Below are 111,247 nucleotides of genomic sequence, written 5' to 3'. Positions count from 1 at the left end.
TCCACTCATCATACACATGAACTCCTCTCATCATACACATGAACTCCTCTCATCATACACATGAACTCCACTCATCATACACATGAACTCCCTCTCATCATACAACATGAACTCCTCTCATCATACACATGAACTCCACTCATCATACACATGAACTCCTCTCATCATACACATGAACTCCTCTCATCATACACATGAACTCCTCTCATCATACACATGAACTCCTCTCATCATACACATGAACTCCTCTCATCATACACATGAACTCCTCCTCATCATACACATGAACTCCACTCATCATACACATGAACTCCTCTCATCATACACATGAACTCCTCTCATCATACACATGAACTCCTCCATCATACACATGAACTCCACTCATCATACACATGAACTCCTCTCATCATACACATGAACTCCACTCATCATACACATGAACTCCTCTCATCATACACATGAACTCCTCTCATCATACACATGAACTCCTCCATCATACACATGAACTCCTCTCATCATACACATGAACTCCTCATCATACACATGAACTCCTCTCATCATACACATGAACTCCTCTCATCATACACATGAACTCCTCTCATCATACACATGAACTCACTCATCATACACATGAACTCCTCTCATCATACACATGAACTCCTCTCATCATACACATGAACTCCTCATACACATGAACTCCTCTCATCATACACATGAACTCCTCTCATCATACACATGAACTCCTCTCATCATACACATGAACTCCTCTCATCATACACATGAACTCCTCATACACATGAACTCCTCTCATCATACACATGAACTCCTCATACACATGAACTCCTCTCATCATACACATGAACTCCTCTCATCATACACATGAACTCCTCTCATCATACAACATGAACTCCTCTCATCATACACATGAACTCCTCTCATCATACACATGAACTCCTCATCATACACATGAATCCTCTCATCATACACATGAACTCCTCTCATCATACACATGAACTCCTCTCATCATACACATGAACTCCTCTCATCATACACATGAACTCCTCTCATCATACACATGAACTCCTCTCATCATACACATGAACTCCTCTCATCATACACATGAACTCCTCTCATCATACACATGAACTCCTCATACACATGAACTCCTCTCATCATACACATGAACTCCTCTCATCATACACATGAACTCCTCTCATCATACACATGAACTCCTCTCATCATACACATGAACTCCTCTCATCATACACATGAACTCCTCTCATCATACACATGAACTCCTCTCATCATACACATGAACTCCTCATACACATGAACTCCTCTCATCATACACATGAACTCCTCTCATCATACACATGAACTCCTCCATCATACACATGAACTCCTCTCATCATACACATGAACTCCTCATACACATGAACTCCTCTCATCATACACATGAACTCCTCTCATCATACACATGAACTCCTCATACACATGAACTCCTCCATCATACACATGAACTCCTCTCATCATACACATGAACTCCTCTCATCATACACATGAACTCCTCTCATCATACACATGAACTCCTCTCATCATACACATGAACTCCTCTCATCATACACATGAACTCCTCTCATCATACACATGAACTCCTCTCATCATACACATGAACTCCACTCAATCATACACATGAACTCCTCATACACATGAACTCCTCTCATCATACACATGAACTCCTCATACACATGAACTCCTCTCATCATACACATGAACTCCTCTCATCATACACATGAACTCCTCTCATCATACACATGAACTCCTCTCATCATACACATGAACTCCTCATACACATGAACTCCTCTCATCATACACATGAACTCCTCATACACATGAACTCCTCTCATCATACACATGAACTCCTCTCATCATACACATGAACTCCTCTCATCATTACACATGAACTCCTCTCATCATACACATGAACTCCTCTCATCATACACATGAACTCCTCATACACATGAACTCCTCCATCATACACATGAACTCCTCTCATCATACACATGAACTCCTCTCATCATACACATGAACTCCTCTCATACACATGAACTCCTCTCATCATACACATGAACTCCTCATACACATGACTCCTCATACACATGAACTCCTCTCATCATACACATGAACTCCTCTCATCATACACATGAACTCCTCATACACATGAACTCCTCTCATCATACACATGAACTCCTCTCATCATACACATGAACTCCTCTCATCATACACATGAACTCCTCTCATCATACACATGAACTCCTCTCATCATACACATGAACTCCTCTCATCATACACATGAACTCCTCATACACATGAACTCCTCTCATCATACACATGAACTCCTCTCCATCATACACATGAACTCCTCTCATCATACACATGAACTCCTCTCATCATACACATGAACTCCTCTCATCATACACATGAACTCCTCTCATCATACACATGAACTCCTCTCATCATACACATGAACTCCTCTCATCATACACATGAACTCCTCTCATCATACACATGAACTCCTCTCATCATACACATGAACTCCTCTCATCATACACATGAACTCCACTCATCATACACATGAACTCCTCATACACATGAACTCCTCTCATCATACACATGAACTCCTCATACACATGAACTCCTCATACACATGAACTCCTCTCATCATACACATGAACTCCTCTCATCATACACATGAACTCCTCTCATCATACACATGAACTCTCCTCATACACATGAACTCCTCTCATCATACACATGAACTCCTCTCATCATACACATGAACTCCTCATACACATGAACTCCTCTCATCATACACATGAACTCCTCATACACATGAACTCCCTCATACACATGAACTCCTCTCATCATACACATGAACTCCTCTCATCATACACATGAACTCCTCTCATCATACACATGAACTCCTCATACACATGAACTCCTCTCATCATACACATGAACTCCTCTCATCATACACATGAACTCCTCTCATCATACACATGAACTCCTCTCATCATACACATGAACTCCTCTCATCATACACATGAACTCCTCTCATCATACACATGAACTCCTCATACACATGAACTCCTCTCATCATACACATGAACTCCTCATACACATGAACTCCTCTCATCATACACATGAACTCCTCTCATCATACACATGAACTCCTCATACACATGAACTCCTCTCATCATACACATGAACTCCCTCTCATCATACACATGAACTCCTCTCATCATACACATGAACTCCTCTCATCATACACATGAACTCCTCATACACATGAACTCCTCTCATCATACACATGAACTCCTCTCATCATACACATGAACTCCTCTCATCATACACATGAACTCCTCTCATCATACACATGAACTCCTCTCATCATACACATGAACTCCTCTCATCATACACATGAACTCCCTCATCATACACATGAACTCCTCTCATCATACACATGAACTCCTCTCATCATACACATGAACTCCTCATACACATGAACTCCTCTCATCATACACATGAACTCCTCTCATCATACACATGAACTCCTCTCATCATACACATGAACTCCTCTCATCATACACATGAACTCCTCTCATCATACACATGAACTCCTCTCATCATACACATGAACTCCTCTCATCATACACATGAACTCCTCATACACATGAACTCCTCTCATCATACACATGAACTCCTCTCATCATACACATGAACTCCTCTCATCATACACATGAACTCCTCTCATCATACACATGAACTCCTCTCATCATACACATGAACTCCTCTCATCATACACATGAACTCCTCTCATCATACACATGAACTCCTCTCATCATACACATGAACTCCTCTCATCATACACATGAACTCCTCTCATCATACACATGAACTCCTCTCATCATACACATGAACTCCTCATACACATGAACTCCTCTCATCATACACATGAACTCCTCTCATCATACACATGAACTCCTCTCATCATACACATGAACTCCACTCATCATACACATGAACTCCTCTCATCATACACATGAACTCCTCATACACATGAACTCCTCTCATCATACACATGAACTCCTCATACACATGAACTCCTCTCATCATACACATGAACTCCTCTCATCATACACATGAACTCCTCTCATCATACACATGAACTCCTCTCATCATACACATGAACTCCTCTCATCATACACATGAACTCCTCTCATCATACACATGAACTCCTCTCATACACATGAACTCCTCTCATCATACACATGAACTCCTCTCATCATACACATGAACTCCACTCATCATACACATGAACTCCTCTCATCATACACATGAACTCCTCTCATCATACACATGAACTCCTCTCATCATACACATGAACTCCTCTCATATACACATGAACTCCTCTCATCATACACATGAACTCCTCTCATCATACACATGAACTCCTCTCATCATACACATGAACTCCACTCATCATACACATGAACTCCTCTCATCATACACATGAACTCCTCTCATCATACACATGAACTCCTCTCATCATACACATGAACTCCTCATACACATGAACTCCTCTCATCATACACATGAACTCCTCTCATCATACACATGAACTCCTCATACACATGAACTCCTCATACACATGAACTCCTCTCATCATACACATGAACTCCTCTCATCATACACATGAACTCCTCTCATCATACACATGAACTCCTCTCATCATACACATGAACTCCTCTCATCATACACATGAACTCCTCTCATCATACACATGAACTCCTCTCATCATACACATGAACTCCTCATACACATGAACTCCTCTCATCATACACATGAACTCCTCTCATCATACACATGAACTCTCTCATACACATGAACTCCTCTCATCATACACATGAACTCCTCTCATCATACACATGAACTCCACTCATCATACACATGAACTCCTCTCATCATACACATGAACTCTCATCATACACATGAACTCCTCTCATCATACACATGAACTCCTCATACACATGAACTCCTCATACACATGAACTCCTCTCATCATACACATGAACTCCTCTCATCATACACATGAACTCCTCTCATCATACACATGAACTCCTCTCATCATACACATGAACTCCTCTCATCATACACATGAACTCCTCTCATCATACACATGAACTCCTCTCATCATACACATGAACTCCTCTCATCATACACATGAACTCCCTCTCATCATACACATGAACTCCTCTCATCATACACATGAACTCCTCTCATCATACACATGAACTCCTCTCATCATACACATGAACTCCTCATACACATGAACTCCTCTCATCATACACATGAACTCCTCTCATCATACACATGAACTCCTCTCATCATACACATGAACTCCTCTCATCATACACATGAACTCCTCATCATACACATGAACTCCTCTCATCATACACATGAACTCCTCTCATCATACACATGAACTCCTCTCATCATACACATGAACTCCTCTCATCATACACATGAACTCCTCATACACATGAACTCCTCTCATCATACACATGAACTCCTCATACACATGAACTCCTCTCATCATACACATGAACTCCTCTCATCATACACATGAACTCCTCTCATCATACACATGAACTCCTCTCATCATACACATGAACTCCTCTCATCATACACATGAACTCCTCATACACATGAACTCCTCTCATCATACACATGAACTCCTCTCATCATACACATGAACTCCTCTCATCATACACATGACTCCTCTCATCATACACATGAACTCCTCTCATCATACACATGAACTCCTCTCATCATACACATGAACTCCTCTCATCATACACATGAACTCCTCTCATCATACACATGAACTCCTCTCATCATACACATGAACTCCATCTCATCATACACATGAACTCCTCTCATCATACACATGAACTCCTCATACACATGAACTCCTCTCATCATACACATGAACTCCTCTCATCATACACATGAACTCCTCTCATCATACACATGAACTCCTCTCATCATACACATGAACTCCTCTCATCATACACATGAACTCCTCTCATCATACACATGAACTCCTCATACACATGAACTCCTCTCATCATACACATGAACTCCTCTCATCATACACATGAACTCCTCTCATCATACACATGAACTCCTCTCATCATACACATGAACTCCACTCATCATACACATGAACTCCTCTCATCATACACATGAACTCCTCTCATCATACACATGAACTCCTCTCATCATACACATGAACTCCTCTCATCATACACATGAACTCCTCTCATCATACACATGAACTCCTCTCATCATACACATGAACTCCTCTCATCATACACATGAACTCCTCTCATCATACACATGAACTCCTCTCATCATACACATGAACTCCTCTCATCATACACATGAACTCCTCTCATCATACACATGAACTCCTCTCATCATACACATGAACTCCTCTCATCATACACATGAACTCCTCTCATCATACACATGAACTCCTCTCATCATACACATGAACTCCTCTCATCATACACATGAACTCCTCTCATCATACACATGAACTCCTCTCATCATACACATGAACTCCTCTCATCATACACATGAACTCCTCTCATCATACACATGAACTCCTCTCATCATACACATGACTCCTCATCATTACACATGAACTCCTCTCATCATACACATGAACTCCTCTCATCATACACATGAACTCCACTCATCATACACATGAACTCCTCTCATCATACACATGAACTCCTCTCATCATACACATGAACTCCTCTCATCATACACATGAACTCTCATACACATGACTCCTCATCATACACATGAACTCCTCTCATCATACACATGAACTCCTCTCATCATACACATGAACTCCACTCATCATACACATGAACTCCTCTCATCATACACATGAACTCCTCTCATCATACACATGAACTCCTCTCATCATACACATGAACTCCTCTCATCATACACATGAACTCCTCTCATCATACACATGAACTCCACTCATCATACACATGAACTCCACTCATCATACACATGAACTCCACTCATCATACACATGAACTCCACTCATCATACACATGAACTCCTCTCATCATACACATGAACTCCACTCATCATACACATGAACTCCACTCATCATACACATGAACTCCTCTCATCATACACATGAACTCCTCTCATCATACACATGAACTCCTCTCATCATACACATGAACTCCTCTCATCATACACATGAACTCCTCTCATCATACACATGAACTCCTCTCATCATACACATGAACTCCTCTCATCATACACATGAACTCCACTCATCATACACATGAACTCCTCTCATCATACACATGAACTCCTCTCATCATACACATGAACTCCTCTCATCATACACATGAACTCCACTCATCATACACATGAACTCACTCATCATACACATGAACTCCACTCATCATACACATGAACTCCTCTCATCATACACATGAACTCCACTCATCATACACATGAACTCCACTCCTCATACACATGAACTCCTCTCATCATACACATGAACTCCTCTCATCATACACATGAACTCCACTCATCATACACATGAACTCCTCTCATCATACACATGAACTCCTCTCATCATACACATGAACTCCTCTCATCATACACATGAACTCCACTCATCATACACATGAACTCCTCATACACATGAACTCCTCTCATCATACACATGAACTCCACTCATCATACACATGAACTCCTCTCATCATACACATGAACTCCTCTCATCATACACATGAACTCCACTCATCATACACATGAACTCCTCTCATCATACACATGAACTCCTCTCATCATACACATGAACTCCTCTCATCATACACATGAACTCCTCTCATCATACACATGAACTCCTCTCATCATACACATGAACTCCACTCATCATACACATGAACTCCTCTCATCATACACATGAACTCCTCTCATCATACACATGAACTCCTCTCATCATACACATGAACTCCTCTCATCATACACATGAACTCCTCATACACATGAACTCCACTCATCATACACATGAACTCCTCTCATCATACACATGAACTCCACTCATCATACACATGAACTCCACTCATCATACACATGAACTCCTCTCATCATACACATGAACTCCACTCATCATACACATGAACTCCTCTCATACACATGAACTCCTCTCATCATACACATGAACTCCTCTCATCATACACATGAACTCCTCTCATCATACACATGAACTCCTCTCATCATACACATGAACTCCACTCATCATACACATGAACTCCTCTCATCATACACATGAACTCCTCTCATCATACACATGAACTCCTCTCATCATACACATGAACTCCTCTCATCATACACATGAACTCCTCTCATCATACACATGAACTCCTCTCATCATACACATGAACTCCTCTCATCATACACATGAACTCCTCTCATCATACACATGAACTCCTCTCATCATACACATGAACTCCTCTCATCATACACATGAACTCCACTCATCATACACATGAACTCCTCTCATCATACACATGAACTCCTCATACACATGAACTCCTCTCATCATACACATGAACTCCTCTCATCATACACATGAACTCCTCTCATCATACACATGAACTCCTCTCATCATACACATGAACTCCTCTCATCATACACATGAACTCCTCTCATCATACACATGAACTCCTCTCATCATACACATGAACTCCTCATACACATGAACTCCACTCATCATACACATGAACTCCTCTCATCATACACATGAACTCCACTCATCATACACATGAACTCCACTCCTCATACACATGAACTCCTCTCATCATACACATGAACTCCTCTCATCATACACATGAACTCCTCTCATCATACACATGAACTCCTCATCATACACATGAACTCCATCATACACATGAACTCCTCTCATCATACACATGAACTCCACTCATCATACACATGAACTCCTCTCATCATACACATGAACTCCTCTCATCATACACATGAACTCCTCTCATCATACACATGAACTCCTCTCATCATACACATGAACTCCTCATACACATGAACTCCACTCATCATACACATGAACTCCTCTCATCATACACATGAACTCCACTCATCATACACATGAACTCCACTCCTCATACACATGAACTCCACTCATCATACACATGAACTCCTCTCATCATACACATGAACTCCTCTCATCATACACATGAACTCCTCTCATCATACACATGAACTCCTCTCATACACATGAACTCCTCTCATCATACACATGAACTCCTCTCATCATACACATGAACTCCTCTCATCATACACATGAACTCCTCTCATCATACACATGAACTCCTCTCATCATACACATGAACTCCTCTCATCATACACATGAACTCCTCTCATCATACACATGAACTCCTCTCATCATACACATGAACTCCTCTCATCATACACATGAACTCCTCTCATCATACACATGAACTCCTCATACACATGAACTCCTCTCATCATACACATGAACTCCACTCATCATACACATGAACTCCTCTCATCATACACATGAACTCCTCTCATCATACACATGAACTCCTCTCATCATACACATGAACTCCTCTCATCATACACATGAACTCCTCTCATCATACACATGAACTCCTCTCATCATACACATGAACTCCTCTCATCATACACATGAACTCCTCTCATCATACACATGAACTCCTCTCATCATACACATGAACTCCTCTCCTCATACACATGAACTCCTCTCATCATACACATGAACTCCTCTCATCATACACATGAACTCCTCTCATCATACACATGAACTCCTCTCATCATACACATGAACTCATCATACACATGAACTCCTCTCATCATACACATGAACTCCTCTCATCATACACATGAACTCCTCTCATCATACACATGAACTCCTCTCATCATACACATGAACTCCTCTCATCATACACATGAACTCCTCTCATCATACACATGAACTCCTCTCATCATACACATGAACTCCTCATACACATGAACTCCACTCATCATACACATGAACTCCTCTCATCATACACATGAACTCCACTCATCATACACATGAACTCCACTCATCATACACATGAACTCCTCTCATCATACACATGAACTCCTCTCATCATACACATGAACTCCTCTCATCATACACATGAACTCCTCTCATCATACACATGAACTCCACTCATCATACACATGAACTCCTCTCATCATACACATGAACTCCTCTCATCATACACATGAACTCCTCTCATCATACACATGAACTCCTCTCATCATACACATGAACTCCTCTCATCATACACATGAACTCCTCTCATCATACACATGAACTCCTCTCATCATACACATGAACTCCTCTCATCATACACATGAACTCCTCATACACATGAACTCCACTCATCATACACATGAACTCCTCTCATCATACACATGAACTCCACTCATCATACACATGAACTCCACTCATCATACACATGAACTCCTCTCATCATACACATGAACTCCTCTCATCATACACATGAACTCCTCTCATCATACACATGAACTCCTCTCATCATACACATGAACTCCTCTCATCATACACATGAACTCCTCTCATCATACACATGAACTCCTCTCATCATACACATGAACTCCTCTCATCATACACATGAACTCCTCTCATCATACACATGAACTCCTCTCATCATACACATGAACTCCTCTCATCATACACATGAACTCCTCTCATCATACACATGAACTCCTCTCATCATACACATGAACTCCTCTCATCATACACATGAACTCCACTCATCATACACATGAACTCCACTCATCATACACATGAACTCCACTCATCATACACATGAACTCCACTCATCATACACATGAACTCCTCTCATCATACACATGAACTCCACTCATCATACACATGAACTCCACTCATCATACACATGAACTCCTCTCATCATACACATGAACTCCTCTCATCATACACATGAACTCCTCTCATCATACACATGAACTCCTCTCATCATACACATGAACTCCTCTCATCATACACATGAACTCCTCTCATCATACACATGAACTCCTCTCATCATACACATGAACTCCACTCATCATACACATGAACTCCTCTCATCATACACATGAACTCCTCTCATCATACACATGAACTCCTCTCATCATACACATGAACTCCTCTCATCATACACATGAACTCACTCATCATACACATGAACTCCACTCATCATACACATGAACTCCTCTCATCATACACATGAACTCCACTCATCATACACATGAACTCCACTCCTCATACACATGAACTCCTCTCATCATACACATGAACTCCTCTCATCATACACATGAACTCCACTCATCATACACATGAACTCCTCTCATACACATGAACTCCTCTCATCATACACATGAACTCCTCTCATCATACACATGAACTCCTCTCATCATACACATGAACTCCTCTCATCATACACATGAACTCCTCTCATCATACACATGAACTCCTCTCATCATACACATGAACTCCTCTCATCATACACATGAACTCCTCTCATCATACACATGAACTCCTCTCATCATACACATGAACTCCTCTCATCATACACATGAACTCCTCTCATCATACACATGAACTCCTCTCATCATACACATGAACTCCTCTCATCATACACATGAACTCCTCTCATCATACACATGAACTCCTCTCATCATACACATGAACTCCTCTCATCATACACATGAACTCCTCTCATCATACACATGACTCCACTCATCATACACATGAACTCCTCTCATCATACACATGAACTCCTCTCATCATACACATGAACTCCTCTCATCATACACATGAACTCCTCTCATCATACACATGAACTCCTCTCATCATACACATGAACTCCTCTCATCATACACATGAACTCCTCATACACATGAACTCCACTCATCATACACATGAACTCCTCTCATCATACACATGAACTCCTCTCATCATACACATGAACTCCTCTCCTCATACACATGAACTCCTCTCATCATACACATGAACTCCTCTCATCATACACATGAACTCCTCTCATCATACACATGAACTCCTCTCATCATACACATGAACTCCTCTCATCATACACATGAACTCCTCATACACATGAACTCCACTCATCATACACATGAACTCCTCTCATCATACACATGAACTCCACTCATCATACACATGAACTCCACTCATCATACACATGAACTCCTCTCATCATACACATGAACTCCTCTCATCATACACATGAACTCCTCTCATCATACACATGAACTCCTCTCATCATACACATGAACTCCTCTCATCATACACATGAACTCCTCTCATCATACACATGAACTCCTCATACACATGAACTCCTCTCATCATACACATGAACTCCACTCATCATACACATGAACTCCTCTCATCATACACATGAACTCCTCTCATCATACACATGAACTCCTCTCATCATACACATGAACTCCTCTCATCATACACATGAACTCCTCTCATCATACACATGAACTCCTCTCATCATACACATGAACTCCTCTCATCATACACATGAACTCCTCTCATCATACACATGAACTCCTCTCATCATACACATGAACTCCTCATACACATGAACTCCACTCATCATACACATGAACTCCTCTCATCATACACATGAACTCCACTCATCATACACATGAACTCCACTCATCATACACATGAACTCCTCTCATCATACACATGAACTCCTCTCATCATACACATGAACTCCTCTCATCATACACATGAACTCCTCTCATCATACACATGAACTCCTCTCATCATACACATGAACTCCTCTCATCATACACATGAACTCCTCTCATCATACACATGAACTCCTCATACACATGAACTCCACTCATCATACACATGAACTCCTCTCATCATACACATGAACTCCACTCATCATACACATGAACTCCACTCATCATACACATGAACTCCTCTCATCATACACATGAACTCCTCTCATCATACACATGAACTCCTCTCATCATACACATGAACTCCTCTCATCATACACATGAACTCCTCTCATCATACACATGAACTCCTCATACACATGAACTCCTCTCATCATACACATGAACTCCTCTCATCATACACATGAACTCCTCATCATACACATGAACTCCTCTCATCATACACATGAACTCCTCTCATCATACACATGAACTCCTCTCATCATACACATGAACTCCTCTCATCATACACATGAACTCCTCTCATCATACACATGAACTCCTCTCATCATACACATGAACTCCTCTCATCATACACATGAACTCCTCTCATCATACACATGAACTCCACTCATCATACACATGAACTCCTCTCATCATACACATGAACTCCTCTCATCATACACATGAACTCCTCTCATCATACACATGAACTCCTCATAACACATGAACTCCACTCATCATACACATGAACTCCTCTCATCATACACATGAACTCCACTCATCATACACATGAACTCCACTCATCATACACATGAACTCCTCTCATCATACACATGAACTCCTCTCATCATACACATGAACTCCTCTCATCATACACATGAACTCCTCTCATCATACACATGAACTCCTCTCATCATACACATGAACTCCTCTCATCATACACATGAACTCCTCTCATCATACACATGAACTCCTCTCATCATACACATGAACTCCTCTCTCATACACATGACTCCTCTCATCATACACATGAACTCCTCTCATCATACACATGAACTCCTCTCATCATACACATGAACTCCTCATACACATGAACTCCTCTCATCATACACATGAACTCCTCTCATCATACACATGAACTCCACTCATCATACACATGAACTCCTCATACACATGAACTCCTCTCATCATACACATGAACTCCTCTCATCATACACATGAACTCCTCTCATCATACACATGAACTCCTCATACACATGAACTCCTCTCATCATACACATGAACTCCTCTCATCATACACATGAACTCCTCTCATCATACACATGAACTCCACTCATCATACACATGAACTCCTCTCATCATACACATGAACTCCTCTCATCATACACATGAACTCCTCTCATCATACACATGAACTCCTCTCCTCATACACATGAACTCCTCTCATCATACACATGAACTCCTCTCATCATACACATGAACTCCTCTCATCATACACATGAACTCCTCTCATCATACACATGAACTCCTCATACACATGAACTCCTCTCATCATACACATGAACTCCTCTCATCATACACATGAACTCCACTCATCATACACATGAACTCCTCATACACATGAACTCCTCTCATCATACACATGAACTCCTCATACACATGAACTCCTCTCATCATACACATGAACTCCACTCATCATACACATGAACTCCTCTCATCATACACATGAACTCCTCTCATCATACACATGAACTCCTCTCATCATACACATGAACTCCTCTCATCATACACATGAACTCCTCTCATCATACACATGAACTCCACTCATCATACACATGAACTCCTCTCATCATACACATGAACTCCTCATACACATGAACTCCTCTCATCATACACATGAACTCCTCTCCTCATACACATGAACTCCTCTCATCATACACATGAACTCCTCTCATCATACACATGAACTCCTCATACACATGAACTCCTCTCATCATACACATGAACTCCTCTCATCATACACATGAACTCCTCTCATCATACACATGAACTCCACTCCTCATACACATGAACTCCTCTCATCATACACATGAACTCCTCTCATCATACACATGAACTCCACTCATCATACACATGAACTCCTCTCATCATACACATGAACCCCGCCCATCATACACATGAACTCCGCCCATCTCGTCTCTTCTGCGCATGCACTGTCAATAAAGCTGATGTTAAAATCAGCTGTTCTGCTTTTACGTACGACGCATGCGCAGTTCAGGCCGGGCACTACCCGATGGGGGACGTCACAGAGACACGTCATCACTGGGGGCGGAGCTCTGTATCTCCCGTCATCAGCGGTGGACAGAAGTCGGCGCATGCGCAGAGAGTTTTCGGCTGACAGATGGCCGTTCGGTCCTTCTCTTCATGTCTGGCCGCTCTGGCGGCGGCCGCGGAGGACCCGGTCGGTCTCGGTAGCGCTCTGAGTGAACTCCGGAGCCGTTATGTGTCTCGGGTCGGAGGGGCGGAGAGGTTCCGGAGTTCGGGAGGACTCGCTATGCTCATCAATCTTCTGACCGATCCCTCCGGAGCCGCCGTCCTAGGAAGTTCCCGCCGAGGCCTGGAACTCGGCCTCAGCCTGCTGGCCAATGGATGTACCGAGCCCGGGAGCCGAGTACAGGTGAGGACACGCCCCCTCCTACCGGGACCACGCCCCTCATCCTCTCCCCGCCCCCAATACATGAGGGGGGAGGAGTTATATACAGACAGGTGAGGACACGCCCCCAATACATGAGGGGGGAGGGGTTATATACAGACAGGTGAGGACACGCCCCCAATACATGAGGGGGAGGGGTTATATACAAACAGGTGAGGACACGCCCCCAATACATGAGGGGGGAGGGGTTATATACAGACAGGTGAGGACACGTCCCCAATACATGAGGGGGGAGGGGTTATATACAGACAGCTGAGGACACGCCCCCAATACATGAGGGGGGAGGGATTATATACAGACAGGTGAGGACACGCCCCCAATACTTGAGGGGGGAGGGATTATGTACAGACAGGTGAGGACACGCCCCCAATACATGAGGGGGGAGGGGTTATATACAGACAGGTGAGGACACGTCCCCAATACATGAGGGGGGAGGGGTTATATACAGACAGGTGAGGACACGTCCCCAATACATGAGGGGGGAGGGGTTATATACAGACAGGTGAGGACACGCCCCCAATACATGAGGGGGGGAGGGGTTATATACAGACAGGTGAGGACACGTCCCCAATACATGAGGGGGGAGGGGTTATATACAGACAGGTGAGGACACGCCCCCAATACATGAGGGGGAGGGGTTATATACAGACAGGTGAGGACACGTCCCCAATACATGAGGGGGGAGGGGTTATATACAGACAGGTGAGGACACGCCCCCCAATACATGAGGGGGAGGGGTTATATACAGACAGGTGAGGACACGCCCCCAATACATGAGGGGGGAGGGGTTATATACAGACAGGTGAGGACACGTCCCCAATACATGAGGGGGAGGGGTTATATACAGACAGGTGAGGACACGCCCCCAATACATGAGGGGGGAGGGGTTATATACAGACAGGTGAGGACATGCCCCCAATACATGAGGGGGAGGGGTTATATACAGACAGGTGAGGACACGCCCCCAATACATGAGGGGGGAGGGGTTATATACAGACAGGTGAGGACACGTCCCCAATAAATGAGGGGGGAGGGGTTATATACAGACAGGTGAGGACACGTCCCCAATACATGAGGGGGGAGGGGTTATATACAGACAGGTGAGGACACGTCCCCAATACATGAGGGGGGAGGGGTTATATACAGACAGGTGAGGACACGCCCCCAATACATGAGGGGGGAGGGGTTATATACAGACAGGTGAGGACACGTCCCCAATACATGAGGGGGAGGGGTTATATACAGACAGGTGAGGACACGCCCCCAATACATGAGGGGGGAGGGGTTATATACAGACAGGTGAGGACACGTCCCCAATACATGAGGGGGAGGGGTTATATACAGACAGCTGAGGACACGTCCCCAATACATGAGGGGGGAGGGGTTATATATAGACAGGTGAGGACACGCCCCCAATACATGAGGGGGGAGGGGTTATATACAGACAGGTGAGGACACGCCCCCAATACATGAGGGGGGAGGGGTTATATACAGACAGGTGAGGACACGCCCCCAATACATGAGGGGGGAGGGGTTATATACAGACAGGTGAGGACACGTCCCCAATACATGAGGGGGAGGGGTTATATACAGACAGGTGAGGACACGCCCCCAATACATGAGGGGGGAGGGGTTATATACAGACAGGTGAGGACACGTCCCCAATACATGAGGGGGGAGGGGTTATATACAGACAGGTGAGGACACGCCCCCAATACATGAGGGGGAGGGGTTATATACAGACAGGTGAGGACACGTCCCCAATACATGAGGGGGGAGGGGTTATATACAGACAGGTGAGGACACGCCCCCTCCTACCGGGGACCACGCCCCTCATCCTCTCCCCGCCCCCAATACATGAGGGGGGAGGGGTTATATACAGACAGGTGAGGACACGCCCCCAATACATGAGGGGGGAGGGGTTATATACAGACAGGTGAGGACACGCCCCCAATACATGAGGGGGAGGGGTTATATACAGACAGGTGAGGACACGTCCCCCAATACATGAGAGGGAGGGGTTATATACAGACAGGTGAGGACACGCCCCCAATACATGAGGGGGGAGGGGTTATATACAGACAGGTGAGGACACGCCCCCAATACATGAGGGGGGAGGGGTTATATACAGACAGGTGAGGACACGCCCCCAATACATGAGGGGGAGGGGTTATATACAGACAGGTGAGGACACGTCCCCAATACATGAGGGGGGAGGGGTTATATACAGACAGCTGAGGACACGCCCCAATACATGAGGGGGAGGGTTATATACAGACAGCTGAGGACACGCCCCCCAATACATGAGGGGGGAGGGGTTATATACAGACAGGTGAGGACACGTCCCCAATACATGAGGGGGGAGGAGTTATATACAGACAGGTGAGGACACGCCCCCAATACATGAGGGGGGAGGGGTTATATACAGACAGGTGAGGACACGCCCCCAATACATGAGGGGGAGGGGTTATATACAGACAGGTGAGGACACGTCCCCAATACATGAGGGGGGAGGGGTTATATACAGACAGGTGAGGACACGCCCCCATTACATGAGGGGGGAGGGGTTATATACAGACAGGTGAGGACACGCCCCCAATACATGAGGGGGGAGGGGTTATATACAGACAGGTGAGGACACGCCCCCAATACATGAGGGGGGAGGTGTTATATACAGACAGGTGAGGACACGCCCCCAATACATGAGGGGGGAGGGGTTATATACAGACAGGTGAGGACACGTCCCCAATACATGAGGGGGGAGGGGTTATATACAGACAGGTGAGGACACGCCCCCTCCTACCGGGACCACGCCCCTCATCCTCTCCCCGCCCCCAATACATGAGGGGGGAGGAGTTATATACAGACAGGTGAGGACACGCCCCCAATACATGAGGGGGGAGGGGTTATATACAGACAGCTGAGGACACGCCCCCTCCTACCGGGACCACGCCCCTCATCCTCTCCCCGCCCCCAATACATGAGGGGGGAGGAGTTATATACAGACAGGTGAGGACACGCCCCCAATACATGAGGGGGGAGGGGTTATATACAGACAGGTGAGGACACGCCCCCAATACATGAGGGGGGAGGGGTTATATACAGACAGGTGAGGACACGTCCCCAATACATGAGGGGGAGGGGTTATATACAGACAGGTGAGGACACGCCCCCTCCTACCGGGACCACGCCCCTCATCCTCTCCCCGCCCCCAATACATGAGGGGGGAGGGGTTATATACAGACAGGTGAGGACACGCCCCCAATACATGAGGGGGGAGGGGTTATATACAGACAGGTGAGGACACGTCCCCAATACATGAGGGGGAGGGGTTATATACAGACAGGTGAGGACACGCCCCCAATACATGAGGGGGGAGGGGTTATATACAGACAGGTGAGGACACGCCCCCAATACATGAGGGGGGAGGGGTTATATACAGACAGGTGAGGACACGCCCCCAATACATGAGGGGGGAGGTGTTATATACAGACAGGTGAGGACACGCCCCCAATACATGAGGGGGGAGGGGTTATATACAGACAGGTGAGGACACGTCCCCAATACATGAGGGGGGAGGGGTTATATACAGACAGGTGAGGACACGCCCCCTCCTACCGGGACCACGCCCCTCATCCTCTCCCCGCCCCCAATACATGAGGGGGGAGGAGTTATATACAGACAGGTGAGGACACGCCCCCAATACATGAGGGGGGAGGGGTTATATACAGACAGCTGAGGACACGCCCCCCAATACATGAGGGGGGAGGGGTTATATACAGACAGGTGAGGACACGCCCCCAATACATGAGGGGGGAGGGGTTATATACAGACAGGTGAGGACACGTCCCCAATACATGAGGGGGGAGGGGTTATATACAGACAGGTGAGGACACGTCCCCAATACATGAGGGGGGAGGGGTTATATACAGACAGGTGAGGACACGCCCCCAATACATGAGGGGGGAGGGGTTATATACAGACAGGTGAGGACACGTCCCCAATACATGAGGGGGAGGGGTTATATACAGACAGCTGAGGACACGCCCCCAATACATGAGGGGGAGGGGTTATATACAGACAGCTGAGGACACGCCCCCAATACATGAGGGGGAGGGGTTATATACAGACAGGTGAGGACACGCCCCCAATACATGAGGGGGGAGGGGTTATATACAGACAGGTGAGGACACGTCCCCAATACATGAGGGGGGAGGGGTTATATACAGACAGGTGAGGACACGTCCCCAATACATGAGGGGGGAGGGGTTATATACAGACAGGTGAGGACACGTCCCCAATACATGAGGGGGGAGGGGTTATATACAGACAGGTGAGGACACATCCCCAATACATGAGGGGGGAGGGGTTATATACAGACAGGTGAGGACACGTCCCCAATACATGAGGGGGAGGGGTTATATACAGACAGGTGAGGACACGCCCCCAATACATGAGGGGGAGGGGTTATATACAGACAGGTGAGGACACGTCCCCCAATACATGAGGGGGAGGGGTTATATACAGACAGGTGAGGACACGCCCCCAATACATGAGGGGGAGGAGTTATATACAGACAGGTGAGGACACGTCCCCAATACATGAGGGGGGAGGGGTTATATACAGACAGGTGAGGACACGCCCCCAATACATGAGGGGGAGGAGTTATATACAGACAGGTGAGGACACGTCCCCAATACATGAGGGGGGAGGGGTTATATACAGACAGGTGAGGACACGCCCCCAATACATGAGGGGGAGGGGTTATATACAGACAGGTGAGGACACGTCCCCAATACATGAGGGGGGAGGAGTTATATACAGACAGGTGAGGACACGTCCCCAATACATGAGGGGGAGGGGTTATATACAGACAGGTGAGGACACGCCCCCAATACATGAGGGGGAGGGGTTATATACAGACAGGTGAGGACACGTCCCCAATACATGAGGGGGAGGGGTTATATACAGACAGGTGAGGACACGCCCCCAATACATGAGGGGGAGGGGTTATATACAGACAGGTGAGGACACGTCCCCAATACATGAGGGGGGAGGGGTTATATACAGACAGGTGAGGACACGCCCCCAATACATGAGGGGGGAGGGGTTATATACAGACAGGTGAGGACACGTCCCCAATACATGAGGGGGAGGGGTTATATACAGACAGGTGAGGACACGTCCCCAATACATGAGGGGGGAGGGGTTATATACAGACAGGTGAGGACACGCCCCCAATACATGAGGGGGGAGGGGTTATATACAGACAGGTGAGGACACGCCCCCAATACATGAGGGGGGAGGGGTTATATACAGACAGGTGAGGACACGTCCCCAATACATGAGGGGGGAGGGGTTATATACAGACAGGTGAGGACACGCCCCCAATACATGAGGGGGGAGGGGTTATATACAGACAGGTGAGGACACGCCCCCAATACATGAGGGGGGAGGGGTTATATACAGACAGGTGAGGACACGCCCCCAATACATGAGGGGGGAGGGGTTATATACAGACAGGTGAGGACACGCCCCCAATACATGAGGGGGGAGGGGTTATATACAGACAGGTGAGGACACGCCCCCAATACATGAGGGGGAGGGGTTATATACAGACAGGTGAGGACACGCCCCCAATACATGAGGGGGGAGGGGTTATATACAGACAGGTGAGGACACGCCCCCAATACATGAGGGGGGAGGGGTTATATACAGACAGGTGAGGACACGCCCCCAATACATGAGGGGGGAGGGGTTATATACAGACAGGTGAGGACACGCCCCCAATACATGAGGGGGAGGGGTTATATACAGACAGGTGAGGACACGTCCCCAATACATGAGGGGGGAGGGGTTATATACAGACAGGTGAGGACACGTCCCCAATACATGAGGGGGGAGGGGTTATATACAGACAGGTGAGGACACGCCCCCAATACATGAGGGGGGAGGGGTTATATACAGACAGGTGAGGACACGTCCCCAATACATGAGGGGGGAGGGGTTATATACAGACAGGTGAGGACACGCCCCCAATACATGAGGGGGAGGGGTTATATACAGACAGGTGAGGACACGCCCCCAATACATGAGGGGGAGGGGTTATATACAGACAGGTGAGGACACGCCCCCAATACATGAGGGGGGAGGGGTTATATACAGACAGGTGAGGACACGCCCCCAATACATGAGGGGGGAGGGGTTATATACAGACAGGTGAGGACACGCCCCCTCCTACCGGGACCACGCCCCCCATCCTCTCCCCGCCCCCAATACATGAGGGGGGAGGGGTTATATACAGACAGGTGAGGACACGTCCCCAATACATGAGGGGGGAGGGGTTATATACAGACAGGTGAGGACACGCCCCCAATACATGAGGGGGGAGGGGTTATATACAGACAGGTGAGGACACGCCCCCAATACATGAGGGGGGAGGGGTTATATACAGACAGGTGAGGACACGCCCCCTCCTACCGGGACCACGCCCCCCATCCTCTCCCCGCCCCCAATACATGAGGGGGGAGGGGTTATATACAGACAGGTGAGGACACGCCCCCAATACATGAGGGGGAGGGGTTATATACAGACAGGTGAGGACATGCCCCCAATACATGAGGGGGGAGGGGTTATATACAGACAGGTGAGGACACATCCCCAATACATGAGGGGGGAGGGGTTATATACAGACAGCTGAGGACACGCCCCCAATACATGAGGGGGGAGGGGTTATATACAGACAGGTGAGGACACGTCCCCAATACATGAGGGGGGAGGGGTTATATACAGACAGGTGAGGACACGCCCCCAATACATAAGGGGGAGGGGTTATATACAGACAGCTGAGGACACGCCCCCAATACATGAGGGGGAGGGGTTATATACAGACAGGTGAGGACACGCCCCCAATACATGAGGGGGGAGGGGTTATATACAGACAGGTGAGGACACGCCCCCAATACATGAGGGGGGAGGGGTTATATACAGACAGGTGAGGACACGTCCCCAATACATGAGGGGGAGGGGTTATATACAGACAGGTGAGGACACGTCCCCAATACATGAGGGGGAGGGGTTATATACAGACAGGTGAGGACACGCCCCCAATAAATGAGGGGGAGGGGTTATATACAAACAGGTGAGGACACGTCCCCAATACATGAGGGGGGAGGGGTTATATACAGACAGGTGAGGACACGTCCCCAATACATGAGGGGGGAGGGGTTATATACAGACAGGTGAGGACACGCCCCCAATACATGAGGGGGGAGGGGTTATATACAGACAGGTGAGGACACGCCCCCAATACATGAGGGGGGAGGGGTTATATACAGACAGGTGAGGACACGTCCCCAATACATGAGGGGGGAGGGGTTATATACAGACAGGTGAGGACACGTCCCCAATACATGAGGGGGAGGGGTTATATACAGACAGGTGAGGACACGCCCCCAATACATGAGGGGGGAGGGGTTATATACAGACAGGTGAGGACACGCCCCCAATACATGAGGGGGGAGGGGTTATATACAGACAGGTGAGGACACGTCCCCAATACATGAGGGGGAGGGGTTATATACAGACAGGTGAGGACACGCCCCCAATACATGAGGGGGGAGGGGTTATATACAGACAGGTGAGGACACGCCCCCAATACATGAGGGGGGAGGGGTTATATACAGACAGGTGAGGACACGCCCCCAATACATGAGGGGGGAGGGGTTATATACAGACAGGTGAGGACACGTCCCCAATACATGAGGGGGGAGGGGTTATATACAGACAGCTGAGGACACGCCCCCAATACATGAGGGGGAGGGGTTATATACAAACAGGTGAGGACACGCCCCCAATACATGAGGGGGGAGGGGTTATATACAGACAGGTGAGGACACGCCCCCCAATACATGAGGGGGGAGGGGTTATATACAGACAGGTGAGGACACGTCCCCAATACATGAGGGGGGAGGGGTTATATACAGACAGGTGAGGACACGCCCCCAATACATGAGGGGGGAGGGGTTATATACAGACAGGTGAGGACACGTCCCCAATACATGAGGGGGGAGGGGTTATATACAGACAGGTGAGGACACGCCCCCAATACATGAGGGGGGAGGGGCTATATACAGACAGGTGAGGACACGTCCCCAATACATGAGGGGGAGGGGTTATATACAGACAGGTGAGGACACGCCCCCAATACATGAGGGGGGAGGGGTTATATACAGACAGGTGAGGACACGCCCCCAATACATGAGGGGGGAGGGGTTATATACAGACAGGTGAGGACACGTCCCCAATACATGAGGGGGGAGGGGTTATATACAGACAGGTGAGGACACGTCCCCAATACATGAGGGGGGAGGGGTTATATACAGACAGGTGAGGACACGCCCCCAATACATGAGGGGGAGGGGTTATATACAGACAGGTGAGGACACGTCCCCAATACATGAGGGGGGAGGGGTTATATACAGACAGGTGAGGACATGTCCCCAATACATGAGGGGGGAGGGGTTATATACAGACAGGTGAGGACACGTCCCCAATACATGAGGGGGAGGGGTTATATACAGACAGGTGAGGACACGCCCCCAATACATGAGGGGGAGGGGTTATATACAGACAGGTGAGGACACGTCCCCAATACATGAGGGGGGAGGGGTTATATACAGACAGGTGAGGACACGCCCCCAATACATGAGGGGGAGGGGTTATATACAGACAGCTGAGGACACGCCCCCAATACATGAGGGGGAGGGGTTATATACAGACAGGTGAGGACACGTCCCCAATACATGAGGGGGAGGGGTTATATACAGACAGGTGAGGACACGCCCCCAATACATGAGGGGGAGGGGTTATATACAGACAGGTGAGGACACGCCCCCAATACATGAGGGGGAGGGGTTATATACAGACAGGTGAGGACACGTCCCCAATACATGAGGGGGAGGGGTTATATACAGACAGGTGAGGACACGCCCCCAATACATGAGGGGGAGGGGTTATATACAGACAGGTGAGGACACGTCCCCAATACATGAGGGGGAGGGGTTATATACAGACAGGTGAGGACACGTCCCCAATACATGAGGGGGAGGGGTTATATACAGACAGGTGAGGACACGCCCCCAATACATGAGGGGGGAGGGGTTATATACAGACAGGTGAGGACACGCCCCCAATACATGAGGGGGGAGGGGTTATATACAGACAGGTGAGGACACGCCCCCAATACATGAGGGGGAGGGGTTATATACAGACAGGTGAGGACACGCCCCCAATACATGAGGGGGAGGGGTTATATACAGACAGGTGAGGACACGCCCCCAATACATGAGGGGGGAGGGGTTATATACAGACAGGTGAGGACACGCCCCCAATACATGAGGGGGGAGGAGTTATATACAGACAGGTGAGGACACGCCCCCAATACATGAGGGGGGAGGAGTTATATACAGACAGGTGAGGACACGCCCCCAATACATGAGGGGGAGGGGTTATATACAGACAGGTGAGGACACGCCCCCAATACATGAGGGGGGAGGGGTTATATACAGACAGGTGAGGACACGTCCCCAATACATGAGGGGGAGGGGTTATATACAGACAGGTGAGGACACGTCCCCAATACATGAGGGGGAGGGGTTATATACAGACAGGTGAGGACACGCCCCCAATACATGAGGGGGAGGGGTTATATACAGACAGGTGAGGACACGTCCCCAATACATGAGGGGGGAGGGGTTATATACAGACAGGTGAGGACACGCCCCCAATACATGAGGGGGAGGGGTTATATACAGACAGGTGAGGACACGTCCCCAATACATGAGGGGGAGGGGTTATATACAGACAGGTGAGGACACGCCCCCCAATACATGAGGGGGGAGGGGTTATATACAGACAGGTGAGGACACGTCCCCAATACATGAGGGGGAGGGGTTATATACAGACAGGTGAGGACACGCCCCCAATACATGAGGGGGGAGGGGTTATATACAGACAGGTGAGGACACGCCCCCAATACATGAGGGGGAGGGGTTATATACAGACAGGTGAGGACACGTCCCCAATACATGAGGGGGGAGGGGTTATATACAGACAGGTGAGGACACGCCCCCAATACATGAGGGGGAGGGGTTATATACAGACAGGTGAGGACACGCCCCCAATACATGAGGGGGGAGGGGTTATATACAGACAGGTGAGGACATGCCCCCAATACATGAGGGGGAGGGGTTATATACAGACAGGTGAGGACACGTCCCCAATACATGAGGGGGAGGGGTTATATACAGACAGGTGAGGACACGCCCCCAATACATGAGGGGGAGGGGTTATATACAGACAGGTGAGGACACGCCCCCAATACATGAGGGGGGAGGGGTTATATACAGACAGGTGAGGACACGTCCCCAATACATGAGGGGGGAGGGGTTATATACAGACAGGTGAGGACACGCCCCCAATACATGAGGGGGAGGGGTTATATACAGACAGGTGAGGACACGTCCCCAATACATGAGGGGGAGGGGTTATATACAGACAGCTGAGGACACGCCCCCAATACATGAGGGGGAGGGGTTATATACAGACAGGTGAGGACACGCCCCCAATAAATGAGGGGGGAGGGGTTATATAAAGACAGCTGAGGACACGCCCCCAATACATGAGGGGGGAGGGGTTATATACAGACAGCTGAGGACACGCCCCCAATACATGAGGGGGAGGGGTTATATACAGACAGGTGAGGACACGCCCCCAATAAATGAGGGGGGAGGGGTTATATACAGACAGCTGAGGACACGCCCCCAATACATGAGGGGGAGGGGTTATATACAGACAGGTGAGGACACGCCCCCAATACATGAGGGGGAGGGGTTATATACAGACAGGTGAGGACACGCCTCCTCCTAACGGGACCCCGCCCCTTATCCTCTCCCCCACCCCCAATACATGAGGGGGGAGGGGTTATATACAGACAGGTGAGGACACGCCCCCAATACATGAGGGGGAGGGGTTATATACAGACAGGTGAGGACACGCCCCCAATAAATGAGGGGGGGAGGGGTTATATACAGACAGGTGAGGACACGCCCCCTCCTACCGAGACCCCACCCCAATACATGAGGGGGAAGGATTATATACAGACAGGTGAGGACACACCCCCTCCTACTGGGACTCCGCCCCTTATCCTCTCCCCGCCCCCAATACATCAGGGGGAGGGATTAGATACAGACAGGTGAGGACACGCCCCCTCCTACTGAGACCCCAACCCAATACATGAGGGGGGAGGGGTTATATACAGACAGGTGAGGACACGCCCCCAATACATGAGGGGGGAGGGGTTATATACAGACAGGTGAGGACACGCCCCCAATAAATGAGGGGGGAGGGGTTATATATAGACAGGTGAGGACACGCCTCCTCCTAACGGGACCCCGCCCCTTATCCTCTCCCCACCCCCAATACATGAGGGGGGAGGGATTATATACAGACAGGTGAGGACACGCCCCCAATACTTGAGGGGGGAGGGATTATGTACAGACAGGTGAGGACACGCCCCCAATACATGAGGGGGGAGGGGTTATATACAGACAGGTGAGGACACGCCCCCAATACATGAGGGGGGAGGGGTTATATACAGACAGATGAGGACACGTCCCCAATACATGAGGGGGAGGGGTTATATACAGACAGGTGAGGACACGCCCCCAATACATGAGGGGGAGGGGTTATATACAGACAGGTGAGGACACGTCCCCAATACATGAGGGGGAGGGGTTATATACAGACAGGTGAGGACACGCCCCCAATACATGAGGGGGAGGGGTTATATACAGACAGGTGAGGACACATCCCCAATACATGAGGGGGAGGGGTTATATACAGACAGGTGAGGACACGTCCCCAATACATGAGGGGGAGGGGTTATATACAGACAGGTGAGGACACGCCCCCAATACATGAGGGGGGAGGGGTTATATACAGACAGGTGAGGACACGTCCCCAATACATGAGGGGGGAGGGGTTATATACAGACAGGTGAGGACACGCCCCCAATACATGAGGGGGGAGGGGTTATATACAGACAGGTGAGGACACGCCCCCAATACATGAGGGGGGAGGGGTTATATACAGACAGGTGAGGACACGCCCCCAATACATGAGGGGGAGGGGTTATATACAGACAGGTGAGGACACGTCCCCAATACATGAGGGGGAGGGGTTATATACAGACAGGTGAGGACACGCCCCCAATACATGAGGGGGAGGGGTTATATACAGACAGGTGAGGACACATCCCCAATACATGAGGGGGAGGGGTTATATACAGACAGGTGAGGACACGTCCCCAATACATGAGGGGGAGGGGTTATATACAGACAGGTGAGGACACGTCCCCAATACATGAGGGGGAGGGGTTATATACAGACAGGTGAGGACACGCCTCCTCCTAACGGGACCCCGCCCCTTATCCTCTCCCCACCCCCAATACATGAGGGGGGAGGGATTATATACAGACAGGTGAGGACACGCCCCCAATACTTGAGGGGGGAGGGATTATATACAGACAGGTGAGGACACGCCCCCAATACATGAGGGGGGAGGGGTTATATACAGACAGGTGAGGACACGCCCCCAATACATGAGGGGGAGGGGTTATATACAGACAGGTGAGGACACGCCCCCAATACATGAGGGGGGAGGGGTTATATACAGACAGGTGAGGACACGCCCCCAATACATGAGGGGGAGGGGTTATATACAGACAGGTGAGGACACGTCCCCAATACATGAGGGGGGAGGGGTTATATACAGACAGGTGAGGACACGTCCCCAATACATGAGGGGGGAGGGGTTATATACAGACAGGTGAGGACACGCCCCCAATAAATGAGGGGGGAGGGGTTATATACAGACAGGTGAGGACACGTCCCCAATACATGAGGGGGAGGGGTTATATACAGACAGGTGAGGACACGCCCCCAATACATGAGGGGGAGGGGTTATATACAGACAGGTGAGGACACGTCCCCAATACATGAGGGGGAGGGGTTATATACAGACAGGTGAGGACACGTCCCCAATACATGAGGGGGAGGGGTTATATACAGACAGGTGAGGACACGTCCCCAATACATGAGGGGGAGGGGTTATATACAGACAGGTGAGGACACGTCCCCAATACATGAGGGGGGAGGGGTTATATACAGACAGGTGAGGACACGTCCCCAATACATGAGGGGGGAGGGGTTATATACAGACAGGTGAGGACACGCCCCCTCCTACCGAGACCCCACCCCAATACATGAGGGGGAAGGATTATATACAGACAGGTGAGGACACACCCCCTCCTACTGGGACTCCGCCCCTTATCCTCTCCCCGCCCCCAATACATCAGGGGGAGGGATTATATACAGACAGGTGAGGACACGCCTCCTCCTAACGGGACCCCGCCCCTTATCCTCTCCCCACCCCCAATACATGAGGGGGGAGGGATTATATACAGACAGGTGAGGACACGCCCCAATACATGAGGGGGGAGGGGTTATATACAGACAGGTGAGGACACGCCCCCAATAAATGAGGGGGGAGGGGTTATATACAGACAGGTGAGGACACGCCCCCTCCTACCGAGACCCCACCCCAATACATGAGGGGGAAGGATTATATACAGACAGGTGAGGACACACCCCCTCCTACTGGGACTCCGCCCCTTATCCTCTCCCCGCCCCCAATACATCAGGGGGAGGGATTATATACAGACAGGTGAGGACACGCCCCCTCCTACCGAGACCCCACCCCAATACATGAGGGGGAAGGATTATATACAGACAGGTGAGGACACATCCCCAATACATGAGGGGGGAGGGGTTATATACAGACAGGTGAGGACACGCCCCCAATACATGAGGGGGGAGGGGTTATATACAGACAGGTGAGGACACGTCCCCAATACATGAGGGGGGAGGGGTTATATACAGACAGGTGAGGACACGTCCCCAATACATGAGGGGGGAGGGGTTATATACAGACAGGTGAGGACACGTCCCCAATACATGAGGGGGGAGGGGTTATATACAGACAGGTGAGGACACGCCCCCAATAAATGAGGGGGGAGGGGTTATATACAGACAGGTGAGGACACGTCCCCAATACATGAGGGGGAGGGGTTATATACAGACAGGTGAGGACACGCCCCCAATACATGAGGGGGAGGGGTTATATACAGACAGGTGAGGACACGTCCCCAATACATGAGGGGGAGGGGTTATATACAGACAGGTGAGGACACGTCCCCAATACATGAGGGGGAGGGGTTATATACAGACAGGTGAGGACACGTCCCCAATACATGAGGGGGAGGGGTTATATACAGACAGGTGAGGACACGTCCCCAATACATGAGGGGGGAGGGGTTATATACAGACAGGTGAGGACACGTCCCCAATACATGAGGGGGAGGGGTTATATACAGACAGGTGAGGACACGTCCCCAATACATGAGGGGGAGGGGTTATATACAGACAGGTGAGGACACGCCCCCAATACATGAGGGGGAGGGGTTATATACAGACAGGTGAGGACACGCCCCCAATAAATGAGGGGGGAGGGGTTATATACAGACAGGTGAGGACACGCCCCCAATACATGAGGGGGGAGGGGTTATATACAGACAGGTGAGGACACGTCCCCAATACATGAGGGGGGAGGGGTTATATACAGACAGGTGAGGACACGTCCCCAATACATGAGGGGGGAGGGGTTATATACAGACAGGTGAGGACACGCCCCAATACATGAGGGGGGAGGGGTTATATACAGACAGGTGAGGACACGCCCCCAATAAATGAGGGGGGAGGGGTTATATACAGACAGGTGAGGACACGCCCCCTCCTACCGAGACCCCACCCCAATACATGAGGGGGAAGGATTATATACAGACAGGTGAGGACACACCCCCTCCTACTGGGACTCCGCCCCTTATCCTCTCCCCGCCCCCAATACATCAGGGGGAGGGATTATATACAGACAGGTGAGGACACGCCTCCTCCTAACGGGACCCCGCCCCTTATCCTCTCCCCACCCCCAATACATGAGGGGGGAGGGATTATATACAGACAGGTGAGGACACGCCCCAATACATGAGGGGGGAGGGGTTATATACAGACAGGTGAGGACACGCCCCCAATAAATGAGGGGGGAGGGGTTATATACAGACAGGTGAGGACACGCCCCCTCCTACCGAGACCCCACCCCAATACATGAGGGGGAAGGATTATATACAGACAGGTGAGGACACACCCCCTCCTACTGGGACTCCGCCCCTTATCCTCTCCCCGCCCCCAATACATCAGGGGGAGGGATTATATACAGACAGGTGAGGACACGCCCCCTCCTACCGAGACCCCACCCCAATACATGAGGGGGAAGGATTATATACAGACAGGTGAGGACACGCCCCCTCCTACTGAGACCCCAGCCCAATACATGAGGGGGGAGGGGTTATATACAGACAGGTGAGGACACATCCCCAATACATGAGGGGGGAGGGGTTATATACAGACAGGTGAGGACACGCCCCCAATACATGAGGGGGGAGGGGTTATATACAGACAGGTGAGGACACGTCCCCAATACATGAGGGGGGAGGGGTTATATACAGACAGGTGAGGACACGTCCCCAATACATGAGGGGGGAGGGGTTATATACAGACAGGTGAGGACACGTCCCCAATACATGAGGGGGGAGGGGTTATATACAGACAGGTGAGGACACGCCCCCAATAAATGAGGGGGGAGGGGTTATATACAGACAGGTGAGGACACGTCCCCAATACATGAGGGGGGAGGGGTTATATACAGACAGGTGAGGACATGCCCCCAATACATGAGGGGGAGGGGTTATATACAGACAGGTGAGGACATGCCCCCAATACATGAGGGGGGAGGGGTTATATACAGACAGGTGAGGACACGTCCCCAATACATGAGGGGGGAGGGGTTATATACAGACAGGTGAGGACACGTCCCCAATAAATGAGGGGGGAGGGGTTATATACAGACAGGTGAGGACATGCCCCCTCCTACCGAGACCCCACCCCAATACATGAGGGGGAGGGGTTATATACAGACAGGTGAGGACACGCCCCCAATAAATGAGGGGGGAGGGGTTATATACAGACAGGTGAGGACACACCCCCTCCTACTGGGACTCCGCCCCTTATCCTCTCCCCGCCCCCAATACATGAGGGGGAGGAGTTATATACAGACAGGTGAGGACACGCCCCCTCCTACCGAGACCCCACCCCAATACATGAGCGGGAAGGATTATATACAGACAGGTGAGGACACGCCCCCTCCTACCGGGACCATGCCCCTCATTCTCTCCCCGCCCCCCATACATCAGGGGGAGGGGTTATATACAGACAGGTGAGGACACGCCCCCTCCTTCTGAGACCCCAACCCAATACATGAGGGGGAGGGGTTATATACAGACAGGTGAGGACACGCCCCCTCCTACAGGGAACCCCACCCCTCATCCTCTCCCCGCCCCCAATACATGAGAGGGGAGGGATTATATACAGACAGGTTTGGACACGCCCCCTCCTACTGAGGCCCCAACCCAATACATAAGGGGGAGGGGTTATATACAGACAGGTGAGGACACGCCCCCTCCTACCGGGACCCTGCCCCTCATCCTCTCCCTGCCCCCAATACATGAGAGGGGAGGGTTTATTTACAGACAGGTGAGGACACGCCCCCAATCCCTGAGGGGGAGGGGTTATATACAGACAGGTGAGGACACGCCCCCAATCCCTGAGGGGGGAGGGGTTATATACAGACAGGTGAGGACACGCCCCAAATCCCTGAGGGGGAGGGGTTATATACAGACAGATGAGGACACGCCCCCAATCCCTGAGGGGGGAGGTGTTATATACAGACAGGTGAGGACACGCCCCCAATCCCTGAGGGGGGAGGTGTTATATACAGACAGGTGAGGACACGCCCCCAATCCCTGAGGGGGGAGGGGTTATATACAGACAGGTGAGGACACGCCCCCAATCCCTGAGGGGGGAGGGGTTATATACAGACAGGTGAGGACACGCCCCAATCCCTGGGGGGAGGGGTTATATACAGACAGGTGAGGACACGCCCCCTCCTACTGAGACCCCGCCCCAGTACATGAGGAGGAGGGATCATATACAGACAAGTGAGGAGGAGGAGGGATCATATACAGACAGGTGAGGGGAGGAGGAGGAGGGATCATATACAGACAGGTGAGGGGAGGAGGAGGAGGGATCATATACAGACAGGTGAGGGGAGGAGGAGGGATCATATACAGACAGGTGAGGAGGAGGAGGAGGGATCATATACAGACAGGTGAGGAGGAGGAGGGATCATATACAGACAGGTGAGGAGGAGGAGGAGGAGGGATCATATGCAGACAGGGGAGGGGAGGAGGAGGAGGGATCATATACAGACAGGTGAGGAGGAGGAGGGATCATATACAGACAGGTGAGGAGGAGGAGGGATCATATACAGACAGGTGAGGGGAGGAGGAGGAGGGATCATATACAGACAGGTGAGGAGAGGAGGAGGAGGGATCATATACAGACAGGGGAGGGGAGGAGGAGGAGGGATCATATACAGACAGGTGAGGAGGAGGAGGGATCATATACAGACAAGTGAGGAGGAGGAGGGATCATATACAGACAAGTGAGGAGGAGGAGGGATCATATACAGACAGGTGAGGAGGAGGAGGGATCATATACAGACAGGTGAGGAGGAGGAGGGATCATATACAGACAGGTGAGGGGAGGAGGAGGAGGGATCATATACAGACAGGTGAGGAGGAGGGATCATATACACACAGGTGAGGAGGAGGAGGGATCATATACAGACAGGTGAGGTGAGGAGGAGGGATCATATGCAGACAGGTGAGGGGAGGAGGAGGGATCATATGCAGACAGGTGAGGGGAGGAGGAGGGATCATATGCAGACAGGTGAGGGGAGGAGGAGGGATCATATGCAGACAGGTGAGGGGAGGAGGAGGGATCATATACAGACAGGTGAGGGGAGGAGGAGGGATCATATACAGACAGGTGAGGAGGAGGAGGGATCATATACAGACAGGTGAGGAGGAGGAGGGATCATATACAGACAGGTGAGGAGGAGGAGGGATCATATACAGACAGGTGAGGAGGAGGAGGGATCATATACAGACAGGTGAGGGGAGGAGGAGGAGGGATCATATACAGACAGGTGAGGGGAGGAGGAGGAGGGATCATATACAGACAGGTGAGGGGAGGAGGAGGAGGGGATCATATACAGACAGGTGAGGGGAGGAGGAGGGATCATATACAGACAGGAGAGGAGGAGGAGAAGGGATCATATACAGACAGGTGAGGAGGAGGAGGGATCATATACAGACAGGTGAGGAGGAGGAGGGATCATATACAGACAGGTGAGGAGGAGGAGGGATCATATACAGACAGGTGAGGGGAGGAGGAGGAGGGATCATATACAGACAGGTGAGGGGAGGAGGGATCATATACAGACAGGTGAGGAGGAGGGATCATATACAGACAAGTGAGGAGGAGGAGGGATCATATACAGACAGGTGAGGGGAGGAGGAGGAGGGATCATATACAGACAGGTGAGGGGAGGAGGAGGAGGGATCATATACAGACAGGTGAGGGGAGGAGGAGGAGGGATCATATACAGACAGGTGAGGAGGAGGAGGAGGGATCATATACAGACAGGTGAGGGGAGGGGGAGGAGGGATCATATACAGACAGGTGAGGGGAGGAGGAGGAGGGATCATATACAGACAGGTGAGGAGGAGGAGGGATCATATACAGACAGGTGAGGGGAGGAGGAGGAGGGATCATATACAGACAGGTGAGGAGGAGGAGGGATCATATACAGACAGGTGAGGAGGAGGAGGAATCATATACAGACAGGGGAGGGGAGGAGGAGGGATCATATACAGACAGGGGAGGGGAGGAGGAGGGATCATATACAGACAGGGGAGGGGAGGAGGAGGGATCATATACAGACAGGGGAGGAGGAGGAGGGATCCTATACAGACAGGTGAGGGGAGGAGGAGGGATCCTATACAGACAGGTGAGGGGAGGAGGAGGGATCCTATACAGACAGGTGAGGGGAGGAGGAGGGATCCTATACAGACAGGTGAGGGGAGGAGGAGGGATCCTATACAGACAGGTGAGGGGAGGAGGAGGGATCATATACAGACAGGTGAGGGGAGGAGGAGGGATCCTATACAGACAGGAGAGGAGGAGGAGGAGGAGGGATCATATACAGACAGGTGAGGGGAGGAGGAGGAGGGATCATATACAGACAGGTGAGGGGAGGAGGAGGAGGGATCATATACAGACAGGTGAGGAGGAGGAGGGATCATATACAGACAGGTGAGGGGAGGAGGAGGAGGGATCATATACAGACAGGTGAGAGGAGGAGGAGGAGGGATCCTATACAGACAGGAGAGGAGGAGGAGGAGGAGGGATCATATACAGACAGGTGAGGGGAGGAGGAGGAGGGATCATATACAGACAGGTGAGGGGAGGAGGAGGAGGGATCATATACAGACAGGGGAGGGGAGGAGGAGGAGGGATCATATACAGACAGGTGAGGAGGAGGAGGAGGAGGGATCATATACAGACAGGTGAGGGGAGGAGGAGGGATCATATACAGACAGGTGAGGGGAGGAGGAGGAGGAGGGATCATATACAGACAGGTGAGGTGAGGAGGAGGAGGAGGGATCATATACAGACAGGTGAGGGGAGGAGGAGGGATCATATACAGACAGGTGAGGGGACGAGGAGGAGGGATCATATACAGACAGGTGAGGGGAGGAGGAGGAGGGATCATATACAGACAGGGGAGGAGGAGGAGGGATCATATACAGACAGGGGAGGAGGAGGAGGGATCATATACAGACAGGGGAGGAGGAGGAGGGATCATATACAGACAGGTGAGGGGAGGAGGAGGGATCATATACAGACAGGTGAGGGGAGGAGGAGGGATCATATACAGACAGGTGAGGAGGAGGAGGGATCATATACAGACAGGGGAGGGGAGGAGGAGGGATCATATGCAGACAGGTGTGGAGGAGGAGGAGGAGGGATCATATACAGACAGGTGAGGTGAGGAGGAGGAGGAGGGATCATATACAGACAGGTGAGGGGAGGAGGAGGAGGGATCATATACAGACAGGTGAGGGGAGGAGGAGGAGGGATCATATACAGACAGGTGAGGAGGAGGAGGAGGGATCATATACAGACAGGTGAGGGGAGGAGGAGGAGGGATCATATACAGACAGGTGAGGAGGAGGAGGAGGGATCATATACAGACAGGTGAGGGGAGGAGGAGGAGGGATCATATACAGACAGGTGAGGTGAGGAGGAGGAGGAGGGATCATATACAGACAGGTGAGGGGAGGAGGAGGGATCATATACAGACAGGGGAGGAGGAGGGATCATATACAGACAGGGGAGGAGGAGGGATCATATACAGACAGGGGAGGAGGAGGAGGGATCATATACAGACAGGGGAGGAGGAGGAGGGATCATATACAGACAGGGGAGGAGGAGGAGGGATCATATACAGACAGGGGAGGAGGAGGAGGGATCATATGCAGACAGGGGAGGAGGAGGAGGAGGAGGGATCATATACAGACAAGTGAGGAGGAGGAGGGATCATATACAGACAGGGGAGGGGAGGAGGAGGAGGGATCATATACAGACAGGTGAGGGGAGGAGGAGGAGGGATCATATACAGACAGGTGAGGGGAGGAGGAGGAGGGATCATATACAGACAGGTGAGAGGAGGAGGAGGGATCATATACAGACAGGTGAGGGGAGGAGGAGGAGGAGGGATCATATACAGACAGGAGAGGAGGAGGAGGAGGGATCATATACAGACAGGTGAGGAGGAGGAGGGATCATATACAGACAGGTGAGGAGGAGGAGGGATCATATACAGACAGGTGAGGAGGAGGAGGAGGGATCATATACAGACAGGTGAGGGGAGGAGGAGGAGGGATCATATACAGACAGGTGAGGAGGAGGAGGAGGGATCATATACAGACAGGTGAGGGGAGGAGGAGGAGGGATCATATACAGACAGGGGAGGAGGAGGAGGGATCATATACAGACAGGGGAGGTGAGGAGGAGGAGGAGGGATCATATACAGACAGGAGAGGAGGAGGAGGAGGGATCATATACAGACAGGTGAGGGGAGGAGGAGGAGGGATCATATACAGACAAGTGAGGAGGAGGAGGGATCATATACAGACAGGTGAGGGGAGGAGGAGGAGGGATCATATACAGACAGGTGAGGAGGAGGAGGGATCATATACAGACAGGTGAGGGGAGGAGGAGGAGGGATCATATACAGACAGGTGAGGAGGAGGAGGGATCATATACAGACAGGGGAGGAGGAGGAGGGATCATATACAGACAGGTGAGGAGGAGGAGGGATCATATACAGACAGGGGAGGAGGAGGAGGGATCATATACAGACAGGGGAGGGGAGGAGGAGGGATCATATGCAGACAGGTGTGGAGGAGGAGGAGGAGGGATCATATACAGACAGGTGAGGTGAGGAGGAGGAGGAGGGATCATATACAGACAGGTGAGGGGAGGAGGAGGAGGGATCATATACAGACAGGTGAGGGGAGGAGGAGGAGGGATCATATACAGACAGGTGAGGGGAGGAGGAGGAGGGATCATATACAGACAGGTGAGGAGGAGGAGGAGGGATCATATACAGACAGGTGAGGGGAGGAGGAGGAGGGATCATATACAGACAGGTGAGGAGGAGGAGGAGGGATCATATACAGACAGGTGAGGGGAGGAGGAGGAGGGATCATATACAGACAGGTGAGGTGAGGAGGAGGAGGAGGGATCATATACAGACAGGTGAGGGGAGGAGGAGGGATCATATACAGACAGGGGAGGAGGAGGGATCATATACAGACAGGGGAGGAGGAGGGATCATATACAGACAGGGGAGGAGGAGGAGGGATCATATACAGACAGGGGAGGAGGAGGAGGGATCATATACAGACAGGGGAGGAGGAGGAGGGATCATATACAGACAGGGGAGGAGGAGGAGGGATCATATGCAGACAGGGGAGGAGGAGGAGGAGGAGGGATCATATACAGACAAGTGAGGAGGAGGAGGGATCATATACAGACAGGGGAGGGGAGGAGGAGGAGGGATCATATACAGACAGGTGAGGGGAGGAGGAGGAGGGATCATATACAGACAGGTGAGGGGAGGAGGAGGAGGGATCATATACAGACAGGTGAGAGGAGGAGGAGGAGGGATCATATACAGACAGGTGAGGAGGAGGAGGGATCATATACAGACAGGTGAGGAGGAGGAGGGATCATATACAGACAGGGGAGGAGGAGGAGGGATCATATGCAGACAGGGGAGGAGGAGGAGGAGGAGGGATCATATACAGACAAGTGAGGAGGAGGAGGGATCATATACAGACAGGTGAGGAGGAGGAGGAGGGATCATATACAGACAGGGGAGGAGGAGGAGGGATCATATACAGACAGGGGAGGAGGAGGAGGGATCATATACAGACAGGGGAGGGGAGGAGGAGGAGGGATCATATACAGACAGGTGAGGGGAGGAGGAGGAGGGATCATATACAGACAGGTGAGAGGAGGAGGAGGGATCATATACAGACAGGTGAGGGGAGGAGGAGGAGGAGGGATCATATACAGACAGGAGAGGAGGAGGAGGAGGGATCATATACAGACAGGTGAGGAGGAGGAGGGATCATATACAGACAGGTGAGGAGGAGGAGGGATCATATACAGACAGGTGAGGAGGAGGAGGAGGGATCATATACAGACAGGTGAGGGGAGGAGGAGGAGGGATCATATACAGACAGGTGAGGAGGAGGAGGAGGGATCATATACAGACAGGTGAGGGGAGGAGGAGGAGGGATCATATACAGACAGGGGAGGAGGAGGAGGGATCATATACAGACAGGGGAGGTGAGGAGGAGGAGGAGGGATCATATACAGACAGGAGAGGAGGAGGAGGAGGGATCATATACAGACAGGTGAGGGGAGGAGGAGGAGGGATCATATACAGACAAGTGAGGAGGAGGAGGGATCATATACAGACAGGTGAGGGGAGGAGGAGGAGGGATCATATACAGACAGGTGAGGAGGAGGAGGGATCATATACAGACAGGTGAGGGGAGGAGGAGGAGGGATCATATACAGACAGGGGAGGAGGAGGAGGGATCATATACAGACAGGGGAGGAGGAGGAGGGATCATATACAGACAGGGGAGGAGGAGGAGGGATCATATGCAGACAGGGGAGGAGGAGGAGGGATCATATACAGACAGGGGAGGGGAGGAGGAGGAATCATATACAGACAGGTGAGGGGAGGAGGAGGAGGGATCATATACAGACAGGTGAGGGGAGGAGGAGGAGGGATCATATACAGACAGGTGAGAGGAGGAGGAGGAGGGATCATATACAGACAGGTGAGGGGAGGAGGAGGAGGAGGGATCATATACAGACAGGTGAGGGGAGGAGGAGGAGGGATCATATACAGACATGGGAGGAGGAGGAGGGATCATATACAGACAGGGGAGGTGAGGAGGAGGAGGAGGGATCATATACAGACAGGAGAGGAGGAGGAGGAGGGATCATATACAGACAGGTGAGGGGAGGAGGAGGAGGGATCATATACAGACAGGTGAGGGGAGGAGGAGGAGGGATCATATACAGACAGGGGAGGAGGAGGAGGGATCATATACAGACAGGGGAGGAGGAGGAGGGATCATATACAGACAGGGGAGGAGGAGGAGGGATCATATACAGACAGGGGAGGTGAGGAGGAGGGATCATATACAGACAGGGGAGGTGAGGAGGAGGGATCATATACAGACAGGTGAGGGGAGGAGGAGGAGGGATCATATACAGACAGGTGAGGAGGAGGAGGAGGGATCATATACAGACAGGTGAGGGGAGGAGGAGGAGGGATCATATACAGACAGGTGAGAGGAGGAGGAGGGATCATATACAGACAGGTGAGGGGAGGAGGAGGAGGGATCATATACAGACAGGTGAGGGGAGGAGGAGGAGGGATCATATACAGACAGGTGAGGGGAGGAGGAGGAGGGATCATATACAGACAGGTGAGGGGAGGAGGAGGAGGGATCATATACAGACAGGTGAGGAGGAGGAGGGATCATATACAGACAGGTGAGGGGAGGAGGAGGAGGGATCATATACAGACAGGTGAGGGGAGGAGGAGGAGGGATCATATACAGACAGGTGAGGGGAGGAGGAGGGATCATATACAGACAGGTGAGGAGGAGGAGGGATCATATACAGACAGGTGAGGGGAGGAGGAGGAGGGATCATATACAGACAGGAGAGGAGGAGGAGGAGGGATCATATACAGACAGGTGAGAGGAGGAGGGATCATATACAGACAGGGGAGGAGGAGGGATCATATACAGACAGGTGAGGAGGAGGAGGGATCATATACAGACAGGGGAGGAGGAGGAGGGATCATATGCAGACAGGGGAGGAGGAGGAGGGATCATATACAGACAGGTGAGGAGGAGGAGGAGGGATCATATACAGACAGGTGAGGAGGAGGAGGGATCATATACAGACAGGTGAGGGGAGGAGGAGGAGGGATCATATACAGACAGGTGAGGGGAGGAGGAGGAGGGATCATATACAGACAGGTGAGGGGAGGAGGAGGAGGGATCATATACAGACAGGAGAGGAGGAGGAGGAGGGATCATATACAGACAGGTGAGGGGAGGAGGAGGAGGGATCATATACAGACAGGTGAGAGGAGGAGCAGGAGGGATCATATAGAGACAGGTGAGGAGGAGGGATTATATACAGACAGGTGAGGAGGAGGAGGAGGGATTATATACAGACAGGGGAGGAGGAGAAGGGATCATATACAGACAGGGGAGGAGGAGGAGGAATCATATACAGACAGGTGAGGAGGAGGAGGAGGGATCATATACAGACAGGGGAGGAGGAGGGATCATATACAGACAGGGGAGGAGGAGTTATCATATACAGACAGGGGAGGGGAGGAGGAGGGATCATATACAGACAGGTGAGGGGAGGAGGAGGGATCATATACAGACAGGTGAGGGGAGGAGGAGGAGGGATCATATACAGACAGGTGAGGGGAGGAGGAGGGATCATATACAGACAGGTGAGGGGAGGAGGAGGAGGGATCATATACAGACAGGGGAGGAGGAGGAGGGATCATATACAGACAGGGGAGGAGGAGGAGGGATCATATACAGACAGGGGAGGAGGAGGGATCATATACAGACAGGTGAGGAGGAGGAGGGATCATATACAGACAGGTGAGGGGAGGAGGAGGGATCATATACAGACAGGTGAGGAGGAGGAGGAGGAATCATATACAGACAGGTGAGGGGAGGAGGTGGAGGGATCATATACAGACAGGTGAGGGGAGGAGGAGGGATCATATACAGACAGGTGAGGGGAGGAGGAGGGATCATATACAGACAGGTGAGGAGGAGGAGAGGATCATATACAGACAGGTGAGGAGGAGGGATCATATACAGACAGGTGAGGAGGAGGAGGAGGAGGAGGGATTATATACAGACGGGAGGAGGAGGAGGGATCATATACAGACAGGTGAGGAGGAGGGATCATATACAGACAGGTGAGGGGAGGAGGAGGAGGGATCATATACAGACAGGTGAGGAGGAGGAGGGATCATATACAGACAGGTGAGGGGAGGAGGAGGAGGGATCATATACAGACAGGTGAGGGGAGGAGGAGGAGGGATCATATACAGACAGGTGAGGAGGAGGGATCATATACAGACAAGTGAGGAGGAGGAGGGATCATATACAGACAGGTGAGGGGAGGAGGAGGAGGGATCATATACAGACAGGGGAGGAGGAGGAGGGATCATATACAGACAGGTGAGGAGGAGGAGGAGGGATCATATACAGACAGGTGAGGGGAGGAGGAGGAGGGATCATATACAGACAGGTGAGGGGGAGGAGGGATCATATACAGACAGGTGAGGGGAGGAGGAGGAGGGATCATATGCAGACAGGTGAGGAGGAGGAGGGATCATATACAGACAGGTGAGGGGAGGAGGAGGGATCATATACAGACAGGTGAGGTGAGGAGGAGGAGGGATCATATACAGACAGGTGAGGGGAGGAGGAGGAGGGATCATATACAGACAGGTGAGGGGAGGAGGAGGAGGGATCATATACAGACAGGTGAGGAGGAGGAGGGATCATATACAGACAGGTGAGGAGGAGGAGGGATCATATACAGACAGGTGAGGGGAGGAGGAGGAGGGATCATATACAGACAGGTGAGGAGGAGGGATCATATACAGACAGTTGAGGGGAGGAGGAGGAGGGATCATATACAGACAGGTGAGGTCGAGGAGGAGGAGGGATCATATACAGACAGGTGAGAGGAGGAGGAGGGATCATATACAGACAGGTGAGAGGAGGAGGAGGGATCATATACAGACAGGTGAGGAGGAGGAGGGATCATATACAGACAGGTGAGGGGAGGAGGAGGGATCATATACAGACAGGTGAGGGGAGGAGGAGGAGGGATCATATACAGACAGGTGAGGAGGAGGAGGAGGGATCATATACAGACAGGTGAGGAGGAGGAGGAGGGATCATATACAGACAGGTGAGGAGGAGGAGGGATCATATACAGACAGGTGAGGAGGAGGAGGGATCATATACAGACAGGTGAGAGGAGGAGGAGGAGGGATCATGTACAGACAGGTGAGGAGGAGGAGGGATCATATACAGACAGGTGAGAGGAGGAGGAGGGATCATATACAGACAGGTGAGGAGGAGGAGGGATCATATACAGACAGGTGAGGAGGAGGAGGGATCATATACAGACAGGTGAGGAGGAGGAGGGATCATATACAGACAGGTGAGGGGAGGAGGAGCAGGAGGGATCATATACAGGCAGGGGAGGAGGAGGAGGAGGAGGGATCATATACAGACAGGAGAGGAGGAGGAGGAGGGATCATATACAGACAGGAGAGGAGGAGGAGGAGGGATCATATACAGACAGGAGAGGAGGAGGAGGAGAGATCATATACAGACAGTAGAGGAGGAGGAGGAGGGATCATATACAGACAGGAGAGGAGGAGGAGGAGGGATCATATACAGACAGGTGAGGAGGAGGAGGGATCATATACAGACAGGTGAGGAGGAGGAGGGATCATATACAGACAGGTGAGGGGAGGAGGAGCAGGAGGGATCATATACAGGCAGGGGAGGAGGAGGAGGAGGAGGGATCATATACAGACAGGAGAGGAGGAGGAGGAGGGATCATATACAGACAGGAGAGGAGGAGGAGGAGGGATCATATACAGACAGGAGAGGAGGAGGAGGAGAGATCATATACAGACAGTAGAGGAGGAGGAGGAGGGATCATATACAGACAGGAGAGGAGGAGGAGGAGGAGGGATCATATACAGACAGGAGAGGAGGAGGAGGAGGAGGGATCATATACAGACAGGAGAGGAGGAGGAGGAGGGATCATATACAGACAGGTGAGGAGGAGGAGGGATCATATACAGACAGGTGAGGAGGAGGAGGGATCGTATACAGACAGGTGAGGAGGAGGAGGGATCGTATACAGACAGGTGAGGAGGAGGAGGGATCATATACAGGCAGGTGAGGAGGAGGAGGGATCATATACAGACAGGAGAGGAGGAGGAGGAGGGATCATATACAGACAGGTGAGGAGGAGGAGGGATCATATACAGACAGGTGAGGAGGAGGAGGGATCATATACAGACAGGTGAGGAGGAGGAGGGATCGTATACAGACAGGTGAGGAGGAGGAGGGATCATATACAGGCAGGTGAGGAGGAGGGATCATATACAGACAGGTGAGGAGGAGGAGGGATCATATACAGACAGGTGAGGAGGAGGAGGGATCATATACAGACAGGTGAGGGGAGGAGGAGGAGGGATCATATACAGACAGGTGAGGAGGAGGAGGGATCATATACAGACAGGTGAGGGGAGGAGGAGGAGGAGGAGGAGGAGGGATCATATACAGACAGGTGAGGGGAGGAGGAGGAGGAGGAGGGATCATATACAGACAGGTGAGGGGAGGAGGAGGAGGGATCATATACAGACAGGTGAGGGGAGGAGGAGGAGGGATCATATACACACAGGTGAGGAGGAGGGATCATATACACACAGGTGAGGAGGAGGAGGGATCATATACAGACAGGTGAGGAGGAGGAGGGATCATATACAGACAGGTGAGGAGGAGGAGGGATCATATACAGACAGGTGAGGAGGAGGAGGGATCATATACAGACAGGTGAGGAGGAGGAGGGATCATATACAGACAGGGGAGGAGGAGGGATCATATACAGACAGGTGAGGAGGAGGAGGGATCATATACAGACAGGTGAGGAGGAGGAGGGATCATATACAGACAGGTGAGGAGGAGGAGGGATCATATACAGACAGGTGAGAGGAGGAGGAGGGATCATATACAGACAGGTGAGGAGGAGGAGGGATCATATACAGACAGGTGAGGAGGAGGAGGGATCATATACAGACAGGTGAGGAGGAGGAGGGATCATATACAGACAGGTGAGGAGGAGGAGGGATCATATACAGACAGGTGAGGAGGAGGAGGAGGAGGAGGGATCATATACAGACAGGTGAGGAGGAGGAGGGATCATATACAGACAGGTGAGGAGGAGGAGGGATCATATACAGACAGGTGAGGAGGAGGAGGAGGGATCATATACAGACAGGTGAGGAGGAGGAGGGATCATATACAGACAGGTGAGGGGAGGAGGAGGGATCATATACAGACAGGTGAGGAGGAGGAGGGATCATATACAGACAGGTGAGGGGAGGAGGAGGGATCCTATACAGACAGGTGAAAGGAGGAGGGATCATATGCAGACAGATGAGGGAAGGAGGAGGGATCATATGCAGACAGATGAGGGGAGGAGGAGGGATCATATACAGACAGGTGAGGAGGAGGAGGGATCATATACAGACAGGTGGGGAGGAGGAGGGATCATATACAGACAGGGGAGGAGGAGGGGAGGAGGAGGAGGGGGAGGAGGGATCATATACAGACAGGTGAGGAGGAGGAGGGATCATATACAGACAGGTGAGGAGGAGGAGGGATCATATACAGACAGGTGAGGGGAGGAGGAGGGATCATATACAGACAGGTGAGGGGAGGAGGAGGGATCATATACAGACAGGTGGGGAGGAGGAGGGATCATATACAGACAGGGGAGGAGGAGGAGGAGGAGGAGGAGGAGGGGGAGGAGGGATCATATACAGACAGGGGAGGGGGAGGAGGGATTATATATAGACAGGGGAGGGAGGAGGAGGAGGGATCATATACAGACAGGTGAGGAGGAGGAGGGACCATATACAGACAGGTGAGGAGGAGGAGGAATCATATACAGACAGGTGAGGAGGAGGAGGGATCATATACAGACAGGAGGGGAGGAGGAGGAGGGATCATATACAGACAGGAGAGGAGGAGGAGGGATCATATACAGACAGGTGAGGAGGAGGAGGGATCATATACAGACAGGAGAGGAGGAGGAGGAGGGATCATATACAGACAGGAGAGGAGGAGGAGGGATCATATACAGACAGGAGAGGAGGAGGAGGGATCATATACAGACAGGAGAGGAGGAGGAGGGATCATATACAGACAGGAGAGGAGGAGGAGAGATCATATACAGACAGGTGAGGTGAGGAGGAGGAGGGATCATATACAGACAGGTGAGGGGAGGAGGAGGAGGGATCATATACAGACAGGTGAGGAGGAGGAGGGATCATATACAGACAGGTGAGGAGGAGGAGGAGGGATCATATACAGACAGGAGGGGAGGAGGAGGAGGGATCATATACAGACAGGAGAGGAGGAGGAGGGATCATATACAGACAGGTGAGGAGGAGGAGGGATCATATACAGACAGGTGAGGAGGAGGAGGGATCATATACAGACAGGTGAGGAGGAGGAGGGATCATATACAGACAGGTGAGGAGGAGGAGGGATCATATACAGACAGGTGAGGTGAGGAGGAGGAGGGATCATATACAGACAGGAGAGGAGGAGGGATCATATACAGACAGGTGAGGAGGAGGAGGAGGGATCATATACAGACAGGTGAGGAGGAGGAGGGATCATATACAGACAGGTGAGGAGGAGGAGGGATCATATACAGACAGGTGAGGAGGAGGAGGGATCATATACAGACAGGTGAGGGGAGGAGGAGGAGGGATCATATACAGACAGGTGAAGTGAGTAGGAGGAGGGATCATATACAGACAGGAGAGGAGGAGGAGGGATCATATACAGACAGGTGAGGAGGAGGAGGGATCATATACAGACAGGTGAGGTGAGGAGGAGGAGGGATCATATACAGACAGGTGAGGTGAGGAGGAGGAGGGATCATATACAGACAGGTGAGGTGAGGAGGAGGAGGGATCATATACAGACAGGTGAGGTGAGGAGGAGGAGGGATCATATACAGACAGGTGAGGGGAGGAGGAGGAGGGATCATATACAGACAGGTGAGGGGAGGAGGAGGAGGGATCATATACAGACAGGTGAGGGGAGGAGGAGGAGGAGGGATTATATACAGACAGGGGAGGAGGAGGAGGGATCATATACAGACAGGTGAGGAGGAGGGATCATATACAGACAGGTGAGGGGAGGAGGAGGAGGGATCATATACAGACAGGGGAGGAGGAGGAGGGATCATATACAGACAGGGGAGGAGGAGGAGGGATCATATACAGACAGGTGAGGAGGAGGGATCATATACAGACAGGTGAGGAGGAGGAGGGATCATATACAGACAGGTGAGGGGAGGAGGAGGAGGGATCATATACAGACAGGTGAGGGGAGGAGGAGAGGGATCATATACAGACAGGTGAGGGGAGGAGGAGGGATCATATACAGACAGGTGAGGGGAGGAGGAGGGATCATATGCAGACAGGTGAGGAGGAGGAATCATATACAGACAGGTGAGGAGGAGGGGGTATCATATACAGACAGGGGAGGGGAGGAGGAGGGATCATATACAGACAGGTGAGGAGGAGGGATCATATACAGACAGGTGAGGGGAGGAGGAGGAGGGATCATATACAGACAGGTGAGGAGGAGGAGGAGGGATCATATACAGACAGGTGAGAGGAGGAGGGATCATATACAGACAGGTGAGAGGAGGAGGGATCATATACAGACAGGTGAGGAGGAGGAGGGATCATATACAGACAGGTGAGGGGAGGAGGAGGAGGAGGGATCATATACAGACAGGTGAGGGGAGGAGGAGGAGGGATCATATACAGACAGGGGAGGAGGAGGAGGGATCATATACAGACAGGTGAGGAGGGGAGGAGGAGGGATCATATACAGACAGGTGAGGGGAGGAGGAGGAAGGATCATATACAGACAGGTGAGGTGAGGAGGAGGAGGAGGGATCATATACAGACAGGTGAGGGGAGGAGGAGGGATCATATACAGACAGGTGAGGGGAGGAGGAGGAGGGATCATATACAGACAGGGGAGGAGGAGGAGGGATCATATACAGACAGGGGAGGAGGAGGAGGGATCATATACAGACAGGGGAGGAGGAGGAGGGATCATATACAGACAGGTGAGGAGGAGGAGGGATCATATACAGACAGGTGAGAGGAGGAGGGATCATATACAGACAGGTGAGGAGGAGGAGGGATCATATACAGACAGGTGAGGAGGAGGAGGGATCATAGACAGACAGGTGAGGGGAGGAGGAGGAGGGATCATATACAGACAGGTGAGGGGAGGAGGAGGAGGGATCATATACAGACAGGTGAGGTGAGGAGGAGGAGGGATCATATACAGACAGGTGAGGGGAGGAGGAGGAGGGATCATATACAGACAGGTGAGGGGAGGAGGAGGAGGGATCATATACAGACAGGTGAGGGGAGGAGGAGGAGGGATCATATACAGACAGGTGAGGGGAGGAGGAGGAGGGATCATATACAGACAGGTGAGGGGAGGAGGAGGAGGAGGGATTATATACAGACAGGGGAGGAGGAGGAGGGATCATATACAGACAGGTGAGGAGGAGGAGGGATCATATACAGACAGTGTGAGAGGAGGAGGGATCATATACAGACAGGTGAGAGGAGGAGGGATCATATACAGACAGGTGAGGAGGAGGAGGGATCATATACAGACAGGTGAGGAGGAGGAGGGATCATATACAGACAGGTGAGGGGAGGAGGAGGAGGAGGGATCATATACAGACAGGTGAGGGGAGGAGGAGGAGGGATCATATACAGACAGGTGAGAGGAGGAGGAGGAGGGATCATATACAGACAGGTGAGGAGGAGGAGGGATCATATACAGACAGGTGAGGGGAGGAGGAGGGATCATATACAGACAGGTGAGGGGAGGAGGAGGAGGGATCATATACAGACAGGTGAGGGGAGGAGGAGGGATCATATACAGACAGGTGAGGGGAGGAGGAGGAGGAGGGATCATATACAGTCAGGTGAGGTGAGGAGGAGGAGGAGGGATCATATACAGACAGGTGAGGGGAGGAGGAGGGATCATATACAGACAGGTGAGGGGAGGAGGAGGAGGGATCATATACAGACAGGGGAGGAGGAGGAGGGATCATATACAGACAGGAGAGGAGGAGGAGGGATCATATACAGACAGGGGAGGAGGAGGGATCATATACAGACAGGGGAGGAGGAGGAGGGATCATATACAGACAGGGGAGGAGGAGGAGGAGGAGGGATCATATACAGACAGGTGAGGGGAGGGGGAGGAGGAATCATATACAGACAGGTGAGAGGAGGAGGGATCATATACAGACAGGTGAGGAGGAGGAGGGATCATATACAGACAGGTGAGGAGGAGGAGGGATCATATACAGACAGGTGAGGGGAGGAGGAGGAGGGATCATATACAGACAGGTGAGGGGAGGAGGAGGAGGAGGGATCATATGCAGACAGGTGTGGAGGAGGAGGAGGAATCATATACAGACAGGTGAGGAGGAGGAGGGATCATATACAGACAGGGGAGGAGGAGGAGGAGGGATCATATACAGACAGGTGAGGGGAGGAGGAGGAGGAGGGATCATATACAGACAGGTGAGAGGAGGAGGGATCATATACAGACAGGTGAGGAGGAGGAGGGATCATATACAGACAGGTGAGGAGGAGGAGGGATCATATACAGACAGGTGAGGGGAGGAGGAGGAGGGATCATATACAGACAGGTGAGGGGAGGAGGAGGAGGAGGGATCATATGCAGACAGGTGTGGAGGAGGAGGAGGAATCATATACAGACAGGTGAGGAGGAGGAGGGATCATATACAGACAGGGGAGGAGGAGGAGGAGGGATCATATACAGACAGGTGAGGGGAGGAGGAGGGATCATATACAGACAGGTGAGGTGAGGAGGAGGAGGAGGGATCATATACAGACAGGTGAGGGGAGGAGGAGGAGGGATCATATACAGACAGGTGAGAGGAGGAGGAGGGATCATATACAGACAGGTGAGGAGGAGGAGGGATCATATACAGACAGGTGAGGGGAGGAGGAGGAGGGATCATATACAGACAGGTGAGGAGGAGGAGGAGGAATCATATACAGACAGGTGAGGAGGAGGAGGGATCATATACAGACAGGGGAGGAGGAGGAGGGATCATATACAGACAGGGGAGGAGGAGGAGGGATCATATACAGACAGGTGAGGAGGAGGAGGGATCATATACAGACAGGTGAGGGGAGGAGGAGGAGGAGGGATCATATACAGACAGGGGAGGAGGAGGAGGGATCATATACAGACAGGTGAGGGGAGGAGGAGGAGGGATCATATACAGACAGGTGAGGAGGAGGGATCATATACAGACAGGTGAGGAGGAGGAGGAGGGATCATATACAGACAGGTGAGGGGAGGAGGAGGAGGGATCATATACAGACAGGTGAGGAGGAGGAGGAGGGATCATATACAGACAGGTGAGGGGAGGGGGAGGAGGGATCATATACAGACAGGTGAGGGGGAGGAGGAGGGATCATATACAGACAGGTGAGGGGAGGAGGAGGAGGGATCATATACAGACAGGTGAGGGGAGGAGGAGGAGGGATCATATACAGACAGGTGAGGAGGAGGAGGGATCATATACAGACAGGTGAGGAGGAGGAGGGATCATATACAGACAGGTGAGGTGAGGAGGAGGAGGGATCATATACAGACAGGTGAGGTGAGGAGGAGGAGGGATCATATACAGACAGGTGAGGAGGAGGGATCATATAGAGACAGGTGAGGAGGAGGGATCATATAGAGACAGGTGAGGAGGAGGGATCATATAGAGACAGGTGAGGAGGAGGGATCATATAGAGACAGGTGAGGAGGAGGGATCATATACAGACAGGTGAGGGGAGGAGGAGGGATCATATACAGACAGGTGAGGAGGAGGGATCATATACAGACAGGTGAGGAGGAGGGATCATATACAGACAGGTGAGGAGGAGGGATCATATACAAACAGGTGAGGGGAGGAGGAGGAGGGATCATATACAGACAGGAGAGGAGGAGAAGGGATCATATACAGACAGGAGAGGAGGAGGAGGAGGGATCATATACAGACAGGTGAGGAGGAGGAGGGATCATATACAGACAGGTGAGGTGAGGAGGAGGAGGGATCATATACAGACAGGTGAGGGGAGGAGGAGGAGGGATCATATACAGACAGGTGAGGTGAGGAGGAGGAGGGATCATATACAGACAGGTGAGGTGAGGAGGAGGAGGGATCATATACAGACAGGTGAGGGGAGGAGGAGGAGGGATCATATACAGACAGGTGAGGAGGAGGAGGGATCATATACAGACAGGTGAGGGGAGGAGCAGGAGGGATCATATAGAGACAGGTGAGGAGGAGGGATCATATACAGACAGGTGAGGGGAGGAGGAGGAGGAGGGATCATATACAGACAGGGAGGAGGAGGAGGGATCATATACAGACAGGTGAGGAGGAGGAGGGATCATATACAGACAGGGGAGGAGGAGGAGGGATCATATACAGACAGGTGAGGAGGAGGAGGAGGGATTATATACAGACAGGGGAGGAGGAGGGATCATATACAGACAGGTGAGGAGGAGGAGGGATCATATACAGACAGGTGAGGGGAGGAGGAGGGATCATATACAGACAGGTGAGGGGAGGAGGAGGAGGGATCATATACAGACAGGTGAGGGGAGGAGGGATCATATACAGACAGGTGAGGAGGAGGGATCATATACAGACAGGTGAGGGGAGGAGGAGGAGGAGGGATCATATACAGACAGGTGAGGGGAGGAGGAGGAGGGATCATATACAGACAGGTGAGGGGAGGAGGAGGAGGGATCATATACAGACAGGTGAGGAGGAGGGATCATATACAGACAGGTGAGGGGAGGAGGAGGAGGAGGGATCATATACAGACAGGTGAGGGGAGGAGGAGGAGGGATCATATACAGACAGGTGAGGGGAGGAGGAGGAGGGATCATATACAGACAGGTGAGGGGAGGAGGAGGGATCATATACAGACAGGTGAGGAGGAGGAGGGATCATATACAGACAGGTGAGGAGGAGGAGGGATCATATACAGACAGGTGAGGGGAGGAGGAGGAGGGATCATATACAGACAGGTGAGGAGGAGGAGGAGGAGGGATCATATACAGACAGGAGAGGAGGAGGAGGGATCATATACAGACAGGTGAGGTGAGGAGGAGGAGGGATCATATACAGACAGGTGAGAGGAGGAGGAGGAGGGATCATATACAGACAGGTGAGGGGAGGAGGAGGAGGGATCATATACAGACAGGTGAGGGGAGGAGGAGGAGGGATCATATACAGACAGGTGAGGGGAGGAGGAGGAGGGATCATATACAGACAGGGGAGGAGGAGGAGGGATCATATACAGACAGGTGAGGTGAGGAGGAGGAGGGATCATATACAGACAGGTGAGGGGAGGAGGAGGAGGGATCATATACAGACAGGTGAGGAGGAGGAGAGGATCATATACAGACAGGTGAGGAGGAGGAGGGATCATATACAGACAGGTGAGGGGAGGAGGAGGAGGGATCATATACAGACAGGTGAGGAGGAGGAGGGATCATATACAGACAGGGGAGGAGGAGGAGGGATCATATACAGACAGGTGAGGTGAGGAGGAGGAGGGATCATATACAGACAGGTGAGGGGAGGAGGAGGAGGGATCATATACAGACAGGTGAGGAGGAGGAGGGATCATATACAGACAGGTGAGGGGAGGAGGAGGAGGGATCATATACAGACAGGTGAGGGAGGAGGAGGAGGATCATATACAGACAGGTGAGGAGGAGGAGAGGATCATATACAGACAGGTGAGGTGAGGAGGAGGAGGGATCATATACAGACAGGTGAGGAGGAGGAGGGATCATATACAGACAGGTGAGGGGAGGAGGAGGAGGGATCATATACAGACAAGTGAGGAGGAGGAGGGATCATATACAGACAGGTGAGGAGGAGGAGGGATCATATACAGACAGGTGAGGAGGAGGAGGGATCATATACAGACAGGTGAGGAGGAGGAGGGATCATATACAGACAGGTGAGGAGGAGGAGGGATCATATACAGACAGGTGAGGGGAGGAGGAGGAGGGATCATATACAGACAGGTGAGGGGAGGAGGAGGAGGGATCATATACAGACAGGTGAGGGGAGGAGGAGGAGGGATCATATACAGACAGGTGAGGGGAGGAGGAGGAGGGATCATATACAGACAGGAGAGGAGGAGGAGGAGGAGGGATCATATACAGACAGGAGAGGAGGAGGAGGGATCATATACAGACAGGAGAGGAGGAGGAGGAGGAGGAGGAGGAGGGATCATATACAGACAGGTGAGGGGAGGAGGAGGAGGGATCATATACAGACAGGTGAGGGGAGGAGGAGGAGGGATCATATACAGACAGGTGAGGGGAGGAGGAGGAGGGATCATATACAGACAGGTGAGGGGAGGAGGAGGATCATATACAGACAGGTGAGGAGGAGGAGGGATCATATACAGACAGGTGAGGTGAGGAGGAGGAGGGATCATATACAGACAGGGGAGGAGGAGGAGGGATCATATACAGACAGGTGAGGTGAGGAGGAGGAGGGATCATATACAGACAGGTGAGGGGAGGAGGAGGAGGGATCATATACAGACAGGTGAGGGGAGGAGGAGGAGGGATCATATACAGACAGGTGAGGGGAGGAGGAGGAGGGATCATATACAGACAGGTGAGGGGAGGAGGAGGAGGGATCATATATAGACAGGTGAGGGGAGGAGGAGGAGGGATCATATACAGACAGGTGAGGGGAGGAGGAGGGATCATATACAGACAGGTGAGGAGGAGGAGGAGGGATCATATACAGACAGGTGAGGAGGAGGAGGAGGGATCATATACAGACAGGTGAGGAGGAGGAGGAGGGATCATATACAGACAGGTGAGGAGGAGGAGGGATCATATACAGACAGGTGAGGGGAGGAGGAGGAGGGATCATATACAGACAGGTGAGGAGGAGGAGGGATCATATACAGACAGGAGGGGAGGAGGAGGAGGGATCATATACAGACAGGTGAGGAGGAGGAGGGATCATATACAGACAGGTGAGGAGGAGGAGGGATCATATACAGACAGGTGAGGGGAGGAGGAGGAGGGATCATATACAGACAGGTGAGGAGGAGGAGGGATCATATACAGACAGGAGGGGAGGAGGAGGAGGGATCATATACAGACAGGTGAGGAGGAGGAGGGATCATATACAGACAGGTGAGGAGGAGGAGGGATCATATACAGACAGGTGAGGAGGAGGAGGGATCATATACAGACAGGTGAGGGGAGGAGGAGGAGGGATCATATACAGACAGGTGAGGGGAGGAGGAGGAGGGATCATATACAGACAGGTGAGGGGAGGAGGAGGAGGAGGAGGGAGGAGGAGGGGGACCTTCAATAGTAAAGAGTGAGGTGTGGGAATAATGTGAGAATAGGATTGCACCTCCTATCCACGCACTGGCTCTGGGTGCGTCCAACATGGGAGGAGAGGACAGAGTCAGATTTAGTAACCCCAATCGGGGTGAAGGATGAGTTTGCCAGGAATGGGGGGAAGGGTAATTTTTATATTGTATGTTCTGCCCTCACTGTACAATGTCTTCTCATTCCTCTATATAATAAGCGGAGATTGTATGGAACGCCTCGGTAATGTTCTCTGCTGTGTATTTCAGGTCCGAGAACTCGGGGGATTCCCGCTCTCAGTAAGTATCCTGATTGGTTTCTATGGAAGGTGGGGGGGGGGGGGGGGATTTCTCTATAACCTTCCTGTGTGCATTTTATCCACATTATGACAGATGTTGGTTTCAGGGTATTGGGGTTCACTTGTAAACGTGGGACATCCCCAGGATACTGGTGGAAGCTCTCCATGGTACTGGGGTACACCTGTATAAGGATTGCTCCAGGTATTATAGAGCGTGGCCACTATGTGATGGGGAAAGCGCTCTCCCCCGGACGTGCAGGTCGCGGCCTCCCCCTCTCCCCCGGACGTGCAGGTCGCGGCCTCCCCCTCTCCCCCGGACGTGCAGGTCGCGGCCTCCCCCTCTCCCCCGGACGTGCAGGTCGCGGCCTCCCCCTCTCCCCCGGACGTGCAGGTCGCGGCCTCCCCCGGACGTGCAGGTCGCGGCCTCCCCCTCTCCCCCGGACGTGCAGGTCGCACCCTCAAACTTTCAACCTTACCACTACTTTGGGGGTAATAAGGGGTGTGTAATCCCTGATTGATATGGAGGGCTCTTCACACTTCTGCAAATATCTGACCAGTGAAGTGGGATCCTCGATCCGACTCGATCGTTTCAGGTGGGCCCCAGCAACACACCATTTTGGACAGGATCTTCTTGGCTGTGGTGGTGGCGTTGTCTGAACCAGCCATCTCTCCACCCAACCTGAAAACATATGTACACAGACCAAGACGTGTTTGTACGGCCCACTCCATGGCAATGTAATGTAGTCTATCTGGGTGCACTGAAATGGATATTCTGGTCGGGGGAGGGGGAAATGTCGTTTGGGTACTGGTACCATCCTACCAGGCAGGCTGATGCAAAATGCGCAGCTACGGTAGTAAATCGGGGGGCGATCCAATGCTCATCCACCTGCACACACATAACCATCTATGACTGATGCCCTGGATAATGAACTCAATGGGCCGTCATTGGACAAAGCGATCTTGGTAGACACCATTTATTACCAAGACCCCAGATGTCCTCTGGACCTCTCATGGCCCCTCGTGCCGTCCATCTCCTCTTTTCCTGTAATTTCTTCTTGTGATTGTCGTCTCCTAAACTCTTCCAGAGACACATCAGAGGGGAAGGTTAGCATCTCCAGGAGGGTTCAGAGGACCTTCTTTAGCAGCTCTGCCAAGGCATTCCCATCGGCCTCCAGAGTCCTATCAGTCACGTGGGCCTTCACTTTTAGAATGACTATCTCACGCGGCAGGTTGAAAGCAACAAATAACCTGTCGAGTTTCTCCGCATGTTTCGCTGGCTTCCCCGAACTAGTCAGGATCCCTCTTGCTTTCCAGATGGGACCGAAATCATGAGCTATCCCAAAAGCGTACCTGGAATCTGTATAGATATCGATCCTTTGACCCTCTTGCCAGTGCCCACGGCTCGGCTACTTGTGCAGACCTGTTGGAACTCAATGAACCCTTTTCCACAATTTCATGGCCTGTAGTGACTACATAACCTGTGTGTGGCTTATGATGTGGTAATCCATGTCACCTTCAGCCTGTTTGTCTAATGTATCTTAGTGCGACCATTTCCTGTATCTTCTCAAGTAACAGACATGTCCACCATCCTCACATCCTCCACAACTCGACTGTTCCTGGAGCTCGTCCATTCTGTATTTAGAGTACTTATAACAATAGAGCTCGATGATTTCACAATTGGCCAATCAAGCACAGGCATTCCTTCAAACAGGAGGAGATACATGTTAGGAATACTCTCCTCTTGTGATCAGTCGGACTCCAGATGTATTGAAAAGCAGACAATTTATTTCAGATGTGTCACACAAATGGATGATGCTTACAAGTCAAAAGATGCAGTAAGAATCATACAAAGAGATGAACATCCCCCTCCTAATACCTACAATAATATAGAGATAACGTTCTATTGGCTGAGGAAACACACATAGCGTGCCTGGTACAAAATGGTACTTTATTTGCTAATTAGTGTTTCCTGTACATTCTTGTTCTACCATATATGGTTAGGCCTAATCATCCTACAACTTACTATGGAGTTAGTTAAAGCAAACGATACAGCAAGTTAATACAACAAGGCTCAGGGGTATTGTTTTTCTAATAGTCACACAATAAACATTTAAAACTTTTCTAACATTATACCTATCTCAACCAATGAACAATGACTAGGGGAGTCTTATGGGCGTGTCTGGGTGGAGGCAGTGTGTACAATTCCCCGCCCCCTGTACCTGTAAGCCGCCATCTTCAGCTAGACAAAGGAAGCCGCATGGCTGGTCTTGAGATCATGGACGCCGTCCCCGACCAGAACAATTCAATGGCTCCCGTATTTACATGAAGTGAATCCTTATTCTGCATTGTTCAGAGAACATCCCCGGATTATTCTACCATTCCTGAGGATGGGAGATTATCTGCAGGAACGCACCATAGTCCCTCTACATTCTGATCAGAGACACACCAGCGTACATCCCCCCATAACCCATAATGTCTATGCAGGGTGAACACATCCCCCTCCCCAGATGATCGCTGGCGGACATATCCCCACTCTACAAACACCTCTCTGCTTCCTCAGGAAGCTTTCCACTACCAAAACGGGTCTCAACTGGTGTCAGTCTGCCCCGGTCCGCTCCATAGAGCATAGTGCGGGAGAACTAACACTGGGAGACACTGTGGCATTACATATTAAATATATCTTCATAAAATTTCCACAACACTTACCCTCTGGGGGGTAATACCTGGAACCATCAACAAAAAGGTTCTTAGTGTCTGGGATGAGAGCCTCCTTCACCGGACTGATGGAACTTGAGTCAGCAACCATCAAAGAAAAGGTTGTGATCATCAACATGTTGTCCTTCTAATTGAAAAGCTTGGTTAGAGGTAGAGAGATTAGTGTTGTTAGTCTGTAAAGTTTGACTTGTTGCTTTTTTTTTCTCCCTTCGCCTTTCAGGACAGCACCTTGGAGAGAGCGTAGCTCCACCTCTTAGACAGGAAACACTGCGTGACAACGCCCCTTTAAAAAGCAGCTGCTTCCACCCTGCCATCAGTTTTAGTGTTTCCTCCGCCATGGTGGAAGCACTGCTTGGGGAACCAGAGGGGCTGCGCTCTCTCCAAGGAGAGGGTTTTGGCAGGACCTCCACGTTTGGATACTCAGACCAACCCAGCTCCTTCCCTTACGTGAGGAGGGTGCTCCGGTGTCCCTTCCTTCTCCGGCTCACAGGAGTAATGGTCTGCCGGAAGTTTTCCACCCGGGGTGTTCGGGGGGCCGCGGTTGTGCTCAGTAAGAGCGTCCATGCCAGGCCTCTGCATGGCGGCGCCGAATCCCGGACAGCAGGTGATGTCAGTTCCGGTGGGCGGATACTTCCGGCGGGGCGTAGCAGCGATTGGTTCCTGCTGCTGGAACGCAGGAGGAAGGGGCGGGTCCTCTGGCCGGGACTTCCTTTTGTTTGGCACATGGAGCCTAGTACACAGTGCAGCAGCTGCGGATTGCACTATGGAGACAGCGGAATCGTCAGCAGCAATGGCGGATGCAGGCGCCCAGGTTCCCGGCCAGGCCCAGGTAGGAGAGGTGCGGTGGCACCTCTTTCCTTTTTATATCACTGGGTGTTTTATCTTTGATGTGGTTATTCAAAACCTGCTGCTGTCTGCTATGGGGTAACAGTTTCCATTAGCAGTTCAGCAAAGGAGTGAGACTCTGGGCACTTAGGGTGTTGGCTGGAGGTACTACTTTTCTCTGAAGCCTTAGTTCTAAAGGACCTGGGTTTTTTCTTGTTTCTCTGTTTCAGAAAGCTACTGCCAAATCAGAGAGAACAGGGAGAAAGTGCCCCTCATGCAAAAATCCTTTAAGGGACTCTTGGCCCAAACCACTGTGCAAATCCTGCATTGTGGATTTAGTAAAAGAAGAATCCTCACAAGAGTGCAAAGAGCTCTTATCTTCTGTGAGGAAGGAGTTAGCAGAGGCCCTAGGGACAGTGCGTTCCCTTGTAAAGCACGGCCAGAGTTCCAGCCAAGAGCAGAGTTCTCACTCCAGTTTCCCTCAGTCCACTTCCAGACAGGTGGAAAGTGAGTCGGAGGAGGAAAGGGAAAGCATTCCACCCTCAACCATTGATTCTGAGGAGGAGGAGGTGGAAGAAGAGTCAAGATCATCTAGATATAAGCTGTCACTTGAGGAGGTGGATGAATTACTCAAGGCAATTTATACTACCCTGGAGATCCAGGAAGAAAAGGCTCAGCTGTCTGTGCATGATAAGATGTACCTGGGGCTGGAGGAAATTAAGCACAGGGTGTTCCCTGTGCATAAAGTGTTAACAGACACTATTAAAAAGGAATGGAAGAACCCAGAGAGAGGACAGTTTTTTTCTAAAACCCTCAAAAGGAGGTTTCCTTTTGAGGAGAATGAGGAACTATTGTGGAATAAAAAACCAAAAATAGACGCTGCCTTTTCTCAAGTATCTAGGAAGACTGATTTAGCTTTTGAGGACATGGGTATTCTCAAAGATGCTATGGATAAGAGGGCAGATGGGCTACTGAAGAAAGCCTGGGACTCATCTCTAGCTAATCTTAAGCCAGCAATGGCGGCTACGGTTGTGGCTAGGAATCTGGAGTGCTGGTTAGAGCAACTTAAAAATCATGTTGTGGCAGGTACCTCCAGAAAGGACTTATTGGAGTCCTTCCCTACCCTGCTTAAGGCAGTAAAATATATGGCAGATGCCTCTGCAGAATCTATCAGGATGTCAGCCAGGTCCTCTGCGCTTGTTAACTCAGCAAGAAGAGCACTCTGGCTAAAGACCTGGTCAGGGGATTCAGCTTCTAAAGTAAAACTGTGCGGAATTCCCTTTTCAGGAGACCTGATGTTTGGGCCAGAACTAGAGACTGTCCTTGACAGGACAGCAGACAAGAAGAAAGCTTTCCCACAGAAGAAGAAAACGGTACAGCAGAGGAAAAATTTTCGTCCTTTTCGACAAACCGATAAGGAAAAGGACCACACACAGAAGAGACCCTGGTCTTCTCAGAGAGGAAGAGGTAGAGGTGGGGTACTCTTTAGAACCCCAGAACAAACCCCTAAAAAACAATGACCATCTAGTAGGGGGGAGACTACAGGACTTCTTACCAATCTGGGAAAAAACAACAAAGAGTCCTTTTGTTCTGGGGTTAATCAAAAAGGGTTATCAATTGGAATTCTCACAAAGCCCCCCAAGTCGGTTTTACATCACAAACCTGCCAAAGGATCGGGAAGAGGCTCTGGCCATGAAGTCTCTGTTACAGGAACTGATGCAACAGAAGGTCATTTCCCAGGTTCCGAAAGATCAAGAGGGGAAGGGGTTTTACTCCCACATTTTTATGGTCAAAAAGCCATCAGGAAAGTTCCGCCTGATTCTCAATTTAAAGGTTCTAAATCGATCCATAAAATACAAAAAATTCAGGATGGATACGATTTTCTCAGTAAGGAATTTGCTAACCCCCAAATGTCATATGGCTTCCATCGATTTGAGAGATGCCTATCTCCATATACCAATAGCGCCCCCATCACAAAGGTTCCTGCGTCTTGCAGTCAATCTGGGGGGAGGGGAGATTTGGCACCTGCAGTTTCGGGCTCTGCTTTTCGGTCTTTCCTCTTCTCCCAGGGTATTCACAAAAGTGATGGCGGAATCTTTGGAGCCCCTGAGACTGAAGGGGATTTCAATAGTACCCTATTTGGACGATCTGCTACTGTTTGCAGACTCAAGGGGTCAAGTAGAGGTCAACCTACAGACAGTTCAAACACATTTAAGAGGTTTGGGATGGCTTCTCAATCTTCAGAAGTCAAACTTAATTCCATCTCAAAGGGTAAGGTTTCTGGGGTACGAAATAGACTCGATAGAACAGAAAATTTTTCTACCCCAGGAGAAAATAGAGAAGATGCAGTTGACCCTGATAACACTTCAATCCAACGCAGAGATCTCTGTAAGACAAGCCATGTCTGCTCTGGGTCTGTTGACAGCAGCAATTCCTTCGGTACAGTGGGCCAGGTTGCATTCCCGTCCTCTGCAATCGGATATCCTGATGAATTGGTCATACCAGGAACCTCTGGAGAAGAAATTCAACTTGGGGGCAAGAGCAAAAAGGTCTCTCTGGTGGTGGAGGAACCTAGGAAACGTTTCAAAAGGGCTTCCTTGGGTCTTTCCGGTAACCAGAAGGCTGACTACAGATGCCAGCGCCTGGGGATGGGGAGCTCACCTGGAAGAAAAAACGGTTCAGGGAGTTTGGACCAAACCAGAAGTAAGAAGATCTTCAAATTGGAGAGAGTTAAAGGCTGTTCACTTAAGCCTCCTCTCCCTCCAGGAATTTCTAGTGAATCAACATGTCCAAATATTGTCAGACAATATGACGACAGTATTATATTTAACAAAGCAAGGGGGCACAAAAAGCAAAACCCTAATGGGTCTAGCGCATCAGATCCTAAGATGGGCAGAGAACAATGTGGCCTCTCTATCAGCAGTCCATCTAAAGGGGACGGAAAACACCTTAGCAGATCTCCTCAGCAGGAAAGAAATAAGGGAAGCAGAGTGGTCTCTCAATCAGGAATTATTCGAAAAGATTTCCAAGAGTTGGGGTCATCCCCAAGTGGACCTCTTTGCAAAAGAGGAAAATGCAAAAATACCAGTCTTCTTCTCTCTTCAGAGACAGGATCAAGCTCTCGGAGTAGATGCGTTAGCTCACAAATGGGACTTCCATCTGTCCTACGCTTTTCCCCCGTTCCAACTGATACCAAAGGTGTTAGCCAAATTCAGATTGGAGTCCACGGAGCTAATATTAATAGCTCCTTATTGGCCAAAAAGACCCTGGTTTTCAACCTTGATGAACCTCTCAGTGAAACCTGCTTGGAGATTACCAATCAGGACAGACCTGTTGAGTCAGGGCCGAATTCTCCATCCAGATCCAGCTTACCTCAAACTAACAGCTTGGTTTCTGAAGAACAAATCTTAAGACGGAAGGGTTTATCAGAGAGGCTTATTTCTACCCTTCTTGCAAGTAGAAAAAAAGTGACGAGAGACATTTACTTTAAAGTCTGGAAGATCTATAATTCTTGGTGTTCCAGTAAAAACTTTGATTTTCGTACCACATTTTCAGTTTTGGAATTTCTTCAAGAGGGATTGGAGAAGGGGTTAGCAGCAAGTACGCTCAAGACGCAGGTAGCTGCTTTATCAGTTTTTTTGGAAAGAACCCTGTCAGGGGAACCTTTAATAATCAGATTTTTTAGGGCAATGGCAAAAGTAAAGCCTAGACCTGTTGTTAGTTTTCCCAAATGGGATTTATCTTTAGTTCTTCAGGGTCTAACTATGGCACCGTTTGAACCCATAGAAGAAGCATCATTACGTTTCTTGATGTTAAAGACTATTTTATTGGTAGCAGTAACTTCCGCACGTAGAATTAGTGAGTTACAAGCCCTTTCAATTAAAGAGCCCTTCATGAGATGTCTACAGGATAGGGTAGTCTTAAGGACGGATCCAGCATTTCTACCAAAGGTGGCTTCAGTTTTTCACCGTACACAGGAAATCATTCTCCCTACTTTTTGTCCTTTACCTTCGGGAGCAGGAGAAGAAGCTTTCCATACCCTTGATGTCAGGAGGTGCCTGCTTAAATATCTGGAAAGAACAAAGGAAATCAGAAAGTCATCCTCACTCTTTGTTTTAATGGAAGGTACTCACAAAGGAGGTAAAGCTTCCAAAAGCACCCTTGGAAGATGGTTAAAGCAGGCCATCAAAGAGGCATACATATCTTTGGGTCTGGAACCTCCGGAAGGGGTATTACCTCATTCTACTCGAGCAGTGGCGGCATCATGGGCAGAAAGGGCTGGGGCATCTCCTGAGCAAATCTGCAAGGCTGCCACATGGTCCAGTTTTTCGACCTTCATAAGGCACTACCGCTTGGATCTACTATCAGCCTCGGACCAATCATTTGGTAGGAAGGTTTTGCAGGCAGTAGTCCCACCCTGAAGTAAGTTTCTCGGTTATCCTCTCCAAGGTGCTGTCCTGAAAGGCGAAGGGAGAAAACCTTAGTTAGACTTACCGGTGACGGTATTTCTACGAGCCTTTCAGGACAGCAGCCTACTTCCCTCCCTTGGTTATCATATGTAAAGTATAATTATAGGACCTGGTAATTGTCTGATTATATTTTCCAGCATGTCGGAGGATTTCTCGGTAACAACTGATGGCAGGGTGGAAGCAGCTGCTTTTTAAAGGGGCGTTGTCACGCAGTGTTTCCTGTCTAAGAGGTGGAGCTACGCTCTCTCCAAGGTGCTGTCCTGAAAGGCTCGTAGAAATACCGTCACCGGTAAGTCTAACTAAGGTTTTTTTTTAATTCTTTATTTAACCACTTCAATACCGGGGGGGGCACTTAGACACCTTCCTGCCCAGGCCAATTTTCAGCTTTCAGCGCTGTTGCAATTTGAATGACAATTACGTGGTCATGTAACACTGTACCCAAACAAATTTTTTATGATTTTGTTCCCACAAATAGAACTTTCTTTTGGTAGTATTTGATCACATCTGCAGTTTTCATTTTTTGCGCAACAAATAAAAAAAGACAGAAAATTTTGAAAAAAAACACGTTTTTCTTTGTTTCTGTTTAAAATTTTTTGTAATTAAGTACGTTTTCTTCTTCACTGATAGGCACTGATATGGCTGCACTGACGGGCACTGATAGGTGGCACTTGTATGCGGCACTGATGGGCACTCGTAGGTGGCATTGATTGGTACCTAAGGGTGGCACTGATGGGTACTTATGGGTGGCATTGATAGGTGGGCACTAATGGGCACTAACAGATGGCACTGATCACACTGGTGGCACTGATAAAACGGATTGTGGCATTGCTGGGCAGAACTGAAACATAATGGTGCCCATCAGTGCCCATTTGTGGGCACTGGCACAGATTGGGCACATGTGGATGGCCATGGAGTACATACCTGGCCATCCACATGTTGCCCCTTCCCTGGTGGTCCTAGTGGCGACCCCTGGTGGTCCAGTGTGGTGATCTGAGGGGGGGCTGCGCTGATAAACAATCAGCGCTGACCCCCCCTGCCAGGATAGCTGCCGATCAGCTCTCCTCTACCCGCGTCTGTCAGACGCGAGTGAGGAAAAGCCGATCAACGGCTCTTCCTATTGACATCGTGATCAGCCGTGATTGGACACGGCTGATCACATGGTAAAGAGCCTCCGCCGGAGGCTCTTTACCAAGATCGGTGTAGCGGAGTGTCAGGCTGACACACCGCTCCACCGATCGCTGCGATGTGCACCCCCGCGGGCACGCGGTGGCATGTTATCCTGCTGGACGTCATATGACGCCCAGTTAGGATAACTGAGCCACCGCCCGGCCGTCATCTGCTATGGGCCGGGCGGGAAGTGGTTAAGGAATGCGGATTACACAAAAAAAGCAAGCAATAAAACATGTCGATCAACTATATCCATTGATAGTCGTCAATAAAAGCTCGACAAACAAGTCAATGTACATTAATGGGGTAACAATCAAGGTTCCATTACAACGATTTAGTAAAACAGGAAACTCTGGTCTAAAGACTCCACAAGACTGTTATCTCCCCCTCCCCCTCTTCCTCCTTAACATGAAGAAGAGATGCTGGGTTCAGAATGGTACATCGTCTTAAAGTTAGGTTAGTAGGGGTTAGGAGAACCACTTCGTACTTGGTCAATCTGGCAGCAGAGAGGTGTTTTGTCTGAACTTGATTTAGGATCTCCTGTACTGAATGGGGAGTATAGAGGGTCAGTGGGGAGTCCAAGACTGTGTCACCTACCTTCTATAACAATACAGCTCATACACAACCTGGTGAGCCTCGATTGACTGACTGGATCTAGGGCAGTTGATTAGATACATGATGGGTCGGTACCTGGACCCATGTAGTTGGGTCGTTACTCCAGTGCCGCGGCCTTTGCTTTCATAGCAGAAAAGGTAGAAGGGGAGTTCGTAGTTGGGCAGACCTAAAGCAGGTGGAGAGTTCTTGGATCAAGTCCTGTAGGGTTGACCAATTATCATCAGTAAGTTGAAAGGGTGTTTGAGATGGGTTTTGGAAAGGGGTCCTAATGTGGATGGTTAACAGAGGACGGAATTAAAATTAGACTTGAGAAACTTAACATTAATAAATCACCGGGACCAGATGGCTTGCATCCGAGGGTACTTAGGGAACTCTGCTGGGGTTTTTTGCCTTCCTCTGGATCAACTGTGGGTATAGTATTGGGTATATTGGATTGTACGTTTTTTGTTTTTGTTTTTTTTTTTTTTTTTTTATGGTTGGACTGGATGGACTTGTGTCTTTTTTCAACCTGACTAACTATGTAACTCAGTCAAGTGATTGCCAGACCGTTGTTCCTAATTTTTACAGATAGTCTACTGACTGGAATGGTACCAGCTGATTGGAAAAAAAAAAAAATAATGAATTTGGGTGGCAAAAATCTGAATGCAATCTATAGACTGGGGGGAGAACCTCTGGGGGGATCTAGGATAGAAAAGGACCTGGGGGTCCTAGTAGATGATAGGCTCAGCAATGACATGCAATGCCAAGCTGCTGCTAACAAAGCAAACAGAATATTGGCATTAAAAGGGATCAACTCCAGAGATAAAACGATAATTCTCCCGCTCTACAAGACTCTGGTCCGGCCGCACCTGGAGTATGCTGTCCAGTTCTGGGCACCAGTCCTCAGGAAGGATGTACTGGAAATGGAGCGAGTACAAAGAAGGGCAACAAAGCTAATAAAGGGTCTGGAGGATCTTAGTTATGAGGAAAGGTTGTGAGCTCTGAACTTATTCTCTCTGGAGAAGAGACGCTTGAGAGGGGATATGATTTCATTATATAAATACCGGACTGGTGACCCCACAATATACAAATACCGGACTGGTGACCCTACAATATATAAATACCGGACTGGTGACCCCACAATATACAAATACCGGACTGGTGACCCCCCAATATACAAATACCGGACTGGTGACCCCCCAATATACAAATACCGGACTGGTGACCCCACAATATATAGATACCGGACTGGTGACCCCACAATATAGAAATACCGGACTGGTGACCCCACAATAGGGTTAAAACTTTTTCGCAGAAGAGAGTTTAATAAGACTCGTGGCCACTCATTAAAATTAGAAGAAAAGAGGTTTAACCTTAAACTACGTAGAGGGTTCTTTACTGTAAGAGCGGCAAGGATGTGGAATTCCCTTCCACAGGCGGTGGTCTCAGCGGGGAGCATTGATAGCTTCAAGAAACTATTAGATAATCACCTGAATGACCACAACATACAGAGATATACAATGTAATACTGACACATAATCACACACATAGGTTGGACTTGATGGACTTGTGTCTTTTTTCAACCTCACCTACTATGTAACTATGTAACTATGTTAGGGACCCAGTCTCTACAGTAGTTGATAAGACCGAGAATGGCTCTTGTTTGTCGTGGGTTTCGGGAAGTCTTTCAGCGTCTGACTTCTCTGGGTTGTCAGGTGTCAAGTACCCTGAGATATACAATGTCCTAAAAAGGTGACCTCCCTGCAAAACTGAAATTTCTCCTTGCTAGCTTTATTCCTCCTGGACGCCAGACAAGTTAAGCAATGAGACAGTATGCTGATAACAAACGTCCCTTGCAGGGCAACAAAGCAACAAGTCATCAACATACTGTAACAGCACCACCTCTAGATTTGTTGGGGTCCACTGATCCAACACTATTTTAAGTTTGCAGCTGTACTCCGAGGGACTAGTCACAGATCCTTGAGTCCAAGTCAGTTGTTGACCCTGGAATGAAATAGCAAAAAGGTACTGGCAATGGGGGTCCGGTGGTACTGGGAAAAAATGCATTAGTCAGATCAGTGACACTGAAGAAAATTGCAGTAGGTGGTCTAGAGGCCAACAAGGTGTGTGGGTTGGGTACCAAAGGGGTATCGCTGATGATGATTGTATTGATAGTCCTTAAACTGTGTACTAAACGGAAAATTGCTTCCTGACCTTTGACAGACTTCTTAGCCACTGGGAACAAAGGAGTGTTCCAGGGGGATTTGGTTGGTGTGAGAACTTTTATCAGCAGGTACCGGTCTATTTGGATTTTAAGACTATTCATCTGAGCCACACTCAAAGGGTAGTGTGGTAATTGGGGCAAAACGCTCCCTGGTCTGATGTTTACTGTGGTTGGCGTAACTGGCAGACCCACGTCATACTTGTCAATCGCCTAAAGTTTGGGATCAACTGCCACCAGCACATCCAACCCCAGGAAACAACCAGGCTCTGTCATGTAGAGTAGAGCCACATAGGCGCTCATCCGACAATGCACTACTAACCACAATACCTGTTGGAGTATATTCAATAACCGCCTGTATTTCCGCCAAAATATCAGCTCCCAATAGATTGATGGGAACATCATCAGATACCAGGTACAGATTTAATGACCTCAGCTTACAATGGAGAGGTTTTGTTGTTTGTAAGGACACCGTCTGACCTTTGAGACCTATGGTTGGGGTGGTTTCTCCTGAAAAGAGAACTTTTGCCTTGAATATCTTTAGCTCTTAAAACTGTGTGGGCAGCGCTGGTATTGATGAGGCATGGTAGAGGATATTTAAGTTCTTTAATATACAGATTGATATGGGCCGATACCGGTTTGCCAATGACCTATGATGAGTCCTAGTCGTTTCCGGCTATCCCTACAACTTGCCTTGTTGGGTCCTCTGGGATAAACTGCCACTGACCCCGAGGTCTTGCGGATTTGTTCTTACCGTATTTTTTAAATGGCCTTCCCTTCCACAGTTATAACAAATGATAGGTCTCTTCTGCTGTCGTATCTCTAGCCTTTCTGTAAGTTAACTCTGCGAGACAAAAACCTTAGATGTCTTGTCCTGCTTTTTCCTATTCACATCCCTATATTCTATAGCAGAGAGAGTGGATAGGATGGCAAGCAACATTTCCTTAAATTCAGGTCTGGCTAATAATAACTGGTCCCAAATTTTTGTATTGATTCCCTCTAAAAATCTGGCTCCTAACATGAATGGTGGTAAGCTTTTGTCCCTCGGGTGGTACATCGGGACCAACCTCCAGGTCTGTGTCTATTGCGGCATGTTTCAGGCGACACCAGATACAAACACATTCCTCTCCAGGATTCTGGCTTCATTTCATTACATCCGTGGTGGAGGTTGCACCATACAGTTCCGGAAGCTTTCCTGGAAGGGCCTTAAACTCTTTACCCCCAGATGTTGTCTGCTCATGAGTGGTGATCCTACAACGAGACATTACAGCCTCCGCCATTTCATCTCCTATTTTAGCCCTTAGAATTCCGGCACAGTCCGTCCCGCTCATTCCGTAACTAAATTGGTTCTGACCAAACATTCTTGTGAATCCCTGCGGATTCGTCCTTTAGTCTGACAGTTCGGCTCGAATGTTCCTGATCTCTGAGGAGGTAAAAGGGACCATACTACCCTCTCCCCTGGGGTCCTTTGTCTGCATTGGGGGCACTCTTAAATTGTACCCGGACTGGATAAGCCTCAGGGTGGAGAGTGGGTGTATATTGGGGGGGGGGGTTAATAGTGAACTAACATATACGGTTTCACCTACAGTGGGTTCTGATAATTCCCCAGAGAAGGATATAGAGTAGGAACGACTAAATCATACTCTTTATACCGTCTCCTCTTTTCCTGTCACTAATAGGGATCCTTCTAGATTCACACAACATTTTTCACATTTTCAAACAGGTTTCCGCAGCCAATGGTCTTCCACCAATGTCTGTATGTGTGAATACCCTCGCATGCGCGGATTACAGCAAAACTGACACTGGGGGGCATCTGACAACATACATTAATAAACATTTCCACAACAAGGGGTAGGTTCTGAACCTGAATTCATGGTATGATGTGTTACTTTGCAGCAGCACCGCAGGTCCCCCCCAGGGGATCCTCTCCCCTGCAAGTCCCCCCCCATGCAATGCTCTCCCCCGCAGTCGTCCCCCCCCAGGGGATTCCTCTCCCCTGCAGGTCCCCCCCAGGGGATCCTCTCCCCTGCAAGTCCCCCCCCATGCAATGCTCTCCCCCGCAGTCGTCCCCCCCCAGGGGATTCCTCTCCCCTGCAGGTCCCCCCCAGGGGATCCTCTCCCCTGCAAGTCCCCCCCCATGCAATGCTCTCCCCCGCAGTCGTCCCCCCCCCCCCAGGGGATTCCTCTCCCCTGCAGGTCCCCCCCAGGGGATCCTCTCCCCTGCAAGTCCCCCCCCCCCCATGCAATGCTCTCCCCCGCAGTCCCCCCCCCCCCATGCAATGCTCTCCCCCGCAGTCCCCCCCCCCCCAGGGGATTCCTCTTCCCGGCAGTTCCCCCCCAGGGGGATCCTCTCCCCCACAGGTCCCCCCCAGGGGAATCCTCTCCCCTGCAAGTCCCCCCCCCATGCAATGCTCTCCCCCGCAGGTCCCCCCCCCCGGGGATCCTCTTCCCCACAGGTCCCCCCAGGGGATCCTCTCCCCTGCAAGTCCCCCCCCCCATTCAATGCTCTCCCCCGCAGTCCCCCCCCCCCCCCAGGGGATTCCTCTTCCCGGCAGTTCCCCCCCAGGGGGATCCTCTCCCCCACAGGTCCCCCCCAGGGGAATCCTCTCCCCTGCAAGCCCCCCCCATGCAATCCTCTCCCCCGCAGGTCCCCCCAGGGGGATCCTCTTCCCCGCAGGTCCCCCCAGGGGGATCCTCTTCCCCGCAGGTCCCCCCCAGGGGGATCCTCTTCCCCACAGGTCCCCCCCAGGGGGATCCTCTCCCCCGCAGTTCCCCCCCCCAGGGGGATCCTCTCCCCCGCAGTTCCCCCCCCAGGGGATCCTCTCCCCCGCAGTTCCCCCCCCCCCAGGGGGATCCTCTCCCCCGCAGTTCCCCCCCAGGGGGATCCTCTCCCCCGCAGTTCCCCCCCCAGGGGGATCCTCTCCCCCGCAGTTCCCCCCCCAGGGGGATCCTCTTCCCGCAGTCCCCCCCCCCCAGGGGATCCTCTTCCCCTGCAGGTCCCCCCCCCATGGGATCCTCTTCCCTGCAGCCACTGTCACATTGCAACTAAAATTATATGCATCCAGTGCCTTTTGGATCTGCTTTGTATGGAATGCTTTGCTGTGGCTAAATCCACCGCCTGGGAATTGCGTGTTTGTCGGTTCTCTGTCTTCTAGGATCCTCTAGCCCAGTTTTCCAATTCTCCCGTCTAAACTCTTTTACTACATTCAATTGTTTTGGGTTTAGTTGCGTTTTTCATGCAGTGCGGGAAGAAAGGTAAAGATTTTGTAGATTCCGCACACAGATGGCAGATGTTCCCTGGAAATGTGTGCATCGGGCCTCGGAGGTCCAGGAGGAGGTCGGTGAGAGGTCTTTGTCTATTCTTGATGTTCTTCTGGTCTACAAGTCTCTTAGCTAAGGATAGGCCAGCATTCCTGGACATTCTTGGCCTGAGAAGAGGAGGATTATATAGATCCACCTTGAAGGGTCTTTATAAGGAATCTGTAATGAGAAGACAATGGAGGCGGCCATTGCTAAGCTCCTCCTACTTCCCTGGCTGTCATGGCGATGCCTCTGTCTTCTGACACCCATTTACAGCATGCTTGGTCTGGGTCTGAAGCCAGATACTGCCAACTTGTATGTTCAGAAGGCTGGCAATGGCCGTCTCTGTACTATCATGACAAAGTACAGTCCAGAGGCCGGACCTTTTCTAGGATAAGTTCACCTTTTTGTAAAAAAAATAATAAATGCACATCTTTTTTCAGGTAAAAAAATAGGTGGTGGAGTTGGAACATGTTCCAAAGGTGAACTTGTCCTTAAACTCCTTTTGGGGTATTTGCTATGGAAGAGGTTGGTAGAGTAGTGTGGTCTGCACAGCAGTTGTCTCCTTTTGGACCATCTGTCTCTTATTTGAACCCTTATCTGGAGCTGTGCCGGAAGGGTGGAGTCAAAGCTCTGTCTTGTTCACGTGTGTGTGAACATCAGCTTGAGTTATTGAGCTCTGTAAACCAAGCTTTGCCAAGAAGTGGAAACATGAAATGGAGCCAGAAACTTCCCGTGTGATATAAGAATGATTTAGATTAATTTTCAACATTTTACTTTTCAAAAAAATTATATTTTAGTTTTATTTTTCATCCCAACAAAAATGAATAATACTCAATGTACAGGAGGAAGCCAGCATCTGGAATTTTGGGGTTTCCACATGTAATGGGCCTGGCAAGGATCTCCTTCCATTGGTGGCTTTGGTGAATGGGATAGGCCAGCTTCCCTTGGTGCTCTGCTATAGGCCAGCTTCTCTTGGTGCTCTGCTATAGGCCAGCTTCTCTTGGTGCTCTGCTATAGGCCAGCTTCCCTTGGTGCTCTGCTATAGGCCAGCTTCCCTTGGTGCTCTTCTATAGGCCAGCTTCCCTTGGTGCTCTTCTATAGGCCAGCTTCCCTTGGTGCTCTTCTCTAGGCCAGCTTCCCTTGGTGCTCTTCTATAGGCCAGCTTCTCTTGGTGCTCTGCTATAGGCCAGCTTCCCTTGGTGCTCTGCTATAGGCCAGCTTCCCTTGGTGCTCTTCTATAGGCCAGCTTCCCTTGGTGCTCTTCTATAGGCCAGCTTCCCTTGGTGCTCTTCTATAGGCCAGCTTCTCTTGGTGCTCTGCTATAGGCCAGCTTCTCTTGGTGCTCTGCTATAGGCCAGCTTCTCTTGGTGCTCTGCTATAGGCCAGCTTCCCCTGGTGCTCTGCTATAGGCCAGCTTCCCTTGGTGCTCTGCTATAGGCCAGCTTCCCTTGGTGCTCTGCTATAGGCCAGCTTCCCTTGGTGCTCTTCTATAGGCCAGCTTTCCTTGGTGCTCTTCTATAGACCAGCTTCCCTTGGTGCTCTGCTATAGGCCAGCTTCCCTTGGTGCTCTGCTATAGGCCAGCTTCCCTTGGTGCTCTTCTATAGGCCAGCTTCCCTTGGTGCTCTGCTATAGGCCAGCTTCCCTTGGTGCTCTGCTATAGGCCAGCTTCCCCTGGTGCTCTGCTATAGGCCAGCTTCCCTTGGTGCTCTGCTATAGGCCAGCTTCCCTTGGTGCTCTGCTATAGGCCAGCTTCCCTTGGTGCTCTGCTATAGGCCAGCTTCCCTTGGTGCTCTTCTATAGGCCAGCTTCCCTTGGTGCTCTGCTATAGGCCAGCTTCCCTTGGTGCTCTGCTATAGGCCAGCTTCCCCTGGTGCTCTGCTATAGGCCAGCTTCCCTTGGTGCTCTGCTATAGGCCAGCTTCCCTTGGTGCTCTGCTATAGGCCAGCTTCCCTTGGTGCTCTGCTATAGGCCAGCTTCCCTTGGTGCTCTGCTATAGGCCAGCTTCCCTTGGTGCTCTGCTATAGGCCAGCTTCCCTTGGTGCTCTTCTATAGGCCAGCTTCCCTTGGTGCTCTGCTATAGGCCAGCTTCCCCTGGTGCTCTGCTATAGGCCAGCTTCCCCTGGTGCTCTGCTATAGGCCAGCTTCCCCTGGTGCTCTGCTATAGGCCAGCTTCCCCTGGTGCTCTGCTATAGGCCAGCTTCCCTTGGTGCTCTGCTATAGGCCAGCTTCCCTTGGTGCTCTGCTATAGGCCAGCTTCCCTTGGTGCTCTGCTATAGGCCAGCTTCCCTTGGTGCTCTGCTATAGGCCAGCTTCCCTTGGTGCTCTGCTATAGGCCAGCTTCCCTTGGTGCTCTGCTATAGGCCAGCTTCCCTTGGTGCTCTGCTATAGGCCAGCTTCCCTTGGTGCTCTGCTATAGGCCAGCTTCCCTTGGTGCTCTGCTATAGGCCAGCTTCCCTTGGTGCTCTTCTATAGGCCAGCTTCCCCTGGTGCTCTGCTATAGGCCAGCTAGGTGATGGAATGTCTTATCATATGATGTGATAAAGGATGACCCTTTTTTTTTTTTTTTTCTTGCAGTTTCTATTCTGAAGTCGATTTGCATTGATTCCATATGGAACCGAGTATGCCGGGCTCTCGGGAACCTGGCTGTGGACTTCCAAAACAACCAGATCATTCATGAATCCGGTGAGCTGATTGTGGGGAGCGGCAGAATCTGGCTGTGATAAAACAATAAATATGTGATAGCGCTGCCCAAATAAATGAAATATAGACTAGAAAACCTTCAGTGAATTAAGGTGAGAATAAAGACACATCACATAACATAATGAATAAAGTGCTGATGAAAACACACAAGTTTTTTTGCCAAACAAGAATGTTATGGTTATGCGTTAGCGTTTTGTCTGTCAGCTTACCTGTCTCCATGTGTTCATCTCTAGAGACCAGCTGACTCTCACCTGACTGCTTATAATCTCTCCTCTAAGCATGGCCCCACCCCAGATCCTATCAGAGAACTCTATATTAACCTCTGCACTGCAGGCCAGCCCTGCTGATCAACCTTTGTGTGTTTTTGGCTTCCTGTTTCCTGCTTGCCGTGTGCTCTGTGTTTGTTTCTGTTACCGACCTTGAGTTCTCAACTATTCCTGTCTGCTAGTGACCCTGACCTTTTGGTATGTCCCCGACTTTCCTTGTGACCCTGAACCTTGGCGTGTCCCCGACTTTCCTTGTGACCCTGAACTTTGGCATGAACTCTGTTGTCCTTGTCTGCTTGTGGCCTCGACCTTGGCTTATTCCCTTACTATCCCTATCCTCCTGTTGCCTACTGTGGGTGTGAGCTGGGGGTCGCGACCTGGAGCCAGTTGCAGCCCAGTCCATCCTCACCACTAGAGGCTCTGGTGAACACCTGCTGACTCTTAGACTCCGTGCCCCAGGGAATCCTAGGCTCTAACCCCGGTGGGATCCATGTTGGTGTTCCAGCGACTCTGCCTTCCTTACCACCCGGACTCCCATCCGCAGCAGTCAGCCGCAGGGACCACTACCTTGCGGTGCACTCCTGATCCCTACGGTGTGCATCTGTCACCTGGCCTCAAGGTGACCTGACAAAGAATATTTTGATGCATAAAAAAAGGATAAATGTAAGAAAAGTCCAAATAACTTCAGCTGAAATGAAAATTCTTCTCATAATTTGTGAAAATATAATGAATGTCTCTGATCTTCAATACAAAATTCTCTATTGAATAAGGTGCTTCACAAATAAACCTCAGTGATTGGCTGATTTCCCCATCTGTGCTCCGTTCACCAGGTGAAGTGCATGTTCTCCTCCATTCTAGACCCTCGAAGGGCCACTAATGCAGAGAGAGAACCAAATTGTGATGCTCAGGTTCCTTTAAGGCGATCGGATTCCCCTCCTAGAGGGGCTCCATGTAATTGAATAGATCACAAGCGGCTCATAGGAAACATATGAAGGAAGAAAGAGAACCGCCTCCAATAGTGCAGTACCTGGACGATCCCAGCTTCATATAATGCACTCACATTGATCAAATTCAGCAAGGCCGCCGCCAAGCTCCACCTCCTTTTCCTTACTCTTATCCTTTTTTATGCATCAAAATATTTTTGTTGGCAAAAAACTGTGTTTTGCCTCAGCACTTTATTCATTATGTTATGTCTTTATTCTCATCTTAATTCACTAAAGGTTTCTTAGTCTATATTTAATGTATTTGGGAAGCGCTATCACATATTTATTGTTTTATCTTATTTAGATGTGGGAACACAATTGGTGATGGCAGCAGCCATACTGCTTTCTTTTATCACTAGGTGGCAGCACACAACTAACACATTTCTTCTATTTAAATCTGGCTATGCCATCATTGGTAGCCTATCGGAGAGGAAATAAAGACTGAAGCATGTGACCCCTAAACCTTGTCAGGGGGTGCCTTCTGTCCTGGGTCTAAATGTGTATAAAAGGGTAAACTCTGAGCTACCCCCATGTCTGTAATCTGGTGTTCTGTGTGTTTTCAGCAATCCACAATCAAAAAAAACAATCATCCAATCATTTATGATTAATTGATGATTGCGGAAAAGACAAACCCCCAGACGTGGGGGAACCCGGAGACGCGGGGGGGAGAGGCAGGGGAACCCGGAGACGCGGGGGGGGGAGAGGCAGGGGAACCCGGAGACGCGGGGGGGGGAGAGGCAGGGGAACCCGGAGACGCGGGGGGGAGAGGCAGGGGAGCCCGGAGACGCGGGGGGGGAGAGGCAGGGGAACCCGGAGACGCGGGGGGGAGAGGCAGGGGAACCCGGAGACGACGGGAGACCCCCAGAGGCGGGACACACCCCACCCCACCCCCCCCAGACGCGGAGGGAGACGCCCCCCCGACACAGAGGGAGACGCGGGACACACCCCCCCGACGCGGAGGGAGGCCCCCCCCCGACGCGGAGGGAGACGCGGGAGACCCCCCCCCCGACGCGGAGGGAGACACCCCCCCGACGCGGAGGGAGACCCCCCCCCGACGCGGAGGGAGACCCCCCCCCCGACGCGGAGGGAGACGCGGGAGACCCCCCCGACGCGGAGGGAGACGCGGGAGACCCCCCCGACACGGAGGGAGACGCGGGAGACCCCCCCCCCCGACGCGGAGGGAGACGCGGGAGACCCCCCCCCGACACGGAGGGAGACGCGGGAGACCCCCCCCGACGCGGAGGGAGACGCGGGAGACCCCCCCCCGACGCGGAGGGAGACGCGGGAGACCCCCCCGGCGCGGAGGGAGACGCGGGAGACCCCCCCCGGCGCGGAGGGAGACCCCCCCCTGACGCGGAGGGAGACGCGGGAGACCCCCCCTGACGCGGAGGGAGACGCGGAAACCCCCCCCCCCCGACGCGGAGGGAGACGCGGAAACCCCCCCGACGCGGAGGGAGACGCGGGAGACACACCCCCCGACGCGGAGGGAGACGCGGGAGACACACCCCCCGACGCGGAGGGAGACGCGGGAGACCCCCCCGACGCGGAGGGAGATGCGGGGGGAACCCCCAGACGCGGAGGGAGATGCGGGGGAACCCCCAGGCGCATGAGGGAGGCGCAGGGGGGAACCCGGAGACGGCGGAGGAACCCCCAGGCGCATGAGGGAGGTGCAGGGGGGAACCCCCAGACGCAGGAGGAGAGGCGGGAGAACTCGGAGGCGGCGGGGGGAGACGCAGGGTAACCCACAGACACGGGAGACCCCCCCAGACGCGGAGGGAGGCACAGGGGGAACCCCCAGACGCAGGGGTAATCCCCAGACGCTGAGGGAGACGCGGGGGAACCCCCAGACGCTGAGGGAGACACGGGGAGAGGCGGGGGAACCCCCACACGCGGGAGACGCTGGTTATCGCCCTCAGAGAAATGATTGGTGATAGTGCAGGATTTGGGGCTCTTTCACACATTGATGTCCGTTTTGATGGACTCCGCTTGCTCAGTGGGGATCGATCTGCTGATTTCCGCTGAGTCGGCATATGACAGGCCCATCTCCACTCACCATGCAGAGATGGACCTGTCAGAGCCCCGCTCTCCTCTATGGGGCGATCGGATGAAAAGGGATCCGCCTGTCTGTTTTTATCCGACCCTCCAGACAGATGGAAGGTAGGGCAGATCAGATTGGATACTAGTGGACATGTCACCGCTGACATCCGTCTCTCCATAGAGGTGCATGGAGCGTCCGTTCAGGTCGGCATGTGTGAATCTTACTCTTTATTAGACTTCTAGCTGACCATTGGGAATTCTGCAGACATTCGGTGATTGTGTCTTATTTCACTAGAATGCACTTTGTGCTGATCCCCCTTGTTCTTCTCGTTCTTCTCGTTCCTCTCGTTCTTCTCGTTCTTCTCGTTCTTCTCGTTCCTCTCGTTCTTCTCGTTCTTCTCATCCCTCTGGTTCTTCTCGTTCCTCTCGTTCTTCTCATCCCTCTGGTTCTTCTCGTTCCTCTCGTTCTTCTCGTTCTTCTCGTTCTTCTCATCCCTCTGGTTCTTCTCGTTCCTCTCGTTCTTCTCATCCCTCTGGTTCTTCTCATCCCTCTGGTTCTTCTCATCCCTCTGGTTCTTCTCATCCCTTTGGTTCTTCTGGTTCTTCTCATTCCTCTTGTTCCTCTTGTTCCTCTCGTTCTTCTCGTTCTTCTCATCCCTCTCGTCCCTCTGGTTCTTCTCGTCCCTCTGGTTCTTCTCGTCCCTCTGGTTCTTCTCGTTCCTCTGGTTCTTCTCGTTCCTCTGGTTCTTCTCGTTCCTCTGGTTCTTCTCGTTCCTCTGGTTCTTCTCGTCCCTCTGGTTCTTCTCGTCCCTCTGGTTCTTCTCGTCCCTCTGGTTCTTCTCGTCCCTCTGGTTCTTCTCGTCCCTCTGGTTCTTCTCGTCCCTCTGGTTCTTCTCGTCCCTCTCGTTCGTTCCTCTTGTCCCTCTCGTTCCTCTCGTTCGTTCCTCTTGTCCCTCTCGTTCCTCTCGTTCCTCTCGTTCCTCTCGTTCTTCTCGTTCCTCTCGTTCTTCTCATTCTTCTCGTTCCTCTGGTTCTTCTCGTTCCTCTGGTTCTTCTCGTTCCTCTGGTTCTTCTCGTCCCTCTGGTTCTTCTCGTCCCTCTGGTTCTTCTCGTTCCTCTGGTTCTTCTCGTTCCTCTGGTTCTTCTCGTTCCTCTGGTTCTTCTCGTTCCTCTGGTTCTTCTCGTTCCTTTGGTTCTTCTCGTCCCTCTGGTTCTTCTCGTCCCTCTGGTTCTTCTCGTTCCTCTCGTTCGTTCCTCTCGTTCTTCTCGTTCCTCTCGTTCTTCTCGTTCCTCTCGTTCTTCTCGTTCCTCTCGTTCCTCTCGTTCTTCTCGTTCTTCTCGTTCCTCTGGTTCTTCTCATCCCTCTGGTTCTTCTCATCCCTCTGGTTCTTCTCATCCCTCTGGTTCTTCTCGTTCTTCTCGTTCTTCTCGTTCGTTCCTCTCGTTCGTTCCTCTCGTTCGTTCCTCTCGTTCGTTCCTCTCGTCCTTCTCGTTCCTCTCGTTCTTCTTGTTCCTCTCGTTCTTCTTGTTCCTCTCGTTCTTCTTGTTCCTCTCGTTCTTCTCGTTCCTCTCGTTCTTCTCGTTCCTCTCGTTCTTCTCGTTCCTCTGGTTCTTCTGGTTCTTCTCGTTCTTCTCGTTCCTCTCGTTCGTTCCTCTCGTCCTTCTCATTCCTCTCGTTCTTCTCGTTCCTCTCGTTCCTCTCGTTCTTCTCGTTCCTCTCGTTCTTCTCGTTCCTCTCGTTCTTCTCGTTCTTCTCGTTCTTCTCGTTCTTCTCGTTCCTCTCGTTCTTCTCGTTCCTCTCGTTCTTCTCGTTCCTCTCGTTCTTCTCGTTCCTCTCGTTCTTCTCGTTCTTCTCGTTCTTCTCGTTCCTCTCGTTCCTCTCGTTCCTCTCGTTCTTCTCATCCCTCTGGTTCTTCTCGTTCTTCTCGTTCTTCTTGTTCCTCTCGTTCTTCTCGTTCCTCTCGTTCTTCTCGTTCCTCTCGTTCTTCTCATCCCTCTGGTTCTTCTGGTTCTTCTGGTTCTTCTCGTTCCTCTCGTTCGTTCCTCTCGTCCTTCTCATTCCTCTCGTCCTTCTCGTTCCTCTCGTTCCTCTCGTTCCTCTCGTTCTTCTCGTTCTTCTCGTTCTTCTCGTTCTTCTCGTTCCTCTCGTTCCTCTCATCCCTCTGGTTCTTCTCGTTCTTCTCATCCCTCTCGTTCTTCTCGTTCTTCTCATCCCTCTCGTTCTTCTCGTTCTTCTCATCCCTCTCGTTCTTCTCATCCCTCTCGTTCTTCTCGTTCTTCTCATCCCTCTCGTTCTTCTCGTTCTTCTCATCCCTCTCGTTCTTCTCGTTCTTCTCATCCCTCTCGTTCTTCTCGTTCTTCTCATCCCTCTCGTTCTTCTCGTTCTTCTCATCCCTCTCGTTCTTCTCGTTCTTCTCATCCCTCTCGTTCTTCTCGTTCTTCTCATCCCTCTCGTTCTTCTCGTTCTTCTCATCCCTCTCGTTCTTCTCGTTCTTCTCATCCCTCTCGTTCTTCTCGTTCTTCTCATCCCTCTCGTTCTTCTCGTTCTTCTCATCCCTCTCGTTCTTCTCGTTCTTCTCGTTCTTCTCGTTCTTCTCGTTCTTCTCGTTCTTCTCGTTCTTCTCATCCCTCTCGTTCTTCTCGTTCTTCTCATCCCTCTCGTTCTTCTCGTTCTTCTCATCCCTCTCGTTCTTCTCGTTCTTCTCATCCCTCTCGTTCTTCTCGTTCTTCTCATCCCTCTCGTTCTTCTCGTTCTTCTCATCCCTCTCTTTCTTCTCGTTCTTCTCGTTCTTCTCATCCCTCTCGTTCTTCTCATCCCTCTCGTTCTTCTCATCCCTCTCGTTCTTCTCATCCCTCTCGTTCTTCTCATCCCTCTCGTTCTTCTCATCCCTCTCGTTCTTCTCATCCCTCTCGTTCTTCTCGTTCTTCTCATCCCTCTCGTTCTTCTCATCCCTCTCGTTCTTCTCGTTCTTCTCATCCCTCTCGTTCTTCTCGTTCTTCTCCTGTAGGTGCGGTGTCGTCCTTGGTGCAGATCTTGCAGAATTCTCAGGATGTGGGATGTTTGCAGAGCTGTCTGCGGGCTTTACGTATTCTGGGTGATTCTCCAGCACACAGACTGTCCATCTGCCAGCAGGGAGGTCTGGCCCCGTGTGTTCAGATGCTGACCTCTCCGAACTCTGATGTGGTTTGTGAAGCCGTTCGTGCCGTCTGTGAGCTGAGCCGCGCATGCTCTTTGGAATGCGCAGCAGCCCTAAATCCGGCTGTGCCAACCTTGATGACATTGGCCAGTGAAGAGCAAGGGAAGACGGCCGTACGTCAGGCTGCGTTTGGGACTTTGTGTAATCTTTGTATCCAGGGAGCATTGAGGCCAATTCTGGGCAATGCAGGGCTCATTAAACTGCTGATCACAGAAGCCACAGCTGTCCAGCAATCACCAACCCGCTGCCTCCCCGTGGTCAAAGCTCTGTGCTTTTGTTGCCGGGAAGCAGTGAACCGTGTTCGGGTGCGAGAACATGGCGGCCTGGAACTTCTCTTGGAATTACTGCGCAGCTTCCAGTATCGATCTGTTCACTATCGAATTATAGTGGCATTTCTTTATTATTGCTATGACAACGCCGCTCTGTCTTTCCTAGTCTCTAGTGGCCTGACACTTGTGTTAGCTGAACGATTAGAGGAATGTATGTGGGCTGCTGAAGAAAGGCGATGTGTGAAGACCCCGATGGAAGCCCTCGATGAAGAGGAGGCGGAGGAGGAAGGATCTACTTCTTATGACTTTCCACAAGAGACAAGAAAAAAGAGAGAACAAGGAGGATCATCCGAGGAGAGCCTAAGGTAGGATCCCCCCCATATGTCTTCTTGTAGATTGCTGGGATTTATACAGATTGAGGGGGGGGGGGGGTCTGCTATAAAAGACCCCCATCTAGCTGGACTTTGGAGTGCCGGACCCCACTGGACATTGTGGGACCAGCCTGGAATGTGCTCTTAAGGCTCTACATTGGGTTATGTTGGCTGCAGAGAGCTTTCCAGGTTCAGAGCTGTGGTCACAGCACTAAGTGTGACCTGAGATTGTGAGGATCCCAGACCTGGCCGTATACAGTACCCGGAGCGATCCCAGACCTAGCCGTATACAGTACCCGGACTGATCCCAGACCTGGCCGTATACAGTACCCGGACTGATCCCAGACCTGGCCGTATACAGTACCCGGACTGATCCCAGACCTGGCCGTATACAGTACCCGGACTGATCCCAGACCTGGCCGTATACAGTACCCGGAGCGATCCCAGACTTAGACGTATACAGTACCCGGAGTGATCCCAGACTTAGTCGTATACAGTACCCGGAGCGATCCCAGACTTCCTCTGTCTATGGTATACATGAGATCTGGCCCGATCGAATTTCACCCACAGACTTCCTTCCCTCCTGCATGTTGTCTGCGGCTGGCAGAGGAGAGGGAACTTTTTTCACCCGACTGTCTCTTTCTTGCAGATCTTGGCTGTTATCAGAAGGTTACATCACCAGTCTGGACGATCTACCTCCTGAGTCGATCATGGAGCGGGAGAACAGAGAGGAACCCACCAGGACAATGCTTTCTCCTCCAGGAAAAGGGAGCCAGAAGGTCTCTCAGAAGAGGACACAAATGTCTGACCAGCTCTGCTTTTCTTCACCTTCTGATCAGTCCTGCCAGTCACCCATAAAAGAAATCTTTGCATCGCCCTCCCTTCAGGGACCCCCATCTCCTGCACCTTCAGTAGTCTATGGGCCCGAGTTCCCCATCTTACTTCTCCTTTCCCGCTTCTCTCAGCTGTCAGATTCCTCCTCTTGTTTGGTCTCACCTCCAGTTTTAAAGGGGCTTCTGACCTATGTCACCTGCCACCCCAACCCCTCAGATCAAGCTGCTCGAATTCTGCAACGCCTAACCAGTGACCCGTTGTGCCTACAAGCTTTCATCCGGACCGGCAGCATCTGCACATTGCGAGCAAGATTGCTTCTTCAGGAGTCTCCAGATGGAGATGAGAAGGAGAGGAGCCGACACCCCAAAAGAGCCAGAAAACTTGGTAAGAGATGAGAGGAATGATGGGGGAGGAAGAACAATTGGGGGCTTCTGACCTCCTGCCAACAATACTGCTTGCCTGGGATGTATAAGATGTCTGGGATGTCTGTGATGTTTGTGATGTATGGGCTGTCTGTGATGTATGGGATGTCTGTGATGTCTGGGATGTCTGGGATGTTTGTGATGTCTGGGATGTTTGTGATGTATGGGATGTCTGTGATGTATGGGATGTCTGTGATGTATGGGATGTCTGTGATGTATGGGATGTCTGTGATGTCTGTGATGTCTGTGATGTATGGGATGTATGGGATGTCTGTGATGTCTGTGATGTCTGTGATGTCTGTGATGCCTGTGATGCCTGTGATGCCTGTGATGTCTGTGATGCCTGTGATGCCTGTGATGCCTGTGATGCCTGTGATGTCTGTGATGCCTGTGATGTCTGTGATGTCTGTGATGTCTGGGATGTCTGGGATGTCTGGGATGTTTGTGATGTAGGGGATGTCTGGGATGTCACATACAAGCATCTGGAATAGATGCACGATGAGCTCAGGTCAGGGGCATTTTCTGAAAGCAGTGGGCCTGTGTGCAGGATCATAAGTTGGGCCCCCACAGCTAAGAAAAAGTGTGGCGCTTTGCGCCACAGGAAAAGTTGGATGTAATTTTCATTGCGCTGAATACTGGCTGTGGCTTAAAGGGATGCAGGGATGTGATCTCTGTATTCTGTCCTTCCAGGTCATGTGATCTCTGTATTCTGCCCTTCCAGGTCATGTGCCGGGGCTCGATAGTAAGGGACGCAGAGTGCCGGGGCTCGGTAGTAAGGGACGCAGAGTGCCGGGGCTCGGTAGTAAGGGACGCAGAGTGCCGGGGCTGCTCGGTAGTAAGGGACGCAGAGTGCCGGGGCTGCTCGGTAGTAAGGGACGCAGAGTGGCGGGGCGGCTCGGTAGTAAGGGACGCAGAGTGGCGGGGCGGCTCGGTAGTAAGGGACGCAGAGTGCCGGGGCTGCTCGGTAGTAAGGGACGCAGAGTGCCGGGGCTGCTCGGTTGTAAGGGACGCAGAGTGCCGGGGCTGCTCGGTTGTAAGGGACGCAGAGTGCCGGGGCGGCTCGGTAGTAAGGGACGCAGAGTGCCGGGGCGGCTCGGTAGTAAGGGACGCAGAGTGCCGGGGCGGCTCGGTAGTAAGGGGCGCAGAGTGCCGGGGCGGCTCGGTAGTAAGGGACGCAGAGTGCCGGGGCGGCTCGGTAGTAAGGGACGCAGAGTGCCGGGGCGGCTCGGTAGTAAGGGACGCAGAGTGCCGGGGCGGCTCGGTAGTAAGGGACGCAGAGTGCCGGGGCGGCTCGGTAGTAAGGGACGCAGAGTGCCGGGGCGGCTCGGTAGTAAGGGACGCAGAGTGCCGGGGCGGCTCGGTAGTAAGGGACGCAGAGTGCCGGGGCGGCTCGGTAGTAAGGGACGCAGAGTGCCGGGGCGGCTCGGTAGTAAGGGACGCAGAGTGCCGGGGCGGCTCGGTAGTAAGGGACGCAGAGTGCCGGGGCGGCTCGGTAGTAAGGGACGCAGAGTGCCGGGGCGGCTCGGTAGTAAGGGACGCAGAGTGCCGGGGCGGCTCGGTAGTAAGGGACGCAGAGTGCCGGGGCGGCTCGGTAGTAAGGGACGCAGAGTGCCGGGGCGGCTCGGTAGTAAGGGACGCAGAGTGCCGGGGCGGCTCGGTAGTAAGGGACGCAGAGTGCCGGGGCGGCTCGGTAGTAAGGGACGCAGAGTGCCGGGCGGCTCGGTAGTAAGGGACGCAGAGGGGCCTGCGGCGCAGTTTTGTCTCGCTGGGCCTGCGGCGCGGGTTCGACTGGTTTTGTAAATGAAACATCCTAAGGTGACCAACCATATGATCATTTTCATCATTTAAATATCCAATCTTCATAAGGCGAATGAAATGGTAGTGTGAGCTGACGTTGGATCATACGAGAGATGGGGGAGTTTCTGTACGAAGGCCTTCAGAGTGCGGCTTTTATAAGGTTCATTTCAGCAGATCTGTAATTGTGGAATTTAGAGAAGATCTTTTCTGCACACAGCTGACTTCCTGTCATTTATCTGGTAAAAGGACATGGAGGAAGTCTGTAGGCCACTTAGACCTGGATGATGACCACATGAGAGCATTGCTGGGAGGAATTGGTGTCTGTGGATTTTCTGTCCTGAATGTCACATGATCTCTGTATTTCCCATCCTTCCAGGTCATGTGATCTCTGTATTCTGTCCTTCCAGGTCATGTGATCTCTGTATTTCCCATCCTTCCAGGTCATGTGATCTCTGTATTCTGTCCTTCCAGGTCATGTGATCTCTGTATTTCCCATCCTTCCAGGTCATGTGATCTCTGTATTCTGTCCTTCCAGGTCATGTGATCTCTGTATTCTGTCCTTCCAGGTCATGTGATCTCTGTATTCTGTCCTTCCAGGTCATGTGATCTCTGTATTCTGTCCTTCCAGGTCATGTGATCTCTGTATTCTGTCCTTCCAAGTCATGTGATCTCTGTATTTCCCGTCCTTCCAAGTCATGTGATCTCTGTATTTCCCATCCTTCCAGGTCATGTGATCTCTGTATTTCCCATCCTTCCAGGTCATGTGATCTCTGTATTTCCCATCCTTCCAGGTCATTTGATCTCTGTATTTCCCATCCTTCCAGGTCATGTGATCTCTGTATTCTGTCCTTCCAGGTCATGTGATCTCTGTATTCTGTCCTTCCAGGTCATGTGATCTCTGTATTTTTTTTGTCCTGTAGGTGACGTTCTGATGCGTAATCTCTGTATCCAGGCCGCATCCTCCTTTGGGGTGGGACTGGTGAGTCACATGTTGGTGTCCGGCCCTCAGAATGACCGACAACAGTGCGCCCTCTGCCTGCCGTTTATTTATAGGTGAGACATTTCCTCATAACTCTCTGGTAGTCATTATCCTATCACTTCACACATGTCCTATGTAATTAATGCTAATACTCCCTAAATATACCTCCGACTCCATTAATACACCCCTATATACCCCATCTGTACCCCCTGTATATGTCTGTGCTACAGTATGTGACAAAAGTAAGTACACCCCTGAGTGACATTTGTGTAAATCTTTTCTTCTATCTTTTCATGTGACAACACTGAAGAAATGACACTTGTCTACAATGTAAAGTAGTGAGTGTACAGCTTGTATAACAGTGTAAATTTGCTGTCCCCTCAAAATAACTCAACACACAGCCATTAATGTCTAAACCGCTGGCAACAAAAGTCAGGACACCCCTAAGTGAAAATCTCCAAATTGGGCCCAATTAGCCATTTTCCCTCCTCGGTGTCATGTGACTCGTTAGTGTTACAAGGTCTCAGGTGTGAATGGGGAGCAGGTGTGTTAAATTTTGGTGTTATCGCTCTCACTCTCTCATACTGGTCACTGGAAGTACAACATGGCACCTCATGGCAAAGAACTCTCTGAGGATCTGATAAAAAAAGAATTGTTGCTCTACATAAAGATGGCCTAGGCTATAAGAAGATTGCCAAGACCCTGAAACTGAGCTGCAGCACGGTGGCCAAGACCATACAGCGGTATAACAGGACAGGTTCCACTCAGAACAGGCCTCGCCATGGTCCACCAAAGAAGTTGAGGTCACGTGATCAGCGTCATATCCAGAGGTTGTCTTTGGGAAATAGACGTATGAGTGCTGCCAGCATTGCTGCAGAGGTTGTAGGGGTGGGGGGTCAGCCTGTCAGTGCTCAGACCATACGCCACACACTGCATCATATTGGTCTGCATGGCTGTCATCCCAGAAGGAAGCCTCTTCTAAAGATGATGTACAAGAAAGTCCACAAACAGTTTACTGAAGAGAAGCAGACTAAGGACATGGATTACTGGAACCATGTCCTGTGGTCTGATGAGACCAAGATAAACGTATTTGGTTCAGATGGTGACAAGCGTGTGTGGGGGCAACCAGGTGAGGAGGACAAAGACAAGTGTGTCTTGTCTACAGTCAAGCATGGTGGTGGGAGTGTCATGGTCTGGGGCTGAGTGCTGCCGGCACTGGGGGGCTACAGATCATTGAGGGAACCATGAATGCCAACATGTACTGTGACATACTGAAGCAGAGCATGATCCCCTCCCTTCAGAGACTGGGCCGCAGGGCAGTATTCCAACATGATAACCACCCCAAACACACCTCCAAGACCACCACTGCCTTGCTAAAGAAGCTGAAGGTAAAGGTGATGGACTGGCCAAGCATGTCTCCAGACCTAAACCCTATTGATCATCTGTGGGACATCCTCAAACGGAAGGTGGAGGAGCGCAAGGTCTCTAACATCCACCAGCTCTGTGATGTCATCATGGGGGAGGGGAAGAGGACTCCAGTGACAACCTGTGAAGCTCTGGTGACCTCCATGCCCAAGAGGGTTAAGGCAGTGCTGGAAATTGGGGTGTACTGACTTTTGTTGCCAGCGATTTAGACATTAATGCCTGTGTGTTGAGTTATTTTACATAGTAGGTGAGGTTGAAAAAAGACACAAGTCCATCAAGTCCAACCTATGTGTGTGATTATGTGTCAGTATTACATTATATATCTCTGTATATTGCGGTCATTCAGGTGATTATCTAATAGTTTCTTGAAGCTATCAATGCTCCCCGCTGAGACCACCGCCTGTGGAAGGGAATTCCACATCCTTGCCGCTCTTACAGTAAAGAACCCTCTACGTAGTTTAAGGTTAAACCTCTTTTCTTCTAATTTTAATGAGTGGCCACGAGTCTTGTTAAACTCCCTTCTGCGAAAAAGTTTTCTCCGTATTGTGGGGTCACCAGTCCGGTATTTGTATATTGTGGGGTCACCAGTCCGTTATTTATATATTGTGGGGTCACCAGTCCGGTATTTATATATTGTGGGGTCACCAGTCCAGTATTTGTATATTGTGGGGTCACCAGTCCGGTATTTATATATTGTGGGGTCACCAGTCCGGTATTTATATATTGTGGGGTCACCAGTCCGGTATTTATATATTGTGGGGTCACCAGTACAGTATTTATATATTGTGGGGTCACCAGTCCGGTATTTATATATTGTGGGGTCACCAGTCCGGTATTTATATATTGTGGGGTCACCAGTCAGGTATTTATATATTGTGGGGTCACCAGTCCGTTATTTATATATTGTGGGGTCACCAGTCCAGTATTTGTATATTGTGGGGTCACCAGTCCGGTATTTATATATTGTGGGGTCACCAGTCCGGTATTTGTATATTGTGGGGTCACCAGTCCGGTATTTATATATTGTGGGGTCACCAGTCCAGTATTTGTATATTGTGGGGTCACCAGTCCGGTATTTATATATTGTGGGGTCACCAGTCCGGTATTTATATATTGTGGGGTCACCAGTACAGTATTTATATATTGTGGGGTCACCAGTCCGGTATTTATATATTGTGGGGTCACCAGTCCGGTATTTATATATTGTGGGGTCACCAGTCAGGTATTTATATATTGTGGGGTCACCAGTCCGTTATTTATATATTGTGGGGTCACCAGTCCAGTATTTGTATATTGTGGGGTCACCAGTCCGGTATTTGTATATTGTGGGGTCACCAGTCCGGTATTTGTATATTGTGGGGTCACCAGTCCGGTATTTGTATATTGTGGGGTCACCAGTCCGGTATTTGTATATTGTGGGGTCACCAGTCCGGTATTTATATATTGTGGGGTCACCAGTCCGGTATTTATATATTGTGGGGTCACCAGTCCGGTATTTATATATTGTGGGGTCACCAGTCCGGTATTTATATATTGTGGGGTCACCAGTCCGGTATTTATATATTGTGGGGTCACCAGTCCGGTATTTATATATTGTGGGGTCACCAGTCCGGTATTTATATATTGTGGGGTCACCAGTCCGGTATTTATATAATGAAATCATATCCCCTCTCAAGCGTCTCTTCTCCAGAGAGAATAAGTTCAGAGCTCACAACCTTTCCTCATAACTAAGATCCTCCAGACCCTTTATTAGCTTTGTTGCCCTTCTTTGTACTCGCTCCATTTCCAGTACATCCTTCCTGAGGACTGGTGCCCAGAACTGGACAGCATACTCCAGGTGCGGCCGGACCAGAGTCTTGTAGAGCGGGAGAATTATCGTTTTATCTCTGCAGTTGATCCCCCTTTTAATGCCAATATTCTGTTTGCTTTGTTAGCAGCAGCTTGGCATTGCATGCCATTGCTGAGCCTATCATCTACTAGGACCCCCAGGTCCTTTTCCATCCTAGATCCCCCCAGAGGTTCTCCCCCCAGTCTATAGATTGCATTCAGATTTTTGCCACCCAAATGCATTATTTTACATTTTTCTACATTGAACCTCATTTGCCATGTAGTCGCCCCTCCCCCATTAATTTGTTCAGATCTTTTTGCAAGATTTCCACATCCTGCGGAGAAGTTATTGCCCTGCTTAGCTTAGTATCGTCTGCAAATACAGAGATTGAACTGTTTATCCCATCCTCCAGGTCGTTTATGAACAAATTAAATAGGATTGGTCCCAGCACAGAACCCTGGGGGACCCCACTACCCACCCCTGACCATTCTGAGTACTCCCCATTTATCACCACCCTCTGAACACGCCCTTGTAGCCAGTTTTCAATCCATGTACTCACCCTATGGTCCATGCCAACGCACCTTATTTTGTACAGTAAACGTTTATGGGGAACTGTGTCAAATGCTTTTGTAAAATCCAGATACACCACGTCTACGGGCCTTCCTTTATCTAGATGGCAACTCACCTCCTCATAGAAGGTTAATAGATTGGTTTGGCAAGAACAATTCTTCATGAATCCATGCTGATTACTGCTAATGATACCGTTCTTATTACTAAAATCTTGTATATAGTCCCTTATCATCCCCTCCAAGAGTTTACATACTATTGATGTTAGGCTAACTGGTCTGTAATTTTGAGGGGACAGTAAATTTACACTGTTATACAAGCTGTACACTCACTACTTTACATTGTAGACAAGTGTCATTTCTTCAGTGTTGTCACATGAAAAGATAGAAGAAAATTAGGGCTGAAACGATTAATCGATATTATCGATAATAATCGATAATGAAAATCGTTGTCAACGATTTTCATTATCGATTAGTTGGTCCGCACCTTCCTTCTGTCCTTCCGTTTTTAAATCCTCCCTCCCTGTGTCCTCGGCGCCGCCATTTGTGACCAGGCACGTCTGCGCCGCCGCACGTCCACGACGCGCCTCTCCTCCTCCTCGCTGACGTCACCCCCCCTGATCTTCTCAGCCCCGCCCGCTGCCTCGAGGGAACAGAGAAAAAATCCTCCCTCCTGTGTCCTCGGCGCCGCCGTTTGTGACCAGGCACGTCCGCGGCGCACCTCTCCCCCCTCCTCCTCTTTGCAGACATCATCCACACTGATCTCAGCCCTGCCCGCTGCCTCGAGGGAACAGAGAGGCGAGGGCAAGAAGCGAGGAGAGCCGAGCTGCACATTCATAGTGAAAGGTAGCAGCTAATAATAACACAGTAAAAACAGCACATTTTTATGACCGGGCACCATCCTAACAGTATTACTGGGGAGGGAGGGGGGGGGGATGCCTCATCATTGGTGTTCCTGGGAGGGAGGGGAATAGACATAGTGCCTCATTGGTGTTCCTGGGAAGGGAGGGGAATAGTGCCTCATTGGCATTCCTGGGAAGGGGGGGGGGATAGTGCCTCATTGGTGTTCCTGGGAGGGGTGGGGGGATAGTGCCCCGTCATTGGTGTCCCCGGGAGGAAAAGCGCCCCGTCATTGGTGTCCCCGGGACGAATAGCGCCCCGTCATTGGTGTCCCCGGGAGGAATAGAGCCCCATCATTGGTGTCCCCGGGAGGAATAGAAAAAAATGACACATTACGATTTTTTTTTTAATGATTTTATCCGATTAATCGAAAAAATAATCGGCTGATTAATCGATTATGAAAATAATCGTTAGTTGCAGCCCTAAAGAAAATATTTACAAAATTGTGAGGGGTGTACTCACTTTTGTGAGATACTTTAGGTAAGGGGTCATTCTGTATCCCCCGTATATGTCTGTGCTAGGTAAGGAATCATTCTAATACCCCATCTGTATTAATATTCATACTGTGAATCACTGGAGATGTATGAGGTCACTGGCCTTCCTTACATACTGAACTAAGGCTGCTATCTTTTCTTATGTTGTATGTCTGTTGTAGGAAAGATTCTCCACACCGACAGAACCTTCTAGATGGAGCCATTCGTCTTGTGTTGGAGTCATTAATGATTTCTGTGGACCCCGTATACTATTTCCATGCTTCAGAATGCCTGTCCTCCATATTGACACCTCAGACTTCAGAACGCCGGTCCTCTTTACCAACCCAACAGGCTTCGGCATGTCGGTCCCCTATATTGACACCTCAGACTTCAGAACGCAGGTCCTCTTTACCGACCCCGCAGGCTTCGGCATGTCAGTCCCCTATATTGATACCACAGACTTCAGAATGCCGGTCCTCTTTACTGACCCCTAAGGCTTTGGAAAGGCGGTCCTCTATATCGACACCCCAGGCTTTGGAATGCCCGTCCTCTATATTGACACCCCAGGATTCACCAGCACCTCCTAAAAGCTCTTCACCAACTTCCTTCACTTGCTGTTACCTGAAGCTCTTTTCTCAGGGTCAAGGGGATATTGTTTTTGTACTTGATGGGGGTGAACGACTGGAAGGTAGCCGGGACTTGATTTGTAAAAGCTCAGATGTATTTCATGCTATGCTACAAGGTGGTTATGCCGAGTCCCAGCAATGTGAGGTACGTGTTCGAGAGATTCCAGTCAGTGCTTTCCTACCATTGCTACATTACCTTCATGGCTGCTCCCAAGACTCATTGTGTCCTACTTTGAAGAGCTTGCAGCAGCTGGAACCAGAACAGGAGCTGGTCCAGTCACCTCTGTCTTCCACATTGGCTGCAGCTGGACAATTTCTCTTACCTGGTCTACAGTGCGTGCTGGAAAACCTAGTGCGAGACTCTCTGCTGACTCTGGACCGCCTGCCCTCAGTTTATAACTTTGCAGAGATGCACGAGTGTGCCCAGCTCAGAAGAGATTGTTGTATGTACCTTCTGAAAAGACTGCACCCACCTCAGAGACGGGCACGTACCCTTTTTCAGTTATGTGAACAGGCACAGGACAAGCAGAAGCTGACCCGACATTTGGAGGATGTACTTCAAAGAAGAGACTGAACCATGCACTGTATGCACTCTGTGCCTTCTCAAATCCCATAGATCAGCCACATTCAAGCTGCAATTCTTGGAATACACATGCCCCCTCCTTCCTTACATCCCTCAGTCAGACAATACTTCAGTAACCAGTAATGACAGATACGTTTCCTCTCGCTTCCATCTAGGCAAAAATTGTGCACCATAATCATTAATAAACATGTATAATATTTTATAAATGCTAGTCTACAAAGTAGAGAAGACAACCATTGCCTTCATTAAAAGCAGGGTGGCCTCTAGAACTAAATTAACCAGTTTTGGTACCTTCGGATTCGGTTCCAAAAAGCGGGAAAAACTTGCCGACATCCTTACCCTGCAAGTGCTCACATTCTCCTGACCCTGTCCATGATCCAATTCAGAGCATAGTCCCTACCTCCGAGTGCTCACATTCTCCTGACCCTGTCCATGATCCAGTTCAGAGCATAGTCCCTACCTCCGAGTGCCCATATTCTCCTGACCCTGTCCATGATCCAGTTCAGAGCATAGTCCCTACCTCCGAGTGCCCATATTCTCCTGACCCTGTCCATGATCCAGTTCAGAGCATAGTCCCTACCTCCGAGTGCCCATATTCTCCTGACCATGTCCATGATCCAATTCAGAGCATAGTCCCTACCTCCGAGTGCCCATATTCTCCTGACCCTGTCCATGATCCAATTCAGAGCATAGTCCCTACCTCCGAGTGCCCATATTCTCCTGACCCTGTCCATGATCCAGTTCAAAGCATAGTCCCTACATCCGAGTGCTCACATTCTCCTGACCCTGTCCATGATCCAATTCAGAGCATAGTCCCTACCTCCGAGTGCTCACATTCTCCTGACCCTGTCCATGATCCAGTTCAGAGCATAGTCCCTACCTCCGAGTGCCCATATTCTCCTGACCCTGTCCATGATCCAGTTCAGAGCATAGTCCCTACCTCCGAGTGCCCATATTCTCCTGACCCTGTCCATGATCCAGTTCAGAGCATAGTCCCTACCTCCGAGTGCCCATATTCTCCTGACCATGTCCATGATCCAATTCAGAGCATAGTCCCTACCTCCGAGTGCCCATATTCTCCTGACCCTGTCCATGATCCAATTCAGAGCATAGTCCCTACCTCCGAGTGCCCATATTCTCCTGACCCCATCCATGATCCAGTTCAAAGCATAGTCCCTACATCCGAGTGCTCACATTCTCCTGACCCTGTCCATGATCCAATTCAGAGCATAGTCCCTACCTCCGAGTGCCCATATTCTCCTGACCCTGTCCATGATCCAATTCAGAGCATAATCCCTACCTCCGAGTGCTCACATTCTCCTGACCCTGTCCATTATCCAATTCAGAGCATAGTCCCTACCTCCGAGTGCCCATATTCTCCTGACCCTGTCCATGATCCAATTCAGAGCATAGTCCCTACCTCCGAGTGCCCATATTCTCCTGACCCTGTCCATGATCCAGTTCAGAGCATAGTCCCTACCTCCGAGTGCCCATATTCTCCTGACCATGTCCATGATCCAATTCAGAGCATAGTCCCTACCTCCGAGTGCCCATATTCTCCTGACCCTGTCCATTATCCAATTCAGAGCATAGTCCCTACCTCCGAGTGCCCATATTCTCCTGACCCTGTCCATGATCCAATTCAGAGCATAGTCCCTACCTCCGAGTGCCCATATTCTCCTGACCCCATCCATGATCCAGTTCAAAGCATAGTCCCTACATCCGAGTGCTCACATTCTCCTGACCCTGTCCATGATCCAATTCAGAGCATAGTCCCTACCTCCGAGTGCCCATATTCTCCTGACCCCATCCATGATCCAATTCAGAGCATAATCCCTACCTCCGAGTGCCCATATTCTCCTGACCCTGTCCATTATCCAATTCAGAGCATAGTCCCTACCTCCGAGTGCCCATATTCTCCTGACCCTGTCCATGATCCAATTCAGAGCATAGTCCCTACCTCCGAGTGCCCATATTCTCCTGACCCCATCCATGATCCAGTTCAAAGCATAGTCCCTACATCCGAGTGCTCACATTCTCCTGACCCTGTCCATGATCCAATTCAGAGCATAGTCCCTACCTCCGAGTGCCCATATTCTCCTGACCCCATCCATGATCCAATTCAGAGCATAATCCCTACCTCCGAGTGCCCATATTCTCCTGACCCTGTCCATGATCCAATTCAGAGCATAGTCCCTACCTCCGAGTGCCCATATTCTCCTGACCCCATCCATGATCCAGTTCAAAGCATAGTCCCTACATCCGAGTGCTCACATTCTCCTGACCCTGTCCATGATCCAATTCAGAGCATAGTCCCTACCTCCGAGTGCCCATATTCTCCTGACCCTGTCCATGATCCAATTCAGAGCATAATCCCTACCTCCGAGTGCCCATATTCTCCTGACCCTGTCCATGATCCAATTCAGAGCATAGTCCCTACCTCTGAGTGTGCTGTTCTTTGGACCAAGTCCACAATCCAATGCTGAGCAACCCATATTGGGTGTAAAATAAACGTGTAGCAACTAACTGGTTTGTCGTCATTCTGCATTTATATGGTGTTGGCAATCTACTCATATGCTGTACAAAGAGAGAACGTAGAGGGCTTAGACCATTAGCATAGGCCAATACAAGAAGCACTAAGACTGGGAGTCCTGACAGAAAAAAATGCTTAAAATGAGAGAAAACCAATAGAAGTGGTAAGGTATTGTAATTGGCATTGTATAGATGAAAATTCAGCACCTAAGAGAAGGAAAGATGTGGGGGAAAAGGTCATATTCTTTTTCCACTGTATCTGGAGAATGAAGGCATGTAGACAAAGGGGTCCAGGGAAAAGGAAACTGCGCAAGAAAAATATTGCAGTATGTTATGACATTGAAAGGAATAGGATGAGGGGTAGAGCACCCGGATAGGATAAAGGGGTACAGTGCCCAGAGTGGGATAGGATGAGGGGTGTAGCACCCAGGGTGCGATGGGGTGAGGGGTAGAGTGCACAGAGACTGGTAGGATTTGGGGTTGAGTGCCCAGAGAGGGAAAGGATGAGGGGTATAGCACCCAGGGAGGGCTAGAGTGAGGGGTATAGCACCCAGCGAGGGCTAGGGTGAGCGGTATAGCGCTCAGGGAGGGCTAGGGTGAGGGCATAGCGCTCAGGGAGGGATAGGGTGAGGGGCATAGTGCCCAGGGAGGGGTAGGAGGAGGGGTATAGCACCCAGAGAGGGGTTGAGTGCCCAGAGACTGGTAAGATTTGGGGTTGAGTGCCCAGAGAGGGATAGGATAAGGGGTATAGCGCCCAGGGAGGGCTAGGGTGAGGGGTATAGCGCCCAGGGAAGGCTAGGTTGAGGGTATAGTGCCCAGGGAGGGATAGGGTGAGCGGCATAGTGCCCAGAGAGGGGTAGGAAGTAGGGAATAGAGCCCAAGGAGGGGTAGAGTGCCCACTGAGGGGTTGAGTGCCCAGAGTCGGGTAGGTTTTGGGGTTGAGTGCCCTGAGACGGGTAGGATTTGGGGTAGAGTGCCCAGAGAGGGATAGGAGGGGGGTATTGTGCCCAGAGGGGTAGAAGTTGGGGTAGAGTGCCCAGAGAGGGGTAGGGGGTGGTTATAGCGTCCAGGGAGAGTTAGGAGGGGTGTATAGTGCCCAGAGAGGTGTAGGATTTGGGGTAGAGCACCCAGAGAGGGATAAGATGAGGGGTATAGCCACCAAATGCAAAGTAATTGGGGGCAGAAGAACTGCTACACCCAGCATATAACATCAATCATAAGTACCTCACAAAAGTGAGTAGACCCCTCACATTTTTGTAAATATTTTTTCTCATTCGTAAGCACATTGTTTCCCTGGAAGCCCAGGTTCTGAATCTGGGGAAGCAACTGTCAGCACTGAGAAGTCCCTCCATACTAAAGGAGAGCGAGGAACGTACACGGCAGGGGCCAGCACAGAGGCGGGTGGAGACAAAGAGGTGCAGGCACTAGCAAAGAGTAGATGGGTGACAGTTAGGAGGGGTAGAGGGGAAAGTGCCAGAGAGGCCGATCCAGGAATGGAGCATCCCAATAAGTACGCTCCATTGAGTGACATTGGTGAAACCAGTCAGGGACCAGCACTGCTGGAGATGAGGGACTCTCCTAGCTGCCAGGGGAAGAACTCCTCCAGTGAGAGTGGGGGGGGGGGGCAGCAAAGGGAAAGGAAAGACAGATTCTGGTGGTAGGGGACTCAATTCTTAGAAGGACAGAGAGGGCAATCTGTAACCAAGACCTGAAGCGCCGAACAGTATGTTGTCTACCGGGCGCTCGGGTTCGGCACATCACGGATCTTGTGGACAGATTACTGGGAGGGGCTGGGGAAGACCCGGCTGTCATGGTGCACGTTGGCACCAATGACAAAGTCAGAGGCAGATGGAGTGTCCTAAAGAACGATTTTAGGGACTTAGGAGCTAAATTGAGGAAAAGGACCTCCAAGGTAGTATTCTCAGGAATACTACCGGTACATCGAGCCACACCAGAAAGGAAGAGGGAGATTAGGGAAGTAAACAAGTGGCTGAAGAGCTGGTGTAGTAAGGAGGGGTTTGAGTTCCTGGAGGACTGGGCCGACTTCTCAGTCGGTAACCGGTACTATAGAAGGGACGGACTGCACCTAAATGAGGAGGGTGCAGATCTGCTGGGAATGAAGATGGCCAAATAGGTAGAGGGGTTTTTAAACTAGGCGATGGGGGGGAGGGTCCAGAGACAGAGATAGCCAGCGCGGAAGATATTCCAGAGGGTAGTATTGGGGGCATTAGTGGTAGGTTAACCAAAGCACAAAAACACAAGGTGAGTATAGTAGCAAGTCCTAGTTGCAATCTTGAAACACCCAATACGAGGACAATATGCGACCGGTCTAAACTATGTGGCATGTTCACCAATGCCAGGAGCCTGGCGGACAAGATGGGTGAACTAGAGATACTGTTGTACGAGGAGGATTTGGATTTTGTGGGAATTTCAGAGACCTGGTTCAACAGCTCTCATGATTGGCTGGCAAACATTCAAGGGTATACCCTATACCGCAAGGATAGAGAGGGTAAAAAAGGGGGAGGGGTATGCCTATATATCAAGAATAATGTACAAGTGAATGTGAGAGATGACATCACTGAGGGAGCTAGAGAGGAGGTGGAATCCTTATGGGTAGAGCTCCAAAGGGATGAAGCTAAGGGGAAAATAATACTGGGAGTATGCTATAGGCCCCCTAACCTGAGGGAGGAAGTGGAGACAGATCTCCTATCACAAATTGGATTAGCAGCAAGGATGGGAAGTGTTATCATAATGGGGGATTTTAATTATCCAGACATAGACTGGGCGGAGGGAACCGCGCATTCATTTAAGGCTCGCCAGTTCCTTAATGTCTTGCAGGACAATTTTATGGGTCAGATGGTAGACGCACCAACTAGAAATAAAACATTACTGGATCTACTGATTACCAACAATACAGACCTGATCACAGATGTGGAAATACGGGGCAATTTAGGTAACAGCGATCACAGGTCAATTAGTTTCAGTATAAATCACACAAATAGGAAACATGAAGGGAAAACAAAGACACTGAATTTCAAAAGAGCCAACTTCCCTAAACTACAAACCTTGCTAAAAGGCATAAATTGGGATAAAATATTAGGAACAAAGAATACGGAGGAGAGATGGGTTTGCTTTAAGAGCATATTAAATAAGGGCATTAGCCAATGTATCCCATTGGGTAATAAATTTAAAAGAGCGAACAAACATCCTGGATGGCTTAACTCCAATGTAAAAATGCATATAAAAGCAAAGGAGAAGGCCTTCAAAAAATACAAGGTTGAGGGATCATCCACAGCATTCAGAATTTATAAAGAATGCAATAAGAAATGTAAGGGTGCAATTAGGATGGCTAAGATAGAACATGAAAGACACATAGCGGAGGAGAGCAAAAAAAATCCCAAGAAATTCTTTAAGTATGTAAACAGTAAAAAAGGGAGGACAGACCATATTGGCCCCATAAAGAATGAGGAAGGACATCTGGTTACAAAGGATGGGGAGATGGCAGAGGTATTGAATTTATTCTTTTCCTCAGTTTTCACGAGTGAATCGGGGGGCTTCAGTAACCAAAACTGCAGTGTTTATCCTCATGACACAACACAGGAAGCACCTCCATGAACAGAGGACGGAATTAAAATTAGACTTGAGAAACTTAACATTAATAAATCACCGGGACCAGATGGCTTGCATCCGAGGGTACTTAGGTGATTGCCAGACCGTTGTTCCTAATTTTTACTGACAGTCTATTGACTGGAATGGTACCAGCTGATTGGAGAAAAGCCAATGTAGCACCAATATTTAAAAAGGGCCCAAAAAACATCCCTGGGAATTACAGACCAGTTAGCCTAACATCAATAGTATGTAAAATCTTTGAGGGGATGATAAAGGACTATATACAAGATTTTAGTAATAAGAACGATATCATTAGCAGTAATCAGCATAGATTCATGAAGAATCGTTCTTGCCAAACCAATCTATTAACCTTCTATGAGGAGGTGAGTTGCCATCTAGATAAAGGAAGGCCCGTAGACGTGGTGTATCTGAATTTTGCAAAAGCATTTGACACAGTTCCCCATAAACGTTTACTGTACAAAATAAGGTGCGTTGGCATGGACCATAGGGTGAGTACATGGATTGAAAACTGGCTACAAGGGCGAGTTCAGAGGGTGGTGATAAATGGGGAGTACTCAGAATGGTCAGGGGTGGGTAGTGGGGTTCTCCAGGGTTCTGTGCTAGGACCAATCCTATTTAATTTGTTCATAAACGATCTGGAGGATGGGATAAACAGTTCAATCTCTGTATTTGTGGATGATACTAAGCTAAGCAGGGCAATAACTTCTCCGCAGGATGTGGAAATCTTGCAAAAAGATCTGAACAAATGAATGGGGGAGGGGCGACTACATGGCAAATGAGGTTCAATGTAGAAAAATGTAAAATAATGCATTTGGGTGGCAAAAATCTGAATGCAATCTATACACTGGGGGGAGAACCTCTGGGGGGGATCTAGGATGGAAAAGGACCTGGGGGTCCTAGTAGATGATAGGCTCAGCAATGACATGCAATGCCAAGCTGCTGCTAATAAAGCAAACAGAATATTGGCATTAAAAGGGGGATCAACTCATAGTAGTTACATAGTTACATAGTAGGTGAGGTTGAAAAAAGACACAAGTCCAACCTATGTGTGTGATTATGTGTCAGTATTACATTATATATCTCTGTATATTGCGGTCATTCAGGTGATTATCTAATAGTTTCTTGAAGCTATCAATGCTCCCCGCTGAGACCACCGCCTGTAGAAGGGAATTCTACATCCTTGCCGCTCTTACAGTAAAGAACCCTCTACGTAGTTTAAGGTTAAACCTCTTTTCTTCTAATTGTAATGAGTGGCCACGAGTCTTATTAAACTCTCTTCTGGGAAAAAGTTTAATCACTATTGTGGGGTCACCAGTCCGGTATTTATATATTGTGGGGTCACCAGTACAGTATTTGTAAATTGAAATCATATCCCCTTTCAAGCGTCTCTTCTCCAGAGAGAATAAGTTCAGTGCTCGCAACCTTTCCTCATAACTAAGATCCTCCAGACCCTTTATTAGCTTTGTTGCCCTTCTTTGTACTCGCTCCATTTCTAGTACATCCCTCCTGAGGACTGGTGCCCAGAACTGGACAGCATACTCCAGGTGCGGCCGGACCAGAGTCTTGTAGAGCGGGAGAATTATCGTTTTATCTCTGCAGTTGATCCCCCTTTTAATGCATGCCAATATTCTGTTTGCTTTATTAGCAGCAGCTTGGCATTGCATGCCATTGCTGAGCCTATCATCCACTAGGACCCCCAAGTCCTTTTCCATCCTAGATTCCCCCAGAGGTTCTCCCCCCAGTGTATAGATTGCATTCATATTTTTCCCACCCAAATGCATTATTTTACATTTTTCTACATTGAACCTCATTTGCCATGTAGTCGTCCCTCCCCCATTATTGCCCTGCTTAGCTTAGTATCGTCTGCAAATACAGAGATTGAACTGTTTATCCCATCCTCCAGATCATTTATGAACAAATTAAATAGGATTGGTCCCAGCACAGAACCCTGGAGGACCCCACTACCCACCCCTGACCATTCTGAGTACTCCCCATTTATCACCACCCTCTGAACACGCCCTTGTAGCCAGTTTTCAATCCATGTACTCACCCTATGGTCCATGCCAACGGACCCTATTTTGTACAGTAAACGTTTATGGGGAACTGTGTCAAATGCTTTTGCAAAATCCAGATACACCACGTCTACGGGCCTTCCTTTATCTAGATGGCAACTCACCTCCTCATAGAAGGTTAATAGATTGGTTTGGCAAGAACGATTCTTCATGAATCCATGCTGATTACTGCTAATGATATCATTCTTATTACTAAAATCTTGTATATAGTCCCTTATCATCCCCTCCAAGAGTTTACATACTATTGATGTTAGGCTAACTGGTCTGTAATTCCCAGGGATGTTTTTTGGGCCCTTTTTAAATATTGGTGCTACATTGGCTTTTCTCCAATCAGCTGGTACCATTCCAGTCAGTAGACTGTCTGTAAAAATTAGGAACAACGGTCTGGCAATCACCTGACTGAGTTCCCTAAGTACCCTCGGATGCAAGCCATCTGGTCCCGGTGATTTATTAATGTTAAGTTTCTCAAGTCTAATTTTAATTCCGTCCTCTGTTAACCATGGAGGTGCTTCCTGTGTTGTGTCATGAGGATAAACACTGCAGTTTTGGTTACTGAAGCCCCCCGATTCACTCGTGAAGACTGAGGAAAAGAATAAATTCAATACCTTCGCCATCTCCCCATCCTTTGTAACCAGATGTCCTTCCTCATTCTTTACGCGGCCAATATGGTCTGTCCTCCCTTTTTTACTGTTTACATACTTAAAGAATTTCTTGGGATTTTTTTTGCTCTCCTCCACTATGTGTCTTTCATGTTCTATCTTAGCCATCCTAATTGCACCCTTACATTTCTTATTGCATTCTTTATAAATTCTGAATGCTGTGGGTGATCCCTCAACCTTGTATTTTTTGAAGGCCTTCTCCTTTGCTTTTATATGCATTTTTACATTGGAGTTAAGCCATCCAGGATGTTTGTTCGCTCTTTTAAATTTATTACCCAATGGGATACATTGGCTAATGCCCTTATTTAATATGCTCTTAAAGCAAACCCATCTCTCCTCCGTATTCTTTGTTCCTAATATTTTATCCCAATTTATGCCTTTTAGCAAGGTTTGTAGTTTAGGGAAGTTGGCTCTTTTGAAATTCAGTGTCTTTGTGTTCCCTTCATGTTTCCTATTTGTGTGATTTATACTGAAACTAATTGACCTGTGATCGCTGTTACCTAAATTGCCCCGCATTTCCACATCCGTGATCAGGTCTGTATTGTTGGTAATCAGTAGATCTAGTAATGTTTTATTTCTAGTTGGTGCGTCTGCCATCTGACCCATAAAATTGTCCTGCAAGACATTAAGGAACTGGCGAGCCTTAAATGAATGCGCGGTTCCCTCCGCCCAGTCTATGTCTGGATAATTAAAATCCCCCATTATGATAACACTTCCCATCCTTGATGCTAATCCAATTTGTGATAGGAGATCCGTCTCCACTTCCTCCCTCAGGTTAGGGGGCCTATAGCATACTCCCAGTATTATTTTCCCCTTAGCTTCATCCCTTTGGAGCTCTACCCATAAGGATTCCACCTCCTCTCTAGCCCCCTCAGTGATGTCATCTCTCACATTCACTTGTACATTATTCTTGATATATAGGCATACCCCTCCCCCTTTTTTACCCTCTCTATCCTTGCGGTATAGGGTATACCCTTGAATGTTTGCCAGCCAATCATGAGAGCTGTTGAACCAGGTCTCTGAAATTCCCACAAAATCCAAATCCTCCTTGTACAACAGTATCTCTAGTTCACCCATCTTGTCCGCCATGCTCCTGGCATTGGTGAACATGCCACATAGTTTAGACTGGTCGCATATTATCCTCTTATTGGGTGTTCTGAGATTGCAACTAGGACTTGCTACTATACTCACCTTGTGTTTTTGTGCTTTGGTTAACCTACCACTAATGCCCCCAATACTACCCTCTGGAATATCTTCCGCGCTGGCTATCTCTGTCTCTGGACCCTCCCCCCCATCGCCTAGTTTAAAAACCCCTCTAGCTTTTTGGCCATCTTCATTCCCAGCAGATCTGCACCCTCCTCATTTAGGTGCAGTCCGTCCCTTCTATAGTACCGGTTACCGACTGAGAAGTCGGCCCAGTCCTCCAGGAACTCAAACCCCTCCTTACTACACCAGCTCTTCAGCCACTTGTTTACTTCCCTAATCTCCCTCTGCCTCTCTGGTGTGGCTCGATGTACCGGTAGTATTCCTGAGAACACTACCTTGGAGGTCCTTTTCCTCAATTTAGCTCCTAAGTCCCTAAAATCGTTCTTTAGGACACTCCATCTGCCTCTGACTTTGTCATTGGTGCCAACGTGCACCATGACAGCCGGGTCTTCCCCAGCCCCTCCCAGTAATCTGTCCACAAGATCCGTGATGTGCCGAACCCGAGCGCCCGGTAGACAACATACTGTTCGGCGCTTCAGGTCTTGGTTACAGATTGCCCTCTCTGTCCTTCTAAGAATTGAGTCCCCTACCACCAGAATCTGTCTTTCCTTTCCCTTTGCTGCCCCCCCACTCTCACTGGAGGAGTTCTTCCCCTGGCAGCTAGGAGAGTCCCTCATCTCCAGCAGTGCTGGTCCCTGACTGGTTACACCAATGTCACTCAATGGAGCGTACTTATTGGGATGCTCCAGTCCTGGATCGGCCTCTCTAGCACTTCCCCCTTTACCCCTCCTGACTGTCACCCACCTACTCTTTGCTAGTGCCGGCACCTCTTTGTCTCCACCCGCCTCTGTGCTGGCCCCTGCCGGCACCTCTTTGTCTCCACCCGCCTCTGTGCTGGCCCCTGCCGGCACCTGTCGTGTACATTCCTGGCTCTCCTTTAGTATGGAGGGACTTCTCAGTGCTGACAGTTGCTTCCCCAGATTCAGAACCTGGGCTTCCAGGGAAACAATGTGCTTACATTTTGCACAGCAGTATTCGCCCTCGATCGGATGATCAAGGAACGCATACATGCGGCAAGATGTTCAAAGAGTCGCCTCTCCACACCCGCCGGGCATCGTACCTATTAAATTTAGTGAGGATTTGGGGATTTTACCCTGTCCAAATTACCTAACAGCTAGCTTCCTGGCACTAATACTCAAGACAATACACAGGTACACAACAAGACAATACACAGGTACACAATACACAAGTACTAACGATCCACACACACTCCTCAGACAACACTCAGATACTCACACTACACAGGTACTATGACCCCTGTTATAACCTCCTGTTTTAAACTCTTGTTTTTAACTCCCACTTACACCAAGCTCCACCGCTTCAAACTGAGCACGCTCAGACTGAGTCCTACAACAAGTTATATAGGCACCTGTGAGCAATTAACCACACCCCTTAATTGATAGACTGATGAAACAAGAAGAAAAAAAAAAAAAAAAAAAGCTATTTAAAAAGTGACAGCAAAAGGCAAATTAAAAACTAAAAGGAAAAGTCCCCAAAATGCAACCCAGCAAACACCAACAGACAGCAGCAAACACCAACAGACAGCAAGACTTGTATACTCTAACACTTGTTTTTAACTCCAGAGATAAAACGATAATTCTCCCGCTCTACAAGACTCTGGTCTGGCCGCACCTGGAGTATTCTGTCCAGTTCTGGGCACCAGTCCTCAGGAGGGATGTACTGGAAATGGAGCGAGTACAAAGAAGGGCAACAAAGCTAATAAAGGGTCTGGAGGATCTTAGTTATGAGGAAAGGTTGTGAGCTCTGAACTTATTCTCTCTGGAGAAGAGACGCTTGAGAGGGGATATGATTTCAATTTACAAATACCGGACTGGTGACCCCACAATAGGGATAAAACTTTTTCGCAGAAGAGAGTTTAACAAGACTCGTGGCCACTCATTACAGTTAGAAGAAAAGAGGTTTAACCTTAAACTACGTAGAGGGTTCTTTACTGTAAGAGCGGCAAGGATGTGGAACTCCCTTCCACAGGCGGTGGTCTCAGCGGGGAGCATCAGTAGTTTCAAGAAATTATTAGATAATCACCTGAACGACCACAACATACAGGGATATACAATGTAATACTGACACATAATCACACACATAGGTTGGACTTGATGGACTTGTGTCTTTTTTCAACCTCACCTACTATGTAACTATGTAACTATGTTCATTGACAGACATGGCCTTCTTTATTCTGAACCATAGGGTTATATTGCCCCCTGCAGGAGTAGGACACTAGGCAGAAAAAAGACTTGGCTACGCCCATGGGCAGTCCTAGGTGATATAAACCCCCCTCTCTGTTATAGGTCTTCAGTTTTTTTCTGCCTAGTCAGGAGTAAGGACCTAGTTCCCTGCTGGAATCTCTAGTCCTGGCAATTTTTATTTTTGTTTGTAGATCTCACAGGAAAAATCCAGGAAAAACAACAATCAACTGGCGGGCTGGCCATTCGATCCAGTGGTCACCCCAGTGTGACCAGCGAGCGCGTGCAGACCGCAGCTACGCGCTAGGTCGGCCACTGGACAGGGGCTGGCCCTATGAGTTAAACGTCTCACGAGGTTGCATACGACCGGGTCTCGGCTCGAACTTCATGGCTGACAGCCCCCCACTTCGGTGGTGAGGAGGTTCTGTCTGGAGCGGTGCCCGCTTGGTCCTGGTATGGTGAGTATGGTATACGGTCCTGGTATGGTGAGTATACTTATGGTATATTTTTCAATAAAATTGTATTTTTTCATACAATACTGACTACACCTATTACTGTGCTGCCTAAAAACCCCGCCTGTGGGGAAACCTTTCTCTCTTTTTTGTTCCAATACTTAAGGGGTGAGCAGCAATTCCTTTCTCCCTCTCTAGTGTCTTTTCCTTTTCTTCGACTGTCAATTGGGTGGTTAAACACCCCTTCCCCTATGACACATGAGAGTGGAAATATGAGCTTCAGTATATAGGATTAATTTCTCTCTTTTGGTTGTTGGTACCTATATGTTTTTTGGTTGAGAATTGATATCAATATGAGTCACTTTCAAGGTACAGAATGGGTAAATTTGATGTCAGGCTATGAAACAGAGTTTGAACAAGGTGATCGAGCTAAAACTCAGATCTCATCTCTGTTCCACAAGCTGAATAGAACACTTAAGAAAAAATCTGCATTATTCTGGCACATTAAAACTTTGAACAGATATAAAGAGGATAAAATCAACCCTTTAGGCTTACGCATTCAAATATTTCCCAATCTAGATCAAATCAGCGCCGAATGTAAAAGCGAATGGGAGGCCAATCTGAATGCCTGTTCTCAGGAAATGATGGCCATCCTCACTAGGGAATACAACAAACAAATGGTACTACTAGACACAGAGATTGGTAACATAGACACCTCCCTTAAGCCTTTTATGCAGCACACCCTGTACTCGGAGCTGCAGGCCAATCTTCGGAATGACCTGTCGACCTTTAACAGGAATGTGCTGCAGAAAAAGGAGTTGAAGTTCTGGAGGGATCATGCCGCCTTCTCTGAAGGACGAGCATATAAATGGAATAACAATTCTCAAACAAATCTCCAAAAAAAATAAACAATATGTATCACAGCAACAATCTAAACAAATCGGTAGTATATTGAGGCCCAAAAAAGATTTCGATTCCAACCAAAACTCAAAAACATCTAAAGAACGCGGCAAATTCAAAAGGAGCCGTAACAACAAGGGCTCCCCAGAACAGGATAGGAAAAAACGGACTATGGAGGCCCCTTCGGAACTCAGTCCGGAGATCAATAGGGAGGAGGTGAGACATGTAGGATCCAAATCTGATATATCGAGTATAGCTACCAATGAAACAGATGTCCTGCCCAGTATGTTAGCAATTAAAAAACATTCAAATCCATCCCTAGGAGGTCCAAAATCGGGATTACAGAATCCTTTAAACCAAACACAGGGATCCTCCCCATCCCAACCAAACAGGGGAGCAGGGAACTTGGATGCGTATATCACGCGGATTCCACAGAATCCCTCAGCGTGATAAACTTATCATCCCATTCACTATCTGCAGTTGAAATCGATGTACTATCACGTGGATTGACCTTTTGTCCCCAAGAAAACTTCGATTTATTTGAAGTTGTAACCGATTTACAATTATTTGCACGTCGGCTCCTTTTGAAGAGCCTTCATGCAAAAACTGACACTGATACAAATATGACTGAGTGGGCTACTTTCAGTATGAAAGAATTCAAAGCCCTGCGCGATTTGACGCTATTATTCCAAGAAAACAACACTTTGGATCTTATAGATCAAATTGACTTGGAAACTCTATTGGAAAGCGTAAATGAACCTACCCAGAAACCTGCAAGGAGTTTCAAAAAACCTTCCGGCAAATTTCCACCCCTCAGTTTAAACCCAAACATAGAGATTTTTGTCAAACAAACATTAAGAGACCTTTCTAAACTCCCATACAAAAAAACACAATCACAGAACCTAACTGCTGAGGAATCGGCAGCTATTGATTCTCTGTGTAAAAATGTAGAAATCACAATAAAACCATCCGACAAGGGAGGGAACGTAGTTTTGATGGAAATCAGGACTACGTTCGTATGTGTCAAGACATCTTAGACAATGAAGAATGGTACAAAATCGCCTCAAACAAAATGATACAAAGATCGTATACTAAATTTTATGATCTAATCCAGTCCGCTGCGGACAAGGGAGTTATCACCAGAGACCAGTATGAATTTATTCGAACAAAGTACCCACGCATGGCCACGTTTTATAGTTTGCCCAAAATCCATAAGAGTCAAATAAAACCTCCAGGACGACCAATTGTCTCCGGGAATGGAGGAATATCAGAAAACTTGAGTAGAGTGATTGATTCATTTCTACAACCGTTTGTTACAAGCATGCCCTCGTTCCTAAAAGACACGATGCATTTACTCCAACTCATCCAGGGAGTATCTCTTCCATCAAATTCTTTTTTTGTGGCTATCGATGTCGAAGCCCTGTACAGCTCGATCCCCCATCACAAGGGGATAGAGGCTGTACGTACACTCCTTTTAAGAAGCCGCAAATATGATGTAGCATTAAATGAGTTTATCATTGACGCCCTGGAATACATCTTGAATAACAATTTCTTTATCTTTGACCACTCCCACTACCTCCAGGTGCAGGGCGTGGCCATGGGCACCTGCTGTGCCCCGGCCTACGCCAATCTGTACCTGGGGGAGTGGGAGAGGGCACTCCAAGAGGATGAGGGCCTCGCCACATACATGAGTCACATACGTATGTGGCGACGATACATTGATGATATCCTCCTGATTTGGGAGGGCCCTGAGGAATCTCTATTAAAGTTTTTTGACTATATCAACCAAAACGATCGCAATCTAAAGTTTACCATGACATATGATTGCGATCAAATAACTTTCTTGGATTTGCACCTGAGACGTACCTCAGAGGACCTCATTTCCAGTACTTTGTTTCGGAAAAGCACCGCAGGAAATACCATCCTCCATGCGGATAGCTTTCACCCCACAGGCTTGAAGAGATCCATCCCATACGGTCAGTACCTGCGTTTACGCAGGAACTGCTCCGATGAGACCCTCTTCAAGCAGGAAGCACAGAAACTACAAATTAGATTACTGGCACGGGGCTACAGCCGCTCATGCCTGCGTAGGGCGTACAATCGAGCGGCCATACAACCCAGACATGCACTGCTATCTGGAGAAAAGCCGAAGGGTGACTCTAACATGAATCCCACCAGAGTGATTCTACGTTTTTCCAAACAACATAAGCAGATTAGAAACATTATTGGTAGACATTGGTCCATACTCCGGGATGACCCAAAAATTTGTAAGTTCATTGCAGATACCCCTTCAATCACCTATAGACGAGCAACCTCACTAAGAGACAAACTAGTTCAAAGTGAGTTTAAAAACGCACAAAAAAGAGGAAAGCATTGTTCAGTCCTGGGATCCTTCCCTTGTGGACACTGCTCTTACTGCCAGTACATAAGACATGAAAAGATCTTTAATCTTCCAAATGGAACAATTTTTAAACCATCACACTTCACCAACTGTCAAACGCGGGGCGTAGTGTACCTCATGTCTTGCGAATGTGGGGCACACTACGTCGGAAAGACCAAACAAGAGTTCCACCAACGCATATCTAAACATATCTACCATATGCAAATCAGCAACCCGTACTTGCCACTTGGGCGACATGTGATGGAAACCCACAATTACAGAATGCCTAAAGTAACTTTCGCCGCACTCGATCGAGTTCATATACCAACGCGAGGCGGCGACTGGAACAAAATCTTATTGCAGCATGAACAGAGGTGGATATTTAAACTAAACTCCACCTCTTTCCCAGGACTGAACGATGCTATCTCTTTTGCTCCATTCCTAAAGGGTTTTGTTTCTGGTAAAACCCAATAGGTATGTTCCCTCTCTCTAAAATGTTGAGAGTGGAGTATACCTAAAGCAGTCTATTAATCAGCACCTCATTGTTAGGATTTTTACCCTCCCTCCTCTTTTTCTCTTCTCTCTCTTCCCTCCCTCCTCCCCTCTCTTCCCCCCCCCCCCCCCTTCCAACCTCCCTCCCCCTCCCTTCTTCTTCTTTCTTTGCCTCTAGTGTTATTATATTTCCGATTTGACCTTTTGATAACTTTTTCCATACTTGTTACTTTTTATTTTATATTGGTTTGTTCCTTTTGACCTTGTTTTTCTACCCCTCAATTCGATGTTATCAGGTTACCAATGCATATGATTGAATTTCTCCTTTGTTACTGATGCTCCTTTTATATGTATGTAATGTACAAATAGCAATATGTATCCAATAATGTTTAGTTGAAAATACAATGTTCTCTGCATATTGTATGTGTGTCTGTTTCCCTCCGGCCAGGGGGGGCGCTGGTGCTCTCTCCGCCATCGCTCCCAGTGCGGGGGTGATTGGTGATGTGCCTTCCCGGCAAGGGGGGGGGGGGGGAACATGGGCCGACACGATTAGACGGCTCTTCCCCCCCCCTTTCTTTCCCCGTCCGGCGCTCGGGTGGCCACCGAGCGCCGCACTGGGGATCTATCCCTCCTTGCCGGCGGCGTCCCTGAACATTCTCGGATACTCCGCGCCACTGCGCATGCGCGGGGCCCCGCGCTTGCGACGTGACGTCATGGGTATCGCGAGATTTCGGCGAGAATGACGAGAATTCGGGGCTGACGCTCTTCCTGGACGCCGGGGAGGCCACACACGGCTGCCTTAATGGCGGCCATACTGCCCCCCCACGCAGCTGATGACTGACTGGGCACACCTGGGATGGGGTGGGACGGGCTATGCACACCCCTAATCAATTAAGGACATATAAATACTATTGGCAATAGTCTCATAATCCTTTCCTGCCTGGAGGATCATACACACCCTCCTTCGCCTGCTATCACTCTTTGCCACTCGTGGTCACTACCAAGTAAGTACACCCCTCCAGCCTTATGTTTCTGCATCTTTGTTTCTACCCCATGTAATCAGGGCCTTTTGACCCTGTTATTTGCTATTGTTTTTTTGTTTTTTTATTTTGTTTGACTACTCATGACCATAGTGGTTGTATACTTTTTCATAGATACAAAATACATTTTTTTCTTTTGTTTTGCTTCTAGACTAGTGGACTTAGGTTTGGACACTAACCCTCTAAATTCCACATGACCTGTGACCAATCCCGGGTTGGCAAACAGGTGCTAATCTAGTCTTCATGGGGCACTCTGATGCAGTTACATACTATGGCTAGCACTTTTTGAGGTAATGAATATGCATGCACCTCATTATAATTATTATTACTCTTTCCCCCCCCAACACTCCCCCCCCCCCTCCCCCTCCCATCATCACCCTGTTCACACTTCACTGCACATTTCCTCCCCTATACTTCACTCTCTCTTCCATGCTGATTGTATGCTTTTATCATTTTCACATTCTATCACACCCTTCACTACCTATTTTCTTTCATTTGTATATGGAAAGAGCACTTCTGCCAATATCTCCATAGTTAGATACTATTTACTAGCCTCCAAAGATATACCATATAAATATGGTTGGAAACTCTCTCTGGTTTGATTTGAACCACATGTACCATAGATAATACATATGGGTGACCTCGGTCCCTTGGTGGTTGTTTCTGTCCACAAAAAATCTGAAAAATCTGATTATTATCCCTTGGGTGTGCATTTGGCCTGTCTCATAAATTTCTCATCCTAGGTGTTGTGCTCGTCGGCCGGCTGTTTGCTCTGGCGGGCGGTGTCCCAGTGTGTGGCCTCTCGCAAGTCACTTTCGCCTCTCGCTACCCCGGTCTGGGTTGAGGTGGTGGTGGAGGCATCCGGAATTCTCCCTCAGACTGTGAGGGAAACACAGCATATCTTTTTAAGGGACCTCCATGTGGGAAGTTTTCTTTCTTCTGTTGGACATACACCACTTGGTAACTATACTGTATTGGTGCATTACATGATGAATGTGGTTACTGTTATACAATGTAAGCGATGTATGTATATACCAATGCTATTTATATGTTCTTTCTAGCAGACCGAACCTCTGAAGAAGACCCCAACTATTAAGGGTTGAAACGCGTCAGGTCTTATGTTCATGATAGGATTTGTTATGAATATATGTCTGCCATTGTATGTCCAGCTACTTAGCTTTTAAGCACTCCTCACTGGAGCTCATTGTTTTTAACTTATGGTATATTTTTCAATAAAATTGTATTTTTTCATACAATACTGACTACACCTATTACTGTGCTGCCTAAAAACCCCGCCTGTGGGGAAACCTTTCTCTCTTTTTTGTTCCAATACTTAAGGGGTGAGCAGCAATTCCTTTCTCCCTCTCTAGTGTCTTTTCCTTTTCTTCGACTGGTATGGTGAGTAAATCTCCCCCTCTCCCCTTTTGGGGTTTTTTTGTGGTGGACGTGGCCCCTCCCCGGGTCAGTCGGTCCTGCGGTTTCCCTTCTGTCCCTGCACCCTCTTTTCCTGACCCTGGAGGTCCCTTGGTAACCCCCCATTCCCCCTCCATATGGGGTAGTATGCCTTGATGGATCCTGGAGGATGGGGTTAAGTACTGGTGGGCTGGGGGTGCACGCCGCCAGGTGCTATGCTTACCGGGGGGGGGTGGAGGCACTAGGTCCAGTGCCCGGATCCTCTCTCTCTCTCTCTCTCTCTCTCTCTCATCCAGGGAGGCTACAGGGTTCTCACCTGCATCTGTGGTAGCCTCGTGTAGCGCGGCCATTTTGCCGTGGCTGGTGTCCTTTCCCCTAGTGCCCGATGACTGCCTATGGCGGCCATGTTTGTGTAGCTCGGCGGTCATGATATGGTGGATATTGGCTCAGGCAACGCCAGCCATTACTGTGTAGCCCAGTATGGCGTTTTTAGCAGGCGGAAGCTCCTCCTTTTAACCCGGTGCTGACTCCTGTTTTTTCTTCTTCCTCGGACTCCACATGTGTGCGGTTCTACACCTGAGGCAGCAAACGCTACGCTGGTGGGGTGGTGAGTCTTGGGGATCCCTCCTCTCTCTGCTGCGGGGTGTCCTGGTGATCCGGTACCGCTACCGGTGTGGGGGGTGTCCCATTGCAGTGGTCACTCTTGGTGTGGGGGTCTCTTTCTTTTCTCTCAGGAGTCTCAGGAGCATGTTTCCCCACCTGACCCCCTATCAGAGGCTGTAGGTCCCTCTGGGTCCCAGCGATCTGTTGACGCACTGACCTCAGGGTCCTTTAGTCCCGGGTGGAGGTGGCTTTTGGGCGGCGGACTAGAAAGAAGCGTCCCCTGCCTTCCCCTGCTTCATCTGTCTCGTCAGATCCTGAATCTGATTTGGCTGCCGTGGACGGGGCCCACCCTGCGGGGTCTGCGGCCACACTCCTAGATATTTTGGACAGTGAGGATGATTCCTCTGCCCCGGTGGCTGCACACGATGTTCGGGTCGAACTTTTGGCCCAACTCTACTCCAGATGAATGTTATATACCCAGGTATATTTGTTACTACCACACATAACTGCAAGCCCATTCCACGATTGAGCGCCTTGGGTTTGTTTGTTGCATTTTATCTAACCTGGCTCTAGCATGTGCTGGTTATTGAGTCCTTTTTTTTTGTCAATAAATGTTTATTAAAATTTTTTAGATATACATAGTCATAGTTATCGGGTATACATTGAAACAGAAGCTGTTAATACAATCAATAAGTCATACAATCGCTGGGGCGTGGCCTGACCTAGCAGGAAGATGGAAGCCTAATCCCTGAGCTCCTGCCACCACAGGGAAAAGCTGACTGGAATCTGAGGTAAAATTGCCCCTAAATCCCTCCAAATCATGGGGACTGCATCACGGAACTCTTCTGCCTCCCGCTCCCGCTCCCCCCCGCGAACAATTAGGGGACGGGGGTTATAATATTCCTAAAATACTTCATACCCGCAGAGGGAACACGGGGCCTTCCCGCCACAGACACTCACACTCTCAGGCTTCTGAGGCGGCCCTGACAGAACCACCACACACAGGATCTCCAAACCCTCACAGGGATAGAAATGTCATTGAACTCTCACCACAGCCGCACTTAAACATGCAGGACCTGCGGACCATCGCAGAGGATATCAAAGACACCTTATCTGCCGCCATTTCAGAGCTCAGGCTCGATATCCGTGCGCTCAGTGACAGAGTTCTCACAGTTGAAAGTGTGACTGAACGCCATGATGTGACTATCCGCAAAGCTGCGAATCGCATTGACTCCCACACATTACAAATGAGAGATATGCAACGCCATCTGGAAGACCTCGACAACAGAGGTCGGCGCCATAATCTCAGAGTAAGAGGACTGCCAGAGACCATCGAGGGAGAACAAATAGCCCCCACTGTGACTGGAATCTTCAATGGTCTGCTTAATAGACCACCTCATACACCCATTGACATGGAAAGGATCCACCGGGCCTTACGTCCCAAGGGAAGGGAGACGGATCCCCCGAGGGACATCATTTGCTGTATAATAGACTTCAAACTGAAGGAAGAAATTATCAGACAAGCAAGAAGCAGGCCTCAAATTCTCCATGATGGGAGAGCAATTCAAATCTATCAGGACCTCTCAGGAATCACCTTACAGCACCGCCGTGATCTGAAGCCTCTGCTGGACGCCCTTCGCACGAAAGGTATTCAATATAAATGGAAATTCCCGTTTTGCCTTTCTGCCTCCACCCAGGGCCGCACGGCTCTCCTGAGAGTACCAGAGGATCTCCCACACTTCTGTGGAACCCTGGGCATACCCCTGGTAGATGTCCCTAACTGGTATGCGGAGTTTCGTCGCTCAGTGACAAGCAAAGAATCACCTCAGGAAGAACCCATGGAGGCGTAAGATACCAGGTACTGTAGGAGAAAGTCCCCATTCGCCCCCAGGAACCTTACCGGTACCCACATTCACTACCAGGAGGGCAGCCCCACAAACTCACCGAGGCTCAGGAGAGCTCGCCGAGACCGCTAGCCGGCCTCAGATCAGGG

General features: G+C 49.7%; 1 protein-coding gene across 2 annotated transcripts; it reads left to right on the top strand.

Moving 5' to 3' along the window:
- The first annotated feature begins 15,298 nt into the window (after positions 1–15,298).
- Positions 15,299–89,913, top strand: ARMC5 (armadillo repeat containing 5). Of its 2 annotated transcripts, none has more exons than XM_073635256.1 (7): positions 15,299–15,610; positions 54,035–54,068; positions 71,933–72,040; positions 78,353–79,175; positions 79,831–80,399; positions 83,155–83,287; positions 88,588–89,913. In XM_073635256.1, the coding sequence occupies exons 1-7, from the start codon at positions 15,335–15,337 to the stop codon at positions 89,603–89,605; spliced, it is 2,961 nt and encodes a 986-aa protein (XP_073491357.1). In that variant the 5' UTR covers positions 15,299–15,334; the 3' UTR covers positions 89,606–89,913. The 2 variants fall into 2 exon arrangements, with proteins under 2 accessions (XP_073491357.1, XP_073491356.1); XM_073635255.1 differs by having other exon boundaries at positions 15,431–15,610; positions 54,035–54,064.
- Positions 89,914–111,247: the final 21,334 nt, after the last annotated feature.

This window comes from Aquarana catesbeiana, linkage group LG06, assembly GCF_042186555.1.
Source record: "Aquarana catesbeiana isolate 2022-GZ linkage group LG06, ASM4218655v1, whole genome shotgun sequence".
Taxonomy (NCBI): Eukaryota; Metazoa; Chordata; class Amphibia; order Anura; family Ranidae; genus Aquarana; species Aquarana catesbeiana.
This window is presented reverse-complemented; position numbering and strand designations above follow the sequence as displayed.

Excerpts from the sequence above, each read along its gene's own strand:
- ARMC5 (XM_073635256.1), top strand. The coding sequence starts at position 15,335 with ATGGCCGTTCGGTCCTTCTCTTCATGTCTGGCCGCTCTGGCGGCGGCC. Across the intron at positions 79,176-79,830 it reads TCATCCGAGGAGAGCCTAAG|ATCTTGGCTGTTATCAGAAG; the intron begins GTAGGATCCCCC and ends TCTTTCTTGCAG. Across the intron at positions 80,400-83,154 it reads CAAAAGAGCCAGAAAACTTG|GTGACGTTCTGATGCGTAAT; the intron begins GTAAGAGATGAG and ends TTTGTCCTGTAG.